We start from the raw sequence: 136,254 nt of genomic DNA on the forward strand, positions 1-136,254 counted from the left end.
AATGGAACGGAACGAAAGCGAGAGTTGCTATTTCTTCTGGTCCTGCCGTTTCTTGCTGGGTCGTCGATGCTCAAGGTTTCTTTTGAACCCAAGCAAGATCACACGAGTCTATTGCTGTCGACGAATTGAAGAGGAATGTTGTGATTAACGGGGAAAGAATGCGCCACGAGACAACCGAAAGGGTAGAGGAAAAGGTTTGCGGGTGACGATGTATTGGGTTTGATGGACCGGGGGTAAAGGAAGGAAGGTCGGTGGTGAGGTGAGGTGAGCAATGTAGTCGATGAAGACAAGGTTGTCCGCAGGATAAGTAGGTGATCCAATGGACGAATTCGAAAGAGGCTTTGTGGGCAGTTTTAAGGTATCCTTGAGACGAGACGTCGAAAGGAGTTATCGTGCGTCGATCACCTTAGGGCGCCAGTCAAGTCCGTCCCTCCTCCCAGTGTGGAGGCGGCTGTCGACTATATGTAGCTTCGCAATGGTGCGGGACTTGGACTTGGGGACTAATCCGGGATCTGTTAGGCCCAGGCCAGCATGGCTCTAGTTCGGGAGGGCTGAAGGGGGGCTTGTGAGTGAGTAGTTCAACACCCAAAGTTACGAGAGAGGACCCTGGCGCCTCAGCTCCCAGATACCGGGGGTGGTTGTCTGACAATGGCTGGGACGGTGAATTGGGTAGCGTCTGCCCTACGAGACGAGAGAAACACACTCTTCGTAGATTCTCTCGACTTGATTTCTTCTGTTCCACCGGCGGAGACGGGCGGGAGTTGCTGGAATGTCTGACCAGGAAGTGGGAAGCGGGGAGAGGGAGGATGAGAGATGTGATCAAGCCGACGATGCTTTTTTCCCTCTCCGTCACTGTCTCTCCAATGAGCCTGTCTCTGTCCTGTGCCGTCCACGCCTGTATTTCGTCGAGGGCCTGGCCTAAACGACCCCTAAGATGGCAGCGGCGAGCGAGGTCAAGGCAGGGCAAACGAAATAGAGCTCAGTACGGATACTCCAAGTACCTCCACTGCCTCACTCCGTGCTGCTGGGCCCGTCTGTACCTCGCCTTGAAAGACTGGCGACGGTGGCTTATTGATTGGCCCTTGGCTTTAGACAGCCCGCCCAACAGGGTTTGGGCGTTACAGGTCCAAGGTGGAATAATACAAGCAGGCTGCCGGGACGGTGGGTTTGAAGAAGGGGGTGGGTTGCTCAGAAGTCGGCGCCTGTCTCTCGAGAATGAAGGTCAGGAGTACTATTTGATGGACGAGGACGAGTGAAGGCTCTGCTGTATGGCGTGGACCAGATACCTACGCACACACACACACGTCCAGTAGCAGACGTAGGTATCAGGAGCGCGCGAGGCTCCTTGCTTGGGGAAACACACAGACGCGAGGAGGGTAAGGACAAGGAGGGAGGGAGGGGGTGAGGAGCGATTGGCGGCCATGCCATAGAGACCCGGGCAAAGGGGGGCTCACGGGTGTGGGCGTACAGGAGTTAGTTAGGAGGTAGATGCATGTGTACTATGTATGTGGGAGTAAATGGTCGCCAGATTGGCAGTGAAAGTGGAAATGGACGAGGGAGTGCAGGAGGGAGTGGGAGTGAGAGAAGTGTCGTTTCTGCAGAGCAAAGGCCATGTTCCAGCCGAGTCTGTCATCATTCAATGGCCATTGCTAAGGAAGGAAACTAGGGGGGCTTACCTGCCAGCCGGAAAAGAAAAGATGAAAGAAGCAAGAGGCGGCGTGTGCCGGTAAAAGAGAGAAGGATGGGGTGTAGTCAGAGTACTTTACCTTACAGAGTATCAGGGTATCGGTGTAGATGACGGGTTGGTAGTAAGTCGACTAAGACGAGAGCCAGCCAGAGATCGAGAGACAGGAAAGCGTACATAGTAGAGGGGAGAAAAAAGAATAGACAGAAACCCCCGGAGAAGTCGAGGGCCAGAACCCTGTCCATCCGGTTGGGAGACTTCAGGCAAGGTACCTTACCTACTCTGTTGTGTGTCTGTACGAAGTACCTTGCTTTGCCTTCCCGCGCAGGCGAGACTCCCCCCCCCCCCAATCCTCTTCCACGCACCAGCACCAAACCACTGGATCCTGTCTCCCTTGTTCCCTGAGATTGGCCTTTCCAAGACCAGCAGCGAAGACGCATGTGCTCGAGTGCCCGCCCGCTGGTATCTAGTCTTGGCTCTGCTTCTGGGGTTTGGGTACCTGTGCCGGGCCAGAAGAAGAATAGCTGGGCAGCTCTTTGCGGCGAATCGACGTAATGAGGTACCATGTTCAGTCGTCGAAGGATGTTGGGATGCTCCGTCCGACCTTCGTTTTCTTTTCCCCAAGCAAGACTTTGGACGATCTTTGGAGTTTAACATTAGCATGTCGGAATCCAAGCCCATGCGACAACGTCAATCAATTAGCAGAAGAAAGAGAGTCGGGCGTGGGCATAATCGAGAGGGTAGACGGCCATCCTGTACGAAGTACGTACATCTATGGACGGGTGCCTGTATGTAAGGCAAAGCAGTGAGTGACCGACAGGACAAGGTCGAGTGCGCTCGAAGCACGTACGCAATGAGAGAGAGTTCTGTACCTCCATCTCGGATTTGGTGTGCTGGGATCCTACCAGCTGGGGTCAGCACAACCCTGTCCTGGTCCTCAGCTTATTCACACTTTGGCCCGTATTATTACTGGACCCATATTGAGCTATTGTCCTCGGGCGTAGCCTTCTTCCAGGCCTAGAGTGAACTCATGGTCTGCCCGCACTCTTGTCCACCGTCAGGTAAATAATGCGCCGTATGTGTGGTGTCGGTTCTGCTGGACTGGCCGTACTGCGCTTTCTGGTACTCTGTCCCTTTTCCTTTTTTTTCGTTCCAGACGGGTTCGCTCAGCTCAGACCCATGTTGGGTTCGGGTGTCCCATCTCCCCATCCGAATAAGCGCACCCGGGGTGTCTTTAGTAAAGGAAACCTTCAGTTCCATGTACCTCTTCTACTCTCCGTAGGTTAGTAAATATCGTGGTTCGTGGCGGGTCCTGCATCGACAATTCAACTTGGGAAGGCATGTGTAGCTACAGCATACCAAGCCTGCTGCGGCGTTGCTCTCCATAATCTCATCCCATCTCATTCCACCCTCAACTGCTGGAGCGGCGTCTTGTTGATAGATGTTGATAGGACATAGAGCAGTAGAGGAGGCCTGTGGTTGGGGGAAGCGACTGTCTGCCACGATCTTGCTGTTGACGGTCCGCGATGCAAAATGGTAGCACGCAGTAGCCAAGCAATGCTAGGTATGGGAGCGTCTCGCCACATCTTACTTCAGTAGATGACATCTGTGCTCCTGCATGGGTGAAGGTCGAGCGAACATCGGGGAATGACGGCGTTGGGAAGCTGCATGATGTGTTGAAGACCGTCCGTGCGAGAATCGCCAGAAACTCATTTCAGGGCGTTGCGTATAGACAATCGAACCTGGACGCACCTTGAAGTTGACATCATACTCAGCGTTTTTGGATGTTGGTGTCGGATCTTTCACATCCCATTGCCGCCTGTTGAACGGTTCGTTTGACCCCTGGGATTCTATCAGATTGAATTCTGTCACTCGCTCTCTGCACGGGCTATGAGGTAATGCCGGAACGACATAGGGAGCCTTACCTCCCGTTCTGAGAAAATGTTTCGAATGTCTGGCGTCTGATCTCGAGCACCCATGTCCGCATGAAATTTGACTTCCTTACTTGGTCGCTGCTATGAAAATCGGAGCACTGTATCGACGTTAGGTATGATACATTGGAGAATCGTAGATGTCAGTTAGTTTTCTCCTCAGCGTTCAGCCCGCGCCTCAGCCCGCAGGGATCAAACCGGGTATCCCACTGTTGGGCCCGGCTCTGTGTCAAGTGCACGCAAGACGCCCGCCAGGATGCGGCTGGTTTGCTCTCTAGGCAACGGGTTCGTTTCTTCCGAGTAGTTCGACAAAATTGAATGCTTCGTCCCGAATTGAGCTCGGACAATTTTGCGCCCGATGCCATCTGATCTGACGAAGGCTCGTGGCCTGGCTTGACAAGCTGTCACGGGCGCATGTACATGGCAGCCCGCTGCGGCTGCTCGAGCTTTTGCACAACGCCCTCCGCCTTGCATCGTCCTTGTCATCACGCGCGACAAGTTTGAGCCGCGCGACAATGCAGCGGCCCGGTCCAATGCGTTCAGAAAGCGACCGCTGCTTCATGACTCCAGATGAGCTTGTGGTATCCCAAAGACGAACTGCCTCAAGACATGGAAAGGCGAGGTGTGGGTTTATGAGCTTGCACACAGCGCTCTCCTCTCTCTGTCCGTTTTCAAGCTCTAGGGCCAGTCGTCTTTGACGCTGGCTCCACTGCCCACCTCGATTCCCTCCTCGCTCTCAATCTCCTCGAATTCGATATCGTTTTACGTCTTTCGGCCTTGCAGCTTTGCTGTTGTCTCCCGAAATGTTTGTCGGTGGGTACTGGGAACGTCGCCAACGTTCAACGTGGGTATCGCTTGTTTGACAGACCATCTTCCTTTCTTATTCCCTTCAACTCGGTTCAGGGCCGGTCGTCAAGTTTACTGAACCAACGCCCGTCAAAGATGGCCACCCATCACCTCGCAGACCGCCACGCCCTCAGCTGAACCATTTCATTGCAGCATTGAATTGAGGGACTCGCCCATTCGTTGAGACCAGGGTTCCTCCTTGAATTGGAACCAGCCGTGTCTTGCTCCGCTAGCCCCTCTGCCAGGTGCATGCGCTAGTCGACAGCTAAGAACGCCACCACTGCATGGTCCAGCTGCGTGGAAGCGCATACGGCTTAGCATCGACGGGGTACCACGGGGCCACGGTGCCGGCTGGGAGGGAGAGAGCCAGCCTGCACGTTTGATCGGACTTGCCCTGTTGACCATGACAGGGCGAGACTCCATTTCGACCAGCGAGCGAACCGAAGCTGAGATGTTGTTGGGATGGTTTCGTTTCGGACGAGCAACTGAGCTGATGGCGAGTTGGAGAAGATGGGTAGCGGTGCATGTTCTCTGGAGGGAAGTGAAAACCGAGTGAGATGCGTCAGCGGTGCATTCGCTGCACGCTTCGGCCGGCTCTGTACCCTTGGTCAAGCCGTGGTGAAGTGAAGTGAGTCAACCAGTGACCAGTTACTACCCATTCGTCGAAATGTGCCTGCAGGCCGTTGTCGACCATGCAGGGGCTGCTGTTGAGTTTTTGACGACATTGCAAATATTCGGCAGTGTCGTGAAGTGCCGCTGCGTTCTCATATTGCATGGACAGTAGGGTCTGATGATCTTCCTGTCCGCTTGTATTTGCTGCGAACTGAGTGCCATCATCTTGCATATGAGCATGGCCACCCGTCGGTACTGGACTTAAGCGACGCTCACAGTGATCCACGGTGATTGGGGCTCGCGCCGATGTCATAAAGGTTTGCCCGCTTGTACGAGTCCCATGCATCCATCCGCAGGCCCGCTCCCTCCAACGTCGCACTCCTCTCCCAGACGGGAGGGACGCTGGGGTTCCATGTGCGTGGTGTCGTTCCGCTCTGGGCTCCGCGTGCCCCTTCATGCTTCCCTCAACTTCTGTCTCCCCAGATTCGTTCTGCTCCAGCAATCTAAGCCCGAATCGTACTAAGCCTGGAAATTGGGTCATGGACTTGCCTCTATCCGGGAATTTTTGACGAGTGATGGATAGCAAGCGCGTGCTGGTCACCCTCTTCAGACGCGCGTAAAGGGGCAGCCGGCCGCGAGATTTGACGTCGTCGGCTTCGAGGCCCTTGAATGTGACTACCGATATCAAGTCGATAACGCGCACGATGTTCTATATTGCTTCCAATTTTAGTGCTTTGCTGAAATTAAGTGACTTGATGTAAATTGGTTACATAGAACAGGGCAGCTTCCCGCGTCTGCGGGTTGGGGTCGCATCTTGTGTAACTCGAGCTCGAGCTCCTTTATAGACTAGCACGGCGTATGCGTTGTGCCCGAAAGTCTTGGTTTTTCGATTGGCTGCGTCAAAACAAACACTGTTTCTACCATCATTGAAGACGATGGAATTCATCGGATAAATTGCGTTTTCGATGCAGACCGTTGGAGACTAGAGCGTGTACACCAGGCCGTGGCTTCTTATCGTGCTCATGTTGCTCAATGTGAGCTACGGTGTCGTCGATTTGGGCTCCATGCGCAGGGATCGTCGCGTCCATGGCACCAGCTTAAACAGCCTCCAAGTGCGTATGGCGTAGATCGGGGCTGCAAAACGGCAGTGAAAGCTTGCCCGCCATCTTTCCTCAAGCGGCAGGGGTTTGTTTCTCGTCAGACAGCCACAACAGCTGGATCCATGCTGATCGTCCTCGGTTGGTGAGGCTAAAATGCCCCCCGAGATTCCCGTCAGTTTCGCGGTGTGCCTGCGGAATCCAACAGCCACAAAGAACGATTGTATGGTCGACAAGGGCGGGGATGGGAAGCACACGAGTAGTTCAGTAGGACCGCGGCGATTGTATCTGAGCATGAGGGGCCTCTTTTCCACGAAAGGTGGGTAGGCCGTTACCCGCTGTGCTGTGATCTGCCGATGCCTCGGGACGAGGAACTTTGGGAAGCTTACCCTCCACGTCGCTCGTGCTCAGGCAAGCCCTTGTGGAACATAAACATACAATGCCAAGGCAATCAGGCCAGAGACGTGAGAAAGTGTTCGGAGGAGAACGCATGAGAGGCCGATGGGATGACAGGTTCTTCGAACTGGCAAGCGTGAATGGTGCTTTTCTTGGACCGTTCCCTCATGTGTCAATTCTCAATAGAAGTCTTTTTATGGACGCACTCTTCAGAGAGTGAGGCGGGAGATTGCGAGAGTCTCTTTCTGTCAAGACTGAGCCGCAACATAGATCGCCCCGGATAATGACTGACAAGTATTCTCGGACGTGAGACGCGGTTGAAGAGAAGCCAGTTGCAACTCCGTGGGGGAGACATTGTCTGTAGCGATGATCTGAGAATTCCTGAAACGTCTTTCTCAGGCCACGGTGATGCTCTGTGTCCATCATTTGCAGTATGGTTCTGGTGCTGATATTTTTGAGAACTCCTCATGGAAGGGAGGTGAGCGGGCGGCGTTGTAGCGTCTTGACCAAGAGGGCGTGTGTTTAGTGAGCGTACCCAGACGACTAAGTGAAGCAGGGGCAGGCCCTGTCGGAAGGTGCCATTGAGCTGTAGGCAGCCAGCGATACGGACGTAGTGTGGTTCCGAGCCCTGGCACTGACAGGGGATGCAGTGGATTGCTGAGGTAGGGTTTCCGACGTGTCGGGCGAGCTCATCGGATCGACCCTGTTTGGTGTCTGATAGTAGGGACCTCATCCGGTGGTGCATCCAGACGGATAGACACCTGGTACGGGTGACGAGTGGCATGTTGACGGGTGACGGCAAGGACAGGCTGTGGTCAAAAAGCACGATTGTGGCCCAACCGTGGTAAGCAATCGAGGGAGTCGGGTCGATATGGAGCAGAATTGTCGAGGCCGTGTTGGCGGTGTAAGTGTTGGTTGAGGGCGAGGGCGAGGGCAAGTGCCAGTGGCGGACGAGTACCTGCGATGAGCGATGGGGGCACAATAAGATGCGGCGCGTGGGAGGCGTTTCGGCTGGGCAAGCAGAGGCTCAACGCCACCGGGGGCAGGCAACAAACCGTGCTTCGACGGAGGCGCCCTACTCAGGGGTCGAACGGGAAGGCTTTTGAGGCTAAGGTCGAATCTGGTTGAGCGGTAATTATCTCAGTTGGAAAAAGACAAGTAGGGTAGACCGGGCCAGACCACGGGCGACGAGTGTAACGCGGACGGGGTGACATCGGGACCGGGATGAGAACCAGGTAGCCACGCGGCGTATGATAGGTTGGGAGGATCCGGAAGTTGGGGGGTTCGCGACTGGTCAAGTTTAGACGCAGTTTCTGTCCGGAGGCCGGGCTCTCTCCATTTGGGCAAATGCAATATTTGCTGCGAGGTGTCGGCGAGTACGACCTATCCGGACAGAGGTACTATAGCAGACGCTTCGTAGCAGGTGATTGTATTGCAGCAGGCGCTTGGCCCGTTCCGGGGCGGACTTTGTGGTCGAGTGTGTCGATGTTCTCGGATCTTGGCACATGATGTGGGAGAAGACGGGGAGCGGGAGACAGAGTTGCTGAGTAAGGACGAAGGTTCGGGTTCGTCGACGTCGGAGGTTCCAGTGTCAGATCTGGGTTCGGTTGGTTGGAAGCCAATTCGAAACGTAGATGGCGCTTGCGAGCATTATTGACGAGAGTTTTGTTGGTTTGGCTGGGGGTACGGTAGCCAGGCGAATGAAGTGGGAAGAGAAACCCGAGAGTTCGGTCAGGGCTGCAACGGTTGGCAAGCCATTGATGCAAATCTGGGATCAAGATGGAGGCGGAGGCGACTCTGCCCAGGAGGCGTTTTTCCCCCACGGCGGTGAGGCACGGCCAGGGAGAGTGGGAGGGGAAAAAAAAGAAGGTTTCTGGTTGGAGTGAGGAAAGGCGCACATGTTTGGCGACAGTGAGAAAGTCGGGTACCATAAGCTTAAGGTAAGGTAGGTAAGGTAGGTACGGTAAGGTGAGGTAGAACCCAACGTACACCAAAGCACAAAGGAAGGTACGAACCAAATTGGTTGATGTGCCTGCCTTTCTCCCTTGAAGGAAGTTACACCCTTCCCGTCATCTCATCTGCTTCCTTCCTTTTTGTTTCTTGTACAGGTCGAAAATAGCAGGTCCATCCATTGAAGCATGCGTACCTTGCTTTGGCATTGCGAAGAATCCTGAGCACCAGGTAGATTGAAGGTTTGCCAGCTTTGTCCAGTGTTTGTGAGGTGGGACGAACCAGGAGCTATGGCTTAACTCTATTTCCCAGCATGGTAATTCCCCGTCAGTAGTGTGCATCACCATCCTCAAATCTGGGTAGGAATGCAAGCACGGCCCAGATTCTGAGAGAGCCCCTTTCACCCCTACTATGGTAGGGGCTTGAGGTAAGGAAGTCAACATGCCAATCTTCCTTCGGCCGATTTTCTACCTGGGCACCTACCAAAACACCCGACTTAGGTAAGCAGTGGGAATATAGGTGCAAGTAGCCGGAATCCTAGGTCATTAATTACCTTCATCTGACACCGTAAGCTGGCACTTCAGGGTCCAACCCAGCAGTCGTTGTGTCAGTGCATGTACAGTCCCCGTCCTATCCATCTAATTACGTAGATACCTGAGTGTGTCGGTTCCATCGTCTCCCGGATGAGGAGCCGCTGAAGCCACTGACTGCATCCACGTCTGAACCCTTCAAATCCACGGACAGGCTTTAGCTGCTGACGTCCCGTGCAGCACCGACCAGCTGCCATCCAATGTCCAAGCAGTGCCTCGCCAGGCGCATTACATAATGCACTCGACGCGACGTGTCTGTCGAGGACACTGCACTTGAGGCTGGCGGCTAATCATCAGGTACCTGCCTTCCTTCCCACCTTACTATGTAAGGTAGCCAGCCACTCGCGCCTGACCCAGCTACTTGGTAGCGTTACTTCGTCTGTGGCAAGCGGCATCTTCCTGATACCTTCTTTCCCATCCAAAACACGAACTACTCAGGTCGCTTCTTCAGCTTTTGACAATCGCAATCAAACATCCAGCGACCATCCGGCTATCCTAACTCCATGCGTCATTCCATCATGGACTATCCTTCAGCTTTGTGCAGCACCTCGATGCCAGTACATCCGCGTCTCCTATTTCCCCCAACATCGCTGATCTGTCTCGAGCCGCTGACTGAACTCAACCAGACTAGAGGACAGGCACAAGACTGAAGACCCCCAAGACCTTGATCAGTGCCACGTCTCCAACGGCGTTGGCGCCCTGGACCTCGTTACCGTGACAGCCGTCAAAACCCGTCGTCTCCTCCATATGCCAGCCGCCACTGCCACTGTCTTCGGGTTCAACCTCAATCGAAGCTACCGCCACGTACTAATCTCTCTTGAAGCAACCGTCATTTGCCATCAAACCCGGCGAAGCTTGTCTTGACCGTCGTCTAGTTGATCTCCGAAGCCTGGCTGGCTATAGCACACGGGAGACTGTCACCTCCGCGCTGGGACGCATCAATACCTGGTATCAGCTTGCTGCCAGTTTGAAAAGAGAACGTCTTCAACATGGTTAGAAACATCAAGTCGGTCGCCCGCAAGCTGGAAGCTTCGCTACCGAGTCCCATCTGGATCGTTTGTCGGCAACAACTCAACCGTGTTGATCCTTCTACCTCGACCACTAGCCTTGTGCGATTTCAGACGACATTCGCTCTCGCAGGTAGACTCTAGGAATGGTTGATGAAGGGTTTGCTATTCATGTTCCCTTGGAAGGCCGTGGTCAGAAATACTACTTCTCACGCACTTACAACGCCTACCAGGCGCTTACGAAACCATTTGGACTTGACAGAACTGGCTGGCGCAGCTGTGCGCTGGTGTTCTTAGACAACTTCTGACCAGGAAAAAGTGGAAGATCACTGCAGCTTCGATCGTATCCCTACCGCCGGTGACCAGATCTCGTTCCATCACAAGTCCAGTTCTTGGTCCTTCGCGCGTCGTGAAGCTCTCGCTGCAACTCCACCGGCTCAGGCCCGATATGGAGACGGAAGGTTTGAGTATTTCGTCAGCATGTTATGGGTTTGTCAAATTGGGCTACAATGTTTTCCTGCTCAAGGTCTTCCCACTTGACTGACAGAATGTCTTAGACCGCGCTGGGCTCAAGTCTCAGAACCCCCGAAACTTGGACTGAATACTGTTGAAACCGCAACATTCACCGAAAAGCCCCTGCGCTTGAAGAAAAAGGCTAGCGACCTGGACTAGCATCGGAATTGCTAGGAGCACCTTTCACCACGCTGCTTAATATCTACATGATGCAGTGGACTCTTTGCCGGTCTTCGACTTTACATTTGCAACGACCTGGTGGAGACTGGAGGCGTGCTTTTTTGGGAGCGGATTATTGTTGCTCCAACAAAGTCGGGCCAGTTCTTTGCGGCTGTCCTAGCACGAAGTTCTGGTATCACATTTTCTTTAGCTATAAGAGTTAAGAATCTCGATAAGGGGGTGTCCATTGCCCTGCCGTGGTTGTGGTTCGTCTCGAGATGTCGACTGTGTCCAACCAGGCACGTTGATCCTCTACACGCGATTGATAGTTCGTGAAAGCTCTGTCGATGTTTCTCGAAGTAGCTGCTCCAGTCACCTGCCATCATCCATTCCCTTCTTCAATACATAGTCATGTTCGCGGAATTGACAGTGTCAACCAGTCGATATCAGCATTCTCTCGGTGCTGGATGAATGTTTTACGCCAGCCCTGTGCCTGTGAGACAAATACAACAACCCTCGACCCATCAAGGCTATTCACATGTGATGGATACCTTATTCAGGCATCTTATGTCTTCACTTTTCGCTTCTCCGTGGGATATGCGACAGACACCCACGAGCGACCTCTTTGGGATCATGTCCGTTAGTCATGTTCCACGGCTATCCGTCTCATCATGAACCTTTGAAATCATTCTTCTCAACGCTACTCCTGTGGCATCTAGACGAGCTCCAAACTTGGACTGATGAGCTTCACTGGCCTTTGAGGGGCATATTGTCTCGAGACCTGAGCAACATGATCACACATATAGCATTGGGTCCGGAACTCCATACTGCTTGATCATGTTGACATCCGCAAACAGCTCCCGAGTCTTGAAGGTCATTTTCCTTCTTCCCCGAGCCGTCGGCGCCCAAGAGGGTCTATCAAAGCATCGGGCTGTAACATCCAAGAAATGCACAAAAACCCACGATGCCTACATGTCTTCTAAACTACGTATTCGGAAGAAAAGGGGTATGCTTCAGGTTACCAGGGCCCTGAGAAACATCATCACCAATACGACACATACGAGACCCCTTCCCATACTACCGGCGGCTGCCTGCCAAGAGAGGGGTCTGAGACGCCGCGTTGCTTTTGGCATCTCAACGACGCCCAACATGGCCAAACCCTCAACATCCAGCGAGACAACCAGTCTCACCTTCCCCGTCTGTCATCATTCCGCTTCTCGCACGTCTGCTTCAGTTGCTAGTATCCGAATTCCCATCCGGCTCGGTCTGAATCTGATGAAACAAACCCCCGAGAGGGGGCTCCAAGCTGTTATGACTACAGTTATGACGACGATGCTCATCGGCAAACGCCGGCAATGCCTCATCACGCACTCGTCCTCGTCCTCTCGCTCAGGCGGCGCCGAGCGGCCTTCAGACGCACTTTGGACAAGCTGTCTGTCCCGTTATATGCCACATTCATCATGTCTCACCAGACACGCGGCTTCACCCTCTAGGAGAGTACGGAATCCTGTGAAAGTACTACCACCGGTGAATCGAACTGTATGCTGACCATGGGTTCTCGATTGCAGACACACCCGCATCAAGGCCTTACATCACCGACTTCCCAAGACATCCCGCACCTGGACGCCGAGAGTGAATTCAAAAAAACACATACTCCATGGCCTATTCTCCGAGATGTCTCGGCGAGGGCGACGCTGAGGTGACACCTGCATCGTTCTTAAATGCCCGTCCACATACTCAAGAAGGCAGACTTGCCGCCTCAAACAAAAGCCTCCCGAAAAAATGAGGGCATATCGAAAAACAAGCTGGGACAGAGTGCCATCCCATTTCAAAAACAAGTGGTGCCAAGACAAACAGAGAGAGAGAGAGGACTCTAGCACACAAACCGGTCCTCCGGCCTTTATTTTCTTTTCCATATCAAAGTCTATCCGTATCGCAATGACACATACAGTGGGGAGGAGAAAGCCGATGTCCGGGCTGCTGGCACCCAGACCCAGACCCAAGACACCATACACCATGCTTCCTTTCTTTTCTTCCCCGTCTCCAGTCTTTTTCTTTTCCACGAACCGTTCTTATTTCGCCATTCTTCTCGTGGCGTCTACCTTAGTTTAAAGACGGGTACAAAAAGGAAACCCGAGATCGGAACTCGCCCCCAGACCCAAAAGCTTTCTTTTCGCGGTTGTCATCGAGTATGGTGGTTCACCAAACAATCGGATCTCCTCGCAGAAACCTACCTAGCCTTTCTTTCTTGCCTCAAACCCCACCGGCCCGTCAGCCCGTCCCGTTGGCCGCCCGATTCACACGATTCATCGAATACATACTATAGGCAGGGCGACGCAAAAGAAACTGCTCCCGCGAGCCACACAGCCCTCTCTCGAGCTTGCTCGGCTCTCCCTTCCCGACTGATGCGACGCCGTCAACGATATGCCCGAGTCAAGCATACACGGGCACACCAAGTCTTGACTATGATGCATCACATCTCGGTGACTTACCACGATCGAAATCAGAGCCGCTACGGCGGAAGACCGAGGCAGAAAGAAATGAACTTGGCCAGAAAGAAGACTAAAACAAAACCGCCACGTCTATAGCCACCCAACCAACCTCTCAGCCTCCCGCGAAACTCCTAGCCAGGATAGAGAGAGACCTGAGTTTGTGACAACTCATACTCGGGCTGTGTCATACAGACGAGAGCATCTCTTCGATGACGGGGTGACGTTGGGAGGAGGTTTCGCGGAACGCCGTTTTCCCGGGACGGTGGCGAGATAGGGAAAAGGAAAGCTCATAGCCGCATCTAGCCCGACATCTCGACGAAGAGTACACACACACGCACACACCCTCGGCTCGCGATGCCTCTCCCTGCCTACCTTACAAACCTTTAAGCTTATCCCGCCATAGGGCTTGATATCCTTCCTCAGCCGTGGACGGCCCGCTCCGTCGGCACCAACCTCTTTTCTCCCGCTGTCTGAACTCTCTTCTTCTCCCGCGTCCTTGTACAGTCCCACTCGAAGGCATTGGTTTATCACCTTTTTACCAATGATAGCCGTCGTTACAATGATATTACAGACGGACGGAACATGCGGTCTCCCCAAAAGCCTCATGATTATTCGACAAAATTAGAGACGAGAGAAGTCTAAGATGTCTTCGACCACCTGCGCCGGAGTCGACGCCGAGACACAGGCGATCGCGGACGAACCTCATAGGAGATACATACATATGCAATTAGGCTCCGCCCGGTAAATGGGTAGATAGATCACCGACTCAGATGCGTTGTGCTGTTCCTTGTTTCGCCGAGGTAAGTCAAGACACGATGCCATTCACCGGTCCGTCGGGCTCTCCTCCGCCACCTATCCGAAGGAAGAGAGTATTGGATGTAACAGATTCCAACCGCTCTCAACTACCCCTCCGTCTCTGCGATGGCTTGTAAACGAGTCCTCCAATCGGACTGCCACAGAACCCCAAGCCACGATGCATCCGGGATCACGAGACCCTCATCGGTGATGAACAAGCAAGTATCCCGCGCGGCAGGACCGGTCCGAGACGTGGCGGGTGGATGCAGGGTGTGCATATCAAGTAAATTTCACGATCCCAAAAAGAAATGTGTCCTCAGATATCATTCTGACAATCTCATTCAATCTTACACTCGTGAACCGATACAACCAGTTCCAACCCAAAGAAACCCGCGTACCCGGTAGCTTTTATCCAACATCTGTGGGCCGAGACCCTGCCCAGCGGCGAGACATGCAAACTGCCTAGTTGATCCAATTGCCTGTCGATTAGATAGATAGCGTAAGATCGGTTGGAAACATCACGCATATTCTCATGAAAGATGCGCAGTTTACAACTTGGAAGCGGGGCGGGCGTTGCCCACGGCCGTGATCTCGTCGTACAGCAGCCTGTCACGTCGTTAGCACATGCAATCACCGAGACGAGTAATGCCCGAAGGCCGCAGCCACAACACCGAAGTGATCGATGAAAAGCAACATATGAAGGAGGCGAGTGAGGAGAGAGAGTGTCAATTGTTTGGTGCCGGGAAAGGGGCGGGTGGCTTACGTGGTGAGGAAGTCGGCATAGTCCTCGCCAGTGACTTGACCTGAGAAGTACTGGGCGGCGAGGTGGTACTTGTTACCCTTGGGCGCCTTGCTGGCGAGCTCGTCGGCGGACTCCTTGAGGAGCTTGAGGGCGTAAGCCTTGTCGACCTTCTTGCCAGTGTCCGTGGAAACGCCGTGCTTGACCCATTGCCAGAGCTGGGAGCGGGAGACCTCTGCAGTGGCGGCATCCTCCCTGATCAACTGTAAGCTACTGTCCTTCTCACATACTGTACGTCAACACTTACATGAGGTAGTTGATGGGAACGCAGCCGACGCCGCGGATCCAGGCCTCCATGTAGCCGAGGCCGATGTTGAGGTTCTTCTTGATGCCTTCTTCGGTGATCTTGCCAGGGACGTTCATGTTCAGGAGGTCATTCTGGCCGATCTTGACGTCCTCACGGCGGATAAAGAGCTGGTTGGGCGTGGGCATTTGCTTGTTGAAGATCTCAGAGGCAATGGCGGCGAGGGCAGGGTGAGCGACCCAGGTTCTGTGATGTTGTGTTAGTGGCTAATGACAGGACAGGGCGGAAAGTTTCGGGGGACGAACCCATCGTGGCCGGCACGCGCTTCGCGCAGCTTGTCGGCGCGCACTCCCTCCATGGCCTTGTCGTTGGCGGCCTTGTCGTCCTTGATGGGAATCTGGGCCGCCATGCCGCCCATGGCGTGAACGCCTCGCTTGTGGCACGTCTGGATGAGGAGCTTGACCTATTCCTGGGGGTTAGTGTTCTGCGTGCCAACACACAAAAAGGGAAGCAATCCAGTTACATATGCGTCCATGAAGGGAACGGTCATGGTGACGGCACTGCGATCGGGAAGAACAAAGTTCGAGTTGTTCCTGAACTTCTTGATAGTGCTGAAGATGTAATCCCAGCGACCGCAGTTGAGGCCCGAGCTGTGATCGCGCAGCTCATAGATGATCTCGTCCATCTCGAAGGCTGCGAGGATGGTCTCGATGAGGACAGTACCGCGGATGGTGCCGCGAGAGACACCGACGTAGTCCTGGGCGAGGTTGAAGGCATCGTTCCAGAGACGTGCCTCAAGGTGAGACTCCATCTTGGGGAGGTAGAAGTACGGGCCAATGCCAATCTTCAGCGTCTGGTGGGCGTTGTGGTAGAAGTAGAGGCCGAAGTCGAAGAGGGATCCGGAGATAGGCTCGCCATCGACGGTGACATGCTTTTCCTCGAGATGCCAGCCGCGAGGACGGACGATGAGAGTGGGAAGGGTGCGGTCGGTGCGCAGCTTGTACTCTTTGGAGCCCTGCTTGAAGTCGACCTGGCGGCGGTTGGCGTCGTACAGATTCACCTGGCCATTGACCATATTCTCCCACGTCGGCGCACTCGAGTCTGAAAAGAAACATCGTTAGTATATCGCGACTGGCTTCCAGATATTGCCCTGCAACGAAGTGGATCTTACCCTCAAAATCGGCCATGTAAGTCCAGACATCCGAGTTCAAGGCGTTGACGACCATCTTACGGTCAGTAGGACCTGTGATCTCAACCCTGCGGTCAACCAGACCCGGGGCGGGAGGAGCACCCTTCCATGTGGAGTTCTCTCTGATGTGCTTGGTTTCGGGGAGGAAGTCGGGAAGGGCACCGCGGTCCAGCTCGGCCTGACGGTGCTTGCGGCGCTCGAGCAACGACTTGCGAGTGGCATTGAAGGAGCGGTGCAACAGGGCGAGGAAGGCGAGAGCATCGGGGGTCAGGATCTTGCGCTGGGCATCCGAGACGGAACCCAGCACGTTGACGCCTTGAAGGATTGTTTCGGTGGTGGCCATTTTGGTGATGTTTGGATTGGTGGTGTTTACTTCGTCGTCGTCGTCAGCGAGCGACGGTTTGACGAGTGGCTCGAAGCAAATGCTGTGAGGCTTTCACGTGCTTGAAGACGGGAATGCGCAATAAGGTTGTGAGACAGATCCGGATCCGGTAAGCTTATAAGAAAAGGGTATCTGGAGGAATTGAGAAGCAATTGATGTGGAAGAAGAGATGGGAAGGGAGATGAGAGATGAAGTTCTGGAAGAAGTAGACGACGGGACGAAAACTGCTTCGGCACAGATGACGAGAAACTGATATGTAAATTACTACGAAAGAGCTTCAGATGGGCCTGGCACGACGAACGAGTGCCGCCGTCGCAAGCTCGGCACAGTCGAGTCGAGCGAGGGGTTGGCCGGCGCCCATCACCCATCCATGACATGCCCCCCGGGCTTGGGAATGATGCGCGAGAAGCAGAAGAGGCAAGACGCAAAGACCCCGGGAACCTCACCGGCTCCACACAAGGTACAAGCGAACGGGGCGGAGGGGCGCCGCCGGGGAAGGTATCTTGGGCATGGTGATCGAGGTACCCGTCCAATAGTGCCGCCCTGTTCTTTGGTTAGCAACCCGTCGAGGACGAGCAGCCAGCATCCATCCTGGGTCGGCAGTCATCGGGCTGGTTCGGGTGGATGGAGAGCTTCAGAGCCGGACCGCGGGGAGGGGAGGAGAGGAGAGGAGGGACGTCCATGCGATTGTCGTGTTGGAGAACCTAGCTCGAGGCACAAAGGGTTCGTCAGAGGCACGGTGACGCTTGTGAAAGTGTGGGGAACATGGCAAAGGCATGAAACCTCAAAGCCGAGATGCAAGAGAGTGACTTTGCATGTGCCTACCGCCTTTACTCAATCCTGCGTACGCAGTACCTTGCCTTACCTTGCCGTACCTGGCCGAGCAACAGTGACCTCATATGTCTGGGCCTCTGATACCTCGACGGGCAGACGGAGGGGGGAACCAATGGCGGGGTCCAACACTGATAAGACAGCCCGTCACTGAAGGGGAAAAATGACCAGCGCTCGACTGCTCTAACATTTCCGACCTGACTCGAACATCTGTTGATGCTTCAATTCTGTTACTCGATGCTATCGAACAACTTTGAAAAATATTTTTTTCTGTTGGGGTGGCATCGAATGAAATTCAGGCCCTTTCTACTCCAGCGCGAGGCCGAAGTCGGATCGGCTGTGATAAGGAGCTGGTTCATGTCGCCGCCGGCCACCTCAAAGTCCAGAGGCCCGCAATTGAAGCTCATCCCTGGGGTAAACAAGGGTCTCGTAGCTGTGTCGCTGCAATTTTGTCACTCTACGCGAGTTCATGAAATGATCGCGATGGTAATCGAGTGATCACACACACTTCCCAGCCCTCCCAAATTCGGGCATTGGCTTGACGCAAAATCTACAAGTGCTGTTAGTTCTTAGTCTCCAGATCCGATTCACCGAGATGCCGAGGTTTGTTCCCCATGCTACCCCAGCTTCTCCAAGGCCCAATCAGCTTCTCAACCAAAGCCGACTGTTTCCGACCCTTTCCGGCATCAGTACCAGACGACATGATCCAGACGTTACTAGCAAACAACTTTTGATATGCAGCTCGAGTCTATGAACCGTGGTCTCTCAACCATACAGGGAATCTGAATTATCGCAGCCACCGTCATCCCAAGACGGATCTCCAGTCCACCAATCCTCCAAAGTCCTGCTTATACAAGCCACAGCCATAGTACTGGGCAAGTCATCCAACAGCATTAAGTATCCTTCCTCCGTAATGCCAAACCATCCTGAGACCGTCTGTCGAGCCGCAATCCATATGCCCTTGTGAATCAAGTCTTTGCCGCCGAAATGAAGTCCCAGCCATGCCTTGGTCCGGGCATGCGTCGCAATGCAAAATTGAAAGAATACCAGAACATTCGGGCTTCGTCACCGCCCGAAAATCAAGCCAGCCGCCCAAATTGGACGCAGAAAGAACCTCGCCGCCAACCGTCTGACGCCAAATGCAATCTCGTCCATCCTCAGGAATTGAGCGTTTTGATCATCATCTTCTCCTTGCGCTTGTCAGTCACAAGCAGCCCGCGTAATCCGAAAACCGTCCGGACCGTCTCCACAACCTTGTGGAAGCTGCTTGCTGCTCCGCGCTCTTGCGTAAATCGTACTATGCAGAGGGGCCCCTTCTTTCCGTGCTCAATCACTGTCATAATCTCCGCGGCAAACGCGACCTCCTTGATGTTTAAGTCTGTTCATCGTCAGTCTCGTCTCGGTAGAGTCCAAGCTTCTCAAAAGACTCACAATTCTTGGCCCCTACTCGGGCAAACACAATGTTTCTCTCCTTGTCGACCTGGATATCTTCAATACCATAACGTCGCCAGTCTTTAAGGAGAATCGCCATTTCCTGGCGAGCTCGCTTGCGCGACATCACCAGGCACACGTAGCTGGTGGCGGGCTTGACGCCAAATAGGCGAGCAAGCCAGTTCTGTTGCACCTCAATGTTCCGAACTCCTGTATCAGAGCCGGTGAAGCTTCTAGCGGATTGCCGGCTTGCTTTGTGGAGGATGCCTCGGGTGGGCTCGGATGAAGGCGAATCATCGTAGTCTGGACCTTCTCGATGTGTTAGTGAGTAAATCCGCCTATTCAGCTTTGATGACGCACCGGCAATGGCCATTTTGTTCTCTGTCTTATCTTTATTGCTCTTCCAAAAAAGAAGGCCGAACCCCTTCTTCTTCGGCACTGCAGCAGCAGAAGCATGCGGCTGGATCTCTGATCGGGCAGGATCCGTATCTTGGGTCGTCATACTGTATGCCTGCGTTTCTTGCGTCGCGTCGGTATGTATGCTGCCTTCTTGAGAGGTGCTGTCCTTTGAAGAACGCTTGAACCACAAAGACTTCTTCTGTTTAGAGGGACCACTGCTGTAATTTGCTGTTGACGGAGTGGTCGGCTCATCTGTGCCAGACGCACCGTGCATGTACGCAGAACGCTCATCTGCCAGATCACCGTAGACCGGTCCTTCTGAGGTCTTCTTTCGCACGTTGAGAGGCTTGGGAATCGGGCTTGAGGTGCCGGGGGAGTTGACCACACGAATTGTCTCTCCTGCTCGGACAAGATACTCCAACCCATTAGCATCGCTCTGACCCCCAGGGGTCTTGGGCGGTGCGGATACGATGCGGTTTCTGTCTTTATCACCATGGTGATATGATGACTCCGAATCGCGCCCGTTTTCATTGATCGCCGGCAAACGCGCAGATAGCTTGCTATTCTCTCTGTGTGGCGGTGCAGAAACGATGCGGCGATCTTGTTTGGGAATCAAAGCTGGAAAGCCCAAGCGGTTGACATGGTCTACAAACTTTCCAACACGACCAGTATGCTGCGCATCTTGACCTTTGCCAGCCTTGGTTGTCGTTGGAACCGGCGGGGCCTGCGACTTCGGGGGCGGCAAGGGAGGCAGCGGACGTGTGTCCCACGGGTGGAAAGGAGTGTTCGCTTGTGCTGAAGTTGGGGTTGGTATATTGAATGAAAGTCTGGTCGAGTCCTGCTTTCCGTCCGAACCGTCGTCGACCTCACTTAGATCATCCGCGATCATCGAGTTTCCAAAGATCTCATCGCAGTCTTTCGCGATGCTGTTGCTAAAGTTTCGAACTTCCTCGTTGACAACCAGTGCGGGGTCTCGCGGCTTCACAATCTTCAACTTCGGTCTAGGCCTTTCCATGACTGGCGTCTGCTTTGGGGGGCTCGTCGGAGTCTTGGCCCTCACCTCGCCTTCAGAGGGAATAGCGAGCGGGGTTCCTCTTCGACGCTTTTCGCCATTTTGATCGTTCGACTTTCTTCTTATGTGAGAAAAGTCGATTCCGCGTTTGTGACGAGAGGCGGGCCGTGCATAAGGAGTTCCTTGTCTGCTGCTATGCAGAGAATTCATGGAGTTGAGGGGAGATTGGAAGCGAGAGGCGACGGTGCGCTGAGAGTTGACGCGAGAATGACGAACTGTTGATCCTGTCTTGATGCGTGAAAGCTGGCTCGTCTGGGTGTTTTCCCGCTTCATGGATCCGCGGCGAGTACGATGAACCACAATTTTGGCATGGCTGGCCTGGGAGTGTCCACGCATTGGCTTGCTCGAGTTGTAAGGATCGTAGCTTTGGACCGTTCCATCTTCTGTCTCGGCCACATGGGAGATTACGGTAAATCGCGAGACGCTTCTTCCGGTTCCATCTGCCCTGGGTTGGTTGAACTCCACTGTCGACACACGCTTCTTCCAAACTGGCTCGTGGAGATGATGGTAATCGCTCGGGGACTGGGAGAGTTCTGGAAGAAAGTTCTCCAGTTGCTTCTTACGATAATCATACAAAAGCCAGTAGAAAAGCTTCTGGTCGTTTTTCCTGCGATGCATTAGCCCGATTTTCACACAGAATATAATGAGTGTCGACATACGCAGAATCCATCAGCTTCAACTTGATCTGATGCTCTGTGAACATGTGCCACATTGACCGGAGCTGTCTGACCAAGTGAGGATCAACTTCGTGGGGCTTCAATGGGGTGTAGTGAAAGGTCTTGCGGAGGTCCTTCGGTTGTCCATTGGTACCAAGATTGTCGAGATAGTCATACTTGCGGATGAGTGGGTGCTGCCACATATCCTTGATCGAGATTCTCGTATCAGGATTGGCAATGAGCATGCGTCGAATGAGATCCTTTGCTTCCGGGCTCAAGAACTCTGGAATCTCGTATGTTCCCCGCTTGGTTTTCTGCAACAGAGCTCCGATGTCCGGGTCGTCAAAGGGAAGACACGCAGCCAAAAGGGCGTAGAGAATGATACCCAATGACCAGATATCAGCTTTATCTCCACGGTAGTGCTTGTGCTTCAACAGTTCGGGCGCCGCGTAGTGAGGACTTCCGCAGGCGGTCACTAGTCGATGATCAGAAGACTGATGTAAAGCGGCCATGCCGAAGTCGGCAATCTTGACTTTGTGATCCGCCGTCAACAAGATGTTTTCGGGCTTGAGGTCGCGATGACAAATGTTGAAGGAATGGCAGTATTGAAGGGCACTCATCATCTGCCGAAAGATGAACATGGCACCTTCCTCCGAGAAACGGCCATTAGTATTGATGTAGTCGAACAAGTCGCCTTGCTCGACGTACTCGAGAACCAGATAACTAAGAAACAGTTAGCACAGAGCGGTCCACATCAAGAATCAAGTTGACTGACATTTCTGAACGATTCTCCCAGATATCATACACCTTCATAACGTTGGGATGGTCGACCAACTTCAGAATAGCCACCTCTCGCTCGATTGACAAGGGTACGCGCATTTCGCCGTTGATTCTTTCGGGCAGGCTGTCGTCATAGTCGTGAAGCTCGGCAAGACTACCGGCCTGGATCAGGTAGGCGGTCTTCTTGGGAACAATCTTCACGGCAGCCAACTCGCCGGAGATGCGATGCTTGCAGAGCCTGACGCGAGCGGAAGATCCCTTACCGAGGGTCTTTCCGAGAAGCCATGGTCCAATGTGCGTCTTGTACGCGTAGCCGCTGCTCCGTTTGCTCGAGGGGGCCGTGGAAGTCTGAGAGACCTGCGACATTCGCTTCGAAGGATCATGGTCTTGCGATGCTCTGGCTCTCGCCACAGCAGGGTTGCGGGAGCTGATTGGCGCAGTCGTGGGAGTAGCAGCCCGGGCACTGGTGATGGGGAGCTCATCAACGAGATACTGGCGGTCAGATCCTTGCTGAGCGTATGAGGCCTTGTCGCGTGACTTGGATGATTTGACGGGGATTTTGGATGAAGCATTGTTGACGCGCTGTGTGGCATCCGCGAGGGGAGGCCTGGCGCTGGAAGGCCTACCTCGACCAGGCTCCGACATGATGGCAAGTTGTGTCGCGATCAGAACATGTTCGGTGGTGATTGAGCTCCAATTGGCTGTTCTCTGTGTGTAAGGTGATGAACAAGGGAGAGTAGAGAGATTGGAAGATAAAAAGTCCTGATCAGGTAAAAACGAGCGAAAGAGAGGATGAAGACCAGGACCTGAACGAATGGATGGATTTGATAGACTGGTTGCCAAAAAAGCCGAGGATACAGAGAGGGTGTATGGTGGATGGATGGGTTGGGTAGTGAGGATGGAAAAAGGAGAGGCAGCGCGAAAGCTCGGGTGACGACTTGACGCGCAGAGTCAAGGCGGGTGTTGTGGTAAAAGAGTGGAATGCAAGTGAGAGTCGGGGTGCCGGGATAAGCGAAGAAGTCGAGGCAATTGATGGTCGAGAATAGAAGGCCCGAAGGGAGGATGTGGTCGAACGTTGCCCCTTCCCACTAGCAACTCCGTTTGAAAGGACGAATAGAGCAACGACAAAAGGTTTCACGAGGTTTCTCGAGTGGGTCAGCAAGAACAGCTGGAATGAGGTTCGTGCTCTGGATTTCAGCCAACGGCTTGATGCGGGCTGATTTCGTACTCGATGGAAGGAGCGAAGCAGCTGCTTGGTCGCAGAAAAATTCCCTACGACGAGCTCGACGTCACCAACGCTGCCACTTACCTCTACTTGCCCTAGCACCGAATACTTGCGGCTCTCGTGAGATACCTGAATGAGGAAAGAGCACTAAGTTCGGGGGTTTTGGCTTGTGAATTTGTTTCGCACGATATCTAAGTTACCTAGCTTGCATACCGTTCCATCCAGTCTCCTTGAGGGGTGGCATCTTTCTTCAACTTTCCAAAGACCATCTAGGGGACCGTAAAAGACATCTTGCGGGTGGGACTGGACGAAGGTCTCAGGGAAGCTTCTTTGAAGACCCTTCCAAATACAGGGCGAGGTGAAAACCAGACATGGTCGGCGAAGTCGATCAAATCGGATGACAGATCAACGGTCGACTCGCGAGGGATGAAGTTGGCAGCCACCACAGCCCTGCAAAATCCGTGCGGACGTTGGCCCCACTTGAAGCTCCCGCAGCTCCACCGGCACCGCATCTGCAGGGAGTCGGATTCAATTACATAAGCGGCAGGGATACCCTCATTAACCTTAGCGCATTGTTCAAGCTCACAGGGGCACGCGCGGGGTGGACAAAGACGCGTCTAAATTAATTCTCGCGTCAAGCCTCAATCAACTTCACCAACAACCTCTTTGCGCCCCAACCAAAGTAATGCCTGGCTCGGCCACATCTTCCGCCTCTGCCACGGCCTAAACATTCGACATCCCTCCCCTAGTACTCGGCGCTCGCGAACAGTACGACATGTCGTCCCATGCCCCGAGCCGTCGTCGCCGACGCGAGATAGAGGACGACAGCGACTCCTCCTCCGCCTCTGAGCCCCCAAAACGCCCCCGCTTGAGCCGGCGTGCCGAAGAATCCGACTCCGATGACGAGGAGCCTCGAAAGAAGTCTCGAACGAATGGTGTCAACGGTGTAAAGTCACAGGTTGACCACGATGGATTCCAGCCCGGCGCAATTCGCCGCGTTAAGGTCGAGAATTTCGTCACGTACGAAAGGGCAGAGTTTCTGCCGGGCCCGAATCTCAATATGGTCATTGGTCCCAACGGAACGGGAAAGAGTTCTCTGGTCTGCGCCATCTGCTTGGGCTTAGGCTTCAGTCCGAAGCATCTCGGCAGAGCCGGCAACGTCAAGGAGTTTGTCAAGCACGGCAAGTCCTCGGCCACCATAGAAATCGAGCTGCAAGGCAGGCCTGAAGACAGAAAACACCACGTCATCAAGGTTCAAATCGATCGGGAAAGGAACAGTCTCAAGTGGTGGATGAATGGCAAGGACACTACGCACAAGAACATACAGCAGCTCATGAAGGAGCTCAAGATCCAGGTGGACAACCTTTGCCAGTTTCTGCCACAGGACCGTGTTGTCGAATTCGCCTCCGCTACTCCAGTGGACTTACTACACGAGACTCTGCGCGCTGCAGCACCACAAGAGATGCTTGAATGGCAAAGGGAACTTCGGGACCTTCATAGGGACCACAAGGAGCTTCAGCGAGGCTCCGCGAGCCATGCCGACCATCTGAAAAGCCTTAAGGACCGACAGCATGACATGCAAAACGATGTTGACAAGCTTCGTGAGCAGCAAGAAGCCCAGCAGCGTGTTGTGGACCTCAAAGATGCTCGACATGTCGCCGACTACCTCGAGGCGAGAGCGTTTTATCAGCAACAAAGAAGCGAGGAGAAGGAAGCGAAGAAGGCTCTGAAGAAGCTAGAAAATGAGGCTTCTCCGTCCCTGCAGGCGGTTAACCGCAAGCAAGAGTATCACGACAAGGTGTCCGCTGTGGTCCGTTCTCGCAAGGATGTAGTGCGGCGTGCGGAAGCCGCGGCGGATACGATGCTCAACCGAATCGAAGACGCTGAAGAGCAGAAGAAGGCAGTAGACGCCAAAGTGGAGACCAACAGAAAAGGCTATGATGCCAAGAGGCAAGAACTCGGCAAGATTCGTAACAAGATCGGTGCTTTGGAGAACCAACAGAAGAACAAGCCAGCCGAGTTCAATCCTCAGGAGCATAACACCCAAATCGTACGTTACCAGAGCCTCAACAGACGAAACACTGCTAACGGATTATGTAGAGAGAAAAAGAGCACCAGCTCCGAGAGATCGAGACTGAGACTCGCCAAACTGACATGAAGATGAGGGAGCTCAGGGAACAGGGACAAGCCAAGAACCAGATGAAAAGCAAACTCAACCAGGATCTCGAGAACCTGGATTCGCAACAGGGTCAGCTTCTCAACTTCATCCAGAAGAAGTGGCCTGATGTCGCCAAGGGCTGGGAGTGGCTGCAACAGAACAAGGACAAGTTTGAAAAGGAGGTTTTCGGCCCGCCCGCTCTGTGCTGTTCTGTCCAGAACGACCAGTACTCGGACCAGATACAAGCGCTTCTCCATAACGACGATTTGCTTTGCTTCACGACACAGACCCGAGAAGATCATAAGAAGCTTAGCGACGTCTTCTATAGACAACTTAGTCTGTCGGTCAACACGCGATCCATATTCAGGCCGCTGCACGACTTTAGACCGAGAATGTCTCAGGAGGATGTCAAAAGCCTTGGGTTTGACGGCTTTGCCATTGAAATGCTTCAAGGGCCCGAACCAGTTCTCGCGATGCTTTGCAATGAGAAGAAACTGGACTCTGCTGGTATTGCCTTGTCAGATATCAGCGATTCTCAGTACGAGCGAATTATTCAGGATGGGATCGTCAACAATTGGGCGACTGGTCGGCAGCTGTACAGAGTGTCTCGACGTAGAGACCTTGGTCCTCAGGCCGTCTCAACAATGACCCGAGGCATCCAAAAAGGTCTGTTCTGGACAGATCAGCCCATTGACGAGGCTGAGAAGAATGATATTCGACGTCGCTTGCGCGAAGTTGAGGCCGAGTGGGACGACCTGAAAGCGCAAAACTCAGAGCTCAAAGCCCAGCTCGGACAACTGAACGAGAAGAAGAAGGATCTCACTGGGGATCTGGTAAGTCGTAGGACACCACTAGAGATCAGAACGAAAGCTGACTTGCCACAAAGCAAATGCTCAGGGAGCGGAAGAATGAGCTACAGAGAAACCACAACGCTTATCAGGCCATTCCCATCAAACTGGGTAAGTAAACCACTTGATCGCCAGAATACCGCTAATACATGGATCCAGAGGCCGAAAAGAAGGCTTTCGAACAGAAGAAGGCAGAAGTCGACGAGGCCAAGACAGCAGCCTGGAAGCTTGGCGTCGAGAGAGACAACGCTGCAGTTGAGAAGGCGAGAGCTGCTCTTCGACATCACGAGGCCATTGCTACTGTCCGAGATGCGCAACAGGCCTTGCTAGAGGCGCAGATCCGCGAAATCGAAGCCAAGTCTGATGTTCAAGGTCTCATTGCTAGGAACACCGACCTGATGCAGAAACTTGAGGACAAGAAGCGCCAAATTGACACATTGGCGGCGGAGTCTCAGCGTTGCAGAGCTCGTGCGGAGACAGCGCAAGGCAAGGTGACAGACCTCTTCCACAACGACCCAAGCAGGAGGGACCTCCTCGAATCATTAGCCCAGGACAAGTCTGTTGAGGATGTCGACAACGAGATCGCGGCTGAGGAGGGCAAGCTTGAACTCATCCATGTCACCAACCCTGGTGCCCTCCGCGAGTTCGAGAAGCGTGCTCGGGAGATTGAGAAGTTGCGCCAGAAGATGGAGAGCTCGACGAGCAAACTCGAACACTTGGACCGCCAAATTTCGCGTATCCGTGAGAAGTGGGAGCCGAAGCTTGACGAACTTGTCAGCAAGATCAACGATGCCTTCAGCTACAACTTTGAGCAAATCAACTGTGCCGGAGAAGTTCGCGTACACAAGGACGAGGACTTTGACTTGTGGGCCTTGGACATCATGGTCAAGTTCAGGTATGTTTCCATAAGTATCAACCTACATCGCGGCAGAACGACTAACACCCAAACAGAGAAGGAGAAACACTTCAACAACTCAATCAACACCGTCAATCAGGTGGCGAGCGCGCTGTTTCCACGATTTTCTATCTCATGGCTCTCCAGTCCATGGCGCAATCCCCCTTCCGCGTGGTCGACGAGATCAATCAGGGTATGGACCCTCGCAACGAACGCATGGTCCACGAACGCATGGTCGAGATTGCGTGCCGCGAGCACACGTCGCAGTACTTCCTCATCACACCCAAGCTACTTACGGGTCTCCGTTATGACCCGCGCATGCGCGTCCTCTGCATTGCCAGCGGCACGCACATGCCCGACGACGGCAAAAAGCTCGACTTTGGTCGCTGCTTGAAAATCCACAAACGCATCACGGCCAGCGCGTAAAGGGGGGCATCATGGATGGTGACGGTGTTCGTCGAGTGATTAATTTTGGCAGGTATTTTTCAGGCGTCAGGGCGGGCAAAATGTCAGGAGGCCACGATACCCTGGTTGGGCTGCGATCAATAGGTTTTAGGTGGTTGACATGAGAGACCATAGAGTTCAAATTTCATGATTATTTGAGATCTGGTACTGGCTAGAGTAACCTTGTATTGGGCTTATTTGTGGCCATTGCCCGCCGTAGACTCATACGGCGAAAACTCAAATCAAACAGGCTTGATTGTTTCTTGAGTCGGCAAATTTGACCCAAAATGGTGCAGTGTTGCGTTATCAACTTCGCTCGCATCGATGCTGTCTGAATAAGACTCGCCGACGGATGAATTGAAACACTGCTATGCAAATGTAAATGACAACTCGCTAAAAACCTCCCCCATGTTCCTGGTATCTCGGTAAATGCTTACGCCGTATCCAAAACGACAACCTCCGCGTCGGCCTCGCCGACACTTTCAACATTCAACTTGTCCCCCGCATTCACCGCATCAACGAACGCGCCGTCCCCCTCAGACAAGACAGCGTCGTCGCGACCGTCGATACGGATCTTGGCCTTGCCGCCCTTGGTCATGGGCAAGTGCACAAACACCTTGCGCTTCGTCTGCTGCGTCGCCTTGCCTCCGACGACCCACTCGAACGCCTTCTTGGGCTCGATGATGCCCGCGCCCATGACGAAGTCGGCGTGGATCGGGATCGTGTCGGGGATCGCCGGCTCCGCGGCCTTCTCCTCCGTCGACGTCGCGTCCGGGCCGGCCTTGAGCGGCGACAGGATCTTGACGAAGCCCTTGCGCTTGTCCTCCTCGGCGAAGTGGCGCGTGTGGTAGGTGGGCGGCAGGCCGCGCTTCCAGGGGATGGCCCAGATCTGGAGGAAGTGGACGGTGTCGCGGGCGTGCTCGTTCATCTCGGAGTGGGCGATGCCGGTGCCGCCCGTGGTGAACTGGACGTCACCGCGACGCATGCGGAAGAACTTGTCGCTCTGGCCGCCCTCGTTGCCCTTCTGCAGCATCGAGTCGCGGTGGGTGAGCTCGCCGGAGAGGATGTAGCTGAAGATCTCGAAGTCGCGGTGGGGGTGGGTCGGGAAGCCCGTGTTGGCCTTGACGCGGTCCTCGTTGAGGACGCGCAGGGCGCCGAAGTTGTTGAAGTTGGGGTTGTACCAGTCGGCGAAGGAGAAGCTGTGGTAGGTGTTGAGCCAGCCGTGGTCGGAGTGGCCGCGGGTGCCGCTCCGGTGCGGAGTGATCTTTGCGTGGTGGAGGGTTTTAGACATTGTGTTCTTGGCTGCGTTGAGCATGTGCTCTGGGTCTGGAGTTGTGGTGTTGGGTTTGTTGGTGTTGAAGACTGAGGCTGTGATGTCTGTGACGAAGCTCTTGAGTTGCGTGTTGAAGATGACAATGGAGATAAAAAGAGCGAAAATCGCAGTGAGAGTCGCGAGCCGAGGCATATATAGCTGGAAGTCTCACAAAGATGGAGAAGCTGGGACAATCGAGAATCTACTTGAAGAACGATCGTAAGTAGTTGTTCAGCATTCGCCAATCTCGCCCGCCGCTTATATTTTATTCATCGGGGGCCAGAGGTCTTACACATGCCCCCTGCAACGCTGTCTAAGCGTTTACATAAGGCGGCGTCACCCAGCACGGCGGGGTGGTTTTCTGCGGGTGATGATTCGATGAATTTTTCGCAAATGGGCTGCTTAGGATTGGATTATTCAGAAGTTGTCAGCAAGGTCGCCTTGCTCCACCCCGCCTCTTCGGTCCCGTAAATATGGGGCCGTTATTACGGCGCCGTGACACCATCCCGGCCCTAGCCGGCGGGCAACATCTTCTCGGTTTTTGCTGACCGCAGTTGCACTCGACCACTTCTCGCTCTTAGACTGCGTTGAATTCTTGAAATATCTGGTTTTATTAATTGACGAGGAAGTAATTATGCTCAAGTTAATGAGAAGTTTGGTGTTCAGCTGAAAGTTCTGGTTGTGGTGAGGATAAAGGCAGTAGCAACTGACAGCGGCCATCCAAAGTTGAACAGACACAAAGAGTATATAGGTCATCATATTTAATATTTTTCTTAGGCGTCAAAGAAGTTGGTAATCCCAAGATGCTCCAGTCCAGTACTCTCCACGATTATTCTCTCCAACTGTCCCAATGCCTTTCCTTTGTCTGCCATCGACAATGCGTAATTTATCTTGGCTTTCCCTTCATCGCTTAAAAAGTCCCTTTCATAGGCTAGTAAGCGTGGAGTCAAGCCCGTGCTGGTTTTCAGTGTGAGATCGGCCTTCCTTGTGTTCAGTAGGAGCTCAACATACTCCGGGGCACGCTGTATTGCCGTTGTGAGGGGTGTCCGGCCTTGAGAGTCAACTATATTGACATCTGCGTTTCTGGCGAGTATGTCTTTGCATATATCATAGTTTTCCAGCCGGATTGCCGTGATAAGGAGATTCTCCCCATTCTCCCAATAAAAAGCTCTATCAGCGTCGACCAACGTGTTGACATCCAATTGCTCCGCGTCGCATAAATATTGGAAACTTTCTAAGTTCCCACACAAAACTGCGTTAAAGATGGAACCGTATCTTCTTGACGGATCAATACTAGCATTTCTTTCTCCATGTAGGTATTTGACGATTGGCAAATGTCTCCTGCGGATAGCCAGAGCGAGTGGTGAGGTTTCTCCTATTGGTGAGTTGACGTTGGCTTTGCCGGTATTGACAAGAATCTTCACCGTTCCAAGACGACCTTGACTTGCCGCTTCACCTAAAGCCGTATAGTGACAAGTGTCTTGTGAATCCACATCGACCTTTCCGGTAGCGAGAAGAGTCTGGACCACTTCGTTACACCCAGAACTTGCCGCATGATGAAGTGGTGTTAAGTTGTCATCGTCTTTTGAGGCTACGTCGACCTTTCCGGTAGCTAGAAGAGCCCAAACCACCGCTACATGCCCGCCCTCCGCGGCACAAGAAAGAGGTGTTTGGCTGTTGTGAAAGGTTTCTGAGTCCACATCTACTTTTTCAGTAGCTAGAAGAATCTGAACCACTGCTAAGTGTCCGAGACTTGCTCCAAGATGTAAGGGTGTTGCACCGTCGGAATTTCTCGGATCCACATCTGCTCTCCCATCGTCCAGTAACGCTTGAACCACCGCTGTGTGGCCATTCTCAGCTGCTATCAATAGAGCTGTATCTTTTCCATCGTTTCGCATGTTGACACCAGCCCTGCTGGTAGCTAAAAGCGCTCTCACAACAGCATCGTGTCCCTGCCTCGCTGCTAAATGAAGAGTTGTGTTGCCCCGGTCACCAGCTCTTCGAATGTCCACTCGGGGAGATGTAATATGTTCAATAAAAGTCCGCTTCTTGAGGAACAATTGAACCACGTCTAGATGTCCAGCGCCCGCAGCCCATGACAAGGCGGTTCTGCGTTCTGGCTTATAACGAGCGTTTATTCTAGAAGCGCCAGTTTCGAGAACTCTCTCGCATGCTTGTGTAATTCCAAAATACGATGCCAAGTTGAGATCGTCACCTCTTTTGTAGCGGTCTAAGTTGATCTTGGGAGGTTTTCCAAATCGATAGGAATAGCCCCGAGGTTCCTCGCAAAAGAGTTCGTACCACGCCCTGAAACCCGTCCAACTTGTCTTGCAGAGTCGTGATAGACATGATATCATCTCAGAATCTGCTTCAAGATTCGAGTCTTTGTAGTGATAGGCCCAATACCTGGCGGTGTAATCAAATAGCGTGTGCTTCCTAGAGTATGCCCTGACAGCTTTCAACTCTGGATCTCCGAGCAATGGGTGAAAGTTTCCAACCCAATTGAGGTAACGAATACAGATCCTCGCTAGAATTCCATTCGAATCGTGCGGCTGTAAACAGGACTTCCACTCCAGTGATGGAAGGCCATGTACGATGTCGTTGCAACCTATGAGGAATTCTCTTGCGGTTTGGTGTATCAGGTAGACTTTGGTGTCTTTTATCACCACAAAAAGACCGCAAACATTCCGGATGATCTTTCGGCAGTCCTCTGCTGTTGCAACCTGCAGCTCTGGCATTTCGAGGGACTTGTGACTTTGTATAGCTAAAGCCGTCGCCATCTCGTCCAGAGATAGAGGCTTATATGCTGCGACGACAATGTGAAGCAGCACCCTAGCCTTGTCATGGTCTCGGCCCTGATTGAGTATCTTGTTGTACGCCTCCTCTACCGTCTTGGGAATCTGCTGAATGGAGTCTGATATGCTAACATTCTCCACAGTCCGAAGCATGTCGCACACGAGATGCACCCAGAGATAAGTTCTGTTTTGTGTCTGACAGAGCTGCTGAAAGAGCAGCTCTTCAGCTTCCTGGGTGAGTCCCAACTCCTTTTTCAGACCGTCGACCTTGCTCCGAATCACAATCTCAATTTCTGATTCGATGTTGGTGAGCTCCGAGTCGTCCTCGCCTCTGACACGAATGAATTTAACTTTTCCTTGGAGGGACCGGAAGTCACTCTCTATGTTGCTGTACGGCCGACTTAGCAAGATAGGCTTGAAACCAGAAGTCGGGTTTCCGCAGAGTTCACCTAAGCTTTTGATCAACCTATCCCATCCGACATGGCATTCGTCCAGTGCACCCAGGACGCATATGATTTCTCCGGCATTTGGTTGACTGATTGTGTTCAGAAACAGTCTCCAGAGGTTGCTAAAGCCTTCAAACATCTTTTCGCCGAGATCTTCAAAGGACTCTAGCAGCGCCTTGGTGAATAGAGGGGAATCGCCACTCAACAGCTGGTGAAGCAAGCCCCGCAAGGCGCTTTCTGCGCTTCTTTGGTCGGCGAAATCGTCCTTGAAGAAGAAGTAGATGACCCTAGAGGACGGAGTTGAGGTCGGTAGGACGTTTTCGATCAAATGTCTAGCCAAGACGGACTTTCCGCATCCAGGGTCTGCAGAGACCCAAAGCAGGCTGGAGGACTGCTCAGAAAGCCAGTCTCGAAAGTTCTGATGCTCCACAAACCACCTGCACGTGTTGACAGCGGCTGGTGGGTTTCTATCCTTGTGTGATTCGTAGGATGAAGGGTTGAGCCGCCGCAGGGCCTGCCGTTTTCTTTCATCTAAGTGAGACACAAGGTTAGTGACTCGAGAAAACTTTGGCAGTCGGATAATGGCCTTGAGTTTCTTCAAAGTGAAATGGTCGATTGAACAGGACCGTGCCTATGGCACTCTCATTATAATGACGATCTCAAAAAAGGCACATAGACGCATCCGCGGAGTCTAAACCCGGTAATTCCTCATCAAAAAGAATCTCGTACTACTAACCTTGAGTCGCTCCGAAATGTGCATCTCCTTGAACATGATTGATATGACCAGAACCGAAGTGATTCCATGACGTGGTGTAGTCGCCGACTTGATTCAACATAGGTCCCTGGCCTCCATGAGAGATATTCACCCCCTTCGCATCCTCCAAGAGAGTATCTGGGGCAGATGCCTTGACGTTTCCAACTTCCTCAATAGCTGCCTTGAGCCCAGCGAGCTCTTCAGAGGTCGCTGCATGGATCGTCTTGTAACTCGCCAGAGTCAAGATATCCCGGAGAATCTGCCTCATCAAATCTTCAACGCGCCCTTTCTTCCCCCGACACTTGATCAGGGAGACGTAGTGATCAAGGCTCCAAGCCGACGCGGAGTCTCCTGGTTGAAGTTTCTCCAACGTTGTCTTCAGAGTCTCGGCATTCTCCCTGCAAGAATGGACGACCGGGAGGATGGCTCTGAGTGTCGATTCTGGGGCGTTCCGAGTCTGAGACTCGACTGCGTCCAGGATTCTTTGCGCGAGGGGGACTTGTCGGGCGACTGCGTCGAATGCTTCAGGCAGGCCTTTCATCCCTTTCATCTTGCTGTGGGCTACCTCGGCAGCGGTGAGCAAGCCGACAACGCTGCCGATGACGCCGATGATTTCCGCCATCGCGGAGTAACGTAGGGAAAGCCAAGAGTAAGGGCGATTGTTCGTTCAGGATGCGAAAGTGAAGCTGCGACGAAGCCGTAGATGTTTGGGGGAAGATGGACCGCGCGGAGAGACAGGAGAGCGAGCGGCTGTGTGCGAGGGGTCAATTGCCCAGCTGACATTCCCAATTCGATGTCGTGCAGCCATTTGCAGGCGATAATCTGTGTTGATTGGGCGAGGAGAGACATCTGCCTAACTGCGCCAAGAAAGGGCAATATGCCACAAGCTGATGCGGCCAATTCTCCCAGCCTGATCCAACACCAACGAGTTGGAGCGGCCGTCGTTGATCAATGATTTGCCCACTGCCAGGGGTAATCTGTGTAAGCTGAGGGAGTCCCTTTGGGTGTTTCAGCCGCCTTCGCCTCAGAGTCTTGACAGTTGAACCGTAGACAGCGTTAAATTGTGGACAAACTCAGAGGGGAGGATGCAAATCAAGAGACTAGTGCCGATACAGCTCATTCGGTTGATCAAAATACTTTTGATGCTTAAGAAAGGTGATATGAAACAATCTTCCGTTTGCCAATGTGCGAGTTCATCAGCGTTGACGTCTCCGCCATTCCTTTTCATTTCAATTTTTAGGATGAAGTTGAATAACACCGGGAATTTCGTACCATGCCGAGGCTTGAATGTACTCGCAAGTCCTTTTCGTCTTGTAAAGCCATTTGTCGAGGTCAATATTTGAAACCTTTCTCGTTTATAGCCATGTTACCTTGTAGGAAGGTCTTGCACGACAACTTCGTTGGACGTCGCTTCAAGCCCTCAGCATTCACCCAGACCCTTTCAAGACTTAAGAAACGTCCCCGAGTCATGGAAGTTTGTGTTACATTGCCCTGAGAGATCACCTCGATCCAGTACATGTGCGGCTCATTCATCGAGGAATCGTCCCTAGCGAGGAAAAGGCGTGTCATTAATGATTGATGTCATCACTACAAGGACGTCCCTGATTTGAGAATGCCTGCGGAATAGTTATCAGATGCCCAGACTTGTATAAGTCTATCCAAGAGAGCTTCATCTCATCAACCCCTGAACTTCGCCAAGCGGGACATCCCCAAGAACGGCCGGCGATCAGAAGAACCGCAGGTCGCAGCACAGCCATGACATGACTCATTGGTCTTGAAGAATCAAAACAGAATCTTACTATCGTCAATGTCTTCTCAGTGAAGAAGCGCTGCAGATTTAGAGACGCGACGATGTCACACAGTTAGGTGATCGCGAGTCACAAACCACCGCACTTCGCTTAGTATGAAACTGCAGCACATCTGACGTGCCATCATCGGTCCATATCAGTCCTGCTTGGCAGCAACTTTATTAATCTGATCTCACAAGTACATCAGAAAAGTCGAGGGATGAAGGATTCGTTGAGGATTTGATGAGAAGACGTTGGTCACGATGAAACTTCATGAACTGGCATGAAACTTCACCAACAGCAAGATAGGCAAGAAAAAGAAACATTCATGCGCGGCTATTGTTCTGAAGATGCTAGTCAAGCACGTCCTACTTTGGGCAGCTTTCGTTGTGAGTGAGGGGTTCAGTCATGAATCGACCTTGATACTACTTCAGAGATGAGATTTTCAGCTCAATCATCGACTCAAGCTGACGATCTCATCATGGACCGCAATCAACTAATAGTAATACCGTCTGCGAGGCCATGAACAGCACAGAGCCAGCTTCCCAGCCCAGACCAAAACCCTCTCTTCGCAAACCGTCTTGGCATCCACATCCCCAAGTCTTCCCACCGTCCCTCCTCCAAACGGAATCCCAAGCCCCTTCCGGCCACCGTCACCAGTCACCCGGACACCAACCCCGATCGTCGTCTCATAACTCGGCCCGTCCTCCCTTTCCTTAAACCCCTAACCCCCGCCCTCCGCCGTCACGCGTACATACGCCCAGCAGCGACAACAGCAGAAGTCCGCCCAAACCTAACCCGGAACACTCCCAGCCGCCATCCAAAGAACAAGCTCAAGCGCGGGAAAGGGGGCGGCGGGGGGAGGGGAGGAGTTGAGAGACTCCACCGGTAAGGCAGATCGCCCGTTCTCACCCCTGAACCGGGACCTCTCTGTCTGCGGTAACTTGTACTCTGAGGTATCTCGAGCCTGAGATGACAGTGACGTTGTGATGTCCGGGTTGACTAGACATAGACATAGACCATAAGGGGTCTAGACTCCAGGGGGCGTAGAATGATGTCGAACAACACTCCCCTTAGACGGATAGGATACCGAAACCGAGGCAAGAACCATATCACAAATCAACCAAGACCATACAAGAAAAAACATCACCAATCGAAGCCTCCGACAAACGAGTAAAGGGGGTAAAAAGGCACATCCCGTCGGCGTCAAGATGCGAGAGTCTCGCAGCGAACCCGGCCCCTGTATCACCACCACATCCCACCGAGATCACCTCTACATTACACACGCAAATCTGTACAGCACAACCCCAAAAAGAGTGGCGCCCGCTTGCCGTCCCGGGATGGCGGTTCCAGACCCTCGGTTTCCTCATCCTGACTCAAATGGACAGACGGACGGGGAAGGGAACTCCCTCTCCGCAGCTTGCCCCGTGCCCCCATCCCTCCGGGGAGGGTATCCCTCTCGGTCCAGCAGAAGCAGCGGACTTTTGAATAATGATTGGGAGCCCTTGGACTGTTTGCTGCCGGTACGTAATCCCATCCCATCTCAAGCTTTTCAGATCGCCGAACCCTGAGTCTCCTGCTTCCTCGCACTCGCAGCGGCGGCGGCTCTCCCCGAGTCCACACAGGAGAGACCGCGATGACGAGAGAGGTCTGTCCGAAGTCTAACGGCGGAGACACCTTCCATCTCGGGCGATGGTTTCCTATTGATGATAAAAAGATGACTTTTGGTCCTAAATGCCGACCGGAACTCAGCCCTTGTTCGGACATCTTTTATCATCTGGATTACCAACCGCTCGGGGCAGCAATCACTGGTCGTCCCGCATCCCACCGTCCTCCCCCCCTGATCGCCCGCTCCAGGTGAACCCACGTTCGAGAACGAACGGCCGCGGAGCGGAGAAAAAGATGAGCAGAAAGCCCGCACCCCGGACCCCGGCCACGACGCAGTGGAGGAGGAGGAAGGGCAAGGCATGGAGAGAAAAGTCACCTACGACCCCCCTCCCCCCCCCACGAAACCTTAAAGAAAACAAGTCTGTACCTCAAGTCCGTACCTCAGCATCCGTTGCAAGGCTGCAAGACGAACGCTGTCAAAACCTCGCGCTTGGGTCAGCGGGCATCCCGGCAATACGTCGTATCCTCATCGGTGCCGATTAACCTTATTTCTGCAGCGGTTTAACGCGCGCACGCCGTCTATCGAGACGGCGTAGCGCCGGCCACCACCCACCACCACCATGCCTCTGCGACGAGGACCAGGGGCCTGGCATTGGGGTAAATTGGCACTTTGGGTTCATTTTGGCTCAGGTGTGAGAAAAGATGAACCGCGAGTCGCGCGGGCAAGGAGAGAAGATGACGATGAGCAGAAGAGAGTTTCTGTTTACCCTTTCCGGCCCCCTTACAGGGTGATATCTCCCCACCTTCCGTTACGGACGTGGTTCCGGGCGACGTTGACCAGTGGTACGGCGTCACCTTCGTCTGAAGTTGTGAATAGCGACACCGAGATGGAGGTCGCCGCTGGTGACATAATCTTCAGGGGCTAGACCTGCGCGAGTCAATAAGGTTCGGAGATCTACTTGCTGTATTGGTGATTAGTACTCCGAGTACTTTGGGTGCAGGGTTTCGGCCGATTCTTTGCCTCGGGTTTCTGTTGCTGATCAGATAAACGGCGATGTTATTGCTCCGCCCGGCGGTGAGGAGTAATCGCCGAACCACCGGGATAACAAATGCCGTAACATTTCGGCGACATTCGGCGGGCGCTTTCTCAAGCCAACACCTGTCGCACCGACCGACAACGAACCCGGGCTCGGAGACCTGACCAAAACATCAGACAGCTGAATTTGGTCTGGGTCTACAGCACGAATTTGGCGATTCGACTTGCTGCTGACGTGGGATCCCACCAGAACCCCTAGTTGATAGGGCCTGCGTCGCCTGGAAGTAAACATAAGCTTTCGCTGGACGAGATTGGTAGTTGAGCTTGTCGGAGCCGCCGCTGTGGATCTTCTACCAGACAGATTGGACTGTTTATTCGAGTAAATTTTCCATAATCCATCCCATCATGCTGGTAAGCTGACGGGCTTCAGGATGAGACAGAAAGTCCCCGGGACTGTTTCCTCCAAAGGACACAACGTTATCTGGGCTGATCACAGTTGGCTGCCTCGAGATTAAGGTGCTGATATGCCATGATGCCATGACAGCGTCTGCCTAGCGTGACCCAAATGAGTGGCACTGGGTTTGCCAACGCGACGTGAGATGTAGCTTGTGTAAAGCGCGACTCGATATCATGGGTGCAAAGCGTCCAGTAAGATGAGAGTAATTGCGGGAAAAGCTGCAAGGCGAGCGTAACTACGCTTCGTCATGGACTTAGACACAGATTTCGCGACGCCGAGATTGAGCTCTGCCTTCCAAGGCAGCAATGATTCTTAAGGATCTGGACTCGAATGCCGGCTTCAGATCCATACACCCTCCAGTAAGGAAATTTGGCTTCACTTGAAGGATCGATCTTGTCGTCATGGTCGTATATCCGTTCTGGGCAATTCCGGTCACGCAGGCTGCATGCGATTCCAAATTGACGTCGCAAGCTCTCAGCAGTTGGCGGCGATGCTCATAAGCTCATGGCGCAGCAAGCAATTGGATTTTGTTCGCGTTGGATTTATTGAAAGTTGATCCTTCTTGTGTGAGGTCCCGTTAGAGTAAAGCCTTCAGGCTGCGTGACATGGCTGATCTGAGGGCGGGTCAAGGCTTTCGAGGCTTGTGACAATATCTTGGGTGGTAAAGTTCGCAGGCATGTTAAAGCTTGAGACTGTGATGGCCGTCATCTGAAAACCAGATGGACAAGCGCAATGCGGTAAAGAGGCTGGTTGGGCGGTCCACTTAGAACGCAGCGGTCCAAAGTATAGCTGACGACGTCAAATTTCGCTGATGTTGGGGCAGTGCTGACTTTATCAGAGGGCGTCGAGAGCGCCAAGACTGGTGAGACATAGAGCGGAGATGCCTTTGCACAACTCGTAGACGATGGTAGAGCCAAATTTTGAAGAAACATGCAGGGACTTTTTCGAAGTCACTCAAAGTCGCGAGAGGTAACTGGGGCCACCAAGATGCTGCGCCAGCGTCTTGTGGAAGGCCTAGGCCAAGCCCACGCCCAAGAGAATGCAATCTGGGAATGCGTCCAGGTACAGAGGCCCAGAGGAGGCGGGGTAGGAAGACGTTGGCATGACAGGGTGGCCGTGGCTGGTATCCGTAGATGAGGTGAGCCTTGGTGAGGTGGTCAAACGAGGGATGCGAGAGGTGTATCCGTACTCTGTATGGCGATCTCCCTCGCGGCAAAGCAAGTGACAAGATGGCAATACGGCGGGTGCAGGGTGCCAAGAGGAGCACGGCCAACTGTTTTTAGGTAAAGGCTGGGCCAAGAGACGCAGTTGGAGAGGTTGAGTAAGACCTCATTCGACGAGAAACAAGGTTAAAACATGGCCGCCCTGCTTGCGTGTTGATGGAATTGGGGTTGCTAGGAGGCACCTGGTCGAGGTAGCAGACGGCCCCTCGAACATGTTCGCAACGTGCAGCAATTGGCGAGAGCAAAGAGTGTACGTTACGCAGAAGCGGTAGCGAAGCCACGATGGCAGTGGCTGCAGCGAAGACTTGGATAGTGGTGAGATGAGACCACCTAACCTAGAGAAACTAATTAGCCGCGAGACCGAAAACGAAGGCAGGCGAGGCAACCCGAGGAATGCGAGGTGTTTGACGATAGTGTCTGTAGGTAAGGAAGGTGAATACGCTAATACGCGTTTATTATCTGGGGATCCTGTCGCGTCATGGAGATGGGGATTGGAGAACCGGTCGGGGGCTTTTGGGGCGCAGGTGGAGGTGACGGGCCTCCTCACTTCAGCTGTACAGGGCAATGTATGGGTTGAGGGGACAATACTCGTACTTTTTCATGTTCTGACAGGCCAACCGTCAGGCCATCGCATCGCGTATTGTGTGCATCACACAACATATCAGAGGAGAATGAGATGTCAAAATTTGGAGTACGGATACCGCGTAATGCATCGAAGACCTTCCACCTTCCATACGTGTAAGACTACTTAGGTGCATACCTAGTAGACGGGACCGGGATTCGCAATCAGGAAATGATTCCAGAATCAGCAACCAATCGCCAACGTTCCTGCATGCTGCTTGCTATTCTTTCCAATTCTACGACACAACTGCCTTGCCGCAGCTGCATCTGACGGATGAGGAAAGTACGGATACGGAATTTAAGTGCCTGCCTGCCTAGCGAGAGCGAAGCGAAACAAGGAAAGTACGATGCTCTCTGGTGGTGAGGTGGTTACAATTCGGGAAAGCGGCAGAATGCAAAGGGACTTCCTTCCTTCTTTCCTCTGACCGACCGAGAATAACTTTACCTACTAGCCACCTAAGGTAAGGTATCTTACGGGCAACGGCTGAACCCCGGACGGATCGACGGAGGAATCATGGAACCTTGCTGACTTCAACGTTGACGGTCGATGTTGCAGCGCAGGAAGGCGCAACGGTGACGGGCTGCACCTTCTCCCAGGAGGAGTTCGGGCCCGAGGACCCAAGCTGAATGGATCCATGACTGAGCCACCCCCGAAACCACCTAACCTGTCAACATCACAACCTCAACCGGCTGGGGGTCCACGACATTCGGCGAGATACGCAGCGTGCATACAACTGCCCATTTGTATTACGCCTACATTCGCAGAAAATCCCTCGCACTCGCAGAGGATCTTACGACATGACTGCTATTGGCTTTACTGCCGCTACCCACGTGGACGTGGATGCCCGCAACCACCCGCCACGCCTACCGTCCTCGTCAGCCCGACCCCGAGAAAGCTGCTCACCTTACGCCTGTCTTCGGGCGGGATCGAAATCAATAGGGCAGCCCGCCCGAGTCTAGGAGACCTTACAGGACCCCGAGACCGCCATGAGAAACCGGCCTCCGGCCACGGTCCACGGTCCACCGTCCACCGAGCCCGCGGAAAGCGAACCCAAGTTTACCAAGAAATGCCAAGATATGCGCCAATCAAACACCTGTCCAAATCATTGACAACCGCGCGCGCATTATTGACACACCTGAATGAAAGGGGAAGCAAAAAAAAAACTTTCTCACGATTTTGTTTCTGCCCCCAAGAAGAAAGCCCAGCATCAGGTCATCTGCCTCATCATCTTGGCTTTGACCCTAATGCAACTGCGCAAACCCCAGATGACATGACGGGGCCGAGGACGACTACTACCACAATACTACGGTATGGGGCCCAGCTTAACATGGATTCGGGTGGACTTTGGCCCTTCCATTTCAGAATCGTCGCCCGGCGTGCACCAGTGACCAGACCGCAAACACACCCCTGGCCTGGCCGCTCCACGGCGGTGACAATACGGCGTGTGCGAGGCCGATGTGCCCCAGTTCGGCATCGCGAGCTGCCGACGCTTGCACAAAAACGCGGCACCGCGTCTTCATAATTTCCAGCCCTTGCCAAACCGCCGGCCGATCATTCACGATCGCCTGCCTAAAATACGGGGCGCCTTGTCAGGGGACCAGGTGCACCCGCCAACGTTAGTGTTGTCGACTGTTGGTCATCACCTCTCAGAGGACCCGTTTTCTGTCCGATCCCGACGATGTGGACAGAGTGGGACGGCCGGAATAGTGTTGCAGCCCGACTGGCTGTTCTTTCCATGGGCCAACACAGAGAAAAAGTCGAGAAGGAAAAAGAGGGCAACAATTTAATCACGACCGGCCGATACTTGATACGCACCGCCATGTATCCCACACCACCGTGTTTCGGCCATCTGACAGCGGAGTTAACCCACCGTTTTGTTATCGTCGTGTGGTATCCGTATCCGTATGTACATTCTACGGATATCGATGCACTAGCAACACAACGATGCGCCTCGTAGGGCAACGAAACAACATCCTGACTGCGAAAAGTCCGACGTTTGCGGCCGAGAGGATTTTCGTCCTCGAGATTGCCTCCGAACAATATTCCCTTGTTCGTCAACGAGAGCAACTATTCTCTGTACCTTGCCTTAGACTTCAACATCGGGCATTCTACTTTGACGGCAGTTGTTGAGGCTCGCCCGCCCTTCAGACATGAGGCCGGCGGAAAACTTTCTGCTTACTGGAACTCTTCAATCTCGGCCCCGGCACTCTTCATTTACTGGAGAAACCCAATATGGGCCGCTGACAAAGCCGTTGATCCCCAAACAACACCCAACCCAGGGATTCCCCAGCATCGTCAACCTAACTCAGACAAGCCGCCCAACCCAACACGTGAACTCACAAGGTGCCATTGCCTACGCCGTCTGAGCCCCTTCAAACATTGTCACCGGCCCTGATGTCCGTGAACGACATTTCTCCCTAGACCTGAAGCAGCAAGAAACCGAAAATCCACAGCACTCTCAAACTCGGCCATTGACGATGACTGAACGAATCCCGCCCTCGCACCAGCAACGAGAGGGAAAAAAAATCGACTCATAATGATGGTCCTCCACTGTCGGACCGCGGGGTTTACACAACCCCGTCCCGCCCTCCGTCACAAACGCCGAGATCACATTTCGATTTCCAACCACTCTTTAGCGCCCCCCTTCTAGCGCGCAAAAGCTCTCATCCAGCAGCGCGCCAGAACCCGCTGTCTTTACCCAAACGCAGTATCATCGCATGAACATCGCCCTGAGCTTCCCGCGTTTAGTGGAACACACGCTGTGGGGCCGCCGCGTTGTGAAGGCTCTTGGGATCGAAAGATGATCGCAAGGCGGACGCTTTCAGACGGTTTCCGTCCCTGTGTTTGCAAAGTTTTTTCTACGCTGGATGATGCTCCCTTCTTTCTCGCTAGAACAACCCTGCTTCGAGGCATGCGCTTCCATGCGGCAGGGCGTTCCCGTCCTCGTCTCTCGAGGAATTTGGTTCCGCGTGTAAAATGCGTTGAACGTGCGTCGTCGTGCGTCTCTGCGCAGACCGTTGGCTTTTGCGTCCTGCCACTGCCAATGCCGCCCGCAGACGCAACAGCTACACTTTACAACACGCCCCCGCTTTCGCATCTCACACACCCCTAGTGATCAACGGAGCAAGGATCCCGGCTGCACTAGGGGAATCTTTGTCCAGAACGACCAAGACTCTTGATCGAGTGGCTTAGAGAGGGGCGTGACGACGACTGGCTCGGCCTCCCGCCCGCCGCCTCGGCGGACTTGGAGTCTCTGTTTCGTCCGCGCCGAAGGGACTTATTTTCCGTGGTGATCTGCTGCGTATTTGCCATGTTGTCGGTGGCCTTGTGGTGATGCGACATGAGCCTGACAAGCGGCTCATTTCTCTCGAGAAAGGCAAACTATCGAACCAAGAAAGGGGCGCCCCTTTGGGCATCGAAATGCCGTGGGCTGCTGTCGTCCCGCCGGTCTGGTCCCCGTCGGCCCCCAAATCATCTACAAGCTTTGATCAGGCATTTGAAGATCAACTCTGACCTGGATGCAGATGTGGGGACCGCCAGAAGCTTGGAGAAATGTTCAAGACCATGGAAATTACCGAACGAGAAAGAGTTCGATGAGTTGGCTCTCTCTCATGGTCTGGGGGGCTGGGTACGGTGAGGCCCTCCCTTCCCTGTTGAGGCCCATGATCGCCAATGCTCAGTACCTCTTGGGATCGTATCACGTATCAAGAGATTTACCTACTAGTCTCTTGGGCGCCCGCCAAGGCCCCTGTCTCTTCAGTGGTGATCCCAGGACTGGAGGAGGAGTCGGGGTGTAAGTCGTGACGTGGAGTCTCCGTGGCTTATTTTACAACCCTAGGCAACTTTGCGTCGCATTCGCGCCAAACACTCCGCCGACGCGCCGCACAGCGGCCACCGCAAAAGTCCAGCAAGGAGCAATGGGCCAGCAAAAAAATAGGTGCAACGGAGCTGGCTCCTGCGGTGAGAGCGAGCTCCTTTCTCTCCCCCCTCGCCCCTTTCTCTCCCCCCTCGCCCCTGAGGGGAAGCTCAGGTATGAGGGGGAGGGACGCTTCGTAACGCATAGGCAGCTGTTCCCTGTCCGTTGGGTTGACTTGTTGGAGTTGTTGAATGCCTCACACCGTAACATGCCGTCGCCGGCGGACGAAAGGTCGGCGAACGATTCTACTCGCCGCTCGCGCTGATGGAATTTCGCATGCGTGTGTGTCTCATCATCGACTACCAGACCAGACCAGTCCCCTAAATTACTTCATTAGTCGAGCTTTTCGTCCAGATTACAGTCACGGCAGCAACATGCAGTTCGAGAATTGTGTGTGCGTTCATGCCAAAAAACCATGATACTTCGTAAAGCAAACTCTGAAGTTTACAGCCGCCCAGCCAGTCAGAAAAGGTCATTCGAACTGGCGCTTGTACGCTCGTTCGTTTGGTCTTTGCGCTCCTACACACCCTTTTCCCTTTCCTCACTCGTCAGAGAAGATTGGAGAAAACAGAGTCAAAATGGAAGGAGACACTCAAGAATTCATGTTTGAGACTGCTAAAAGGAGTAATCCGGTGACCATCACTGAGAAACGGACGAGGCAGTTTTTTTTGGTAGAAGAGTGTGGAATTTTTGATTTTGGCTTGCGGGTGAAGAAAGCTAAGCTAACTTTGAACCCCTCCCCCCTCCATCACCCTCCTCCCAGCTTTTATGCAAGCTGCTAGCTGCTGCTGCTCCCCGATTCCATCCCAACTCTGGGAGGGGACACCGACGGGAGTGGGAGGGTGATTGGTTTGAAGTCCAAACCTTTCTCTAGTAGTAGTAGTAAGAACCACCGCAGCGCCAGGCTATGCAAAGCGACTGACGTGAACCTGGAACGGAAAAGAAAACCTGGCCGTGATAATACATGGTCCGTCTTGAGTGAGAGAGTCGTGAGACTCTGGACTCCCCCCTTTTTCCCGTTCGTCGTCATCCTCCCCCCCAAAGAGAAATTACCACATTTGGATAAGAAAAAGTGAAAAGCATAGAACGTTTCCCATTAGTCCCCACGTGAACGCCGTGTCGTCGTGAGATTTGGCGACATAAAATCAGAAACTTTCGTAAATTCAACGCCATCGCGGTGTATCGTAAAATCCAACGTTGCGCCTCCCGGTCGCGAGCGCCTGCCACTTCTCCCGCCATTAACCGAACCCTCCGAAGCCCAGTTTTCTATATCTCATAACGCATGAACAAGAAGAGAAAGAGTGCCCTGTTCGGTAAAGGGGCTTGGGTTGAGGTCTGGGCCGGGAAGGGCTTCACAACCGCATCGGTTCGCCGTCGTAGCCACCGTAGATCATCGGGTCGCCCATGCCCATCATGACTTCGGGGTTCGGACATGAGAGGACGTGGGGCTTAATGGTGCCGAATTCGTTCTCGATGAGGCCCTGGTTAAGCATGTCCATGCTGGTGAGGGCGCTGTTTTGCTGATTGAAGAACTGTTGCGCGAGGTCCATAGCGGGCGGCGCAGTCTGGCGAGGCATGGTCCATTGCGGGTAGGCGTTCATGGTGGAGGGAGACTGGTTGTGGAACATGGCGGCGGTTGGGTCGATGGGGGATGCGACGGAGTCGACGTCGAATTCCGTGTAGCCAGTCGAGAAGGACTGAGGTGACATGGTCATTGGGTTGTTGTGCTGAGAGAAGACGGCCTTGCGGTAGTCTGCTTCGAACTCGGAGTGGTCGATCTCGGAAGAGGAGGCGCGGTCGGAGCGTTCGCACGATGATGCCGAGTCGAGCTCGACGCGGGTAGCTGCCTTCTCTGCGTCACGTTCCTTCTGTTGCTCCTCGAGCTGGCGAGCGAGTTCAGCCAGGCCGGCCTCGTCTTCGGGGAAGACTGAGTGGACGGGAAGGTCGATGTCGGAGTTGGGGCGTATGCAGCCAAGCTTCTGAGCGATGTTGTGGATGACGGGTTGACCGCGGTCGTTGAGCTCAGGTTCACCGAGGTCCCATTGTTGGTTATTCCTGACCATGGAGTAGAGCTTGTGGACGGTGGCGATGAGGGCGAACTGAGTGTGCTCGAGGACCTCGGCGTACCCTCTTGGGAGCTGCTTGTATTCTGTCTTCTTGCGAACGCCGGCGGTGCAAACGAGGCCATCGTCTTTACATCTCTTGCAAGGGAACTCTCCGTCGCACTTGGTATGGTCAGATAGGGATGGGATAGAAGCGAGCCGCGAGGCTTACCTTGGTCTTCTTCATTCTACACCTCTCACAGGCCTTCCATACTCTCTTGTGACGACCGTCGGCTGACATGCCTGTTGTTGGGTGGTCGTGGTGTGCTGTAGCGTTGTGAGGGCTGGCGCGCTTCGCGGTGTGACGGTTGGGCTTGATGGACTTGGAGCTGGCAGAGCTCTTCCTGGACTTCTGGTCCTCCAATGGAGGGGTGGGTAGGCCGCTTCCCATTGTATATGATTAAGAGATATGGTGTGAGGTGAGGTGAGGTTATTGTTTGTTGTGTAAGGTGAAGTGGCAAGTGAGGAAGATAGTTATTGTTCCAAGACTCGAGGGGCAAACGGACGTATAAGTCTGTGGGCACAGATGGAAGCCGTGTAAGTGAAGTATAAGAACGAGAACGAGACCCAGTTGGGGGATAACCAAAAAGTAAAGAGTAGGGATGACACAGCCAAGATCCCCGACGGTAGGGGACAGTCAGCACGGCAAGGGAACTAGGATGAAGGGTGTTGGCAAATTATTAATGTCGAGCAGACTGTCGGGGTGCGTCTATTGTGCGCGCGCGAGATTATGTGATGCGGCAGAAGACCTCGGAAGCTTTTGAGTTAATAAAGTTCGGTCGCTCGCAATGCTACAAGGGCGGGCTTTGGGGCGGGCAGGGCGTGTGCGAGTGCGGGTGCGGGTGCGTTGCGACGGCCTGTCTGTTGCTCCTTGGGTCCTGGTCGAACTTGTGGTGCTAGGTGCGGGTGCTGTGCAGAATTGGAACTGATTGTGGGTTGCTGGCATTAACGGTCGGCGACGTCTTTATGTCCGAGTATGCGCGGGCGGGGCCCCTGGTCCAGGAGTGCGGAATCGAAAATGGTCGATGCCAGAGAGAAGAACGGGATGTGATCCTGGTACCGTTTGTACAAGACAAGTTGTGGGATGTAGCTTGTGGGAGCAGCGCGCTAGCAGCTCTTTTGTGTGAACTAGCCGCCAGGAGCTAAGTCCGCAGCGGAGTTCAGTAAAGAGCGAGAGAGGGATAGGATAGGGATTGCGGTATGATTTGCAAGCCGGCTGGACGGTAGGGCTTATGACTGCGAATATGGCGGATTGCTGACCGCAGGACGAGGACGTGTCTCGAGCGGATGTCGATGCCGAGTCTGGTCAGGGTCCAAGAGGATGATTGAGGCTGCCTTTGCCTATTGATTCTATTTGCTGAACCACGGATTACTGAGGTCCTGCAGTGCTGGCGACTTTGACGCGGGTGGATGGGTTGACTTCAAGCCGGTTGGTGTAACAAGATGGGTGAGATAAGATGGTTAGGCTAAGCTGATGGTTGATGTATGTGGATGGGAGAAGAATGATCAACACATCAAGTCAAATGTGTCCGAGATTGTTTCGAGGTTGCTGTGCTTTGCTCGGCTTGAAATAGATGGTCGAGATTCGAGATGTTTGTTCGGGATCGAGATGGTCTTTTAAAAGGACTGCATTACATCAGATCCAAAGAAGCCATCAACGTCAGGTCGGCGGAGTTGGAGTTGCGCTGGAATCAAGGTCCCCGATTCGAAACAAGAATGCCTTCTAAGCTCCGTCGTAGGGGGATCCCAATCAGACGGGACAGCCGCCTGTGTCTTATAATCAGGAAGCAGGGTTATCCACTGCTCGGCCGGGATCCAGAGAATGCGAGCTGTCCATGCTGGTCCGTCTGGTCATGAACACAGCATGACATGACGCTGCAATGTATGTTGGTCGTGGCCTAGTCTGGACCATCTGCCTCGGGGAGAGACTGGACGGTACTTTGCAGAGACGAAGCCGAGTGTGCGCCTCGCTCATGTGGGTTATGCGAGGATAAGGCTCGTAATGGTGCCGTCAAGGGGAAGGCAGGTTGGGCGGGTCTGCTGCGGTGACTAGGCGGTACATGCCACTACATCGGGTGTGGAGGTTGCTAAGTTCCCGAAGACAACACCTTTGAGCAAGCTCTGCAAGGGTTAAAGAACCCAGGCAAAACGAGAGGAACAGAGAGTGAGAGACTGCTCTTGACGAAAACCCTCCGAGCTCTCTCCAATCCCCACTCGTCCGTACTTCGACCGTGACCGTGACCGTAGGGCTCTCTCCCTCTCTTTCTCTGTCCAAGACGTACCTTGCGTACGTTCTCTTGACGCCGACAGAGATCCGTCGTTAAACCCTCCAGTCCGTTTTGGGCAAAAGGGTGTAGGAGTGACCGTCCTGTAACGAATTTCCGTCCCGCGGATTTGTACACATCCCTCCCAAGAGAGCTCAGCAGTTCCCCGGCCAAGGTTTAGCGTTGTGCGATCGATCAGTCCGTCCTAGGTTTCTCATAATCACAATTTCCAGATTTGTGCACATCGGCGGGATGTGACGGGGCCGGTAGCGGCGCGAACAAATCCCACTTGATTCCCGTACGCCAAGAGGCCGGCCAGTTGATGAGGCCGGCGCCGAGGGCGGGGTCCTCAATTCTCGTCCGTCTTCAACGATAAGCACTTTTGATCAGCACAACATCGGGGCCGCGATGTTGAACGGCGCGGCGAAATTGCAAGTTCTGGACTCAAATGGAGACCAGATGGAAAGGCATGACCATATTGATGACGCCAGAGGCCGGTGTCTGCCAGCTGGCGTTGCTGTGCGTGGTAGGTCCCTGAACAAAAATGCCAATTCGGGCAAACAGACAGGGAGCCGGGGTTGATGATTCATGATCGATCAAGACCACTGGGCTGCGCCAGAAGTCTCGAGTCGCCTATCAACGCCTTTTAGGCCGCCAAGTGATTCCTCCCTTTTTTCGAGTTTTTGTTTGCTTGAGCCAAGATGCTTCGCCGGCGTCGACTCAGTCCGACGAGCAATATGCGTTATGAGCAGCAAGACGGCCTTTTTTCTGCCCACCAAGGGCGTTTCTCGGCGGCAGCGCTTGAGCGCGTGTGAACTGACCGCCAGACCGGTTTGGAGAACAGACATCGATAGAAGGTCGAGCTCAGCTTCATGCAGGGACTTCCTCGTTGTGTGTAACGGTGCTGACAGCCTTCTGTGCCTCGTGTGCCTCGTGTGAAAGGCCGCGGCGGACGGACATTTGTGTCATCTTAATTTATCCATGTTCAAGACGGCATACTGTCGATGCTTGCCGAAGTCTAGCATGCGCCAAGAACGGCGACTGTGAACTCGGCGATGCCTCTTACGGCTGCATGGGAGGGCAAGTTGGACCTGACCGCAAAGTCTAAGTCAAAGGTAGGTCGAGTCGGAGACGGAAGTTTGACTCTGGAGTAGTTGAGTTGAGGCGAATTGAGGCAATGGCAACTCTGAGCAAGAGCTTTAAGGTGGTCAAGACACCAAGAAGGTAGGTAGGGTGATTCAAACTTCTGGCCAGCGCAACCCTCTGTGCGGCGGGAGCGTGCAGCTAAGGTACTTAGGTCGTGGCCCGCTATCAAACCCATCTGATACTGTGACACTCACTGCCCAAGGGTGCAGGACAACGTCAAGGCGGGCAGTTTCGTGGAGTGAACCTTATCCTCCGTTTTGGGGTAGAAGCCGCCATGCTGTTCCCTGCCGAGGCTGGTGTGGACGGCTCGCCACGGCGGCGCGCGGAGCCAATGGTTCGTGATCGATCGCGAGTAGATCGGGGACTTGAGCAGTGTAAAAAAGTCCGGCGAGGTCGAGAAGAGATGCTTCGGGGTTGCTTGACAACCAACTCGCCGATACAGTGATACAGTACCTGTACAGCGTGGAGGAGAACGGCGGGGCACAGACGACATATTCCATTGACTGCGAGGCCGTTCTGTGGCCCGCTCGCGTGTTGGCGGGAGGTTGTCGAGACAGCCGCACAGAGCAGAGGCTCGCAAGGCCAGCACGAGGTGATCATGGGCAGGTTTTGGACTGAACGTATAGCATTCGGTGGTTAATGCAGTGGCAGTCGGCGATGTCAAGCAGACCTGGCCAAGCGATGTAGTTGTGTTGTTGTCGATGTATAGTACCGGAACGCATCAAGCTGAGTGGGGATTAGCGTACCCGTTGTCCTGATGACCTCGGGATGTACCAGACGCATGCCTTCACCACCATCATGGCCGTTGGAAATGTTGGAAGAGGTTGTGGCTCGGACAGCGAGCTGCCAATTTGCCTCCGTTCACCAACCACCTGGACAACCACCACCCAGCGGCAGTATCCCGGCCCGTTTGCCAAGGCTCGAGGCTTTGCTGCAGTGCTGTTGACGTTGATATTAGTACGAGTACGAGCGCCCAGACCGGTGAATACCTTCTGGTTGGCCAATTCTTGATCCGGGCACCAGACGGAGGAACGCAGGAATAAGCAACGGCGATCGGTTTCGTCCAGGCCAAAAGACCAGGGCTAATTAGACTATCAGTCGTGGAGACGTCAGAAAAAAAGATGTGGGATGCAATGTGTCAATGGAGAGGTTTGGAATGGAGGATCAGGTACAAGTCTGACTGATTGTCTCACTCCACGTCCACAAGCGGTGGTAATGGGAAGGAAACAGTGAAGGCAGGCGCAGGTCAGGTACCTTGAGGGGCGTGGGTGGAGCTGTGCCGAGGTGCTGGGTGGGTCCAGGAGATAACACTGAGGTGTTGAATTGTCATCACTGCGTGCATTGTACGTACTTCGTAGGGCACAGTGTTCCCGGCGAAATAATTAAGTGATAACGTGAACTTGCCCGCCCGGTTACTGCCTCATAGGACTTGACATAATATTATTCTTACCAGGACCAGCTTACGGATCCTATCGAAATCCCCCTCATCAAAATATTTTCCTCGTGAGTCACCGGCGCAAAAGCTTTACAGATCATCCATGCGGTAAAGATACTTGAATATCTAGAAGGTGTGTGTGGACAGCTGGTGGTGTTGCATCTGTCAAATGTGATGATCGAATGCACCGTTGGCATCACGTCTTGCTTCGTCCCGTTGCCCCGTGCCGATCGGTTCACGGGGTTCTTGTTGCACAATGGAAATCCGTGGAGGCCCGGCTGGAGGTTCCGCGGAGCGGAGATAACAAGCCCGAGAGGAATTTACCGTCGCTTGAGTTTGGTTCCTACCGTCCACATCCACTTCCTCATCGCGATGTGCTTACTTTTAGTGCTTTAGTGTGAAGGATGAACTATGAGATGTCTATCCATCCCTACCGCGAGCGGTGTCCAGGACAAGACCGAGCTTTCAAGGTTAGCCCCGAGTAGCGTGCTCGTGGTGAAGCGTAGCTCTGAATCTAGCTGTTAATTCTCATCAAGAGGTGATATCATGGTGAGCGTTTCAGGGAACATCCTAAAGCAGAGCCGATTACCAACGAACCGCCAGCGGGTGCCCGTGGGAGTGCGCCTTGTCGGGTCTCAGTTGGCGCCGGCGCCGACTCACATCGGCGTCGAGACGGGATGAGATGAATTAGAAATCTCACGGCGGAAAGCTTAGTTAATCGCCGGGTCAAGGTGGGATGGGTTTGAGGTTAACGTTGGACACAATTACAGATAACGCGTCCAATCAAACGTCTGAATAAACGCCGATAACCTCATCCCCAAAGTTGCTAACCGCGAATCCATACCCATCAGGACCCAGCGACGGGTAGACTGATTTGCAATTCGGTTCTCTCCACGGCACTTGACAAAATGTGAAATCATCGTGGACCGTCGAATTTTTCTAGAAGGTGGTTCAGTATCCGTAGTGTTCAGTGTTCCGCACTTTCCAAAAGTCCACTGCAGTCCACAACAAGTACACTGTACCTTCCATTACCAGTCGCCCCCACCTCCCCATTTGGTTTAGAGGATATCATTAACATACTGACTAATCGGCTTCACTGCTGGCAAGTGCCGTCCCCACTCGGCCACGGAAATATCTTGGGAAAGAAGCAGGAACTTATTCAACGTGAATTCCGCTCCGGGCAAGTACGTATCACGGAGTATCGATCGGGTACCTACCCAGGAAAACAAACTTGCATCCCCATCCAAGTAATTACAAGCCTTTGTTTGACAGAACAACAACAACTTTTTTGACATCTTCACTTCTACCAGGTAGTCATCACGTCGTCTGACCTGAATACCGGGGCTCCTTCTGCCCGGCGCAACCCACTTCGAATATGCTCCGGGCCGCAGCTCTCGCCAGTCTCTCGGCGTTCCTCTTGCTCGAATTTCCACGTCTCATCTAATCATCTCATCAACTTAGATTCTGCCCCGCAAGGCAATGATCTCCTTGTCTCAATTTTCTGCCTGGTCTCTATCTGACGACGTCTCCTCCCACCGTCAACAGAGGCAACACGTTGTCAACAGGCTAGAATCCGCTACCAACAGGCTACGGTAAGGTTGGCTCGGATCACCATCCGCCAGAATAGCCCAGCGCACGCCAGCGGATGCCTCCCGTTCCCCGTTGCCTTGCATTATTCATAAAGTTGACCCGGTCGATCCCAGGCTGATCATATGGGCCAATTACAACGGCCAGCACCGGCCATCTCTCGGTAACGAAGACGGCCTTTCGGCCTCCGACTTACACACGCAACCACCGAACAACCGACCCCAACCCTGCTCGCCTTCCAACAACTCCTTACCACGAGACGTCCTCCCCGGCTTGCGCCGCTTCACCCCATACAATTTCACCATCGAAAACCTTCTCAACGTTCGCCATCAAGATCCGGACCCAAACTCCTGGGTTTCCCTGGACCCCCTTCTACGGACGTCTAAGCCTTCCTTCTCGTGACCCCTATTCACTACTTCAGGGTCTTTCCCCAAGGGGACAGGGAGAAGCCGGAATCTCGAAATGGCGCATTTAGACTATTCGCCTCCTTCCCCCGCCAGCACGGCATGTCGACATTTGTCCATCTGTACACTGATTGACAAGAGTACACATCTGTCTACTTCCTGTCTTGTTTCCGTCATCTCGTCCCATGTCGCCGACCGCAGCAAGGATACTTTCAATATCGGGTAGCTTGCCGATTCTTCGCCCGTTATTCTCACTGCCTTTATTGCGATGCTGAGGTGCCTCGCCAGATGTCTGCTGTTGTTGTGTCGCGCCGTCTTCTGTGGCCTACTACTGGCTACTCTGTACGCAGGTACTAAAAGCGGACTTCGGCCTCTGCTAATCTCCAGTTCGGCCGAGGCTCGACTCCACCACCACGTTCCCCATGACGTCTAGTCGCTTTGGAGCCTCATTGCTTGTCGGCGCGGCCTCTGAGCCTGTCCCGCCGCGCGATGCCTTCTTGGACTTGGCACCTGAGTCTCGCCCTCGGCCGGTCTCTCGAATTGCTGATCGAAGCTAACACCCCTCAAAGAACCTTTTGACCGGTGCGCTCGTGACTGTCGATGGACGTCGGCACTTGCAACTCAATATGGCCATGTCATCACCATTTGCTCAAACCATCGCACGCGCTGACAAAACGTTTAGGTGCAAGAAACGTCATCCTGGTACAAAGCCCTATCCAGACACTCGGGTCCGCTATCAGACTGATTGTCTGTCTCCAGTCTCACCTTTCGGCCCGCACCCCTGGATTAGACAATGGAAAACTTTAGGGTACAAGATGGGACAACGCGGCTCGACTCCCAAACGGCGCCTCCGAGGTTGATGGGTCTCCCGCCGGACAGTCACAATCTCTTCACATGGTACACCCTCTGAGAGAATTCTGCATCACCCACAGCAAACATGTGGATAACAACAGGTCGTCCACCGTCCGATGATTGATTCTCGCCAGGGTTGCACGTTTTCCCGCTGGAGGTGGATATTCGGGGCGCATGATCATACGCGCTCAAATTTTAAATCGAAGGACGACTTTACTTCGCAGCCGAGGCTTGCGGTGGACCTCCTCCTGTCAACATTAGTCTTTCCGCCATTACACTGAACTCCGGGTCCGGTATCTCCCGCGAACGGGATTACGGGGTTACGGTGCCCGGGCGCCGTATTTTCTTGGCATTGGCCGGTGCCGGACCCCGGGGCATCATGGGACGGATCCATAATGCCGGAGCAGCAACACTGCGAAATCCACCCTTGTCGGAGCCGGACTTGATCCATTGCTGAGAACGGGCGTCTCCAAACGGAAGCAAGCAACACAGAACATCACAAAAGATACGGTCGACTTTTGGGCAAACGGCGTCTCCTTGGCTGTGACCAATACAAGTGGTCCAGGCCCATAGCTGAGCAAACTACGTCACGGCCTGCCTTGTTTGCAATCTTTTTATCCTTGATTACCTCCAAAGTTCTCGCGGTCTAGAGCAGGATCGCCAAGGTGCCTTATTCATTCACTGCACATGGTGAAGGGGCTGAACCACTGGTAGCGGAGCTTGGCCGTAGCTTGACACGAAACAGACGCCTCTTGAGTCACGCCACCGGCCCCTGTTTGCAGGACACTCGGAAGAGTGGAGTCATTCCCCGTTGCTATCTCCGGGCTGGATCTGAGATTCCTTTGGGGATCTCTGCAAAAATTGTCGGAGGGCGTTCGGGAGCGGCACAGAAACCAGTCAATTACCAAAAACCTAGTGGGCCGAGTTGTAAAACCCGATAAGCCCAGCGACGTGACAACCACAGCAACACATGCATGAAACGACATGGCTCCATGGCCTATTGAACATGGGCTGACTCTTTTCATCGAATACCTGCCTATGCTCAGCACATTGCCGCCGCGGAACGCACGAGTCCCGACTGAAGACGAGGCTTGATTAACTTTCGTCTTGCCGCCGCGGAACCCATGGACGCGAGCGGTGAACCTTTCAAGTCTTACTGTGTATCGCCAAGTATCGTGATCTTCGGTATCGTGGTGTTTTCACGAGTTTTGTGCGGAGTTTACACCTTGGCAGGAAGGCAATCTGGGGATCTACGACCGCAGCATGCCAAGCTTTTCCGAGGACCTGTGTGGGTTTCTTCATATGTCAGCAGGGAGGCTACGGTGTTAATCGAGATGATTTACACACGATTGGCAGACATTACATCAACATCTTGTCGCTGCCAAGGTAGCTCACCTTTGGCACGAGTCAAACATCGCGAGTTTACGATCACGACGTGCGTTAGGCTCCACAAGACTTTCAGCTTCTCTTATCTGGGCTCAAAAAAGTGCCATCCTAGGAGGCCCTGCGACTTGTTGCTTCGCGAGCGCCTGGAAATGCCTCATTGGTTACCTCATCCATTACGAGAAGGGAAAAGAACCGCCGACCAAAGACTGCCAGACAGAAAAAGTCTGCGTTCTTCACGATGCTGGCAATTTCTGCGGACAGGGCCCGCGCACGAGCAGCAACAGAGGCCCCTGAACAAATATTTACGTTGTGTGATGATCTCGTCATCACCTGCCCGAACGCCCTCCGACCTAAGTCCGCCCCGCTGAACCACCCGGAGAAAGCACACCCACACCAGCCATGCATTACAGAACGGCTGCCGTGTTACTGATCACGATGCAAAGATTTTCGGCGCGGGGCTCTGGGTCTTTCTTGTTCTTTTTTCTTCCGGTGGGGATGGGTTTAAGTCGGTCTGTTCCGCGTTACCCACATGTTCAGCATGGAAAGGAAGCGCGTCGTACGATGAGAATCCCGATCAGTCAGCGCCGTCACGGAGCAGTGGAGATGCATAACTCCCCCACTGCGAGGCCTGCCGATGCTGAGGCCCGGTTATGGCCCGGCATCTCGTTGCGGCACTTCGGCGTCTGAACCCGTTCGGTTGTCGTAATGGGAACCAGCGGCCTGAGCGTCAGGCGGCCGGAGGGTTGTGTCCGGTGGATCGCGATCTCGTCCGGTCATCGGAGGGCCAACAGATCAGAAGGGACGGATTGCGTGTGCCGTTGACGAAGCTGGACGCGAGATGCTCGCGTTGGAGCGAGTTTCTTCGACGAATAACCTCGCACATGGTCGACTTGCGATCAACCTATCGTCGACGCTTATCAAGTGTGAGTGTACAGACAGCGTGACATCTATCGCTTCATAGGCCCTGTCTTCGTGTCTACAAGTCTCACTTTACTGCCGTTTTCTTCTTCAGGATTCTACCATCAATTGATCTTCAAGGATGATATGACGGCAGGGCTGCAGTCTTGTCCCCGAGGGAAGTATCTCGAGAGAATCTAGAGTCGTCGCCATCGTGAAGCAGCCGAGGCTCCTCAGCCCATTACGATCGAGGGGGCTTCAGGCAGCATCGCCAATGACGCAGCCGACTACTGGCTGGTGTAGCAAAGCGACACAGCTGTTCAGCTGGCCCTGGAAGTCGTCAATGCTCCCTCTTAGTGAAGTTGAGATGCCTCACTTACCCTGACCTGGAGGAGGGTGACTTCGTCCAATCTCAGGGATTTGGTTTCGCTACTCTCACCTGTCTCTCGTGTCCTTCGGATGCACCATCTCGGCTCACGGCTGTGAGAGTTGTGGTCTTTCTGATTGTACTCTGTCTGACATGAGTCAAAAAGTCTTTCTTGAACAGGATTGAGGTTGGATCATGACACATACGCGGCTATTGAATGTCCTTTTACGTCGAGCATCCCCTCACATGTCACATTCCCTGAATTTCAGCTTTTTCTGTTGACATGATGTGTCGGGTTGCTACACAGACGACCTTCCTTTGGGGAAACCCTTCGAGGTTACCTCTGTAATACCAGCTTCATCTTGTATGATGTACCCAGCCTTCGTCTACTTCGAGGACATCATGAAAGTAGATATCCTACCCAAAGACTAGGCTGATGAACAGCCTGGCGGGCCTCGTGCTCATGAGATCTATGTAAGTGTTTCTGGCTGTGCACTTGAAAAGAAACCTTGTCTATCGAATTCATTTTCCAGGACTTGAAGCTCTACACCGGCCCATGATCCTGTGAAATGACACTCGCTGGAGATACTCTTTTAGAAGAAGTCGGTAATCAAGCCCCAAGGCATGACATACCCTGAACAGTAATACGTAAAAGACAAGCTTTTGGCGGCAACCTTCAAGAGCACATTGAATCCGGGTACCGGCCCATGAGAGGTGTCAAAACAAGCCCCCTTGTCTTTGACGTCCTCAGCTGAACCCCGAGCTCACCATTCCATGTCGAGACGGGTGCGGACGAGATGTCGTTACGAGTCCAGCGTATGTACCATCTCCGAAGCATCAAACACTGGCCCATGAAACTCGAGACATGCTGCAATTCCTCCTCCTGTAGGAGACGAAATGCTTCTATAGTTCACGAGCATACCTCAAACAGCCCTCGACGCAGCGAATGAACGAACCAAGCTGACCCCGAAAAGAGCATTCTCGGCCGAAAACTCAATCATCACAACTCCCCCACGGTGATCCGGCTCCGTCTCGGCTCCATGCCAGTCAGAACGTTGCGGCCGATTAGTGTGGGCGTGTGCAGGAAAGAAATGCGAAGCACGCCATGCCATAAACGCCTTCCCGAACTTTATTGCTTCGGTCGTTTGGAGGGCGCACGCTCTTTTCTTTCCTAATCAGCCGAGGGAATATCGACGGTTCCGGATCCAAAGTTCGTCGCATGTTTTTATCATTTGCCATTTGAGGAAATGGTGCGGGTGACGAGGAGGCCAGAGCTCCCTCAAACACCCCCCTCCTTCTCATCCTCATCATCCTCCTCCTCCAAACACATCAGTCAACTCTGTTTTGGAATCGGATCCGGCTTACGGGCGTCCGAGGGCCGGGCGTTCGGCATTCTGGAGCAGGACCTTCCTCGAGTGTTGGGAATAAGCTCAGTAAACCGGCTTATACGAAAAAGGTTCGTCGTAAGTCGTGTGTTTAATGTTCGGTGGGAGGGGGGGCACGGTGGGAACTCGAGGTGGAGGAGGGGTTCGGTTATTGTGAGGTGGTTTAAAAGTATGTAGGGGACGCGCGCCTATTCTGAAGGTGAGTACGGGGACGAGATGAATGCCGGTTTGAGAGGGTTTGAGAGGGGAATGATGTCTGATACTCAGAATGCGGCTTTGTTTCCGCTCCGTCTGGTGGTGGTGGTGCTCTGGATCGTCTGGTGAAAGCCGTCGTACTCGCGAGTCTACATGGCGTCCCAGGAGAACGTCGGGTCCGAGTGGGATACGCCTGTGGTTGAGTTCAGCCTTAGGAAGGGCCCCAGTTTCGGTTCTGGTTCCGATCGAACTCGGGAGCGGATTGGTGATATCTATTGGACGGCGGTTGGTTTGCTGAATGCAGTATACCTTACGCCTCGATTGATCAACGCTTGTGATAAAAGGGTTGTGATAAAGGGGTTGTTGTGGTTCGTCGTGGAGCTGGGAAGGGGTTCGTTCGGCGATGGTGCCGCGGTGTTGGGATTCCTGCGGTCTTCGGACGGATCGCATGACGGGAGAGAACATGTGGGTATGACGTTTTGTGGAATGACGATGGTCTTGGGTATTTTTCATGCCCTCGCTATGTGTCTTGTTTGGGTTTGCGATAGTCAATCAGGTTGGTTCTGCTCAGGTGGATGGCGAAGGATGGATTGGTCATCGGAGCATCGCTTCCTTTGGCAGTGTAATTCAAGAGGTCGTACGACCAGTTGTGAGTTGTAAAGATTTGTTTGCGAAATATGCCTAGGGATATCATTTTGACTAAACAATACAGCGTGATACAAGACGGGGGCAACCAGACTCTCACTAAACAATACATGTACTCGTACACGAAGCTTTCTGACCAGCTTCAGCTGGTACCATGATCCTAACAAGCCATGCGCTCCAGCGAGTTCCAAATCTCCTTGTACGCGCATCTCATCTGGTTGACCGTGTGTCTCAGGGCCGAGAAGTCGGGCTGGCTCCGGTCATACAAGGCCGCCTTCAACGGTTCAATGACGTCGCCCCGGAAGTCCATATCGAGACGGAGCAGGACCGCCCGCGTCGAAGGGTACCGGATCTCGGGTCTCGGGCGTCGTAGATGGCTCTCCAATCTCCCCAAAGCTTTGTCCAGTCGGACGACCTCGCGGTCGTATGCATCCCTCTCGTCACCGCGGAGCCTGATCGCTCTCTGTGCATGGTACAAGATCAAGCGGGCTTTTCTGACGCTATGCGTCATCTCTTCGGCGCTCTCCACGACCCGGGCTGGATTCTGGCGGACTATTTTGATGAGATCTTCTTCCGAAGGTTCTTGAGCATGGAGGATGATGGGCGACGCAGGTGAATGAGAGCGGCGGCGCTCAGGTGACGGGCTTCGTGGCTGGTAGATGTACGGTTCGAGAACACTTTGTTCATCGTAGGAGTCTGGCCGTGATACTTGTATGATTCGCGGTTCCGGATACTCTCTGCATTCGCTGTACGGGTATCGCATGGTTGAGTATCTGGTGCGAGTATATCTCGCAGGGCTGCGTGAACGTCGTCGGGTCTCGACCCGGTCTTTTTCGCAGTCCTTCTTCCCCCCACCGAAACAAGAGAGCATGTGAATAATGGCAGGGCCTATCGTAGGCATTACTTTGGGATTGATCTGAGTTTCGGATGACAAGATTTGATATGTGAAAGTGAAGCCCTGGCGTGGGGAACCAGTCTGGTGCAACGACTTCTTTTATGTTGAGCAGCAGCCTACTTCTCATGACTTTTCAGAGGCAGCCTGAAGTCAAGATGAATAGCGCTAGATGGTCGACTTTTCTCAAAAACTAGTTTCAACGGCGTATATCCATTTGATCGGTCGGGGCTGAGCCGTCGAGGCCAATTTAGACTGAACGACGCCGTCTCTGTGGCGCTTAGCTCATGCGAGCACTCGACCATTCTGAAGAACTCTTTACTAGCTTAGGCTCACTGAGGTTTGCGGACGTTGGGACAAGGCAAGTTGAGCGATGGACCTGGCAACCTGGAGCCCTCTTTCACTAAGGTTTAGCGCAGTATGACACGTTTCCAAGCATGTTGAATCCACATTCATGTTTGTGTGTTCTGATATATTGGAATCGCTGGTTTTCTAATATCAACGTATTGTGTATTGTACCTATGAGTTCCACTTTTGAGGCCGACGACTTGTGTCCCTACGTCCGACGAGCTCCTTCACCAAAGACTTCGCTTCTGTGATATAATTCTCGAGATACTTGACTATGTCGCGAGTATTTTTCCCTTCTCATGTGACGGTATCAAGCCAGGAGGTTCTGATTGAGAGCAACCGGGTTGACATTGTGCCACTAAAGCCGTTCTCAGCGGTCCTACGATATCTGTACGGAATTGTTCAGGGTCCAGTCGAAGTAAATCTGCTCTTCTTGACACTTTTATTCGTACTAGAAGGCAGCCAAAATGAAAGACTTCCAATCCTATGTGTATACCGGTATTCTTCCTCAACGTCAGCTGTGGCAGGATCCCGTGCCTGCTGTACCTTTTCGTCTCCGCATCAGGATGACATAGCCGTATCCTCTCAAGGGTCCTTTCGCGGACATCATCGGACAGCTTCTTCACCATGAATTGCAAATTGTAAGCTTAAATGTTTCATGCTGTGTCTCTCTCGCACTTGGCTCAGGGTGCACAGTTCGCTACACCCAGCTTTGGTGTAACCATCCGTCTTCGACTCTCAATTTACGACATACAGCATGTACCGGGTGTACTGTCAAGACTCTGAAATGTCCGAAGGGCCTCAAACAGAGAGCCATCTCCTCTTACTAGTGAGTAATATTACTCACGAGATCAAATTTCCTGTTTGGCATAACTGGATTAGAAAGATGTCCGCACTCACGCCCAGTATCGTGTGCGGTCACTTAGAAAGTGAAGAAACGCAATTTGACAATCGACTTTGAAGAGATGACAACCCAGGTTCGCCCTTCAGAGCTCTCTTACAAGAGATGCAACTTATGGGCTTGACGGATCGCCGATTGACCGAATTACTCTACTCGGTTCTCGTTGCCGCAGACGCAGAGCTTAAAGGACCTCTGAGGGGTCTTGACGTGAGTTGGGATATTAGTCCACGTAACGATACCTCGGGGTCTGCCGCCTTGTTTGAGTTAATTAGTCACACAATTGGCGGCCGGCAGAGACGATACCGCGAACTTTTCGACGCAGAAAGTGTGGCAACATCTGCTACATCACATCTGTCCTCACCCAACTGGCTGTTCTATTCATACAGGAGTCTTTCTTTATGCCAGATGGTTCTACTGGTACCGCCACAGGGAGATATACTCAGCGACTGGCAGCGTACCTTCTCTTTGATCTCAAAGGCACACTCACACGAAGTCCTCATTCGATAGCCAGCGTCATGGCCTTGTTCGCGGGGGGGGGGGGGGGAACTGTGCAGCAGCAGCATCATACCTAAAGGCGCAGAGTGGATGAATAAGAGGGAGCTTGACCAGCTGTCCGAGGATTATCTGTTTGCGCTGGGTTGGTGGAGTCGCGATTCACCAGAGGAAGACTCCCGCAGTACAGACAGTTCCGCGGATGCTTCGCTGCGCGAGGAACGATGCGGTATCGACATTGGCGCGCCTGAGAGATGGATTCGGCGAGACGGGAAATGGGGATGACAGGTGACTGACTGGTCATCGGTCAAGTGGAGAAAGCGTGGCAAAGCTCAGCAGATACAGAGGTGCAAGTTCGGAGTTTCGATGTGCGGTGTTTTACTGTTTTGATTCAAAGAGATAAGACATGCAACTAGAACTGGGCAGAAACAGCAATGAATCCCGTCGCCTTGCCCTCAGCCGCCTGCTTCATCAGCTCCTGGTAGACAGCGTCCTTGGTCTGGTAGTACTCCATGTCCCTAGAGTCCGTTAGTACACATCCTCATAACAACTACGACAGTTGATCAGGAGATAGAATACTCACTCCTCGCTGGCGAAAGTGATCTCATACACGATGCTCCACGGCTGGGAGCCCGGCACGTCGGTGAGGACCTTGCACTTGCTCGCCTTGGAAGAGACGATGTACGTCTGGCCGTCCTACAGGTTCACCCAAGTCAGTCAGAGTCCGGTTTGCATCGTGACGACTCGGTAACGTACCTTCTTGCACTCGCTCGCGAAGTTGCTGAACCTCTCGACGGCCTCCTCCTGCTTGACGCTGTCGGCGAGGGCAATGAATCCGATTCTGGTGATGGCCATGGTTGCGGTTTAGGATTATATGTTTCGTGCCGGACGATAAGATAGACAGAGAGAGATTGTGGATCGAGGACGTGAGCTTTGGGGATGGTGTTCCCCTTTGCTCCTGATCGATGCAGACGGCCTTATATACACGAACCGGAACCTCGGCGCCCCTCCGGTCTGGGAAGTCATGCCGCCCTCTCGGCGCGCGCCACGACAGTCTCACCATGCCGCGGGCCACCCGGCGGAGCAACGACCCCGTTCCAGAACCAATTCTCCGAGCCCACGCGGTACGCCGATAGGCGAATTGGTCAAACCGAAGGACCACAGCCACCCATCGGCCGAGGACGATCCCCCCTCCTCAAACGCGTCACTCCAGACCGCTCCTGCAGCACCACACTTTGTTCCTCTGTCCGACGGTTTTTGGACCGGCGGCGAGCATCTCACCTCACCGCCTTGGTCGAATCCACAGATCGTCAGACCGGAACCCGTCGATGCGCGCGCCAAGGCTGAAGGTTCTGCCGAGGCATGAACGTTGGGAGGATCCACAATGGTACAGTGCATCGAACGTTAACTGTCAGCGTTCCGGTTCCTGTAGGTTTCCGTAGAGGGCTCGGCGTTCCAGGGGGTCCGCGGGGGCCCTCACGGCATTTCGGTCTGGGCTTGGGGTCCGCGACGCGGAGGTTTTACCGGTTCGGGTGGTCGTTGTGTGGGGTGTCCCGGGCAGATCCCGGCTTCCCGCGGAGGTGGAGATGCCGGGGTCGATGTCGGGGTTTTGGGGGTCCGTGCAGAGTAAGGTTCCGGGACGCCGATTGACAGCTGCTCGGTGGCGGCGCGGATGGAGTTGTTTCGGCCGTGTTCATGACAGTTCCGGGCACCTTTTCAACACCCTTGGCTGCGACATCATGATTATCTATCTCACGGATCAATGTTGATGCTGCGAAAGGCTGACACGATCAGGGAAGACGGACGCATCTGTGGAACGTTTAATGTACTTCAGGCTGATCATTCATTCTTTATAATATCAAACTTTTCAGTAGCCGGGCTAAGTAAACGTAACAGCCGTAATCATAATATCATACAATCTTTTTCTCGCGTGAACATTTCTCTTGTGCTAAATGCCCCGCTGTCCCTAAGATCCCCAAGCCTTCGGACGACGGTCCGAACGAAAATGAGTACGCATTTCAGTGTACCAATATCTTAGAAGTTAAAATTAGAAAGATAAAGACGGCTGGCACCCAGCAGCCGAGAGCTTTGAGAAAGAACAACAACAATGCCGCTCCGAAGACGCCTCGCCATAAGATGCAACAGGACAGTGCGCTTATTCAAGCCAGTTAGGGAAGCAATAAACAAAGAAAATAAACGCCAACAATCCAAAAAAATCAAAGATTTATCTCAGTGTTTATCAATCTCAGGAATCGCTCTCGAGCAGGACCATTACTGGCTTCCCCTGCGCCGCCTCTGGTCTCTGTAACTCAGAGAGTAGGGAGCCTGGCGCTCCTGGCGCATCGGCCGCCTGTCGGGAAGGCTGGACCTCATATCCTGATAATACCCAGCTGGGGGGTTCGGACCAGTTGGCTGGAATGAGACCGGAGATCGAGGAGCGTATCCTGACTGGGGCATCTCTGCTCCACTCGTGGGATACATGCAGGCTTGCTGAGAAGGACGCAGGCAAAATGGATTCTCCTGCTGGGTGGTGTAGTGTTGAGAGGGAAGGCTCGAGATCGCCTGCATGGGCCGCATCATCTCGGCCGAGGTTGGGGGTGTGTAAGCCTGGATCGGCCGAGACTGCATCGCATAGTCTGAGAGGGGGATTGATTGTTGGACTGGGACGGGTAAGGCTTGTTGGAAAAAACCGTGGTTCGGCTCAGCCGGGGCAGGATGGCTCGTCACCGGCGAGTTCATGAGAGATGACGGTCGGCTGTAGGCCGCATTTGGGTAGAAGTCGGAGGTGATGCGATTCTCCTGGCGAATTCGACCGTGGCCATTTGCCATATCACGAAACATTCGAGACTGGTCTCGGTTCTGACCCATGGCAGCTGAACGGTCAGGGGGTGGTGTGGCTTGACCGTCCACCCAGCGACACGAATCATCGTCGCTTGCTCCCATCTGTGAAGAGACAGAAGCAGGTGCGGATGGAACGCGGTTCGATGTAGAAACGGGAAGGTTCTTGCTATCCTGCCGGGGTTTGTCTCCAGATGTGGAGCTGGCCTCCGCGGAGGCCTGCGCGCGCCTTACGGCCTCTGGATGAACACCTTCCAGATACTCAATGAACTCCTTGAGGTCCTGAACCTTCTTATTCAACTGTTGAACGCCCTCCTCAGGCGAGGCAGGTTGCTCAGCAGCACCGGGGAGAAGGTTTTGCATGGCTGCGGCGATCTGATCAGACAGAGACTGCAGCCTGCTCTCCGTACCACGAAATGGAATGCCAGTCAGTGGCTGAAGTAGGCCAAGTGTTTGCGATGAGCTTTCAGCGGCGCGACGCGCGGCTTGCAACGTCTCCTCGGCCTTTCGAATCTGTTCGTCATTGCCATGGCCTTGCTGAAGCTGTTCGAAGTGCCTCTCAAGAGAAGCAAGATGTGATTGCGTAATCTGACGGAAAGAGTTGACCATTGCAGTCGGCGTAAACGTGTGTGTTGGCTGAGGCTTTGCTCGTCGAGCCATGACAGGTGTTCCTCTTGCGCTCGATGATCGTGATTCATCAGGCATCGGGCTCCGTCGTGGTTGCTGGGTGTGGGAAGTGGATGGCAAGCTGCCTTCATGAACAGGACTGTAGGTGGAGGATGGCAAAGAGTAAGGAGGGCGAGGCTCATGGCGGTTGCTCTGAACGATATGAACCTCCTCAGGCACGGGGAAAGGGGAAGGAGCCGTGCCATGCACAGGGAGTCTGTTGGACTGTTCCGAGTATCGAGGCTGCATCTGAAAGCTCTGGACTGGGTGGGAAGTAACGCCTTGAGGCAGGTGCTGTGTTGGCGCGTATTCTCCGCGTTGGTTGTGCATGTTGGATGTCGCGATTTGCTGAGGATGGTGACTCAAAGCCTGAGCCTGGGATCTGTCCATCAACCGATACTGGTCGTAATATTCTGGCTGTACTTCCTGCCTCGGGGGTGGTTGATGTTGTTGTTGGCGTTGCGGTGTCGGCATTTGGGGTTGTCGCATCTCCTGGACTTGCTGCGGAGGCATCTGCAACTGGTTCCATCCTTGCTCATGTGCAGGCAGTCCAGACGGAGCCCACATAGTATTTTGGGGGTTATTGTCCGGCCGTTGTTGTTCCTGGTGTCCAGCAGCGTAGTTTTCGCCGTCGTTCTGCGGCATGAACACGAAGTTGACTTGCAAGTCGCTATCCGGATTCATTTCGCTCAATTGCAGTCCCTCGTGGCACAAACCAAGATTGGGACACCCGGCAGTATGATTGAAGCCAGCATCAACGTCGAATGATGCTTCGTCGTCCGATCCCACGTCGTCTGACCAAGTCGCGCTGCCGCGTGGATATTGTCTGTGTGCTGAAACTTCAGTTGGGAAGCGTGTGTTGTACTTTGTGGCAAAGAAAGCCGAGCGTTTCAAAGGGGGCTTCGGTGATGTCTACCCGTCGCTGGTTAGAATGTCTGTATCCTTCATGTTGGGGACAGGCAGGCGCTTACCATGTGCGTCGTTGACTTGTAGATCGGCGACTCGGGATCGCGGATCTCAATAGCAGAATCGCGTCTTCCTTGGTGACGGTAGAAGTGCATTACAGGAACGTCATCTCCCGATTCGGAAGGGCATCTTGAAGAGGCGCAAGACGAGCTTGTGGGAGTCAGAGCTGGCTGCTGGATGGCATCTACCGACAGCGCATCCCATTGAACCGTGAATGTGGAAACTCTGTCGGCAGCGTCGAGAACTGCCCTCGATGGGTTGCCCTCCAAGACGACCTCGCGTGCGACGTAAACAGAAGAACCGAGGAGAGTCGCGATGCCACGATTGCCCAAGCGGGGTTGCGGTTCAGCAGTGTGTCGATATTCCAGGCTGGAGCCGTACAGGGTAAGCAGAAACGTGGCGCCGGATCGTTGCTCGGTGTGCGTGGGAATCCAGCAAACAGACTTGAGAAGCACAAGCATGTATTGATTGTTCCGCAGATTGAGGACGTGGATGGAGTCCTTAAGGTCTTCGTTCGACCCGTTGTCGATTATTGTCACGGGATCTCCGCGCTGGTACTCCTGGCCATCAAGAGACCTTCCATCGTGTACCAAGGTACCATGAGATAGCTGCATACTGGCGTTCATGCCTTCGCATCCTACGGTAGGAAGGCTTGTCGGTTGTATCGACATGTCGCTGTGGATAACGTGCTTTCAGGTATAAACGAAGGATGAGAAAGAAAGGTGAGCCGTCAAGCAAAAGAGTCACCAAGAAGAGCACTTGTGGCCTTGACACATAACTTGACACCGGTTAATATCAAGGTTTGTGTATAAGTGCAGGGCTATTATGCTCCCAACAAGCTGTTGAAGACAGATAACGCAGAAACGTTGAATCAGAAAGGTTGTGTTTGACGAAACATGAAGGGAACCAGACTGGAGGGACTGACGAGGAGGCAAGGAATTTTATACATATGGATCGAAATCAGAGGGAGCCGTGAGCGAAGACTGTCTAGGGCATTGGGGAACCTGATGCGTCTTGGCATCGATATGGGACCGATACCCGTGGGCATGGGTCATAGAGTCTAGCTGCAGCGGAAAGACTCGATGTGCTTCCGTGTATGAACTCGTGTATAATCCTTGTCGACACCCTCTCAGTTCTTGCGGACGTACGAACTTGTGGACATGGGGTGGGAGTTGAAATCCAAGATGCGCTAATGGGCGATCTTCCTAGGTACCTAGGGCCGTAAAGTACCACCCCTGAACATCAAGAGACGGGGCATGACGACGGGGCAGGTCGGGTGAACTGGGGTGTTGCAAGGCCATGGTTTGTCTCGGACCCTTTCTCCACCACCTCCAAAGAGGACTCGTTCCCTCCGAGTTGCAGCGTGTTGTATTTCGAAGTTGCGTCTCGCAGTCGTTCTCGTACTGCGTGCCCAGCCCCAATACTCTGGGGCCGCGGCTTGCAGTCAGCTCGTATCATCCACATTTCCGGTACGAATAGTTGGCCTCCCGATCGATGGATGACGGCCGGGAGAAGCAAGAGGTCCAAGTCAAGCGTCCCGAGAAAGAAACGGCGTCTTTTGCGTCAACTGCTGGGCCTATTTGACGCCATTGACGCCGGCTGAATCTTAGAAGAGTCCTCGCCGCGGCAAAGAAGGGTATGTATCTTGGGCGCAGACACTGAAAAGAGAGATTCGTTTCAAAAGAAATGCCACGAACAACGAAGGATAAATTCTGAGAAGTGATAGGGCGAGACATGTCATTGGTCGTCGACTACGCTGGACCGCGGGCGTGGAGTAGCCGAACGCCTGCGAGACCTCTTCGGCTAGGTACTGACTGGTTGACGGTGACCCCGCCAGGGCCATGAGGAGGCACAGTAGCTTACTGGCCAGTTTCTGGTGAACTTATCCAGCATGCACGACCCGCGATCTGCTTCCCGAGGCAGATGCAAGACAAAATAATGATCGTCGTATGACGCCAGGTATCTCACGATGCAGAACCTGAATCTCCTGCCGAGGCTAGGTGACAAGGGCCTTCATCGCCGCCACAGGCTGAAACCGATGCCAGTGCAGCCGTTTTTGTGGCTTCATCGTTTTCGATACTAGCCACTCCGGTCTCGCTCGCGCAAGGAAGCCAATGGTCTGGTCGGGTAACAAAGTGCGATGGACTTGGGCGTGCTAATACCAGATGTTGAGTCGGACTGTACTGAGATATGTCTTAAAAGGCGGAGTACGCCATTTTCATTGTGTACATGCCGCGGTGAGGACGATCTGGCAGCGTCTAATCCGAGGCTTGACCAAGATCCGTCGCGTCCGCGAATAGAGGGGGGTATCTGGCTCTAAGGTAGATGATGCGTCGCCACTTCACCGTCCTTCCTTCCCTGTCTTGTTGGTGTCGGATTCGGTCTTGTCTGCTGCATTCTCTTCGGGCGTCTTGCCGAACTTGGTGAGAACTTTCGCAGCCCATTCCTCGAACTCTCTCTCAGCGGCCTCATCGGTTTGGCCGGCAGCTCCTCGAATGCTTCTGCGCGCCATCTGTCTCAAGTCCTCGACGGACGTGATGTCGAATGCGAATGCGGCCCCTCCGGTCATCATCATACCGAAACTACAGACGTTGAGCGTCGCCAGATTCAGAGCCTCCAGAGCAATCATGGAGCCTTCGGGGTTGCCTTGCTTGCCCGCGGCGGCATGGCTGGGGGAGTAGAATTTGGGATAGGCGGCGATTTGCTTGCGCGCAACAGCACGTCGCGTGATCATGGTCGAGAAGAGCAGGAAGCCGGCGCCGGCGAAGAACAAGCCCAGTTGCTTCGAAACTCTCGAGGGGAATATGGAGGATGTTGGCTGGGTTTGCGACTTCGCGAGGCCAGAGTCCGATGACTCGTTGACGGGAGCCATGGCTGGCGAGTGTTGCGCGAGCATCGAATCTTGTGCCTTGATTGCCTCAATTGTTAGACACCAAGCCCATAGTGACTTTTCGGGACCGGGCCGGACCTACCAGGCTTTAGGGGGGCATGGGCCGCTTCAATCGACTGTGGTCGATTGATGGAGTCTGCTGTGAACGAAGAGTGTTCGCGTGCTAGAAGGTAGCTGCGCAACGAGGGAGGTACTGGGTAAGGCAAGGGAAAGACAAGCCCGGGCGGAGCTCTGGTCGGGTCGGGTGGGAAGCTTTTCTGGAGTCGGGGAAAGGAAGTTCCCGCCCCTAAAATTAGCCGACCCCATTCATTGAGCGTTATATGCAATAATGCAGTGTCAAGAGCTCCGTCTTATTCATCAATCGAATCGACTCGTGAGATTTCTCTCCACATCACGAACAAGGATTTTTCACATTCCGCGTCTTCTCCGTCCCATTCGAGCTTGGCAGCCTCGTTTCCAATCAATACATCGTCATTGCTGCTTCCCAATTCTTTCTGAATAGATACGAAGACGAAATTGGAAACGAGCGCCTAATATCTACTGTTCTCTCGAACGAGCAGGATTCCAAAAAGGTCTCCCTACTTCAGACTGTCGTATATGTGCGAACGCAGGAGAATTTGCATCATGCCGGCCGAATGCTACGGTTCACTACGGACGAAATGCACGCCGGCCCACCATCAACACCACACAACCTTCAAAAGCCTTGCAGCCAGGCACCCTGCGACTGTGATTGCAACTGCAACCGCGGCATCACCGTCTTGCCGCCGTCGACACCAGGAATGAGCATGAAGGTCAAGCAGGTATCTTGACATTATTCGTACATCCGCGAGCGCCATCCATCCTGTTGTCTGCAGATGAAATGCGACGGGGAGCGGTTCAGGCGGTCTGCCATGTCTCTTGACGCTAACACTCGCGCAATGCGCTAAATCCCTTGTCAAGCAATGACACACGTCGCTTCCACAAGGTCCCTACGCCCAATCATCGTCGTCCAGAACAGATATCGACCCCCCATCTCCTCCACCACCTTGGGATGACAGTTGGTCTTGTAACGGCTGTTCCCATCGGACGACATCACCTGCATATGGCATGCCAGTCTGATTGTCGGAATCATTCCCCGGGGCCTGTCCAGCCCCCTTTGACGGGCTGCGCCTGACGAATGGTCTGGGGCCACAAACCCATGGAAATTGTTTTGGCATCTGAGCGACGAATTTCTCTGCGAGGACATCAAAATGATAGATCAAAAGTCGTTTCTCAGCTACCTGTCATCCCGCATACACCGCCTACACCTCGCGGTCCATAACTTCACGATTCATGAACCCTAGCAGCCGTCTTGTCATCAGATCGAATCTCGCAGCCGGGGAACCAGCATTAAAGGTAAAACTGTCGCGGCAACGATCGATGGGTGGGAGATCGTGCTGCGATGTCGACTGTCAATGGGTTTTCACGGCTTATTGGCGATTTTTCTGTTGCATGGTCCCTCCAAATCAATGGGTCTCTCTGGCCAATCCAGAAGATGCCGGCGCACGAGCTCGGCCGTCGTCATTCCTCCTTCGACCCTCCAGGCTCTACGTGGCTGTGGCCCCTGGCATAATGATTTTATTCTACAATAGCAGGACCATTGCCCTGGGCGCGACGTCATCGCAGAAGCGCAATTTCCAAGGCAGTCAACTCAATGATTTGAATACAACGATCTACCTTTTCGGCATTTGGGTAGAGACACATGCTCCTGTCTGTGATAGGAAAAGAGTGCTGGCTGAAAGTCGGCTGACCACGACAATCACCTCATGAATCGTCGCGCGCCAGTATTACAGAGTTGGGAGACTAGACCAAGACCGACTTCACGATTACAGCCTGGCGGGGTCGTGGACGGACACCGGGCGCGTCAATTTCCAGCGCTGTGACCAAAATTCCGGGTCACTCCAAGAATCGAGGGCACATGGTTGGCTGAGTGCCGGAATGGGGTCAAATTGTCGAGATGGCTCTTGGGTCCGGAACACGGACTGAGTCGCGAACCGACAAGATGGCCGAGCAGCCAAAACAAAAACCTCATCCTCAGAATGCGTTGTGGACGTCGGTAGCAGACACTGCGACATACATGACTGAAGAGCGCTCCGTCCCAAAATTCTGGCTCTTGGATTCGAAATTCGTAGCGAGACAGGTCAGCCACAATCGGAATAGATGGGAGACATACGTTGGTTCCTGGAGAATGACGAGATCCGACTGAACCGGCCTGTCTCACCAGAATCCAAGCTTATCACAAGTTCACTGTCTTCATTACCTTACCGAGGGCAGTGTATCTGCAAAGTCGACGGCGTCGCATGCTGCAATGAGATTGGCCGGGCCACTCATGGTGGAAAAGTTTTTCTTCGTTAGACCAGGATGAGTCTTGCTGCTCAATACCATGCAGTCGACTAATGAGACCTGAAGTCCGACGACGATCGAGGGCACAGACGACATGCCACGATTGGGTGGTTGGGTTCTCATCGACTGTCATATGTCACTTTTCCCGAGATCTAGTGCCTCAGCCCGGAATGGCAATAGTCACGAACTGAACCACCTTAACGATAACGAGACGGGTCGCTCAGCTGACACATACATGAAGAGAATCGTTCAGTTGGTTTTTCTAATCTCCCTTTCGGCGGCTGGGGGATTACCAAGAAATCAAGTTAATCAATATGCAATGCGTGTGGGAATCTCCGAGCCCAAGCGCGAGTTCTTCGTGGGTTTTTTGTCGCAGGTGTCAGTCATGGTAGGCTTACCATGTATCTGGGTCGGCGATCGGGCTGCTGCTGAAGTGATCGATCTCCCCGACATAACACTCCCGTCAGTGCGAATGCGCACACGGATAACACCGAACATGATTACTACTCAAACAGTAAAAAACGAAACTCGCGACGGAACGCACTCCGATGAGATGGCGCTTTGAGTTGACCCTAAGAACCTCATCCGGGATGACGGGAACAACCGCGCAACCGAAGGGACAGTTGCTGATGTACTGAGGTCGTGGGGCATTTTCCCAATGGCTTACCCGCCGTGAACGCCTGTCTCGCAGCGCACGACTCAGCTTCGCGCATTCCACGGCTGATGAGAAGCTCTCTTACCCAAGAGCAAAAGGTTGAGAGAAAATTCGGCGCCAAAGCAACGGGACCGAACGCACAGACTGAAATCCGACAGAAGGGAAAGGGAGGGCTCGAGATCTGAGTCGTTTTCTCTAGAAGCACACCTCGCTGGCATGTTTGGGCCTGACAGCGGACAGAGTTTCCCTGCTAAGTCGAGCTTGACGCGGAAGAGTGGAAAAATCAAGACATAGCGCAGATGAGAGATAAACGTCGTCAACTGTCACTTTCTCATGGCATAGAAGGAGAGATGAGAAGTGGTCTCTGATATGTGACGAGGAAAGGGACCAAAGCAGGGAGTCAGTAGTGGGAAGACGCATCTCAAGGTCAAGCGATACCAAAATCTTAGCGCCGCACACTTTTGTGCTCACCCCTGGTCCCGGCGATGTGTGCCCCGGACCCCCGGAGAAAGACCCATCTTAAAGCGGGTCCACGGGGATCTGAGAGGAGCGGCGGCGGCCGGGTAAGGCAGGTTGGCGCACACCAATCATACACCGTGGAAGGCCCAGGTACGTACCCGATCTCCGCAGATGACTAGCGCCTTAGGTTGGCGTCGAGTCCACACTACACACTCCATCCGCTCGACTCGGGCGACTTCATCTTCACAACCTCCAGCCCACAAAGTCAGGATTTTCTAAGCGACCATTGGAACTCCCTTGCAACTGCAGACACTCTGGGCGCACGTCGTCGAAGTGATCTAGCCAACGAATCGCGATTCGAATCTAAGCATCTGCGTCCGATCCCAGTCTCACGTGGACTGCCAACCCAGGCCCTAATCAGATCTGGCTGACAACACCACAACTGAACGACGTTTTACTGCCCTTCGACCAATATTCAGCCACCAATCAGCCGCTTTGATTCAACCCTGCTTCACGTTTTTATCCCGGACCGCTCCACTGGCTCCCATCCTCCCGTTCCGCGCGCCTCTTTTCAACATAGCGGGAGCCTCAATCTTGTCCCAGACAGCCAGCGGGAGCCATCGGCCACCAAGTGCCCTCGGTTCGCTGCACATCATTCATCCTAGGCCACGTTCCATACGTACGGCACAGCTGCTGCCGTCGTCCGATCATGGGAAAGCAGAAGACATCCGGCGCTGGCAAAGCAAAGGGAGGCGCCGGCAATTCTATCACCGCCGCAAAGACGCCCGCTGCTCCCGCTCCCAACGTCCCTCCCGCTCCCAACGTCCCTCCCGCTTGGCCCCAATTCAAGCCACAATTACCAGTCACCGACCTCGTTCCCGACAAGTTCGCATCTTGCCCTGACAAAGTGGTTCTGATCCGCAACTTCTGGCCCAAGTCTCTCTGCAGTTCTTATGTCACCTTCCTCAGGAATCTGCCACTCGTCACCACCCCTGGCCGCCCTAAGAGGGGAGACGCAGTCAGGGTGAACGACCGTTTCCAAGTGCAGGATGCTACCTTTGCTCAACGTCTTTGGATGGAGACTGGACTGCGCGAAGCGCTCTCCCAAGAAGATGTACGGGGCCTATGGTGAGTCCATTGGATTTCCTTCCCCCCTGCCCGTCCCCCGCTCTCGTCAGAACCCTGATCCTGAAGGATGCATTATACGCGCTTCCGGCTCGACCCGCTTGTTGCACCCAGCAGACAGCACCCCAAAAGAGTATTCCATACGTGAAACCCATGCAGAAGAAGAAACCAGTTTACCTCCTGTATCTCTACGCGAATTTTGGCTGACGAGGTTAACACATGCTAGGGGCGGTGAGGTCGTTGGCCTGAATCCCAATATTCGCATTTATCGCTACTCCAAAGGCCAGTATTTCGATGCACATTGTAAGTCTAAGGGTTATTTTCTTGACTTGTCACAAAACGCCACGTACCTATGCTGCGGGTGACAAACTCTACGAGTCGTCGGGCGAGTTGCCCCGGCTGTACGGACTCAACCAAGCCAGTGGCCGAGTTTCTCGATACCCTTCGGCAAGCACAGCGTGCAGCAAGCCACCGGATTTGTCTTTCTTCTCCAATAGCTCAAAGTTGAGAGTCAACGACGAGCGAAGGTAGAAAAGCATCGGTTCTAAGGAAGCCTGCGTGACATCACAACGCCGTCGACGATCTCTCTACACCGACTCTTCTACTCGCAAGGCCGAGTTCCAGCTATACCAGCTCACGACACCCAATTCCCATACTTCGTACGGTGATAGGCTACAATTGCCTTGTCCAGACACATCTTGCGAGGAGTCGAGCAAGCTCGGTCCATACGTTTTCTCTCACCCCATTCGCAATTTCCTTCATCGACCCATTACTACGGACTGATGACTTGTAATTGTTTCCAGTCCATGCATGTCTCAACCTCATCAAGTCCAGAACACAAGTCTACAAGATGCCCCATGACTTGCAGTGTCGCAGACAAACCTGACGGGACCTGAGTTGGTCTTACCCACTATTTCTGTTATGTTTGAGAACGAGTAAAGCCCCGCAGCAAGCGAAGCCATCGAATCTACCACACGATGGTCACAAATGATATATGATATCTCTCTCCCGCCGCTCAGTCCTCTTTGTCTTCACTCTACTCGTCATCAAGGACTTTTGCCCCAGCACCGGGAAACACATCGATTTGTTCCGCAGACCCAAACCCTGCGGATCGTTCCATACCGATCCACACAATGGCGTTATCATTCTGAGTCCGGGAGCCTGCGAATCCGATCCAGTGAACCCTCAGCATCCCGCGCCGACGAATCCCTCTCGAGGAGCCAAGAGACCAAACAGCGAACACGCGCTGCCGATTCCCAGCCTGCAGCTTCTTGACCCAGGATCCGATTCTTTTGCGCTCTTTGACACTTTCCTTCTGTTCCTTTCACCTGTCTTCCGTGCAGGCTTCCCTCCCTCTTCATCTCTTCAAGATCGATCTAGGCCAGCTGACCACATCAACCGCCCCCCACTCACAGACGATGATTCCAACAACGTCTCGCTCGCCCTTGACCCTTCGTCGGGACAGACTCCGTGCAAGACAACGTGGACGCTTCTGCTCTACCTGACCTCCTCCGCCGAGGGCTGCGTCGGCGGCGAGACCGTCTTCTTCCCCAACGACCGCCGCTCTGCCAAGGAGGAGATCCCGGTCGCGCTCGAAACCGGAATGGCTCTCTTACACAAGCACGGCGATGATTGTATGCTGGTAAGTCTTTACAAGTCCTATCTCATTCCTCGCCTCGAAATCAAACGGAAATCATCATTCCCCGATCTCCGGCTGTGTTCTCGTTTACAGGGCCCAAAACCTCTGCTGGACGCTCTTTCGCAACTGCGATCGTTGCCACCATGGGCTTCTCGCCAGCTGTTTCTTTTCTTTTTTCGGTGGCGCGAAACAGGCCGACCACGGCCACAACTGCGGCCTCACCTCTTCCTCTTCTCCCCGTCCCCTTCTCACCCAACCACCCGCCTACCCGCGCCCAACCCACTCTTGCAGACACTGCCGTACCTATCCCATCCCATCTCTCCCCCCCTCTCTCCTCTTTTATTTTTACCTCTCCCCCCCGGTCGTACCAACAGGACGAGAGAGAGCACTGCAGACTGACACATGTTCCACTTATCCACAGCACGAAGGGCGGGAAGTTACCGCGGGCGAGAAGTGGGTGCTGAGGACCGATCTCTGCGTCAGGAAGTGAACCAGAAGAAGTGAACACGAACGAAAACGCACAATGCCGGTTCCCCGTCGCGCTCGGACGTGGGGAGACAGAGAGAGGAAGAGAGAGCGAAGAAAACTGAGATCCAGCGCCTCCATCCAAGGCTCTGGGAATTCCCCCGTTGCGGTACTGCAACCGCCCCTTTCCGTTGGTAGCACACGGCAGCCCGTACGCGGTACGCATCGAGCTGGTTCGCGCGCACACCCGGCGGGACGCCGCAGGATCGTTTGATGGCGGGCCCCCGAACCCCTCCTTCTTTTTCTTCCCTTCCCCTCTTATTTGATCAGATATACCGCCGGATCGTATGGAGAAACACCGCAAACGTTCTCGACCGCCCGTGGGAAACACCACTGTGGATATCGTTTGTGCGCTGGCAGAGTCCGGCTGGTGGTCAAGTGATCTCTTCCCATGCATCCCCGCCCCTCCCTCCCCCCGATTAGGTTGCTGTTGATCGACGAGAGAGACAGGAGGAAGGGATATGAGGCCGAGCGGGAAATTTCTCTCATGGCCCATAAACCCTCGTCAACCATTGGCCTCGCGGGTTTCCACGTTGTTCCATGTGGGAGAAACAGGATCGTCTTGGTTCGGGGTTATTATTACCAGGACTGGAAGCAATCTTCAGGACCAAAAACAAAATCAACCATCATTTCCCCTCCACTCTTGCGTGTGTACTCCCATGTAGAAAGAAGACTGCTCACAAAAACGTCACTGGGCAACCGGCAGAAGGCGGTCAGGCGTTCTTTCCCTGGCTGGATCGGATCCGATGATGATGGCCTCGCTCGTCGTTCCTTTTCATCGCAGTGGACTCTCTTTTGCAGCCTTCGGATGCGCGTGTGGCATGCACACCCCTTTTTTTCTCATCTATCTACGTACAGTAAGGTAGGTACGGCCATGTAATGCGTATGTGCGTGCCTGCGCGTGTCTGAATGGGTGTTCCGAATCTGCGCGTGAGAATGGCAGAGAGAGCATGTCGAGCCTCAACTTGCTGTCCCGGATCTCCCTCCCCGAACTCCCCGAAGAGACCGCCGGGAAAAAAAGGCCGGCAACGCTCTCCGTCTGCCTACCTGCCTGCCTGTCTGCCCCTCCAACCTGCCTGCGCAATATACGGCGAGATGCGGCCGCCAATCTGGCCGCTCCTACTCGAGGGTCTTCTACTGACGACACTGGTACGGCGTGTGTTTCTGAGGTCACGGTGGCATTGACAACAGGCGATGTGTGCGTCACGAAAACCAAGTCTATTATGTGATGTTCCATGTCTCTCTCTGGTAAATGGCACGGGCAAAACGACCAGACGCCTGCACGAATCCTGTACCGCGCCCCGTCATCTAGGGCCCAACCCAATCCAGCCCCGTTATCGCCCATTGCCTGAAATCTATGATGAATGATTGAGACTTTGACGGGAGTGACCTGTCGAGCGCCCGTGTCGCAGCAGCAAAAAACCAGCTCCCGTTATCGCGCCTCATTTCAGTCCATGGCGCCGCCCATCAATTTGTCGAACAGATCCATGGCGTTGTCTTCGTCCTCCACATGTACCTCCTCCCCACCAGTCGCGTCCTCGTACTTGGATGACACTGAAACATCGTCGCCATCGTTGTCGTCCGTGGGGCTGGCAAAGATCTTGACCTCGTCGCCCCGGTGGACCTCTCCTCCGCCTTCAATCTGCGTCGCGGGCTCCGCCTCATCGTCCGCGCGGCGAAAGGCGTGGATCTTCATCGTGGTCGGCGCCGCTGCCTCAGGGTCGATGGTGGGCTTTGTCTTGACCTTGCCCGTGGCGATACGGCCCATGATCCAGTGAAAGATCCACGGGAAAGTGATCAGGGGCATGGATTGACGCTTGTGCTCCTCGTCCTCGTACTCCTCTGCCAGGGCTGCATTGACCTCGATCTGGGTCACTTTATACATGGCCGCCACGAATGGCGCGATGTCCTCGAAGGTTCTGCCGCCAGCCTCTGTGTAGCATATATCGCGAAACCGCTGCTTCAGCATTGATGACTCCCTGCCGATTTCTTCCTGTTGCTTGTAGTCGCTACCGACGCGCGGTTTAGACAATGCGAACCCGGTCCAGATTTCGAACTCGGTGTCAATGTCGCGCTGACCCATGAGGCGTCTCATCGCAGTGTCATACTGAACCTTGATCGCACGAGCCTTGGACAACAAGTCATCGGAGAGCTCAAAGCGGTCAAGTACTCTGTTGTCGAATTTCTTCTCGTAGAGAGGTTTGAACCCGACGTCCTGTATCATGTCGTACAGCTTTCCTAGTGCGGTTGACGAGTGGTATACACGGCCTCTGCCACCTAGGAAATGAGGGCGATCCTTGGGGTTTAGGTGAGGTGGAAGCTTTGCAGGATCACCGGTCTTGACGTAGTCGACCGCCTTCGAGTGCAGTGCTGCTAGTTGGAGACCTGTGATTCATTAGCAAGTGCCGCATTCATTGCTTCTTCGTCATGCCCGGATAAACTTACATTTCCTATCCTTGACTCCATGCGCAGACTTGTCGGCGTGGGCTAGGTGTGCTGTTGCAATCAACGCGAGACTGTCGTTCTGCATGTATCGAACAAAGAAGGTTCGGAGATCCTTGACTTGCACGTCTCGCCGCAGAACTGGCGGTGCCGGCTGCGAGTAGTTCATGGGCGGTTGGTGCCAATCGTCCGGGATGAGATCGGGGTCCCAGATAACGAAGAAGTCGTCGCCATCCAAGTCTCCTCCGGACATCATGCTGGGAACGTCACGATCCCCTGTGCTGGGGAAGACGACAACGTTTCTTAGGTGATGGAGCACAGGCACATCAACTGCCTCCACGACTCGGATGTCGCCTGGATGAAGGGACGGGTTGCGTCCGATCACGCAAAGTCCTGTGATACACGTGAACTTGCCACTGCCGCTGGGACTCTCGACTTGTAAGAAGATTTGCGGAAGATCTTCGACTTTCTTCGTCTTTTTCCCTTCATTGGCCGTGTAATATCCACACAGGGCCCCTGTCTCGTCCAGGCATCCAAGGAGAAAAGCGCTCTGTTCAATTATCACACGAGCTTTTTCCTTGAGCAGTTTCATAGACCAGATTCTCCAAAGATCCAAGATCGTCAGCACAAACGGCTCTTGGATTTCGGGGTCCATGAAACCCCAAGCGACAAGGTCTTTGATCGTCAGAGATGTCAAGTTCTCGTCAATGTACTGCCCTAGAAGGCTCGCAGCTGCGACTCGATCATTCATGGCTTTCTGGTAGTTCTGGATCTGGGACTCCGCAAGCTTCAGGATGGTTTCTCCTCGGACGCCAAGGGATGTCAAAACTGTGATCGTCTGCCTGTTCAAAGTGGCGATCGAGTGTCGTGCGTACTTGATGATTTCGAGGCCGTTGAACGTCGCCTTGAATTTCTCTTGGGACGGCCGAATGTGAACTTCCAAGTTCTTCGCATCAGGCCAGACGGTAAGCATGCCCTTGCAACCACCCATACGAAACTGGAAAGCGGAAGGCGCAATGTTAAAGTCCTCATCGCTCATTTCTTGGACGACCATCTTAGCAAGCAATTGTGATATCTTGCCGACGCCGTCGCTGAAGCAGAAGCCATTCTTTTCGATGTCTTCGATTGGAACGATTTTTGGGATAGTGACGCCGCGGATTTCTCTCGTCGTGGAAAAGCACTGACCGATACGCGCAGCGTATTTTGCCACGTTTTTGATGTGACTGAACTGGCCCATCCAGTCCCGAATCTGGTCGCAAGACAGGTGATCGGTCGGGCAAAAGAAGTAGACCGCACATTCTCTGATCTGAGAATTGCCGAACGCGAGGAATTCGTAGTGTCGGCTTCCAATGGTGATGCCCTTGGCCAAGGCACGATACACTCTGCTGAAGAGCTCATCGCCAGAGTCGCTGTATATCTTGCCATTATACAACTCGTCTGTGAACTGGACTCGAAGAAAGCGATCTTGGTGAGTGCTGTACTTGCGGAGGACTCGGTTGGAAGACTCGACGCCCGGAGAGCTGTAGTACGCAGTTGTTGGCGTGACAACAATCTTGCGAATCGTGCTGCAGTAGTGTGGCATCATTGGATTGGGGAAGAAGAGGTTGGCTTCTTCGTCGTCGAAGATCTCCATCGGGTCCCAAACTCTCTGTCCCTGGTCCGCGAAGTACTCAAGCGTCCATTTCGCTCGGTCCTTGTCGAGAGCTCTTAGTCGATTTAGAAACTCCAGGGTTATCGAATATTCGCAGAAAATGCCACGAGAGATGCAGACTTCTAGTTGATAATGGACTTGAAAGTCTAGAGCTGGCGGGGCGTCAAGACTAGAAGCGAGAGACTGTAGATGTAGAGATAGACCATTGGCAAGTTGGGAAGACTTTCTGTATAGAGTAGCAAGCACAGCCGATCGGTGTCCAGTGGATTGAAAGTGGTCTGGGGCGATAGTCTCAATGTTGTATGCATGAAGCGCTTCCAGCGCCTTGTCGAGGGGATTCTTGGTATCATCGATGATGAATCTGAACGTCGTCCAGCGGCCGATGTTGATGAAATCGGGATCGTCAAACTCCGTCTGTAAGGTTACCGGGAAGTTCGATGGCAGACGGCGGTCTTCGAGAATAATGCTTCGTCGCTCCCACATATCCAAAGGACCCCAAAAAATCTTTCCTGCTGCCATCTCTTCTAGACTTTCTTGGTCCCTCTTGGTTCTGAAGATTGCCGGCAGCTCAAGAGGAACGATGAGAGTGGTGGCGCCTTCCTCAGTCTTTGCGCGAAACAACTTTGTTAGGCGAGCAAAAGCGACAGTGCAACGGTAGTGGTGGAACTGGTCCTCTTCGTCTCCATCTTCCTGGGCTCCGTTCCTGCTCGCGCTTGTCTGTGCCGTTGGTGTAGGCCTTGCCTTCCGCATGTTGAATGTGATCGTGAGCTGCTTTCTGCCCAAGTCCATGTCGATCCTCACGTTGTCCTGGACAGTCTTGTGGATCATCATCTCGTTCTCTCGGAGAAGCGATCCAAAGCTCATCTGTGTAGCGTCGATACTCATTCTCGTTTGCAACAATATCTTCGGGTTTGCTGGGCTCTCGGTGAGATCTTCGAATTTGATCTTCGGCATGAAGAGCGCGAGAGTGATGCGCGCTCTCTTACCCTGACCATATGTGAGAGCATAATTGACGGGAGTCCAGAATGCCGTCTTAGGAGGCGGCTCGAATCGGACCTTCGCGTTTCCATTGCGATTTCCTTCCTTGTCTTCGTCCAACTCCAGCAAGGTCACATTGCCGTGTTTTGAAAAGCATTTGTGAAGGTCTGCCAAAGTCACCACAGAAGGGACTCTGTGTATCTTGAGCGTCACCTCAGGCCAGGTGCGCCATGACTCGGTTTCCATGGTGGTTTTCTTGATACCTGTGATGATTATTAGTGAATTGACGCGACTCGAGACCAGGAAGGTTGGTCCAACGAAAGACTGGATACGAAGGGTAATAGCAAGCAACACCGGCGCAAAAGCGGCAGGAGCAGAGGTAGCAAGGGGAACCCGCAAGTGGTTTTGGTCCGGGACGAAGTGAGTGATACGTGTTCTGGGTAAGATCGTAGGCGATGAGGCGTATAATCGGAGACTGATGGACGTCATGGGTTCACCGACGACTTGAGTACTCACCTGCGCGAGATTCGCTTACTGCAAGTCGCTTCTCTTCCAGCTTCGCCGTCTCCTCTGGAATCTTCACCGCATCCTTGTCTTTTTCTTCCATATCCTGAACTGTGGACGGCGAGGACGACGGATTATGTTTGATTGGCGGCAGCGTAAGATAAAAGATAGGAAAGAAGTATGTCAGACCGGCGTGGTATGTCAGACCGGCGTGGTATGTGCCAAGATCAAGATGTAAGGTAGTTGGTTGTTGTTTGTGAGTTGAGATTTGAGGTAGATGATCCAAAAGATTGAGATGCCTCCTCGCCTTGGAAGGTGAGGTGGTTGAGTAGGTAGGTAGGTATTTTGATCAGAAGGCAGGCAGGCACCTTCCTTCTTCTTAGGAAGTTAGGTTGCAACAAAAAAACCTTTCATCCGCATGGCAAGCATGCAGTCTCCCGTTTGCTAAGGTATTTCCCCCTCTTGGCCACCTTCCATCTGCGGGTGGCCGATTGATCCACCTGCACCTTCCAATCTGGCAGTTTTTACCTACCCTACCTACCTAGATTCCATGGCAATCAGAATGCCGGCTTGTCCACGAGACTCTTGTCGTCTAATTCTTCATCTCCATTGCTGCAGAACGAAGCCAATTATACGAAAAAAAGAACAAGACGTCTATTGAAGATGCGTTACATCGAAATCCAGCAAACTTTTCGCGCCAGAGTCTCCTTTAACCTTTGCCAACCAATGCGACAAGTACGCGGTATCCCCTATGTTTTTGTCGTACATCATTTGATTGACGTAGTTCGGCGGAATGTTCAGGTGGTCAATCCTTCTTTGATACTTGCAATCCCCATGCTCCTGCACAAGACAAATTCTCGCGCCTCCCGTGGCTCGGCTAGTTGGGCCGAAGTGGAAACCCGAGAATGCTATGACCTCAGATTGTCTTCGATCCCTCCGGAATATCCATGATCTTTCCCGGGTTCAAGATCCACTTCGGGTCGAGCGCACGCTTGATCGACTTCATCACGTCGAGCGTATCGGGTCCGACTTCAAGGAGAAGCGACTCCTTCTTGCCCCATCCAATCGAGTGTTCTCCGGTACACGTTCCCTCCATATCGATGGCGCGCTTCACCATGTTCTTGACGCACTTCTCGACCTTTTCTCTCTCCTCAGGAATCGTTCGGTTATAAATGATACTCTCATGGAAGTTGCCATCGCCAATGTGGCCAAGAATACTGGCAAACAGACCCATGTCGTCCATCTCCTTCTTGCTGACCTCGATGAGGTCGGCCAACCGGCTGAAAGGCACTGCGACATCCGTGCTCCCTACGAAAAGTCAGTCCCAGAACTCGGCGTCTACACTGGCTTGGGCAGTACTCACAAACTTCCTCGCCCTCCTTACGAAGCGCCAGCATTGACCAGAGCGACTCTTTCCTGGCAGACCACAAAAGCTTTTGCTCACGCGCATCCTTAGCGAACTCGAAGTTTCCGCCCTTATGATTCTTGGTTATGTTCTGGACGAGACCAATATTCTCCCTGACGCCAGCCTTGGTGCCGGAGAATTTGAAGAAAAGAGTCGGAAGCTCCTGCCACACTCGCGGGGCTGTTGCACCACCCAAGTTGACAACCTTCATCTGGACCTCGTCCATAATCTCCATGGCAGCTACGGGAATGCCGTTTCGCATCACCTCGGCTGCAGCGGCTGCAGCGTCTCGAATACTCGGGAACGTCACAACTGCAACAGAGAAGTCCTCGGGGACGACGGTGAGTTTGAGAGTTGCTGGAGTGGAGTCAGCATGCTATCAAGAAGTGCGTGTTGTGTGGGCACCTGCCTTCCGTCACAATACCAAGTGTTCCCTCAGATCCAACGAACAGCCCATTCAAGTTGTACCCAGCCGAAGACTTGCGTGGCCTCCTTCTGGTCTTCACAACGGTACCGTCAGACAACACAACCGTCAGGTTGATCACCCAATCCTTCATGGTACCGTACCTGACGGCATTGGTGCCCGAACAGTTGGTGCCAATCATTCCGCCTATCTTTGCGCTTGGTCCTGGACTAACGATCAGTCCTTGCTGCAACTGGCACATTCAACAATCCTTACCTGGGTCGATGGGAAAGAACAGACCGCTCTCCATCTTTGCCAGCTTCTCGTTCAGGTCTTGCCATCCGATACTAGGCTGCACAACTATGTCCATGTCCTCCTTATTGAAAGAGAGGATTTGGTCCATAAAAGCAAAGTCGACGCTGATTCCGCCGTATGGCGCTGAGAAGTTACCTTCCAAGCTAGAACCACCCGAATAGGGGATGATGGGAACATTGTGCTTATAGCAAATACGAGCAATGGTTGACACCTGGTCTGTCGTTCGGGGATATGCCACTGCCACGGGAAGGCCGTCAGGATTCGTTGACGACCACTCTGAATAACCATGGGCTTGCAAGTCGTCCGGATCCGTGGAGATGATATCCTCGCCACCCAATTCTGTTCGTATCTCTTTCAGAGCCTGCTCGATTGTTAACACCCGCATATTCTCTGGAATCGACAAAATTACCTGCTCCATTTCGGTGAGGGTCGCGTACTTGACAGGTCCTCCTTCGCCAAACGGCGAGCCGCCGACAAACGGAAGAAAACCAGACGCTGCAGGAGTCTCTTTTCTCGAGCTAGCAAGGCCCCATCCAACAGCACCTGCAACCAAAGCAACACCCCCGACCGATTTTCCATCCCAACGAGATTGCGAACTTGTGCCCGAACTATCGGAGCTGCTTCCCTGGGGGCTCCGCCGACCAGTCGTCAACGAGAACCTCCGACCGGCCCGGAAGGTGGACCCAGCCAATCGGCCCCTCAGGCCATGGCTAAGAAGGGGTCGCGCAGAGTATCTTGCCGACATGCAGGGCTACACGGTGGAAAACTCCGGCTTTCGAAAAGGCTGGTTGTTATTGGTTCTGACCAGGGTTGAAAACTGTCACAAACGACAGGGCTTCACCACGGTGTGGGTTGCGTCGGCGAAAATGGGTTCTGTCGGCGTTGAAGTTTGCTTCTCCTTCGTTTTTGCTGGCCACCACGCAAAGATTCGAAGTCTGGATTCAACGACTTCGGCGATTGCTCGTTAAGCGGTAGCAACTATTCGACTCGTTGCGAACTCCAGCTGAACAGTCGATGGTTGGCCCTTGGGAAGGTCGTTCTTCGAGTGCTCCGCGAAACAAATCCGTGACAAGCACGCTCGAGATGGGGAATCTGGCGAAGAAGGGGGAACCGGCCAGTTTATACTGAGAGAAGAAGTTCAACCACCGCAAAACCCAATTCAAGAACAATGTCGCAATCGACCTTGAATGAAACTAAGCGGCCAGGCGTTGGGGCAAGTGGATATGGTGGATGACGATGGGGCCCGTCGTCTTTAATAACGATGCATTTGCCTCTGTTTCTGTGGAAGGAATCGAGAGCGTGACCATACAATAAGTATTAGTGAGTACCGCTTCCCCCATTGGGAGAGAGTTGCAGGCATCCCAGAGCCTGTGGGTGGATGGAAAGCTATTCAGTGCCCAATCAGAAAGACCGAGAAGAACGACGTTGGCCGAATAAGTCAATAAGCCAGAAGACGGAGGGCTCCAGTGACGAGACACCAGGCGAACGAAGTGGCCGAAGTGGTGGCCCTAACTTGTCAGCGGGGTGGGATGCCGTCTTGGCTCACGATCGGTACCTCAGAGTACCTACCTTGGCTGCTAGGACCAGACCAGCTAAGCTCTCCAGGTGGAGCGTCGAAGCTGTCTTGTTGCTGGAGACACAGGCACAACAAAGCGGACGACATCGGGGACGAATCTGGGGCATAACCGAATGGAAGCGGGGAAGACGCCGAAGGTGAAACAACATGTTAAATCTTTCGGTGATGGGACATTTGCCCGGACTTCGGAACGGTGCCGGCGAACGGATGGATCATCTGGGTTCGGAACTTGCTGCCCTGTATCACCACACAGCGCCCTCTCCCGCTGGCAATGAATGACGGCCTGAATCCAGCAAGTCGGGAACACCAGGCCGGGGTATCGGAGTTGATGCGGAAAAGAAGCACGACCTTGCCCAACAATAGGACTGGGCACCTGCCGAGAAGGGAGGACAAGGCAGCCCTTCGCGTCATGGCCAGAAACCGACACCAGGTTCGTATGCAGGTGTGACCCCCGTTTCGTGGGGTGGCTTGGAACACGATGAATGGGGGGCAGCATCAACCTTCCAGAGTCGTCAACGGCAACGTTATTAGCAACGAGGTCTTGGAGCGACGTAATCAACGCGAAAGCACCGTGGAAAACTAGGAAAAGTGAGGTTGCCAACTTCCTCGAGAGAACGGCCGCAACTGTCGGCTCTCGCTTTGTACGACAGTGAGACGGGCACAGAGCCCCAAATCCAACCCTTGGACTAGTCCAGTAGCCTGTGTCCCCCACGGCGCGCCAGCGAAGCGACGAGGATGGGGAAAAAATTCAAGCTCCTCCCATGACCAAGAATTCCAACGTTGGTGCGTGACAGGGACAAAAGGGCACTGAGTTCTGATGAACCCCCGCGCGTCGGCCCTGTCGGTGTAGAGTCCGCAGTGGAGCTTGCCTGAGGGGTAATGGGCTACGGTGGACGCCGAAGACGCAGGCCCCGTTGGCCTCCGGTACCCTCAGCATCATTCAGTGCCGTCTGCCGGCTGGGAGCTGACTGCACTCGCTTTCCAGGAAGGTTTCACTGCAGGTTCCTGCGTATTGCTGCGAAATCGCACTTCTTGGGCGGATCACGAGGCGACGGTGGACACGGGGCCACGTTTGCGAGGCGCTTTCTCGCATCGGACATCAAACAGTGCAGGCGTTTGTTCGCGGCCAGCAGCTCGTTGCCAGCTGTCCCACTCACGATGCAGCCGGGAGTCCGCTTCCGATATCTAACCCGGCACGGAGGTTTGCCGAGGTGAAGATACGCCCGCAGCTCTTGCGAGCCAGACAACTCGGCAGAACGAAAGGAATCCCTCCTTCAGCATCGTCGTAATCGACGTTGTTCTTGGACTCACTTTTAGCCCTGTCGTCGTTTGCGGTTTGTCATCATATCTACAACATGAATCTGGGGCTGGACGCTACGCTGACTTGGCCAAACTTTACGAGGTGACATCCAGGAATCTCGATTTCCGAAATGATGAAATTGCTTACCACCTTAACGCGGCCGCCAGCTTATGTCAGTTTGCCGGTCAGCGAGAACTCGCTGTACACAGTAACGGTCGGTGACGACTTTCCAAGACCGTCAACGGACGGTCAATCGTGGGATGACGAGTTCCGGGAGACACTCAGTCTACGAATACTGCCTCGCACCAGAAGCAGCCCTTTAACGGAGTGCATCATCGTGCGAACATGCGGGCGCTCAGCCCTCCTGCCAACCTGCCTAAAGGATTTTCGTTGCATCAGTAGGGTGCGCACTCCCACGCCGTAATCCCTGCTCGCACTTGCAATATACCATCGATGAGATTCGATGACCGTTCTGCTGACGGCTAGGCCGAATGAATTCCAGGTGCCCTGGATCGGATTCCGGTTGGCCCAAGGAGGCAAGCCGCAGCTGCAGATGAGTACCACCCACAACCGACAGGAACTTTTACAAAGCCTTTGTTCAACCCGCAACAAGCCCACGCAATCAGTCCATGAAAATCCTGGGCCTTTTTTTCTGTCGACTTGCTTGCTTGACCAGAGATCCAAAGAGACCATATTTTGTTCATGTCTGAACTGCCAAAAATATTCTCAATTGCTCAGTGAATTTGTACCTCTCATGCAAAAAGATTGTATAGACGTCGTAGTTCCAGCGGGCTAGAATCGGTGGCGTGAAACGCCACGACTGCGTGTGAAAGACATGAACATGCGGACATGAGGGCCATGCCGCCGAATGGGAATCTCAAGTGATTTCAATGGCATCTATCATTCGTTTTCCTAATGCCATATCATCTAATATCGTTGGGGAATACAATCGACACCAATCTGCCCGCGACGATGTGGCAACAACACAAAACCCTGATGACCGCTCGTATCGTCGTGGCGGGATAGTAAACAAAAACAAATCCCGATGTTGGTGTTTTCCCATCTCCAAGTTTGCCCATATGACAGTAGGCAATACCCAAAAAGTGCCCAGTCATACTCTTCGACATCCAGTGCGCCCTGCTGAAGTCGCCGGCACGTCGCCTTCTCCCATTACGCGTGCCCGATGAGCACGCACCGTATTCTGCTACGGATTTGGCGGGATGGTTTTACTCAAAAGTGTTTGTGTAATGTCTGATACATGTGGTCCTTTTTCTTTTTGTATGCCGAGCTGTTTCGTACACCATTGATGCAGCGCCCTTGACCTCCTCCTAGCTGGCGGCAGAACCCTTCCTTGGAACCCCTTTGAGAGATGGGGAGAAAAATTCCCTTTCAGTCGCTCCCAAGTTTCATCTGAGCAACTCGTGATCGCGTCTCTGCGTTGCGATCAATAAGTCGGCAGAGATACGCTCTTTGGAGGAGACGGGCTCGTCAGAGATGGAGACCTCGTTGGTAGGCTTGTCTCCTCTGATCTAAGTCGACAACTTGGCTGAAGTGACACCCTCATATTGAGTCTCTTGAATAGTCAAGTTTATCATCACAGTTTGATTGGAGGTGAGGCCTCCCCGCAGACGAACGAGGTGTACTTGTCACCGTCAAGGCTTCCGAATGTCTTAAGTAGCCATTTGTCAACAGCGAGCACCGTCTCCGGGTCGTTCACCTTCCATTTTGGATCCATATACTTGAGAAAATGCCCAAGTATTTGGGTGTTGAATCGCCTGAAGGGATGAGGAGGGTTGGGCCACTTAGCAAAGACGTCCTGCGGCGGTTCACGGAACGAGCCCACCACGGAGTTCTTGTATCCGACCAAAGAAACTCTTGGCCGTGTGAGGTTTCTCGACCCACCTCCACCTCGAAGAGAAATGAGGACGTTCTCCGGATGGATAATCTCATGGGTGACGTTGACTTTATACTGCTTGACGATCCCGTCCAGGAGATCCTCAATCGTACCCAGACGAGTTGCTCGGTCTAGCTGCCCCTCAATGATCTCGCGGCCGTCTTTGGTGAGTTTTGAGCTGTCACCCAAGTAGATCGGCTTTCTGAACTGTTTGGTAACCCACAAATCTTTCAAGCAAATAGCATCGAGGAACTCCAAGGCGATGACACCGACGAATCGGGTCTGGCCCTGGAAACTCGGGTCGGTGGTCGGAACCTCGGCAGTCCAGCAACCCAGCCACTGAGGCGCGACGCTCGAAGGCCCGGTGAGGCCCGCGTTGTACAGGGTCTGGTACGCGCCGACCTCGTCGCTCATGGCCATGTCTGCTCGCGCGGTGAGTCTGATGTAACTGTTGACAGAGTTGACATGGTGCGGCCAGAAGAGTGCGTCGTAGACTTTGAGGAAGATGACGTCTCCTATCACTGGCGTCTGTTGCAAATCCGCGCTCGAGATTACCGAAGGCACTTCGAGCACTCGACACTTGATCTTCTGAGTTCCAGGGATGAAGGATCCTGATCTGTTGTTGACGCTGAGTACCTCAAGAACTTCAACTTTCATCTTTCTCATCGCGTCTTTCTGGATTTCTAGATCTAGATTATGGGGTTTGTCCTGGAAGACTTGTTGCATGCGCGGGATTCGCTTGCTTTCGTCCGTTTGGCGAATGTCGTCGCTCGTCAGATCGGGCGGCATGGGGTACCACTTCCAGCCCCAAGGCTTCGGCGCTTTGTGTGGTGTGAGTTCGATGGTCTGGCCCTCGGAATAGAGCTCATCGTGGTCTTGGATTCGGACTTGGTCCAGGGAAAGAGCCATGCTGGTGGGTGGCTTTCGAAATGTTAAGAGAAGGGGGAAGCGGGCGTGCTCGTATGACGACCGAGATGGTTGAAGAAGAGTTTCAAAATTCGCGAGGTGTCAACGAGGTAGGTCAGGGATTTTGGAGATGAACTGAATGACAGAACCAACTTATTGCAGCAAGCATTTATAGAAATATCTCTTCTCACCTTGAAGGCTTTTGCGAACAAACGGAGATAGTTCCTCTCGATATCAAGGTTCAGGCAGCACAGTCACCAGCTATCTGTTCTTCTTAAATTGCGGCTCTGCTGGGTTAGCCAGCAAAACAAAGTATTCATGGGCTGTTCAAGTTCAAGCAATGTGTGGCGACTGGGATGTAAGAGCTGTCTTTTGGCTTCTTTGGACGGCGAGGAAAGAAGACAAAAGCTGTAGTGAATAATGCCATTCTTCGCTGCCGTTGCACCTTCTATTTTTCTGTGCCTTTGTTGTCGGCGTCGTTCATCTTCTTTTCTCTCCAGCTCACTCAGGGAAAACATAGAAACACGACCATCATGGTCTCCTATGTCTGGGAATATAGTCAACTACGGTGTTGTCAGGCGAGAAACTCAAGTTCATCCCAAGTATAGAACGTGGGCTCGCATATCCACATGCCGCAACTTTTACGCAGTCTGACATGAGGAGGAGAAAGCTTCCAGACGATGAGTTGGTGTATATGGGTTGATGCAAGCCATCTCACCTGCCATACCATAGCTCATACTCCTTTTCGGCGACAGAGGTATGGAAATCAAGCGATATCTGACCAATAACGGTCTCGACCGCGGCCCATGCTCTGTCCAGAACAGCTCGTACGGGTACTTCTAGTTTACCACACCAGGAGCCTTGTTACTCAACTTCATTCCTTTCGGGGAAGAACAGGCACTCGTCATCGAGGCAGTCTCGGTGGTACAGCATGCTGAAGTCTCCGACAGTGGTACAGCAGGGTTTGGGAACCATGAGTGGGAGGCGGGGTGTTCCACCTCCACGTCTGGTTGCCGACGACGACGCTATGCTGTTTATTGTTATCACTTTGCTGCGATTATTCTACCAGAAAAGTAGCATCGGACATGAAGTCGTGGCCAAGTGTGCCCTCGACAATAGGAACGAACGGAAAATTGAGGTGGTTTTCTAAGACAAGCTGACCAGCTCCTCAAGAGCCTGTGAGCAGGAAGACGACTTCGTCCTTTCCTATCCGTAGAGTACCTTATCCCAAGTACTCGTTATCTAACAAGCCATACGAATCCACCTGAAATCGCAGATCATCCGCCATTCCCCAGGCACCGATCTACCAACGCTGTCAGAAATGACCTTCGTGGTAACACAGCTCGGGAGAGCCTCACGGTTGCTGCTTCACCTTCCGCCGCGGAGCAAGGAAAGGTCCCGACCTCTCCCCCGCATGCCTCCCTCCAGCTGAGCCCTCGGGGGATTGTACGTAATGGTGAGCCTGCCGCCCATCCCTCTTCCCAAAAAACATGGGGTAAGAATCGCGGGGGTTAGAGGCTTGGCCCCCGGGTAAGCCTGCGTCATCCACGGCATGCAGCAGGTAAAAAAGGCACGAGACCATTTGCAGCATTTGAGGAATACGAGCTGGCTCGCGTAGGCGCCGTGACGACTCCCGTCGGCTTTTTGAGACGGGCGCGGATATGTCGTGCGTGAGGTAGCGTGGTCCGGGGAAGGATCCGTCGGCGGTGAGAGAGACCGGAGGAGGTCTTGGGGCTTGTCTGGATTGGTCACCGACGAGTGTGAGGGAGTGGGATATTTTGAGGCCAGACGTGGTCACCGAATGACTTGGATTGGGTCGTTTGGATTGTTCGGAGTCTGCCTATCAGCCTGGAATAAGAAACGCGGTGAGAAAATATTCGAGACTCCTGGGTACACGGAGCTTGCCGTCATCAACAGCTTCGCGGGCTCGGTATCTGCGCATCAGCCTGGGCAGGCTCGATGACCAGGATAACCTATCCGATGTCCGGCTGGGTGAAGCACCAGGTATCAGACAGCTTGTCTAGTTCGACAATCCCGAACCATTGGCGCCCAGCATGACAACCATCGGAAATCACAGGACAGACATTACAGCGAGGCATGTAGGGAACTCAAAATTGGGCGGAAGAGTGACCTTCAATGGCTTGGTATTGGCCGCAATACAGCTATCTGCCGGGTAGTCAAAAGCCGACAACTTCTAAAATCAGCCCTAGACTCCGTAATTTTTTGTTCATGCTCAATCCCATTTGCCCGACCCAAATAACCGTTCGTCCTTGAAAAGACATCACGTAAAGTTGCGCACCATGTTGGTCCACAAGGACGACCGACACAGACACGCGGCAGACTCACTCACAACCCTCCTGGCGAAGGAAAGCAGCAGCTTAGTTGCCAGCCAGGGCCTGGGCGCGACGGCGGTCACGCTCCTCGGCGATGGTGAGCTTGACACCCTTGCCCTTAGGCAGGGAGATCCAGGGCTTCTCGGAGCCGATGACGAAGACGTTGGACTCGCGGGTGGCGAAGGTGTTGTCAATGGCGTCCTTGATGTGGACGATGTTGAAACCTCCGTCGTGGCGCTCACGGTGGGTGATGACACCGACACGACCCATGTTGCGACCACCGGTGACCATGGCGATGGAGCCAGTGTCGAACTTGATGAAGTCCTGGATCTTGCCAGTCTTCAGGTCGATCTTGACGGTGTCGTTGACCTTGATGAGGGGGTCAGGGTAGCGGATGCTAGAGAAGTAGAGTCAGCAACGGGGTTCGTTTGGGGTAGACATACCAGCCGCTGGATGTGGTAGCTCCAATCTTTTCCTCTTCGTGATCGGCCAAGATTCCATCTTTTGATATTTTGAATTCCTCCCTTCCTTGGCAGAGCAAGTGAAGTCCCGTCTTTCGACAGGTGTCGGAAAAGCAAAAGTACTCAAGAGAGAGCATGTTGGGGGGATATCGATGACGAATCGACCAAAGCTTGATCCAACGGCTGAATGATGTCTGACAGAGACGAGGTGTCCAGAGGAGACTCACGTTCTCGCATCGTGCGTGACCAAGAATGGGATTCCACCGCGACCGAGCTGGACGCGCTTGACCTTGCCGAGCTTGTACTCGGCCTCCTCGGCCTGGATACGGTGGACGGTGAAGCGGCCCTTGGTGTCGTAGATGAGACGGAAGTTCTCGCCAGTCTTCTCGATGGTGATGACGTCCATGAAGCCGGCGGGGAAGGTGATGTCGGTGCGGACCTTGCCGTCGACCTTGATGAGGCGCTGCATCATGATGGAGCGGGTCTCACGGTAGTTGAGGGCGTACTTGAGGCGGTTGCGCAGGAAGACGATGAGGGGCAGGCAGTCGCGGAGCTTGTGAGGACCGGCCGAGGGGCGGGGAGCGTAGGTTCCCGACAGCTTGTCGAGGAGCCAGTGCGAGGGCGCGCTAAGGCGCTTCTGGTGCTTCTTGCTGTGAGGGCATTGTCAGTATTGGTCCGTCTTGATGCCATCACACAATGTTTTCGAGGTCGTCGAATGCGAATTTTGCGGTCGAGGTATCGGCGTCGTGTCGCGGCGACGAGTCGCTCGAAGCAATCGGATTCAATTGGAGATCGTGAAAAGGATATCACTTACAGTCCCTTGCCCATCTTGTCTTGACTGCCGGTTAGTCTATGGGGGTGTCTGGTCGTGGGTGTGAAGTCGAAAAGCTGAGATACTGAGGGCGCTTCCGGGGATCTGGAGTACAGGGTCGACCGACGGAATTTTTCTGTGAGAATAGGTTTTTCGAACCCTACGCCTGGCGGGCGCTTTGATAATCCGGTCATTTACGTTAAGCGATATGGTCCGTGCACGGTGCCTTTTCTCGACCTGCCCGGCCGACGTTGGACGGGCATTTGATGGACCCACCAATGGCGGGAACCATCGCTTTTGACCCCAGAAGCTCCTCAAAGTTCCGCGCAAGACATCACGGGAGAAACCCAAAGATCGTGCTCAAGCTTCTGCATTCTGATACATCCATCTAGCGACTGATGCTCTCTAGCACACAGGTTCTCACACTCTATCCCGACAGCCCTGGAAGCCAGAAGTCAAGAGCTTCTCGGGCTTCCTCGTTCTTGTGCAGAAACGACTGTAGTCCATCTAACCGTTTCCATTCCATTTTCCCATCCTTGACCGTGAGGTATCTGATTATGCGCCATATCTCCATATCGCTACTTCCAGTTTTGGTATAAATATTCCTTCAGAAAAGACCGTAGAGGCCGTAGAGTACCTCGTCCCTCCGATTTACTCCTCGCAAGCAAGAAAGACGCAGCACTTTTGTATCTAAATCAATGAGACCCTGACGTTCAGGGTCTCCAGGGCTCAAATGAGCGTCTCATGGGTACACAAGGCATGAGAGCCTTTTCGTCAGATATGTTCAGTTGCTGGCACTAGACGATCGGGGCTGCAGGACTTTAATCCTACTGCAAATCTGTCTGAGCCGCTCCCAGCCCTTGACCAATTCAAGGTGACATGGGATCAGGCGCCATGTCGGGCGCGTATTGCCGCATGGGCAAGTTGGCGACCTGTGTGTCGTCCAACAGCAGGCGGGAGATATCCATCTCGCCAGCGCTGCCCATAAACGCGGCAGTTGTGGTTTCGCCAAAGTCGAAGGCTGCTTGCTGTACAGCCGGCGACTCCCCATTGTCAAGCATAGACAGGGGCCACCTAGGCAAGTCCTCCTTAGAGTTGGTTCTGTTGAGTGCCGCCTCCATTGGAGGCGGTCTGTTGGGCTGCAAAGTGTTGTTGATGCTCATGCTAACCGTCGGCTCGAGGGTGTCGTTGCCTCTACCGTCCTTGATTTGGAACAGCCCCTTTTCGATCTTCTGATAAACATTCGGGTACTTGTTCCGAACTCTGTCTCTGAGGTCCGTGGGTTGCCGACCTGATAGGCTGAAGCGTGGGTCTCGTTGGATCTTGGTCCACGCAGGCCCGTATTTGTCCAGACCTTCGAGGATTTGTTTGTCGTCTTGATCGGTAAATGGTCGTCGTTCTCTTCGGTGAGATTTCTTGAAAGGTCCGTGAATGCCCAGCTCGGCCAGGTCTTCAAGTTTCTTCCGGTGAGCCCGACTCTTCTTCGTTCTCGGGTTGCCGTACTCGTCCATCTGTCCCAGCTGAGCTGCCTCAACAAGAACAGGCTCCTCCTGGGCAATAAGGATGTTCTCAGAGAGGAGGCCCGTCTTCGCCTTTGTCTTGGGCTCCGTAGGGGTTGTAGGTTGCGCGGCGGTAGTAGCGATCTTGGTATCACTGTTTGTTCGGCGTAGCTCGTTCGGGCAGCAAGTACGGAACCGATCTTTCAAGTCACCGGCCGTACGGTCATTGAAGTTGAAATCCGGATCGGCGAGGATATCAGTCCACTTGCCGACGCCATGGCGATTAACACCCAGGAGTAAGTGATTCGTCTCCGCCTCTGACCATTTCCGTCGCGGCTTCATGGCCTTCTTCCTTGTCTTGCCGCTACCGGCTTTCGAATTCTTGGTTGGCGTCTGCTCCGGCTCGGGCGGTTTTTCGACCTCCTTTTCCTCTTGAACGGGGGCATAATCTCGCATCGGCTTGAGTTGGTTACTTTCGGGTTCATTGAAGTCATTGCTAGCGATGGGAGGAAACAGAGCGGCGTCGGGAGGAGGTTCGTGGAGGCCATTGATGATTGGGGGCATGGCCGGCATAACCTGAGGCTGAATGGGCTTCTGCTTCTTCACCGGCTGGGGCAGTTGTACGAAATCATCCTTGGTGGTAATGGTGCGATGTCTCTTCTTGTTGGACGTATCGTCTTTGTTGTCAGGCACCTCGTCGAGGATCTTGCTCAGTGAAAAGGACGAGTCGGTGGTGTCTCGTTCCTCGCCTACGAGCAGTCGAAGCTGCATGTAGGCAGTGCTACTGACGGCACCTCGTTCGGTTGGGACATCGTCGTCCTTCCTCATGTCTCGGCCGGGGAAGGCGTCGTCGACCCCTCTCGAAGGTGCGAGCGGGGCTCCATGGCTGGTGGCGAGAGGTGGAGGCTTGTTTTTGTCTTCGCGATGGGACGTGTCGGGCTCGAGGGGGAAGGGTCGGTCGGAAGGACGAGGATATGCCAGGCGTAACGGAGGCAGATCAGCGCGAGCGAGCTGAGGCGTGGTCGAATCGTTCAGCAGGTGGATGAGGCGTGGCTCGATGAAGGCCATCGTGGGCGAAAGGAGTCGGAGTGGGCATTTGGTTCAGAATTGAGGTAGGAAACAACACAGGCGAAAGAGAAGAATAGTACGACACGTAATGGGTGCAGTGTAGAAGAAGAGGTAGGGGTTGTCGGGGCGCGATGGCGATAGCAAGGCACAAGGCAGGATGGCGAAGACGATCGCGAGAGCAGACGCGGATTGCTGGGACGGGATTCGAAGTCTTGAATGACTTGGACTTGACTGGATAGACCGACTGGCGGAGTGCAAAAAAATCGCCTGCAGCATTCCAGGCTTGGTCTGGCAGCACCTCAGTTACCTTACCACACACTGCAGGGCACCTCCTAGAGGAGGTGGATTCGCCCGCGATGAATGGAAGTTCCACGTGAAGATTCTCCACCAGAACATGGGCGAAGCACACTAGCGCCGTTGGCTTATCGGTATCTCGTGTTATGGTCCGAGGCGTATTTGCATGCGCAGAGTAACATGAGAGCCTGAAGACTATCATCGAACTGGCCCAGGTACCGATTTTGCCTTGCATGCTCCCACCGGCTTAGGCTCTGCACACTTGATAAGATAGTAACCGGGCTCTACTTTTAGCTGCGGACCATGTCGTAACTTGAGGTTTTCCGCTCCGACTCTCAAGAAACAGGAGGCACCTCATACGGCTTCAATGGCTTCACATGAGCACTCGAACTGCCCTAAACTCCTTGGGCAGTGAGCACTGAATAACGTCGGGTAGCATCATTCGAGTGTGAGGTGGTGGTAAGTGCCCAAGATCAAGGCAAGGGACCTCCAGCTCAGAAAGTGGTGGGTGGCGTCCTGCGTTCCGTACTGACTGCCCGTGAGGTGGAGGGCGGAGGACTCACCGTGCACGCATCCCAAAGCTCGTCCCACCTCCAAGGTTTACTGGACCTCCCTTCCCTGAGACCGAACTTGCAGCGACGTCGACAACCCACCTTCAGGGCAAGTTTTGGTACCTTACCTCAAGAGCTTCTGAGGCTCGGAGAGACATCCATTCCCTCCGCTCATCGTTTCCGCCCCCAACTCCACCTCTGTCTCCCCAATATCGCCTACTGCTCGCCAGGTATTCATAATATTACTTCACTACCAACAGTGAACTTGACATTTAACCGCCTAAGTTGGACATCTGTTAGACCAACTCGCTTCCACTGGATCCCTCCAACCGGCTTTTATCGCTCTACCTATTCTTTCCGAGTCATCCTGCCTCAACTGTGTTCTCCTTGCTGCACGAGAACATTCTCTCAAGACGTCCTTAAACTACCCAGATTATGGCCTCGGCACTCCCAACCTTCCCTAGACTGGTGTTCACCGTCTTCGAACCCATATCGCTGTGCGTACGATCCTTCTCAACGACTTAAACCGCCACCAGCTGATGTGAATGTCTCAAAAGCGCCGCTGGCTTCCTGGGAGCCGTTATCGACCCGGATTGGTTTATATCCGAGCAGATTGCTCCGGCCGCAACTGCCGGACTGCCAGCCCCGGCCTCGGACAATGACCGGCTCGTTGCTCTCCAGCTGGGCAACATCTACCTTCTCATGGCCATGGTCGGTTTGGCTGTGCTCAACTCGACAAGCGAGCTGAAGGTGGTGAGAAGCTATCTCGTCGCTCTTTGGATCGCCGACCTCGGACACATCTTCGTCTGCTACTATGCCATGGGTCTCGACCGCTTTGTAGATGTTGCGAGTTGGAACTCTATGACTTGGGGCAACGTGGGAGTTACGGTAAGGCCAAAACCAAACCGCAAAACTTGTTGCTAATAAATCAAGGCTTTCCTTTGCTTGACCCGGTCGGCTTACCTTCTAGGGTGGTTTGGGCCAGATTCGCAAGCCAAGATATCAGCCAAGAAACAGCAGTAGATGGGCTGTTCAGGACACTTCTGGGTGATTCACAGACATTGGTTTCAGTCTCCAGCAGAAGCTTTGTGTAGGGGTCACCGGTACTTTTCAGCGGCAGTACTGCTCGCCGATCCAGCTGATCCTGCGCCTTGTCTGATCCTGATACCGGCACATCTCGTGCTGCTTACACAGGCAGAAGTCAGAAACCTGTTCTGTGTTGAGAACTAGAAAGAGTGAAATTTTGGGGCCGGAGTCATGCCTGACGTAGGCGTTCTTTGTTGATTGTAGTGTATTATTTTCAAAAGCTGAATGCTCTTCAGCGATGAGTGGATGCAGGTTATGATGCCGTCTGTGAAGCGCTGTCGAGCAGCCCTGAGACACCTTCAGAAGGGCCAAGCTTCATCGAGCACTCCCCCGCAAAATAATTCGGATGTATGCTTGACTGCATCGCTCCCCGCAAATGGAAGATTTAAAGCAAGATTCAAAAGGTTCATCCAATCAAACTACGTTTTTTCCAATAGAGTGACGCAAGTTTGTAAGTCGATGGCTCAACCTTACTGCAGTAAGGTACGGACCACACTGCCAGTGGTGGATACCTAAGGCACGACCAGGGTCTCACATCCCGGAAGTGGGAGGGAGGACTCGACCGCACCTTACCTGCCAGGGTTAGGGTTAAGCGAATGAGAGAGTTTGTTTACACTTCTCGTCATCCCCACCTCCTCAAGTGACGCGTTCTCCCTTACGACCCCCTCAAAGATCGAGAGCTTCACCCAAAAATGGTGCAAACGAGGGCGAAAACCGGTGCTGCCGACCAGCCGGCTGATTCTGGTCGCGCTGCACGCTCCACGCGCCAACGTGGAACCACCGAGAATAACACGGGAAACGCGCTGCCGGCCGGAGCCAGGAGTAAAAGGAAAGGAAAGCAGCTCGCCGCGCCAACGGGTATTTCCGATGACGAGGAAGACGACGAGGAAGACGGCGCCGATGATGATGGTGAAGATGAGGTCAAGGTAGATACGAAGGATGCAATCGGGGCAAGGAACCTCGAAATCCCCCGCCGCGGCGCGCGGGAGCCCGTGAGGAGCATCAGTCCGCCGCCGAGTGGTGGGTCAACCCCATCATGATATTTGACGTGATTTTGACCATAGCTGACAGTTTCAAAGATATCGGCTCCCAGATGGGCACACAAAAAGCTACAACGCGATTCACAAATCCGTACACCCGTGACTCAAGTGCGTTTGTAACGAAGTCCCCTTTGCGAGCACGATGCTCATGTCATTCCAGGTGTCCAGGCCTCATCGCAACCGCGAGGTCCACAAGGTACGATGCGCTCCTCTCACGATCGCTTCAAAAGTTCTGACCGCGATCTGCAGACCAACAACGCAGCTCTTTCGGAGAGCAGTATGACGAGGAACCGAGGACCCAACGCGGCAAACTTGACGTCCATCCTGAAGAGTTGGCAGCGATTAGAGAAGATGCCCTTGAGCCCCTGTGGAGCACCACCCAAGGTCTCGCCAGATTCTTGTTCAAGCCAGACATCGAAAACCGTTTCCAGAACCCGCTTCTCAGGATCCAGCGCGACAACTGGGCCAACATTGTCGACACTATCTTTACCAACCACGCGAACGAGTTGTTCATCGATCTATCCGGTGTCTCAGATTCGCTCAGTGATGACATCCAGGTTAGAGGCAGGGCCGTCATCGCCGCATCGAATGCAGCGTGCCTACAGAACGAGCTGGTCAAAATACGCCTGCAAATCGCCGACTTCTCATTCATTGTTGAGCATCTGAATGCGGACTTCCCAAAACCATTCTTCAATTATGTCCCTGGACACTACCACGAGGCAATAACCGACGAAATGATCAGCCTGGCGATCGAAATTCGCACGCAGACTGTCATCTCCAGGCTGCGAGATTCGGACCCTTCAGAACAGGATCCAGCAGGCGTCGCCGCAAATCTCTTCTGCAACGTCGACCCTTCGGTGGACGGCGAAGAGGCCCTCAAACACGGACCCTACCATTCCATATGCGACAATGTCGAATCGCCTCTGGCCGCCCAACGTGCTAGAGACATTGTAGAGCTCATCGAGGGCAAGGACGCGGCCCACGCTGTCGCAGCATTAGCTGATGCATATCCCTTCGGACAACTCTCATCAAATCTCACAAAGTGGGCCCACGACATCATCGAAAGAACTGAAGACCTCATTCGAGAAGCGCCGCCCGACTCGTCCATGCGGCGGTCACCGTCCCCGACAGACTCCATATCTTCTTCAGAGCCGCAGGAGTTCGTTCGCAAGAATGTGTAAGTCGCATATCCTGACTCCCTCTTTGCCTTTCTACCATGCCGACTAACATTCCAGTCACGAAAACCTGAACGATCGAAACGTAGTAAAACACCTCATGCAGCTCTCCCGTCAACGGCGCACATCATCCCCACCACCGCCCCAACAACCTCCCGTCGAGGACGAGGCTGTACTCCGTGGAATCGTCAGTCGCAGCACCAGTCGCGCCGCACCAGAACCATCCACGGCCGCCCGAAACACAGCGACCCCCGGTCCCTCCGGCTTCACCCCCGTCAACGGCACCAAACGCCCCCCTCAATCCCAGGACACCGACGACGCCTTCGAAGAAGACACCCGCTCGCCGGACCCCGAACGCAGAGCTCAGCTCGACCGCGACAGACGCGACATGCCACCGCCAGCGCACCGCCCTCGCAAACGCCAACGCGTCCCCTCCCAGCCCGAACCCCAACCATCCTCCTCGCGCCCGCCGACGGCGTCGTCGAACCCGACAAACAGCAGCCAGCTGGCTTCCTCACCGCCCCCGTCCTCCTCGTCGCGCCCACCAGCATCGTCCGATCCCGCCAACGCCAGCAGCCAGCCTCCACCCTCGACAGGCCTTAATTTCACCCAGATCCGTCAGCAGAACCGCCTCCCGCCGAGCAGAGGTCCTGGCGCCCCCCAGCGTCAGCCCTGGAGCGATATGGACACCTCCCGCCTCATCAAGCTGGTCGACCTGCATCACTGCAAGTGGGCCGTCATTGCCAGGCGGCAGGATCCCCCGCAACACCTTGAGGAGGAGATGGACCTAGTGCTGGACGTTAAGAGAGACCAGCAGGCCATTCGCGACAAGGCCCGCAACGTCAAGGTCGATCTGCTCAAGTAAGTTCACCTGGAGACGAAACCCAGATTCTCCGAAGGAAACGGAAAAGACGCAGTTACTGACTACCGAACAGGGCCGACCTGAACCTCTTCCGAGGATTCGACGACATCTTCCTCGGCAAAAAGGAGCGTCTCGCCCTGATTGCCCGCGGGAAGAACCCCGACCGGAAGGAGGCAGACGTCGACGAACACGACATCCCAACAAACACGGACTACTTCGCCACGGACTGACGAACGGGACTGTTGTAATTCGTACATTTTGGTAGTAATTCCCATGCTATGTGGTTGGATACGTTGTGCCTTTCTATCGAATCCTGCAGCCTTTTGCATGCTTTGTCCATCTCGTCAACACCTCATAAAGCTCAACCCGCGTCTTTTCCCTGCCATACCCAATCGTAAGAATCCGCCACATCCCAATGACGGACTAATCTATCGCCTTTGAAACAAGGGTCTTCTTTGCTCTAAGTAAGCTCGTTCTAGCCTTTTGACCAGACAGGTTACTGTCCCGTTCGTACTGGGTATCCTCGTGGCTCTGCCAATATATTTCCAGCACGGCATCGAGTCTTCGTCCATGGCCTTGCTCGTCTCCGTCCATAGCCTTGCTAGTCTCCGTCCCTGTTCACTTATACAACAAGCAATACTACACAGACAAACGTACATCTTCGATACAGAGGCCTGAACATTGCACATAATACCGACTAACAGAGGCCGAGTCCTCATCTAGAACTCGAGAACCTTGCACTAAAAGTGGAAATTCCTCAGGAGATCAGTGACTTCGTCGACTCCTCGCCCCGGTACCACCCCAGCCAGCCGAGCTCTCAGAAGGAGCTTGGCCTTCTTGACGGGATCGCCTCCGTCGAGCTCAGCGCCGGGTCTGACGTTGCATCCCTCGATACACAAAGCGACGCAGATTCTTTGGAAAGAAAAATCGAGCGGCGGGGCTTGAGGCTGGGGCTGGGGGGGGCGTGAAGACCACGCCCACGTCGTTCAGGTCGAACCTACCAGATACCATCCGCGTTAGCTCGAGATCGCACGCGCGGAAACTAAGAATCATTTTCATACCTGGCAAGAATCCCGAGAACCTCCCGTACGACCGAGAAATACTCCCGATCCAAAGACGTCTCAAACCGCAGACCGACCAAAACGACCACATCGCCGAGCTTCTCTGGCTCGTTTCCCAGAGGAACCTCCACGACCCGACAGGCGGTAAGCGAACGCCAGCCGTCGTACGTCCTCACCACCTCCAACACCTCGTCATGCAGCGTCTTCCCGCCGACCACGCCGCGGTTCCAGCAGTTGATGATCGGGCTTTTGGGGGCGTTAGGGAAAGGCGTCAGGGCCTGGATGCAATGAGTCGGTCCGAGAAAGCCTTGAATATCAGCGTGTCGGGCGGACGGGTCGAGCAGGGGACTCGAGATTTGGGCCGATTGCGTGAACCATCCTCCCCAGCTGGTGACCCGGATCTCTCCGCCCATCGTGGGGATGAAATCTTTGCTCTCGGGTGGGGGAAGTGACAGGTCGTAGACTTGTTTGGTAATTTTCCAATGGACTGATCGTCGTCGTCGTCGTGCTCGTAGTTGGCGTTATACTGGCTTTGCGGCCTTGGTTTTCTTTGCCCTGACAATAAAATCCAGCAGCAAACTCAGACCGTATTAACATGATGAATGCATTTGTCCATGGTGGTGGTAGTTGAGTGAAAATGTGAAGATGTCTCCGAAAGCGAAAAATCCCAACTGTCCGCGCGGATCGTGGATAGGTTTTCTGGAAGGAGGTGGGAATTTTTGGGGGTCAAGCAGAAAAATAAGCTTGCGGGAAAAGTAACTTGGGAGGTTGACACTGAAAGGCAACAGCATCATCGTCAGCGGTATATTCGTTCTGGTTGTCGAGGAAAGAAATGGGAATGGTTTCTCGGTCATGTTGGACATGAAGGGCGGTGTCCCTGCTCCTACTCAGATCATGGACGCCAGTTTGTGGGAACTAGGAAATGCAGTCAATACAGGCCAGAAACACTTCACCCAGGTGCATCGTTATGAAGACAAAAGTAGATATAGGAATGGAAATCCGGTCCCTATCAAGACTGCCCTACAAATATCGACCGTTCTCTCCTCTGGTCATTGCCACGGCGGTGGAAGGCCCGTCCGTCCTGTATCGCGCCAACAGGCGTTTTCTCCTCTTCTCTCCACGCCCAAAAGCCAACTTGACTGATTACAACCACCGCTAATTCAGTCTACTTCCCCGTCACCGGTTTTGAAAGTCGTGAAAAAGAATTGAAGTCAAAAAAAGGGTTGGGTAGAAACTAGACATCATCGCCGCCATTCTCGGCAGCGGCATAAGGTATTTTCGGTGCCAAAAGTACAGTAAACCGGATCTCGTTCCTCTATGCGGTGCCGTAACAAAAGCCTGAAAGATGACCATTTCCCATTCAAGAGGCCAAAAGACTGTCGAAAGGCGCGTTTTATGGTGCTCGGGGCTGAAGCGAATTGCAGTGGGAAACAGTCGGGGGGATATCGATTTCGTGATGCCAGTCCGAGCCGGAGAAGCCTTCGTTTCGCCATATGTTTAGGGTCTCTCAACCAGAGAGAAGTTCGTAAGAGTATGTGACAGAGGAAAGACAGGACAAAGGGGGGTATGCTGCGCGGTGCTCTCAAATCTCAACAGGTGTAGAAAATATGTGGTCCCAGCCATCAAAGCTGGAAGGTGGATGAATAAAAGGGTATCGAAAGTTGAAGTGCCGTAACGGTTGTTGCGTCTTTTAGTTGCAAAGCAGTCTATCGCCGACGAGCGTTGGGGCTGTTCTTGAGTCGCGATGTACGCCAGCCCTCGTACCACTGCTCCCTGCTAGCTTCCCGGAGCTCAGCTCTCCATTCGCTGAAGACAGCGTCCTTGAGCCTGGTAAAGTCGCAGTGCTCCTCGTTGTAGGGGTCGGCAAAACCCCAGGGGAACTGACGTCCCATGACTTCAGGCTCGTACAGGTCGGGGCTGATGATGGAAAGAGGAAGGAAGGGAATCTCATCCTCCTTAGTCTCCTGCTTCGCCTTGTGCTGGCGGATAGAGGCCGCCGAAAGGCGTTTCGATGAAGGAGAAGACGGCGCGCCGTCGCCACCCTGAATGGGCAATTCCTCGTCGCCGTGAGCGCTGTGCTCGTAGTCAGATTCACCTTCCTCCTCTTCATCGATTCTGGTCGAATTGTCATCTTCGTCCAGGCCTAGGGGCTCAAGCGGGTCCATTCCAGCCTTCTTAATGGTATCCCAAACCGTCTTCTTGAGAACATTCATGTGCTTCGTTGTGATGGTGTCGGCCTTGGAAATAACCGGAATAACAGTGGTCTTGCCCTGGAGGGTGCGAAGGACTTGAAGATCCAAGTCCTCGTCAAGGCCGCCGGAAATACGGGTTGGAGGTGCGTACTTGCCATTCTGGCCGTTTGACACTCCCTTAATGGACGCGAGGTTGCGATCCAGGCGAGCGGGGTCAAGGACCATGAAGACGGCGTGAATGTGGGTATCCTGTACACCGGGCGATCGAATCACCTTCATTTCCTCGGTGAAAGTCTCCTCGAATTTGCTCTCCAAGAAGGCCGACATCTCCCTAAGCTGGAGATCGACAACATTCTTCTCCAGGCCTTCCGAATCCCAAATTGTAAGGCCGACTCGCTCGCCGTCAATCTCGCTCTCGAGGTAGTGAGGGATGTAGTTGCCCGAAGCAGCGGCCCGAGGAGTCGAGTCTTCCTCTGTCTCGGTCTTTCGGGACCGCTTCTTCGCCGGCAGGGCCAAAGCAGTCTTGAGGAATTCAAGGAACGATGTTTTGCCTGCGCCACGAGTACCAATCACAAGAATGCTAAGCAGGGAAGGTCAGCCATCTGGACCTCACGACAGGGAGGACTGTCTCGGAGACTTACTTGAAGGGAGTGGGATCCTTTCTTCTGCGAACCCTTCTAGGGCTGTTGACGGTGCTAACGGCGCTGCTAGCGTAGCTGTACCGACCACGGTGTGTCATGCTCTCGGTGCGAGCGTAAGGATCGTAGGCGGGATTGCTGGTAGGCACGGGAGGGACAGGAGGAATGTAGCCTCCAGCAGTGAAGCCCGGGTCCATTGAGGGACGGGTGGAATAGGCGGTGCCGATGGTGTGGTCGGACATGACGGAGGCTTCGTCTGCGCGGAGGTCGGCGGGAATGGAGTTGGAGAGCTGGTCATTGGGCTTGTAGAAGTCGGGCAGCTTAGGCGGGGTTTTGGAGATGGCGGCTTGCCGCTGACGTTCGAGGTCGCGTTCCTGCTGCTCCCTGAGGGCTTGGGCCTTCTTACCGCCCTTCCCCAGGTCGCCGGACTTGGAGCGTCTGAGAAGCATACCGAGGCTAGAGCGACGGGGCTGGCTCATTGGTATCGGGGATGCTCAGCATAAAATAAATGTTTCAGCGTTGGAAGCCGCAAACGGTGGGCTACTGGCATGCGGCTACACTACCAGTTGCACCTTCTGACGCGCTTGATGGTCTTTGTTGCGTAGAAGCGGCGAATGTGGTCCACTTATACGAACGGGCGTCGAGAAGCACCAAACGAAATGTCGAGTCGCGTGTAGTTCGAGAGGCAGTTTTGACGACGAGTCGACGGTCCTTGTCGACTTTCCGGTTCGTGTTCGTTGCGAGTTGTTGGGTAAAAGGGAAAAGCGATCGGGGCTCCCCTGGAAAGAGTGGAAAGGGGGAAATGATCGGGGTGAATGGGACGATATGCGAAAAAGAAGGTCTGATGCAATACAGTCAGCTACCAAGTACAGGAAACCCGGGTCGGACGCGATTGCCAGACGCCCAGACACTGCGAACGCCCTTCCTCGACCAACGGCAGGCGAAATAGCGGCGGTAACAGCGAGTCGAGTCGAGCGCCTGTCTGGCTGGGCAGCGCCTGCGACAACGTGACAGGGAAATGGCAGCCAGCAGGAGTTTGGGAGGCAGAAGGAAGCCAATGCCTCTGGCCAAAGCCTGATCAGGTCAGACCAGAGACGTAGGCAGGAGCCAATGCCCGAACCGGCTCCGAAGACAAATTCTGGGGACGCGGGCGTTCCCCAGTGGTGTTCCTGCCTTGGTTGGCCGCGATTCACGGCAGACGTGGGAGCAGGAGATCTGCCGCCTGCAGAGGGGTCGCGGGTCGCGGGTCGCAGTTCGCAAGGAGGGGCGGACAAGCAGCGAATAGGGGCAGAAGCGGCAGGTGATGATGACGAGGGCGGGATTGCCGCCGTTATAAAGGAGGATGGGATTGACTTACTGTTGCAGTGGTGAACCCAAGGCTGAGCTAAGGTACCAAGTGAACAAAGTGCTGCTATTCTCGTGGAATGGCGGCAGTAAAAGAAGCAAGCGCTGGGCCCTGCGATGAAGGGGGAGTTTGGCGTGGATTGCAAAGACCACAGGCCAAACGTCGGACGGGATGTCGAACGGAGCGAGAGTTTCCAGTCGCGCGGCGATGGTAGAGATGGGACGAAGAGGCGTGGCCGCGTGGGTAGGGTCGGAGTCCGTGACCCGCGTGTGAGTCTAAAGACAAGACCAGAACACACACAAGATGGTGTGGACGGAGGAGCCACAGGTTTTTGGGCGAGATTCCAACGTCGAGAAGGAGAGGAGAAGGACGAAGCGCAATTAAGAGATGGGAATTGCGAAGGACCCGGCTGGAGGAGACGAGAGACAGCGCACCCGGTATCTTAGGTCTAGGGCGGTATTGTGTCCACAGTCCACTGGTCCCGTCGGTACCTTTGAAAAGAAGCAGGCCCTGGGGGGTGCGTAAAAGATGAAAAGCCAAAGAAAGTGCAGTATCGGTAGGGTTGGCGAGTGTGCAAATGCAGCAATCGGTTGAACGAGGGTGAGTCTCGTCTCGAGAGATGGCCAATGCAGATGCGCGAATAGCAGGTCGAGGGGGACGGGAAGTCGCGACGAGACGAGTGTAATTATGCTGCTCCTCCGCAGGATGGGGACAGGATGAGGTCAGTGCAGGCGCTGCAAGATGCAGTGTTATCCAATCAGAAAGATTAGCCGACAAGAGAGACTTGGGGATTTCGGTTTGCTTTTTTGTTTTTGGTTCTGCTTTTCAGGCGTGATGGCGCTGGCGCATTCTGTTGTCAGACCAGAAGGTGTAAAAAAAGGAGTAAGTGCGAGAGAAGAAGTCGCGAGAGTATTCTCCTGCACACCTATCAGTAGATAACAACACGTCGGAAGAAGCAGAGGCAGGGGCGGGTAGGCGAATGCTGCAAATCAAGGCAAGAGACTGCTCACTGCAACGGCAGCGACAGATTGAGAAGAGACGCAAAGGCTCCTGCCTTCTTCTGCCCTCCTGCCCATGGCCATGGCCCCATGCTCTGACAATCTGGATCCAATGTCCCGTCCAATTTGAACATTGAGAGGGGCTTCGCCGATGAGCAGTTAAGGGTTGCAGTGCGGGTGCGCAAAAGCCATGCCAGCTATGCCGTTTCATTGGTCGAGAGCTGGCTGTGTCTACCCTGCAGCCAGAAATTCCCCCGACGCAGGTACAAACGGGGTCGCGCTAAACTGGGTTGGGGCTAAAGTACCGTCTCTTGGTCCTTCACAAGTGTTGGAGCCTTTCCTGCCCTGCTTCTCTTTCTTCGTCAATGGAGACATTTCGTTCCCCTCTGGTCCCTCTGGCCCCTCTGGTCCCTCACGCTCCGCATGGCCTGTAACGCAGCTTCGACTCTAACAGCTCGCTAACCCAGGGCCCCCAGAGACACTACTGGCAACTAATAACGCCATTGGGGCCACCAACGCAGCCCAAGCACTGAGATTTGAGCCCAGTTTTCGCCTACCACGAGGAGGTCATGGGTCTCGGGTCTCCGTCGCGGTCCAGCAAGAAACACCGTCTGGACTTTGCAGAAACAGTTGGTTCCTTATCAATTGGACCCAAGGCTGCTGCTCCTCAACAAAAGTCGACCGTGGCTAGCTTTCAGCAGATGCAGAAGGCCGTCGTATTCAAACGGGTGCTCGCTGAACCACATGGCAAGCTTGATCGAAAGCAATGGTGAGGTGTCCGTACTTCGTACAGAGTATCTACACCGTGTTCATGCATGACACACTCACCGACGCCCCGTTACAAGGATATGCGCTCGCCCCGTTTGCCTCAGTCCACTCTGGCTGGACAGGGGAAACGGAAAAGGACGTTGGGTCGGCACATGGGAGATCACCCTTCCGTCTGAAGAATAGCTTGCTTTTCTCTCGAATTTTACACACGTCATCTTGCTGGTAATTCACTCCTTTGCAGTCAAAATGTCGAAAGATTTCTGAACTTAATGCTCCTGTACTTGTGGCAGGTATGCAATGTGCATGGTGAACGCAGTACCACGATAGCAGTAAAATTTTGGGCAGTTCAGATGTAACAGCAATCGAGGCAGGCAAGCTCCTTGAATGCAACCGCAAGCACAAACTCGCGGGAAAGAGGCGCTTCCCAGCCAGGTGCCACCCCTTAAAATTGCATCCAGTCCAGTGATTTGATAATTCCAACAAGTGCCTTGCCTGCCCGCGTCACCGTCTTCCATCGCCCATCCCTTCTTCTCATCCAATCATCTGCCGCCATATGTGTGAGAGGCTGTCCCCTTTTCCTCATCTTCCCGCGCGTCTATCACGCGTGGCTTTCGCGATGCTTTCCTTCTTGCTTCCCACTGAATACCTTTGTGAATATTGGCATCCTGTTGAGTGTCCGGTTCAGCAATTGGCCGCACACATTTGGGCACTTCGTGTACGTATTCGCGGCGTCCGACATCATCGGCCTGCCTACCAGCAACCCTCCAGCGGACAAGTCTGCATCCAATTCTCATTTTAATATTTCGCAATGCTAGGCGGTACCCCGGCGAAACGAAAAGGTAGAGAGGCCAGGACCCGTGGCACGGATGGAAACGTCTTTGCTCCCGCAAGCGGCTTTTGCGTGCGGATAGCCGTATTGTCACAGCTGTCCACCCGGATGATCGTCATGCTGCCTACTAAACTGACTGCTGACACCTTGGAGACTTTGGAGCCTTTGGAGGTCTAGATTCATCGACGATCATTCTGCCCCAGCCGCCGCCGTCAACCTCAGACTCATGTCGCTGCTCATCACCAACCAGCACAGACTCGCTCGGGTTCTCTGAATCTCAACTTTTGAACTTTTCGACGATAATCTCGCTCCATATGGGCCCCATCGACTCCCGTCCCTTCCCCGAAGCGAACTGGAGCCGGTGGACCCCTCCGACGCCGAAATGGGCGCTGTTTCACATTAACCAAGGGCTCCTTCATGCCATCTCATCCCAAGAATTCCTCTCAAATTGTCCGAGATCGATCGACACGCTCCAATTTACCTTTTAGCACCGTGCTACCAAGTACAAGGCACGCACGACCTCTCTCGCTCTCTCACCACACACGATCAAAATTCCAGGGGTCCACGAATTGCTTCTTTTCCTTCTCTCATTTCCGCAACGCATTTTAGCGCCTTGCTGGGCTGACTTCTCTTCCAGTGGAGGAGCCCATCGTTGCCTCACCTCATTCAAGCTTGAGACTTTGTGAGACAAGAACGTTGTGTTTGTCTTGCACAAGTGGCGCAGACCGAGAGACACTCTCAAAGCCGACCACGCGCGTACCCGCAAGGCACGAACAACATTCTACCGATTTCCCCTTTCACGGCCAGCCCACCCAAGCTTAAGTCGACTTCATGCAATTCAAGACATAACGTCCCAAAGCGAACGTCATATTGCCTCTCATTATTACCTCTCATTGACACAGCCCGGAGTCGACGACCCGAGGGTTTCGCAAACGAGCTGCCCTAATCCTGGAGTACAGGTCAACTGCCCTCCTCTTTGAACAACGCCTGGGAACATCCCGTGAGCCGCAATATCGCGGAAACAACTCCCGAACCCCAGGAGTTCAGCGCCCAGACGCCCTGCTCGCTCGGGCGGCCGGCGGCGGCAGCGCCCCCCCTAACCCATCCCCTCTTCGGCCCGCTGGCTTCTGCCTCTCCCGCTTCGCTTCACATGCAATATCGAGTCAAGTTGGCTTGGTGTGTTGGTGCTGGGTTCAGATAAGTGTATATCTGAGTGTGCTGTATGAGCATCCCGTTCATCGTAATTGATCACTAGCCTGTACAGTACCTCTCCCCCAAGCACAAAATATGCCAAGCGAGGGAGGGCGCGGCGGATGTAGGCGGCATATCCTACTCATGACATACCCCGTTCCCAGCCGCTTGGTTCCTCCGTCGGGAAGCTTACACGCGCATGACAGCCTCACACACACCCAACACTTGACAGAGAAAACATGACACGTTGAACCAAAACATATTTCACGCTTCGCGAAGCAGCCGGGCGAGGCAACCGGGCCTACCCAGAATCGGCTGAGAGAAAAAGGTTTCCGAGAACGGCAGGTGTTCGTTATGATTGCTGCTTCAGCCTTACCCTACCCGAATGAACCGACGGGTCCCGGCAGAGGAAGTCTTCCTCGTCGTTATCCCTTGCTCACGTCAGGGGTGGGAAGTGAGAGGGCTTGTCGGTGCCCTTGCTGCCTTAGTCAGTCTTGTGCTCGTATGCCCTTGGTCCAACGGGCGATGATGCCTGGAAGTTCAGAAGCATCATGACTAAGATCAGTGGGAGGAGCATGAAAGCCGAGATCCGCTCGGAGGTTATCACAGTGGCCTCTTGGTTGATGGGTGGGCAGGTCATTTCTCGGTGTTGATGTTGATGGCCCTTGATCTTCTCATCTTCCATCCTTGTCCGTAGAGACGACGCCGCAAGCTCCGGATCTCCAAGCCTGTCTTATCACGACGTAGCGTCAGCGAGAAGATATTCTTCATGCATGTTTTACCGTCGCACAGCTCGCGGTTATGTCGACAACAATCTTGACTAGATGTGCAATGCCAGACATGCCCGCAGATGAGAAACCTATGGCAAGTGCCAGCCGGACTTACATAGTTGAACCAATTTATACCGGGGCCAGTCTCATTGAGTGGCTTGCTATGCTGAGAGACGTTCGTCACAGAAGATATGGAGGCTCCCCGTAGAAAGATCTCAGTTCCTTCAAGGTGAGAATTTAGCAAAGCTCGTGGCCAGTTGCCCTCGCTGCGGCTCAATCACTTGCATTCCAGCGTCTACTTCTTTTCCGTTTTCCTAAATTGGCACATCATCACATTCAGACTGGGCGAGAGGATAGTGCAATTTCCTATCTGCACTCCAAGCTCTCCCTCCCTTATAAGCTCACCCATGTTTGTAGTCTCTAGCAGCCAGCAAAGACAGAACGATGGCATATCTCCTGGAATTCTGGTTTGAAAGAGTCTCATGCCACATATGCAGATCAGGATCTTTGGCAGCGAGAACCAAATCGTATGTCCCTACGGGTTGCCTCCAGGTGACCGCACCCAGCTCGGATAAATAAACGACGGTGACGGGGAATGGAGACTCACGACGATATTATTCTCAAGATGCTCGTCCGGAAACTCAAAGATGGAAGATCACCTCAGTGTGGCTTCGATCTGTTCCGCAGGCAGTCAATTCCGGGCATACTGAACAAGACATCACAGGCGCGAAGATGAAATGAGGCCCGCGGGTCTTGTTCCAAAAGAATACTGCCAAAACCAGTTGTTTAGGCGACGTGTGAGATGTTTTAAGTCTCTACTTGTTTAGCAGATTTACTCAAGGTAGTATTTGACATTGAAGTTCCTACGTCTAGAAGCCGGCGACCAACCACCCCGAGGTATGACGAGATCTCCATTGCTGCCCGAAAAAGTCAACGTTCAATCTTGCATTTATGGCACTTTATGTATATGGATCTCCAATGCCACTGGTTCAGATATTGAACACCAGGAACTCTGGCTGATGACGGTGGGTCAAAGATGCTTCTGGCGAGGAGAAGATGAGTTCATTCCATCAATCCCGGTTAACCTTCCGTTGCAATATTTTTCGGCTCGAGTCGTACGCATGCTTCTCTGCCACTCATCCTCCTCGTCTTCGTATTCTGCTTCGAATAGATGCTGAGGGTAGTAGAATACATAGCATTTGGACTTGTCCATATCAGGCTGAAAAGTTTGCCGCCATCATTGGCCCAGCCAACAGCATGCGCCTTCATTTCTACAATAATGGCAATGCTTTCACATCCATCGGTCTTGGCCGCCATAACATCACGTGTGATCGACTCCAACGAGAAAACGTTGGCCGTCTCGTTCTGCACCGAGTAGATTGGATACAGTTCACTTCCATGCACGGATGCGGGAACGCTCTCTTGTACCAGGTCCAAGCCCTCTAACAGCCTCCGACAAGCCGAGTGACTTCTATCTTGATACATCAGTCTGCTTGCCTCTAGCCTGCGCGTGGTTTCAGGAAGCTTCATCTTGGTTTAAAAGAGCTTCCAGAAGAGTTCACCCCTCAAATACGACACGAGCCTGGATGGTCGAGATCCTTCTGATGGCCGCATTCGGTTCTGCAATGCTCATTTGCCTGGAAGGAAGTGTAATTTCAAGACTAGAAGCGTACATGTACGTCTAACTACATTGTTTTAGGTATATACGGGCCAGAATGAACACCGAGAAGAGCCGCAGGCCACTGAAGAACAGTAAATACTAGCACCCTGAAATCCTTCTGCCTCCGAACGCCAAGGCCGGCCTCAAAATACAGAAATATCTCTACGCCTGTAATATCCAATAATGAGCAGTCGAGAGGGAAAGCAAATTCCTCTACTCACACGAAGAAGAGGGTGCATGACGAAACGGAATAAATACGCCCCGGCGATCGTAGGATCCGGTGGCGGGTCTTTCCCGGATGATTTCCCAAGGACGAGGGGTAATCCCATGATGTCTATCGATCGTGACGAACTCGAGCCCCGGGACCCCGCGCAGAGAACACCACACCTCGAACGTGACCTTGAAGAAAGCCACGTCGTTCAAACGGCTGAAATCATGCACCAGCTCGATGCCGTGACTTGCGTGTCCGCCCAGCCATTGACGGAAGCTGTTCCAGTCGGTCGCGGGCCCGGTCGAAAGGCGGGCGCTGAGGACGACTGCGGCCGGCTGGAGACTGGGCGAACCTATCCGGCCCATCAGGAAGTGCTTTTGGTAGGATGACGGGATGAGGCGGATCGAGGGTCTCGTGTTGTTTCCGTGCTGCGTGTGAATTGGGAACGAGGGCAGCACCGCGTTGCCGTATCGATCGAGGGTGTACACCTGATTCGCAAGCAGACAGTAGAGCTGCGTGGCTGTCACCTCCATACCAATACTCGCTGCGACAAGCAGCTCGTGGATCAAGTGAGAAGTGAAGTGCCGCCTGTTGCCGGGGTTGGGTGCGACGCTCTCAAACTCGGACGCGGCGATGATTTCGTGGTTGTCCACCAACGCCTCGCTGCCGTCGTGGCTGCAGTCCAGGAGCCAAAGGACCCTCGCCCGGGGGTTGTCGAGACGAGGCTGCGTCTGAAGATGCGCGAAGCTTACCGCGGGCCCTTCCGGCCCCCAGTAATTCACCACTGGGGGACAGGACGGCTTAAGAAAAATGTCTCTGTCGCGGAGGTCGTTGCCGTCGAGGACGCTGTGCCCGGCGTAGTATACGATGAGGAGGTCGTTGGGTCCCAGGTCCCGCGCAGCTTTCCGGAGGGCTTGGGACATTATGTATTCGGGCCCCTCAGAGGGGAAGGCTCCGAGTATCGTGGGTCGTACTTCGCATTGATACTCACGCGCGAACGTCTCTCCGAGACGTTGAGCCCAGTTTGCGGCGCTACCTCCCTGGGAGCTCTCATCCCAGCACCAGCAAAAGGTCAGGACTATCACTCTGCCGTAACGAAGGGATGCATTTCTTCTGTCGTCCCGGAAAAGTCTTGACTCCAGGGTCGATTTGATGTCGTTAAGATTCGTCAATTGAGGGCAGTATGCCTGAGGAGGATGCGTGCCGGCCATGTTGGATGTGAGAATTTGTGACTTTTTACGGCGATATTGATGATAATATATAAGAGGAATGCTTTATACGAGCAGCTCAAGATATTCGGCTATGATTCAAATTCCCGGGTTCCCTGTTGTGGGTAGAATGGAGCAGGTTAATGCTTTCTTGATCACGAATCTCCGAATCCTCGAGAGCCGTACTGGTTCCCAAACCAACCCTTCGATCCAGTCCATCTCCGAACTCAGTTCAACGGGATTCTTGTTCGCGATGCTAAAACTCAATGCAGACTTTTATACACCTTGAGTCGCATAAGCTATTCAAGCAAGTTTCATCAAATCACGAAGTAGATCGCAGAATTTCAAGAATCTAACCCATCAAGGCTCTCCTCGGGCCCTCAACATTCGTAACCGCAAGTGTATATAAACCAAGGGCATGTCCTGCTTTTTACCATATTGTGGGCAACTACTGCTCCCTGTTCATCCGTTGACATCGTCATTGGTGGCGGGCACTTGGTAGTGGGAGTGCTCGATGAGGCTCCAATTCCTGGGCCGGATTCTCAGGTCTAAGAAACACGCGGCGAATATCATCAACAGCAACGATGCCGAAAAGCTCCTTCCCAGTTCTCATTCCTATTGAATCAAGGGTACTGGTTCGCCCTATGAAGTAGGAGCAACCTCAACTCGGCTTCCCATTGTGGTGGTGAACCTCGGTGTATCCGCCAGCTGTGCCACGTTGGTGTTTCCAAAAGCTGACAACTGCTTTGAAGTTCACAACACCTGGAGAGCCGGACTGATTGGCGAGAGAAGTCACTTTCAAACATGAGACCTATTTGGCTACTGGCATGCCGTAAACAACGCAGCAGCCTGCGTTTCTGAACACTTCTCCTGTTTCTCGGCGATCCTCCTCCTCGAGTCTGATGTCGACTGAGTTGGTCAACTGTGAAGCCCCTCCGACAGACAGCACTCTCCTTTGAACATTTATCACTCTTCCTCATCTCCGCTTCCCCCCATCTTCTAAGATGTATTCACCACACCAATATTCTTGCCGTCATCACGGCATTTGCTTCGCACGACGTCCCACGTGCCCATGGTATACTGCGGTTCTTGTACTATAGTAACCGCTAGCAACTACGGGAGAACTGGCCGATTGCCCCATGTTACAACAGACGAGTACCAAACGGTCCTTTTAAGCCAAACATCGCTATGACTTAACATCGGTGATCGTCCCCATCCAAGAGACAGCACGCCCTTCCCGCCGACCAGGGAATTGGCCAGAAGGGGATGCGAATGTTCAAGCTGGGCTCGCTCCAGCGGGGTTACTCACGAGGATAAATTTAGAGACGTCTGAAGAGATACTGCTTCCATACACGATGCAGGCATCAATCGTTTTTGTCAGCAGAGAAACAACAATGAACGTAGTGTATGGGCGTCAGCGAGAGTCATCTCACGCATTGGCTGCAGAGCGCCATAAGTTGGCTTCCAGTTTTACCTCGATCTCTGTCTTCGGTTTTCACCGTCGCCGACGTATTCATCGTGAATACCACATGACTAAGGTTTCTTCTTGAACACTTCAACCTTGCAAGCACGACCGTTGCAGACATACAGCATCGCACACGCTCAGCCACGCTAAGAGAATCCAGGACGATTTGCTCTCTAAGAGGAGGGGGAGGAGGGGATTTGAGAGAAGAATCCAGTCATTTAAGCCAGCTCTTGGCGACTTTATACCTTCTTTCACAGATCTCAGAGAATCGAATTTTCAACCAAGATACAAATAATGAACTTTTTCGTGGGTCTGACCTCACCGGATGGGATCTGCCACCAGAACTACTTCCCCGAACCCTCACTTATTCCCAAGGCATCTCACCACAGGTATCATACCTGACGTTTGATTGTTGGATATAGATCACTCTCCCACAAGAAACCATTTTATACTCCCAAAAAAGGCCCTCAACTCGCCCACAAAAGATGCCACTTCCCTACAACCATCACCTACACCCAAGCAAAACCTACCCAAACTCCATCATCCAACCATCAACTCACGATACCTCAGCCTCCCAATATCTCGAGTAACACAAACCCACTACCTATCGACATGCTGAATCCACCATCTAATTCGTCCATGCAGCGTCACCTCCCTCGCAGCATGCATGTTCCAGAACCCCACCTCCGGCGCCGCCGCCGTCGTCGCACAACAGCATGCAATGCACTCAACCCACTCACACACACGCACGCCCGCGCAAACAAATCCCACCGCCGCCGCCTAAGGTATCTTGCAGCGTAATGATGATCTGGCCGGATGTTTTTTTGTGCGTTTGTGTCGATCTGCGTCTGCAGCCGCGAGGAGGACGTGTGATGGGAACCGAATGACGGGCGTTAGTTTGTCACATCAATCTTCTTACTGCGGGTACGGGAACACTCAGCCATATTTCGGGTCTAGAACACCACTGTCAATCCTGCCACGATTGCCCTCGACACGAGCTGCGGTGTGATGCGGCGCCAAGGTAAGCAGGGGCGGAGTCTGCGGGGGTTACAGAGATTGGCGACCAGGACCGGTGGGCTCGGGAAGTTGCCGTTAGGAATGCGCCCGGGGATACAGATAGCTAGCCTTTGCTACTGAGGAAGCTATCGTCGTCCGTCATCGGCGCGGGAAGAGTTTCACTGCGGATGTGTTCCACCACATCTCGTTAGAGTTGTAACGTGGTGATGATCGACCTTATTTATCTCCATTCGGTGTGCTGCCATTGCCACGTCTTGCTGACTCGCATGTCACATGCTCATACGATGCGAATCGTGAGAATGATTCAAACAATTCATTAACAATATCGTGTCATCCGTGAATTATAGACTGCTCCGTGTCTAGTGTCCCCCACAAGCAAAACGCCCTTTTATCTGCTAAATATACACTTTTAGGTCCACCACATAAATACTTTCTCACTCTTACAGCAACAATAAGAAGTGTAGTGTTTATGTGACGGTGTAACCGCCGTCGACACGGAGGTCCGCGCCAGTCACGTACTGGGAGGCATCAGACAGCAAGAAGGTCACAGGGCCCATGAGATCCTTGGGCTGGCCCATCTTGCCCTGGGGAATCAGAGAAGTCCACTTCTGCTTCAGGTCCGGGTTATCGTTGAGAATCTTCTCGGTGCTGCAATCCAGTGTTAGCGTTTGCTCGCATCGGCAGTTGAGCGAGACAAGTCATAGGCACTTACAGAGCCGTGAGCATGTAACCGGGAGAGATGCAGTTGACACGGATGCCGGCATGGGCCCACTCGACCGCCAACGAGGCAGCCAAGTGACGGATACCAGCCTTGGCGGCGTTGTAAGGTCTGTTTGGTCATATGTTAGCTCATGTTATGTCCCGGAAACCAAGACTTTGGGATTCCTCAGAGTGACACGTACGCTTGAGGCTGCGGCACGTTGACAATGGCGCCAGACATGCTGCCGATGAACACCATACTGCCGGGGGACTTGCGGTCCATCAGGTGCTTGGCAACAGAGATGGCGAAGAGGTAGGTGCCATCGACATTGACTCCCCAGAGCTTTCGCATGCGGTCAATGGGGTAGTTGACGGCATCGAAGTTCTCGGTGAAGCCGGCCGAGGTCACGAGGTTGTCGATCTTGCCGTGCGTAGCGATGATTTCCGCAATGCAAGCATCGACTGAGGCAGGGTCCGAAACGTCAGCGTAGTGGGCGGTGACTTTAGGAACTCTGGAATACCATTAGATACGGATCGGGATTTTAATGACTTTCAAATGAGTTGCGGAATCTTACCTTTTGGCTTCAGGGTTCTCTTTCTTGAATGCCTCGACGAGGTTCTTGGCCTGAAGCTCCGCCTCGTCCTCTGCTCACTATTAGTAAATAGATCTCAAAGTTCCTGAAAAGTACACTCACTGTTAAGATCAACAATGGCGAGGTCACTACCGGAGTAAACCATGCCTTGTCCCATGACCAGACCCAAACCGCGGGCACCGCCGGTCACGACACCAACATGGCCCTCGAGAGAGAATGCTGCCAGGGTCGGCTTGCCGATACCACCGCCGGAACCGCGGACTGGCTGACTGGAAGGCAGCTCATGGTCCTCAGGGTACTCAACGGTCACATCAGGATCGGTTCGAGAGTATTGACCGGGGTGAGGCTTCTCCCTGACGTTCGGGCTCCCACTGATGTTTCGTTGCTGTTGGTGGGACTTCGTTGCTGAGAGGCTTGTTGCGGCAGCAGAGGTCTGTGACTTGGCGCGGATTTGGGCCGTTTGGGCAATAGGACGGATCGTCCGCGCAAGGCGGGCGCTGAGAGGGCGGAACATTGTGGCTGTTGTGTCTATAAGTCCTTCGAGGTATGCGTTTGCGTATTATCACCGTCTCACAGGAGGGACGAGAAAGGTTGGCTTAAGGTTCCCAAATTGAGTGGGAGGTCGTGAATTCCGGAGCGTTTAGTCTTCAAAGTGACAGGTGCGAGATGATGTCACTAAAATGGTTTCTGTTGGGCAACCACCTCAGCAGGCTGATGAAGCTGTATGCCGTGTGTGGACGATCAGGAGCACCAAGTCTGAGTAAAGAAACAACTCGAGGAGCTCTGGTGGGGTAGATGACGTGGGACGAGAGGGTTGATTGACCTTGATCGCCTGGAATCGAGCCTGTATCGGGAAATGCGTCGAATTTGGGGTCGGTTGGAGGAAGTTCGTATTGTTTTTTTGGAGGTTGGGGAGCAGGAGGGAGAGGTACGGAAGCTTGGAGAAGGGGGGGGAGTAGCTTCGTTTATGAGGAGCTTGGGGCCCGAGGAAGAGCAACAGACGAGGTCTAGGTAGGTTAGGTAATGGAGGTATGGATCGTGTGATCTGGGCAATTGCAAGGGCAAAGAACAACAAAACTCACGATACTTGGGCAGGTGGACGCGTCCCGTCACTTCCAGGGTGAAATCACGTCTCAAAATCTCAACCAGTGCACCTGCCCACGCACTGCCTCGCGGGGAGCTGCTCCGGAGCTTGGGCTGCCGCTGCCGCTGCCGCCACCAGGTGGTCAAGAACACCTCAAGTCCATGATCTGGAATCACACCCTGAGGCGGGGGTGGGAACTCCCTGGAAAGCGTGGGAAGGCACTTTGGGGGTTCCATCACTGCAACTTGCAGCTACATCCCGGCTTGCCCGGCTGGGAAGACTTCCGAGTGCCTGATTCTGGTCGTGATGCCCAATGGAATTGGCCACTAGCGTTGCAGTGGTCTGAAAGTTCAACCCCAGTTCTGGGAATTGATAGGACAATCCCTGTCTAGATCCTCCAGAGCCCGGTCTCCCCAAGGGACCCTGTGGAGTAACAATAACCCAAACAAGAGACGACCGTGGTCTGGAGGGAGAATCTTGAACGACTTGTGACCCAGCATTATGCATGGAAGCTGCTCCAACTTATTTTGGGTGTTCTTGGGAAACAAAGATTGGGCATCTCTGGCCAATCTTCTTCACCTCTACCCCAATTTTCCAACACGGGACGGAGTTCTAGAATGCCATGAGATTACGGGGGCCAAGGGTCTGGCCTTCTGACCTTCTGACATCCCGCGCTCCTCATGAGAGCTCCGGTTCGGAGGCGGCGGACTGTCCAGAGCCAAGGGAACAAGGCAAGGGACCTTTGCCTGCGTATGTTTTTCCTTTTTTGCTGTTCCCATGTCACGTTGTCACCTTATCACGTTGATTGGGATGCCCATGCTGTTGGCTCGGACATCGTCTTTCTTACCCACGCCATGAATTTTCTGCTGAACACGAGGTTGGAAGGGAGGTCGCTGACTGACCGACATTACTATTTTCTATGCACCGGCATGCCTCCGCACGTCTGTCTATCGTGGACGGGCCACACCCGGCTCACCGGAGACATGGGCACGGCAGCTCGGGTATGCCGCTTTCGGCCATCAGCTTAGGCCTGCCGTGTTCCCTGAGTTTTGGGATTCTTGAAGCGCAACACACAACTCACACGTTCTAGAAATTCGATGCAATGTATGTCCTACGTGCCAGGCTAACACCGGGCATTGCTAGGGGCATGGGATTAATACAACTTCATCGCACAGAGTCGGTTTGCTTTGGGTATTTGGACAACATAAGAGAGCAATCATTACACGAAAAGGTCATGGCCTAAAAGAAGAGGTACAATTATGTATCTAAATGATCTGTCGAAGCAGTTGCTGACAGGTATTACATTCATTGGAGAGCGTCTCAAACCTTGGAACCATTTTGCGCTCGCGATTGGGCAACAGTGAAGATCATGGCGGCAACGGCAATTCGACCATGTAGATACGTTTGATCCCACTCCGCGGCGGAGATATCGCCCCTCATCAACGGCGCCAGTAGTTTTTCAACTGTCGTCGTCTCTTGTTCAGAATCGCATCTGCCACCATGCTGCATCAGAAAATGTGCGAATTTCGCCTGGCCCGAGCTGAAGGGGCCCCAGTTCAGCACCACAAGGAGCTTCTTCAAGTGGCTACTGAGAAGCTCCGCTTGAAGGGGGTTTCTGTCGATTCCACTGGGCGATTTCTGCATGAGTCGCTTGCAAACCCTCACAACGACTTCCGCGTTGAAGTCGTATTTGCCGCAATTCGGATTGAAGTACCAGAACCGAATACGGAGATGGAAAATCATCCAAGAGATCGCCTCGCCGTGGGTGGCCTCAAGCAGCACCTCGGCAACCGCAATATCGCCCAAAAGCAGTGCAAAATCGATTGGACGAAATCCGTTAAGTTCCCTTGCTTCAGTATCAGCTCCGTGATCAACCAACTTTTGAATCATCCAGGGCTCGTTGTATCCTGCTGCCGTGTGTAATGGTGTCTGCTGATTTGGAATAACGGCTACATTCACGTCAGCGCCGTAGCGGAGAAGTGCCTCCAGTGCATCCTTTCCATCTTCCTTGAGGAAAACTGAAGCTTGATGAAGAGGGCGAGATATCACACCATTGATGTCTGTCATTTCGGAGTTCGGATTGAATCCCAGATCAAGCAGGAAAAGTATGTTTTGATGGCGATTACGCATGGCGGCATATGAAAGGGCGTCCGATGTATTGGGATCGGTGTGCATTTCGTTATCCAGAAGCAATTGGAGCAGCTTAGTATCTTTGGATCTGGCGGCATGGCAAAAGAGCATTTCCGCGTCATGGGATGGAAGGCCATGATTTGCGACTGGCGGTCGGCTCTTCGTCTTGGATAGTTGATTAAAAAACAACTCTGCAAGGCTTACATTTCCGCACACGAAGACGTTGCTTAGTGGAGAGCCTTCACTGAAGCTTTGTTTGACGACCGAAGCACCCTTGTCGAGAAGCAGTTTGGCAGTCTGTTCGTCTTGTGCCATAGTCGCATACCACAGAGCCGTAAACCCGTTGGGGCCTGTGTGATCAATATCGTCCCTTCCGGGTTGCATACGCTGAATCAACTCCTCAGTGAGGGAATGAATCTCCAGGTAAATGCATACTTGCAAGAGATGCGGTTGCTTTTCCGTGACGAACATGGGGCCGAACATGGGGCCCACGATCCCGAACAGGGGATGGTAATGCAGGAGGCACCACCACGAATGAAGGAGAGGTGACGGATCTTGGAAAAACAATGGAAAAGAGTTGAGCAAGTTAACAGCCATTTTCCCGCAGCGAGATGCGTGCCAAGGCCAATTCGCGACGGCATAATTGATCCACGCGTGGTCATGAGTAGAGAAAAATTCACTCTCTGCCACTTGGAAAAGTAAGAATTTCCCATGCCTAGTGATGTGGAGGGCGCGAATGCATCCATGGGCGATCTCTAGATGCGCCGCTTCGTAGTTGATCCGGAATGCGTCAGGAGCCTGTTTGGTACCCATAGGTTTGCAAAGATATTCACGAACTGAGGCATGCATCAGAAATACTCTTCGTTCCCCAGAACTCACTTCCACCCTCGCCAGTGACCTAGACATCGCTACAAGGTCTTCCACTCTTTGGAGACTCTCGTCGGCGGGCTTTTCCTCGTCTTCGCTGTACAGGGCTTCCGCCAGTTGTGGTACGGTCAGGGCCTGAAAAGTTACAGCCACCCATCGAAGGAGCCGGGCTACTTCTTCCCGATCGTCGTCGTCGATCCGCAACAATATTCCGTGGTAAATGTCCTCTAGTCCAGCCGGAATGTTCTTGATCACTCGTCGAATCTCTGATTCGGTGCGTTTCTGCCGAATCTCATCAAGCACGAAGGCGGCCCACAGAAACGTGCCGTTGCAACGTTGTTGAATGTTATGGGCGAGCTTGGACCATGCCTTTTGACTGATCTTCTTATATGCCGGATGCTCCTTGATCCTGGCGTCAATAAAACGAATCACATCCGATGTCATGGTTTCGACCTTCAACTCAAGATCCAACTGAGGACAATTGAGCAGATGAACCATCTCGCGACTGAATATGAGGAGCTTGAAGGTATTTGGCGTTACTCTTCTTGGTTTCGAAGAGCTTTCGGCCAAGCTTCGGAAGAACGTGATGAGCGATTGAAGCTCCCTTTCGTCGCCGTCGAATTCATCAAGTCCATCCGACAGGCAAACCACAGGTCCGAGCGTGGGATCACCAAGAACATCATTGAGAATAGCCTGAAGTGTTGCTGGAGATTCTAGCGTGTGTTTCGTTCTGTTCTCCGTTCCCATGCGGCCGATGGCGTATTTGGCGAGGTCTAGTCGTAGGCTGAATATTTGGTAAAGGAACGTTCTCAGGATGGCGGATGTTCTTCCGTACTCCCCATTTTGTCTCCCGTGGAAGTGATACAGCAAGTGACCGGATCTCGCCTGCGCCAAGGTCTCGAGCTTTTGGGAAAGAAAGACAGACAGCACTGTCTTTCCACGTCCTGGGCCGCCCGATATCCACAGAAGCTGCGAGGTGTCGGATTTTTGCCAAGACTGATACATCTCGTCGTTCAGAATCCACTCGCAAGTGCCTTCGGTTCTCTCTTTGAGGTTCAGAAGCTCTTCTCGGTCGATTTCGGGATCACTGATGAAGAGTGTATCTCTACATCGCTCCAATTTCGTCGCTTCGCTCTCACCTGTGTACCATGTTAGTCTTCTCGGAAGGCACCAAGCGATGTAAACGACATACCCAGGTTGACTTGGTTGATGCCTGTGATGACTGTTCCGCCGGCAGCGACATTCGTGTCCCCCACGGTAACTGACTGTGAGATGTTAGGATTTCCGTCCATAGTCGTGGGTAAGGCCTGGCCTCTGATGGCGTCCAGGCTGGCAGGTGATGAAGAGGTTCTTGGGAGCAAGTTTTTCTCATGGGAGAAAGTGCATATATCGCCAAATATAAGGCAAAGCGACGTCGTGACCTGAGGCACAGAATGCCCGAAGAATCGCCTTTTGTCGCTACTGCAGAAGTCAGCATTATCCAAGACAAAGCAACGGAATTCAGTGCGTGATCGTTTGTCGTGGAGCTCACTGAATCATGCTTCCTACTTCTTGCATGCTGATCGCTTCCAGCTCTTTCATTCTGCTGCACTTTCCACAATGATAGCATTAGATGTCTTGCCTTTCAAACATCCTTCTACAGGTTTCCTGCAAGCAATGAGTGCCTTCTTCCTAGATATAATGCTTGGACACTGGGCTGATAATTGGGAATCTTCTCTACCTTCAAGCATCAGCATTTCCCATTTCTTTCCAGCGAGTTCTCAGAAATCTCGCAACTCCACAAATCATAATGGCCGAAGTACTCGCAGTCGCCTCCGGTGCGGTCGGTCTTATTGCCGGTGCCTCACAAGGCATTAGGGCCCTCTCAGAAGAGATCAATCGCATGCGAAACGCTCCTGAGGACCTCTCGAACGTCAGAAGACAGCTCCAGAGCGTCGAGCACATCGTCGAGAGCATCCGGATTTCGGTCCAGGCTGATGGTGCTGAGACAACTCCGGCCACCCAGAACGACACCATCGTGACTGCGCTGAGAGACTGCAGCAACTCGTGCAAGAATTTCCGTTCCGAGTTCCAAACTCTCTTGGTGAACGGAGAGCCCGGCCTCAGGGAAAGATTCAGAGCCGCCTGGTACAAGAACAGAGTCAACGCTCTCTTGGCGGACATCCATAGCTGCAAGTCGACCGTCAGTCTTGCCCTCAGCGGCGCCAACTAGTAAGTACTGCGCATTGACTAAAGTAGACCAAAAGAAGCAGGCACTAACCTCGGTGCAACAGTTTCGCAGCGTGCGAGCAGTACAAGCAGCTCCAGGTGCTTGCTACGAGAGAGTCGAAGCAACACCAACAGCAGCAGGGCCCCTCCGCTAGTGAGCAGAATGCTCGCATCGATCAGCTGACGGCTGAGTTGGAGAGAGCCATGCCGTGGGCGAGACGTTACCAGGAGCAGGTGGCATTTCTTAAAGCGCAGGTCGACCAGCGACAGACCAACCTGGATATGGGCCATGTGGAGATGCTGAACTCAAGGGGCGCAGTCGGCATCACCAACGCGGACGGAACTGAGGGCGACTTGAATGTCAAGATTGGCGATGTGAGAGCTGAAAGTTCCAGAGCGGTGATTGGATACTCCAAGAATGTGGACGTCAATGCGCTCTTCAAGTGAGTTGGATGTTCGGTCTGGTGCACATTTTGTAGGATAGACATTGTCCACGAAGTGCGGGTTAATGTGCGGCTGTCCTGGATTGCCATATTAGCTTCCGAAATCTTGAACGATTGCAATTTCTTTAACCTTCGATGCGGCCTTCTCGTTCCTGCTTCTGTGGTTGTCGCTGATGACCAGCTTCACGAATGCTTCGATAAGATCAATGATGGCAGCTGAAAGGGAGACCGTAGAGGCGGATACCTTACGTGAGGAACGCCCAGAACAACCACCTAAACTATCAAGTTCAGCTTCAAGAGAGACCTTTCTAGCCTGACATTTCATATTGTTTAGGATTTCTTCTTCGAGTCTACATATGCGTCGTTATCATGCGAGATGGGCGTATTCCTTATTGAAAGCCCTTCCAATCACCATTCTCCTGATTTCGGAAGTACCAGCCCCGATTTCATACAGTTTAGCACTATTAAGCATTAGCTCATGTTCCCTGGAGGAGTTCTTTCCAATGACTTACTCTCTCAATAGTCTCGATGCGGGCATCTCCTCTACGTAACCCATACCTCCGAGAAGCTGAATGCTATCCAACGCGCACTCAGTCGCCCGTTCAGCAGCGTATAAAATGGCACCGGCGCAGTCTTGAGTCTTGATCAAACCGTTTTCGTCAACGGCCTTGGCGGTAGCGTAGGTGTATGCCCGAGAAGCTTGCAGCTTCGTGTACATGTCGGCCAGCTTGCCCTGAATGAACTGATTTTGGGCAATAGGAATACCAAATTGCTTCCTCTGGTGGGAGAAGGGGAGGGCCACGTCAAGTGCAGCTTGCATGATACCCAGGGGACCAGCACTGAGAACGAGACGCTCAAGGTCCAGGCCCTCCATCAGGACCCGCACACCCCCGTTGAGCTTTCCGAGGATGTTTTCGGTGGGTACAAAGACGTTGTCGAAGTTGAGCTCGCCGGTGTTGCTTCCCCGCATGCCCATCTTGTCCAGCTTCCTCGCGCAGCTAAAGCCCTTGGTCTTGGTGTCGACCAAAAACGCAGTCATTCCCTTGGAGGCCTTCTCGGGCTCCGTCTTGGCGTAGACGACGATGAGATCCGCATCGGGGCCGTTGGTGATCCACATCTTGGAGCCGTTCAGAACGTAGCCGCCGTCAACAGCCGTCGCCGTTGTCCTCATGCTGACAACATCGCTGCCGGCCCCAGACTCTGACATCGCCAGGGCGCCAATACTCGTGCCCGCAATCAGGCCCGGGAGGTACTTCTGCTTCTGCTCCGGAGATCCGTTCAATTGGAGCTGGTTGACGCAAAGCTGGGAGTGCGCGGCATAGCTGAGACCAATTGAGCCGGATGCTCTCGAGATCTCCTCCATGACGATGCAGTGCGCCTGGTAACCCATGGCCAGACCACCGACGTCCTCGTCAGCCGTCATGCCCAGGAAGCCAGCGTCGCCGAGCTTCTGCCACATCTCGTTGGGGAAGGCATTACTCTTGTCCGTGTTCGCGGCGACCTCCTCCGTGATCTCGCGCCTCGTGAACTCCTGCACGCGCTCGCGCAACTCGGAAAGGTCGGCTTGTGACGGCGCCTCAAACCCCTTGGGATGTTTGGAGGAATGACGTCGAGATTGGAGGGCGGGGACGGCTACCGGCCGGAGCTGGCGAGCCGGTCGCGCCAGAGAACGAAATACTCGAACACTCGACATGATTGCGCTTCAGGAAAACAAGAAAAGGGGTTTGAAGAAGGAGAATCGTGGCACGCAGGAAGGGAAATTTGGCTTATTGTCTTGTTGTTGATCCGAGTTACCTTAGCTCGACGCCGAGCTGAGGTCCAACCGGGACAAGAAGGTGCTCGGCTAAGGGCGGCTTGTGGCGGGCCGAGGCCAACGCCAATGCCTAGTGATGGCCCGGACGTCACTGGAATGGTATCCCGTCAGCAAGCGAGCTCTCCCCTCGCGACACTCTCCCATATTCAAGGGCTTCGCCGGCTAATGTAGTTCCGTCTCCTTCATTCCCTCCCCCGAGCTGCTGCATCGTTGGCAACACCCCTCGCCCACGTCTCGAAAATGTCTCTCTCACGATCAACACGAGATGTTCTGCTGCTGTCGCGTCAATTGACTCGGTCGGGCGGCTTCAGAGCCCCTCGTCTACCGCGAACCTCCCGAATCGTCGCGACATTCACGCCGCCACATCAGGCGAGCGCCATCTCCCGAATCCAGACCAATGTCGACGCTACGTCCGAGGAGTTCAAAGAGAATGAGCGGCAGATGGGCGAGGTCATGAGCAAGATGCAGGACCTCACACGCAAGGTGCATCTGGGTGGTTCGGCTAAGGCGAGGGAGAAGCACATTGCAAGGAAGAAGATGTTGCCGCGTGACCGAGTCACCGCGCTGATTGACCCGGGAACGACGTTCTTGGAGCTGTCACCTCTGGCAGCACACGAATTGTACCCCGAGGCCGACGTTCCCGCGGGAGGCATCATCACGGGTGTTGGTGTCGTTGAGGGCGTAACGTGTGTGATTGTTGCCAACGACAGCACAGTGAAGGGTGGAACCTACTACCCAATTACTGTCAAGAAGCATCTGAGAGCGCAAGCTGTTGCTCAGGAGAACAAGCTTCCGTAAGACGTCTTTGTGGATTTTACTCTAGACTGTACTAACCTGTCCACAGCTGCATCTACATGGTCGACAGTGGCGGTGCCAATCTCCCCCATCAAGCCGAGGTCTTTCCTGACCGCGACCACTTCGGTCGCATCTTCTACAACCAAGCAAGGATGAGCTCGATGGGAATACCCCAGATTTCGGTTGTCATGGGCCCGTGCACAGCCGGCGGGGCCTACGTCCCCGCGATGAGCGACGAGAGCATCATTGTCGAGAACCAGGGTCATATCTTCCTTGCCGGCCCGCCACTGGTAAAGGCTGCCACGGGAGAGGTGATCAGTCACGAGGAGCTGGGAGGTGGCAAGATGCACTCTTCAGTCTCTGGTGTGACTGACTACCTGGCGGTTGACGACGCCCACGCAATCACCCTGGCCCGGCGGAGCATCAGCAACTTGAACTGGCCGAAAAAGTCACCCTCCACAATGGCACCGTTGCAAAGTTATGCTGAACCGTTGTACCCGCCTGAGGAGCTTCTGGGAATTGCTAGCACAAATCTGAGGAAGCCTCTGCCTATCAGAGAAGTTATTGCCCGCATCGTCGACGGCTCTGAGTTTTCTGAGTTCAAGCAAAACTATGGTACGACTTTGGTGACGGGTTTTGCACACATCCATGGATACAAGGTTGGTATTGTTGCCAACGATGGCATCTTGTTTGCGGAGTCTTCCGTGAAGGGCGCGCACTTCATTGAGCTGTGCGCTCAACGCGGCATTCCGCTCGTCTTCCTCCAGAACATTTCCGGCTTCATGGTCGGCTCTGCTGCGGAGCACGGGGGCATTGCCAAGCACGGCGCCAAGCTGGTGACAGCAGTTGCCTGCGCAGATGTGCCCAAGTTCACCGTCGTTGTCGGTGGTAGTTACGGCGCAGGTAACTACGGTATGTGCGGTCGGGCTTACAGCCCACGATTCCTCTGGATGTGGCCGAACGCGCGGATTGGTGTCATGGGTGGCGAACAGCTCGCCGCAGTCATGGAGACCGTTGGCAAGCAGGTCGATCCTGAGTTGAAGGAGAGAATAGAGCGAGAAAGCGACGCCACCTACTCTTCGGCCAGGTTATGGGTAAGCTGCCTTGTCCACGTCATCCAGCATCTGCTAACCAAGTTGAATAGGACGACGGTATTATTCCCCCTCAACACACCCGCAAGTACCTGGGATTGGGTCTCAGAGCCGCCATGTCGGGCCGTAATGAGGTCAAGGCGGGCGATACCAAGTTTGGCGTGTTCAGGATGTAAAATGATTAGATCTACAGTTATGCATGAGGAACCAAATAAGCGAACAGCTCTCTTCCGCAACCTCTAAAGCTCTGTTTGCAAGGGTCGAGGTCGTTCGGTCCGTTTCTTTCAGGGATTAACATACGTTGATGAACAATACTGGATGGAAGAGACGCTGATTGAGTCATCTTCCATGAGGACCACGCAGTTTTCCATTTTAACCGCGCCACGTCCGGGTCAAGCTTTCGTCCGAATTCTCGAAGACGGCTAGATATCTCGGCCGTGCTCCCGCCCGCCGTTGCATGGTGCTGCGATCGGGCGGCCATCTCCAAATCGGGATCTGGACAATAGCGTCGAGACTTTAAATCAGATCGAATATGAACGATTTCCTGTGAAATGGGACAAAACTTGGCTTGCGGGACGGCCTGCCTAAACGAGAAGTCCATGGGCAGGAGTACACGGAGCTAGTTCTGCAGCGGATCGGACATGAGCCAATTCCATTGCGCGGAGGCAGCTCCGAAGACCCCACCGGCCAACACCGTGACCCCTGCCGGATGCCGGCGGTGAGAACCGAACGCCGCCCTGCTTCGTGCCCGGCCCATCTTTCTCGTTTCTTCAACCGTCGTCACCATTTCTGGGGATTGCATACCGAAACGAATCGCAAAAGCTCCTCCCCACGCATTGGCAAGAAAATTGAGCAAGCCAGCAGCGGTTTCAACGTGGCTTGGAAAACGACCATCCACGTACGTGCTCTTCAACAAGGGCCTGGGCAGGTCATACCCACGATGACTCCCATGCCTTGAATCTTCACCGATTCGCAGCCGGTCAAATATCGAAGGATCAGCCGTCCGCCAGTTGTCTGACCGGTCGAGGATGCGTCAGATGAGACACGGCCTTCCCGACCCGATTGTTGAGCCACGGCGGCCAACAGCCAATCTCAGTTGCAAGTCGAATATCTCAACACTCCACGATGGCGATAGTCAATCACGTTTACGATCACCATGCTACCAAAAGCATGGCACAGCAATGCTCAATGTATTTTACTTTCTGTTTTGCTTCACTTGGCCTTCCGAGCAGACCGCGATTTGTGGGAGTTCCTAATGCAGCACACCACCCCGGTCTCACCGATTGGGACCCCTGCTGACCGGTGAACCCTCACCGGATCCAAACATGCACTTCGTCTCTTTCAGTTCTACCATTTCTCTGGGTCTATTGACGGCTGGTTGGGTCTAAGCAGGCTGCGTCGTCGCTTTCGGCAATGCGTCTTGCTCCTTTCATCGACCTCATCCTTGGCTCGATGAAGATGACAGCATGCAAGTGCAGGGAAGGAGACCGGTCTGCAGGCCATGGCATCAGGACGGTTCCAGGAGTCTGGGTAGGAGCGACGATGATGCAGAAACAAAGCTGGGTAGCACAACGAGATCGCCGGCTCGAGCGAGCAGGCTCCTGTGGTGGTTCACCGCTAGAAAGCTGAGTTCGTGTATATGAAGAGGGCTGTCGTAGTCGGTGTGTTGGTTCTGATTCTGTTGACTCGGGCTAAGACACTGTCGAGAGACTCTTATGTTACAGTTTTAGGGAAGCGTGCCAGGTCAAGACATATACCAAGGACCGTGCTGTGTCTTGTGGAGTCATTGACCGCGTCGTTATCTTCTCTGTCGTTGTTTCCACCGTCATCTTTGTCGTTGGTGTATTCTCTTCTCAACTATCGTTCAACAAATACCCAAACCACACAACCTTCCGAAGCATACAATCTGCAGCAGGATGGCGCCCTCCGCCTTGCCCGACGAACCTCAAATGTACGCCTCGACAGTGGCAGAGATGGCCACCGGCCGCCGCTTCTACCCGTCACATAAGTTCATCACCAGCTGCGGGACAGTCACCGTCGACTTACAATCGAGACGCATCCTTCTCATATATAACAAGCGCCACTGTATCCACCAACTACCCAAGGGTCGCAAGAACATTGGGGAGAATCTCCTGGAAGCCGCGCTTCGCGAGACCCGCGAAGAGACGGGCGTTGCCGTAAGGCCCATTCCGTTGCAAATCAGGACGAGGGCGACGCTGGCAGATGCGCCACCCGGAGCGCCGGATATCACCGAGGGGACAGACAGCACGGAGCCCGTTGCGGTGTGTCATTATCCGGACCCGTGCTCTGGCGCGATGAAGATGGTGTTTTACTTCGTTGCCGAGGGGTCCTGCGGATTGTCGTCAGACGGGGCAACCGGGGAGGACAGGGGGAAGTTTGAAGTTGTCTGGGTTGGCGTTGACGAAGCAGCTGACAAGCTGACGTTTAAGGAAGATGGGATGGTCGTTACCAAGGCGCTGGAGGATCTTAGGAGTTCGGGATATGATGTTTGATGATCTGATGACAAGTGTTGTTGAAAAACATCAATTTTGGGATGGTTTCATGGCAGATTGAACGATTGTGAAACTGATATGATAATAAATATTTGGTGTGAGAAACAGATGTCGAGATTCGAAAGTCGCAAATTGACAGGATATAAATGGCAGAGGGCCTCAAGTTGAATTGTTTCAATTTCCGAGCATCAAAGATATTTAATCCATATGATTGGTACCTTGAGATACTAAGGCGAATGACGTTTGATCTTACATCCATAGTCCATCAGCCGAGCCCGATAGGTCTTTTGCCGCCTCGATATCTGAGATGGAATATAGACTTGGACGTGCGCGGGATAAATTGTGTCAAGGGGAAGTTTATCTGACATTTGACGATCTTTCCCTTCGCACGGATCCAGATTGGAGCACCCAGATTGGAGCTCGGATGCAGATGAATTTAAGCTTAAGCAGAGTCATGAATCTGATAACAAGGCACCCTAGAGCAGGAAACCAACATTTCCGACTTGGTTTAGGAATACAAAAGAACTCATGTAAGAACGGAAGATTTCAAATAGACTGCGGTCTACTCTCGCATTCGACAGAAGCTTGAAACCTCCATTGCGTAGAGTCTATGTATCCCCAGAAGGCCTCGTTACAAACACCATGTCAACCTTCATCATCATTGAATAATGTGACGATTCCAGTGAGAAGCCGGCGCTGGGCATCTGCGAATAATATAATTTGGAATACCCCCACGGAAAACATGACAAAGGCAGTACGTCAACAACCATTGTCCATGAGAACTGCCGAAAATCCCGGCCTAGCTCGGGACCGGCGCCGGCAAACTAGCGGGTCCTCCGGGGCGTCCCACCGCCGGCGAGGTTCTCGATCCAGTGCCGATTCAGTTTCGTTGATGATGTGGTGACATCATCCCCACAGCTACCCCTCCTCGAAACAGCTATCCCCCTTCCCATTTTACCCCTCCATCCCAATCGCGTCTTCCAATCGCGAGAACGCCTCGTCCGAACACCAAGTGGAAAGCTTTGCCCCATTGACCAACCCCCCCTTACCTTAGTCGTCGTCAATAAACGTCAGCGAAAACCGGAGTCCCCTCCAGTAACGAGGAAAAAGAGCCCACCCCATCACCAGAAACAATCCAAGCCACCCGCCCATAATAACACTGGATGTCTTCCCACTCCGCGAAAGCTGCCCGCTCCGCTTCCCAAGCTCTTTCTAGATCGCCCCTGCTCCAGAAAGCAACAACTCATTCCTCCTCCATATCTGCCATAGCTTCGCGCTCAACAACGCCAGCTTCTGTCACGACTGCATCCAAAAGCTTCACTTGCTGCAGTTTCTCCAACGCATCGCCTTTCGCCCAAAACCGTCAGTTCTCGACACAAACCGCCAAAATGGCTTCCACCATGCCCGCCCAGCACGGCCACAGCGAAGGCTGCTGCAACATCCCGCCCGTCGTCTCCAAGGGCTACGAGGCCAAGGGTAGCTACGAGGAGATCGGAGGCTTCAAGACCTGTACGTGACTTTTCATCCACCCCTCAATTGAATACATCATTCATCGTCTGGAGCTATGCATCACTAACCACCAGCCTACAGACGTCACCGGCCCCTCGGACGCGAAGAAGGCCATCGTGGTCACATACGACATCTTCGGATTCTTCCCCCAGACCCTGCAGGGCGCCGACATCCTGGCCACCAGCGACGCCCAGAAGTACCGCGTCTTCATCCCCGACTGGTTCGCCGGCGAGCCCGCACCCATCGAGTGGTTCCCTCCCGACAACGAGGAGAAGCAGAAGAAGCTCGGCAACTTCTTCCAAAAGTTCCCCCCTCCCAAGATCGCCGGCCAGGTCCCCGACTACGTCAAGGCTATCCAATCCAAGTACTCAATCATTGAGGCCTTCGGTGCCCTTGGTGTAAGTCTCCCAAGTTTCGGCAAAGCTTTCACGAGGAAAAGGAACTAATTGAATCCAGTATTGCTGGGGAGGCAAGGTCGTTTCCCTCGTCACTTCTTCCAACAACAACCCCTTCAAGATCGGCGCTCAGATTCACCCCGCAATGGTCGACCCCGAGGACGCAAAGGGCATCAAGACCCCGTTGATCTTGCTCGCTTCCAAGGATGAGGGTGAGGAGGACGTCAAGAAGTTCGATGAGAACTTGAACGTGACTAAGCACGTCGAGACCTTCAAGGACCAGATTCACGGCTGGATGGCTGCTCGCTCGGACTTGGAGGACCCTCGTGTCAAGGCGGAGTACACCCGGGGCTACAAGACTGTTCTCCAGTTCTTCAGCAAGAACTTTTGAGTGCGATGTTATCTCTGTAGTGTCTCAAGTATAGAAAGGATGTCCCAGCTGAGGGATTAGCCATTATCGAATGGAAATAATGTGTTACGACCATCATCAAACCCCCTCAGCAAATTAGGCCAGCCTATTGATTGTTCCATTCGTTTCAATGCGAGGGGGCACTGTTATTTTTTCCTTGCAGCCACTCCTCGTTACCTCTATCATTGTACTCGTCGTTGGTTGCTCTAGTATTGCCCTTTGATAGCTCTAGTGCTACGCTTGTTTTCTGTTGTCATTGTTACTACACAAGTATTCGACCAGGAATAACAAACGGAGGGTAGTGTATCCAAAATCCCCAGCCCAGAGGAAAGAGTTATCATTGACCTATCAGTCTATCAAGTGCTTTGTCCATTCCGTCAATGTTCAACAAAATTCCAATCTCAGCACCTATGTTTACCAGACCCTGTAGCATTGACATTCGCCCATATTCCAGCGCAGATACAAGAGGGTTCTGTTCCATTTCTTCATAGTCCAAATCGAGATCAGATTCCGAATCGTACATTTCCTCCAAGTTTGCTTTTTCGTCACCCAAAAGATGATTGAACAGGTTCTCGTCGTCAACATGAATGGCCTGTATCAACATGTACTTGTGCTTTGAAGTTAAAGTATTCGACCATCTTTTCGCACCGTCCAGCGGCGATATTTCCTCGTCAGACGAATAATATGGTGTGTTGGACCTCTTGTATCGGTGTCTTCCTAGCTTTGTGGCAGCCCAGAGTTCTTTGAGACCTTCATCATTTGTTGAATTCAGGTATCCCACAAGCCGATTTCTCTCGCGCGCCATGTCTTCTGCCTCGCGTCCCATAAATTCTTGGGTACGGGAAGTCTTCATGTTTTTTTCAAGACCTGTTAGATCTGAGCCCAACAGTGACTGGACGTAAGCCAAGGCCTTTTCGGTGGTAACTGGAAATCGTTCTTTGTTGCTCAGGTCATTTTCCGTGCCGAAACCAGAAACATGACAGAGAAGCCATTGGATTATCCTTCGGCATACTTCATTTCCCAATAATACAACCGGTATCAATGGGGATATGCCGTCTATGTCCCGGGCTTCGACTTCTGACGTGACGCTTGAAAGTCTCCGTATGGCCTTGAATTTGCCGCTTGAGATAGCCCACCACAACGGCGTTCGGCCTTGATGGTCTCTAGCTGTGGGGTCGGCACCATGTGCGAGCAGCATTGCCCAGGCCCTGTATTCCGGACCTCTACGCCAGGGGTTCGGTCTTTGACAAGCTGCTAGAAGTGCAGTTCGTCCAAATCTGTCGCAGGCCTCTATGCAGGCGCCTCCATTCAAGAGGGTGCTTATGATGTCAGCATCACCACGTGCCGCAGCCCGAATGAGGGGTGTCTCTTCATCGTCGCCCCGAGATTCGATGTCAGCCCCATGATCTATCAGAGTTCTAACACATGACAGATTGTGACTTGCAACCGCATGCCATAACGGCGTCCAACCCTTGTGATCTCGGCTTTCAATGTTGGCGTTGTGCTGTAAGAGCTCTTCCATTGTGTGTGATAGACCATAACTGGCGATGAGTGACAATACGGTGCGTCCTTCCAGATTTCTGTCCTCTATATCGAACCCATACTTCAGACAAGTCGAAAACGTATCAACATCGACAATAGCACACATCAGGGCGTTACGTCCTGCGTGATCTCGAGATGTGATATCAGCTCTGTATCCAAGGAGTGTTTCCACCACCCTTGACGTGTGCCTATGTTCAGCGGCTGCCAACAACGGTGTTCGACCCCGAGAATCTCGATACTCAATATCAGCGCCATGCTTGAGAAGAAACTCTACTGAACGTGTGTTGATTTTTGCAACTGCTAGTGCAAGAGGCGTCTCCTGGTCTGAATTCCATGCCTCAATTTCAGCTCCATGTTCCAGAAGTAATCCCATCAACAATGTGTCATCGTTGGCAGCAGCTACCAAGAGAGGTGTGTTGTTGTCTTTGTCAATGGCTTCGGTATTGGCCCCATGTTTGAGGAGTAAGTCTACTGAATGTGCATGATTTTTTGCAACCGCCAATATGAGAGGCGTTTTCTGGTCTGAATTCCATGCCTCAGTCTCAGCTCCAAATTCCAGGATCAGTTTCAACAAGAATGTGTTACCCTTGGCAGCAGCTACCAAGAGAGGGGTGTTGTCGTCTTTGTCACTAGCTTCGATATTGGCTCCATGTTCCAGGAGAATTCGTGTTGAGGATACGTGGCCATTTACAGCAGCCACCAGGAGAGGAGTGCGGCTTTTTTCGTCTCGGGCCTCAGTTTCAGCTCCATGCTCCAAAAGCTGTCTTAACGAAGACGTATGATCTTGTTCAGCAGCTAGGAATAGAGGAGTGCGCCCATTGATGTCTCGGGGTTCGACGTTGACGTGATATTCTAGAAGGATTTCAACTGCCGCAGTAAGACCGATCGAAGAAGCAATTGCTAGAGGCGTCATCATGAATGCGTCCCTCTTCTCAAGATCTATCCGTCGTTTCGTTGCGTCCAGAACTTCGGTTGATTCGGATGTTGTTCTTTGTTCATGCGCAAGGAGAACGTTCATCACCTCCACATCTGCTCTTCCAATGCAGAGACCAAGCAGCGAGGTGGTATCATTCTCAAGACGAAGTCCTCGATCAACGCCGAACTTGACAAGCACATCGACCATGGCTCTGTGACCCCTGTTAACTGCCTCGCGAAGGGCTTGCTGGAATGAAATTGAGTCTTTTGAGGATCGACCAGGTCCTTTCCCACAGTTTGAGTTTGCTTCCAATAATAAAACATTTTGTCGCTTATCGCTGTAATTGAGAAGGAACTCCACGAAAATCAGGTGGCCTCTGCGAGCTGCCCACGACAATGACGTTTGGCCTTTCCAGTCAACAAAGTCATGGTCGCGCGCTGATGAAATTTGAGTTTCGAAGACCGTAGTCAACCCAAACCACGCTGCCAGGTGTGCTCCCGTGGAAGGCACTTGCTCACCGACCAGTTCCTTCAGAATGCCTATATTTATCTTGAACATTACTTGGTTGGAGAGGAATTCATGAACACCAGCGGGAAGCTCTCCGGCTTCGCGTGCATGGTCCCCCCAATACATTGTGGCGTAATCGTAAAACGGGATGAACGTATTCCGAAACATCTTGCTCGTCGCGAACTTCAAGAACAGAGGGCTCCGCCACGGAGGAATATCCCAGTGGCTATCTCTGCTGAGTTGGTGGATTTGATCAAGACAGAGATAGCGCACACACGTCCTTGCTATTCCCGCGTTGGCACCAGGAAACAAATTTGCTTTCCTTTTGTTGAAGAATTCTTGGGTGGTTTGGTGAACTAGACGTATGGTGCCACCATCGTCGTCGAGGGTGACTAGCCCAGCACAAGCGGAGATAATCATCTCGGCGGGGGATATGTTGTCTTCGTCAACTTCTGGCTCTCCTTCCTCAAAAGCTAAAGCGTGCTGCAATTCAAGGACTTTCAAGGGCCTCCTGGAAAAGACGATCCAGGAGAGCACCTCATTCGCAAGCTCGACGTGTGCAGGCGGCTGAACACGAATTCTTTCCAATGCTTCTTCGTAAAAGTAGGCATAACTGTGATCCTCTGTTGTAACGGCTATCAGCGTCTTTCGGATGGCCTTGACATTTGTCTTGCAAGATAATGATTCGATCAGTAGCTTAGCCATCAGAAACCTAGCTTAATTAGTAAATTGAAAGTGAAACCGCCGACAGCAGGGAAAAAAAACAGAACTTACATCCCATTGATGCTTCCCAAAATGCCTCTTTTGATCTCCTCTTGAAGCTCGCTACGTTTTTGAACAAAGCTCTGCATATCGGGTATGCGACTCGAAATATATCTTGATACATCGGCGTCGAGAGCTGAAACTTGCACAGAGACACTGCCCTTGAAATGGTCAGAATCGATGATTTCGGGTATTTGCCTCGTTGTTGCCAAGATGTTGGTGTTCTGCCGCTGTTGCAATCGGAAAACTTCCGACAAGAGTGCTCGGCGACTCTTCGTTTCACATTCATCGAGGGCATCAATGATGACGAAAAGTCTCCGGTAGGACGATGCGATAGCTTGAAGCAAATCGGAAGTCTCCTGAAGAGACATGGGAGTTCTGCTCATCTGATGGATCTCGTACATTTCTTTCAAGCTTCTCGGCATTGAAGAACGAGATTGCGCAAGTTGTTTCGCTAGGCTGGCGATGAGATCGTGGTGATTTTGTCTCTCTTGGTCCTTGAAGTTGCAGTATATGTAGGCCACGCCGACGTCAGGATCGTCTTGGAACTGGCGCAGGAGCTCGTCCACAACGGTGGATGCCATGACAGTCTTCCCTGCCCCCGGCATTCCCGGGCAGAGCAGGGTCTTGCTCTTTCCTGATATCCAGGACTTAAACTCTTCAGAGTCTAGGAGCCATTCATTGGTGCCGGCATGTCTGCGCGACAGGTGGTCTCGCTGCTGGCTCGCGTAATCCGTCATAGTCAACCAGTCAAGAATCTCTCTCCGCTGCCGGCTGGATTGGTCGTCATGCATAGAAACTACAACTCGTTTCGTGGCATGTATGGCTTCACTTCAGTTGGAGGGTCAGTTTCATTGCACTAGGCTGGAAGAGGTCATGCCCAACATACCTGTCTCTGAAGCCTTTGATGGCACCGAGAAATGCCACATTCAGACTGATCCTCAAGCGAAGCTTTTGGACATCTTCGGGCTTTAGTCTCAGGCGGCTCCAAATTGCTCGAGGCTTCAAAGCGGCCAACTTCGTGGTACTCAACGACCGGTCCAAGCTGGTGTTCTCATTGTGGATTTTCTCCAGCTCACCCAAGAGCTTGACGGACTCTTTGATCGCCGGCGCCAGCTGTTCCTTCTCGGTATCTTCGAGTTGCTCTTCGACGCTGCCAATATACTCGAGGATGGAGGCGAGGGACTCGATCCTGAGGGCAATTGTTAGACACGATAGCTGAGGCCTAATCTGTGAACTTACTCGCGGCTGAGGGAGTCGAAGTGATC

General features: G+C 53.4%; 29 protein-coding genes across 29 annotated transcripts in view; 8 read left to right on the forward strand and 21 right to left on the reverse strand.

The window, feature by feature from the left end:
• Positions 1–14,620: 14,620 nt before the first annotated feature.
• CkaCkLH20_02906 (malate synthase) lies at positions 14,621–16,647 on the reverse strand (the record flags this gene model as incomplete). The annotated part of the gene is made up of 6 exons (XM_038885625.1): positions 14,621–14,678; positions 14,836–15,066; positions 15,119–15,361; positions 15,421–15,578; positions 15,639–16,216; positions 16,287–16,647. The coding sequence occupies 6 exons, from the start codon at positions 16,645–16,647 to the stop codon at positions 14,621–14,623; spliced, it is 1,629 nt and encodes a 542-aa protein (XP_038748824.1).
• A 2,027-nt stretch (positions 16,648–18,674) lies between these two features.
• CkaCkLH20_02907 (uncharacterized protein) lies at positions 18,675–22,500 on the reverse strand (the record flags this gene model as incomplete). Its single annotated transcript, XM_038885626.1, has 5 exons — positions 18,675–18,895; positions 18,949–19,257; positions 19,309–21,026; positions 21,079–21,798; positions 21,851–22,500. 5 exons carry the CDS (start codon positions 22,498–22,500, stop codon positions 18,675–18,677), a joined length of 3,618 nt encoding a protein of 1,205 aa, XP_038748825.1.
• Positions 22,501–23,855: 1,355 nt separating this feature from the next.
• CkaCkLH20_02908 (uncharacterized protein) lies at positions 23,856–27,407 on the forward strand (the record flags this gene model as incomplete). Its single annotated transcript, XM_038885627.1, has 5 exons — positions 23,856–25,130; positions 25,181–26,071; positions 26,125–26,197; positions 26,246–26,981; positions 27,038–27,407. The coding sequence occupies 5 exons, from the start codon at positions 23,856–23,858 to the stop codon at positions 27,405–27,407; spliced, it is 3,345 nt and encodes a 1,114-aa protein (XP_038748826.1).
• Positions 27,408–27,858: 451 nt separating this feature from the next.
• On the reverse strand, positions 27,859–28,890 carry CkaCkLH20_02909 (pirin; the record flags this gene model as incomplete). The annotated part of the gene is made up of 1 exon (XM_038885628.1): positions 27,859–28,890. The coding sequence occupies one exon, from the start codon at positions 28,888–28,890 to the stop codon at positions 27,859–27,861; it is 1,032 nt and encodes a 343-aa protein (XP_038748827.1).
• A 2,374-nt stretch (positions 28,891–31,264) lies between these two features.
• Positions 31,265–33,354, reverse strand: CkaCkLH20_02910 (uncharacterized protein; the record flags this gene model as incomplete). The annotated part of the gene is made up of 3 exons (XM_038885629.1): positions 31,265–31,345; positions 31,422–32,509; positions 32,715–33,354. 3 exons carry the CDS (start codon positions 33,352–33,354, stop codon positions 31,265–31,267), a joined length of 1,809 nt encoding a protein of 602 aa, XP_038748828.1.
• An 11,379-nt stretch (positions 33,355–44,733) lies between these two features.
• CkaCkLH20_02911 (uncharacterized protein) lies at positions 44,734–45,874 on the reverse strand (the record flags this gene model as incomplete). Its single annotated transcript, XM_038885630.1, has 2 exons — positions 44,734–45,606; positions 45,656–45,874. The coding sequence occupies 2 exons, from the start codon at positions 45,872–45,874 to the stop codon at positions 44,734–44,736; spliced, it is 1,092 nt and encodes a 363-aa protein (XP_038748829.1).
• Positions 45,875–58,206: 12,332 nt separating this feature from the next.
• On the reverse strand, positions 58,207–58,809 carry CkaCkLH20_02912 (uncharacterized protein; the record flags this gene model as incomplete). The annotated part of the gene is made up of 1 exon (XM_038885631.1): positions 58,207–58,809. One exon carries the CDS (start codon positions 58,807–58,809, stop codon positions 58,207–58,209), a length of 603 nt encoding a protein of 200 aa, XP_038748830.1.
• Positions 58,810–61,091: 2,282 nt separating this feature from the next.
• CkaCkLH20_02913 (uncharacterized protein) lies at positions 61,092–61,534 on the reverse strand (the record flags this gene model as incomplete). Its single annotated transcript, XM_038885632.1, has 3 exons — positions 61,092–61,197; positions 61,263–61,375; positions 61,436–61,534. The coding sequence occupies 3 exons, from the start codon at positions 61,532–61,534 to the stop codon at positions 61,092–61,094; spliced, it is 318 nt and encodes a 105-aa protein (XP_038748831.1).
• Positions 61,535–62,950: 1,416 nt separating this feature from the next.
• Positions 62,951–65,820, reverse strand: CkaCkLH20_02914 (uncharacterized protein; the record flags this gene model as incomplete). The annotated part of the gene is made up of 2 exons (XM_038885633.1): positions 62,951–65,095; positions 65,155–65,820. 2 exons carry the CDS (start codon positions 65,818–65,820, stop codon positions 62,951–62,953), a joined length of 2,811 nt encoding a protein of 936 aa, XP_038748832.1.
• Positions 65,821–67,490: 1,670 nt separating this feature from the next.
• On the reverse strand, positions 67,491–68,021 carry CkaCkLH20_02915 (uncharacterized protein; the record flags this gene model as incomplete). The annotated part of the gene is made up of 1 exon (XM_038885634.1): positions 67,491–68,021. One exon carries the CDS (start codon positions 68,019–68,021, stop codon positions 67,491–67,493), a length of 531 nt encoding a protein of 176 aa, XP_038748833.1.
• A 4,202-nt stretch (positions 68,022–72,223) lies between these two features.
• Positions 72,224–74,768, forward strand: CkaCkLH20_02916 (uncharacterized protein; the record flags this gene model as incomplete). Its single annotated transcript, XM_038885635.1, has 4 exons — positions 72,224–72,642; positions 72,866–72,942; positions 74,055–74,281; positions 74,700–74,768. The coding sequence occupies 4 exons, from the start codon at positions 72,224–72,226 to the stop codon at positions 74,766–74,768; spliced, it is 792 nt and encodes a 263-aa protein (XP_038748834.1).
• A 1,482-nt stretch (positions 74,769–76,250) lies between these two features.
• CkaCkLH20_02917 (suppressor of ascus dominance) lies at positions 76,251–80,481 on the reverse strand (the record flags this gene model as incomplete). The annotated part of the gene is made up of 3 exons (XM_038885636.1): positions 76,251–77,188; positions 77,249–80,137; positions 80,391–80,481. 3 exons carry the CDS (start codon positions 80,479–80,481, stop codon positions 76,251–76,253), a joined length of 3,918 nt encoding a protein of 1,305 aa, XP_038748835.1.
• An 813-nt stretch (positions 80,482–81,294) lies between these two features.
• CkaCkLH20_02918 (glycolate oxidase) lies at positions 81,295–82,919 on the reverse strand (the record flags this gene model as incomplete). Its single annotated transcript, XM_038885637.1, has 4 exons — positions 81,295–81,686; positions 81,742–82,140; positions 82,208–82,411; positions 82,463–82,919. 4 exons carry the CDS (start codon positions 82,917–82,919, stop codon positions 81,295–81,297), a joined length of 1,452 nt encoding a protein of 483 aa, XP_038748836.1.
• Positions 82,920–86,971: 4,052 nt separating this feature from the next.
• CkaCkLH20_02919 (uncharacterized protein) lies at positions 86,972–88,180 on the reverse strand (the record flags this gene model as incomplete). Its single annotated transcript, XM_038885638.1, has 1 exon — positions 86,972–88,180. One exon carries the CDS (start codon positions 88,178–88,180, stop codon positions 86,972–86,974), a length of 1,209 nt encoding a protein of 402 aa, XP_038748837.1.
• Positions 88,181–90,555: 2,375 nt separating this feature from the next.
• CkaCkLH20_02920 (40s ribosomal protein s4) lies at positions 90,556–91,976 on the reverse strand (the record flags this gene model as incomplete). The annotated part of the gene is made up of 3 exons (XM_038885639.1): positions 90,556–90,907; positions 91,199–91,621; positions 91,786–91,976. 3 exons carry the CDS (start codon positions 91,974–91,976, stop codon positions 90,556–90,558), a joined length of 966 nt encoding a protein of 321 aa, XP_038748838.1.
• Positions 91,977–92,651: 675 nt separating this feature from the next.
• CkaCkLH20_02921 (myb dna-binding domain containing protein) lies at positions 92,652–94,349 on the reverse strand (the record flags this gene model as incomplete). Its single annotated transcript, XM_038885640.1, has 1 exon — positions 92,652–94,349. One exon carries the CDS (start codon positions 94,347–94,349, stop codon positions 92,652–92,654), a length of 1,698 nt encoding a protein of 565 aa, XP_038748839.1.
• A 1,280-nt stretch (positions 94,350–95,629) lies between these two features.
• Positions 95,630–96,217, forward strand: CkaCkLH20_02922 (uncharacterized protein; the record flags this gene model as incomplete). Its single annotated transcript, XM_038885641.1, has 3 exons — positions 95,630–95,691; positions 95,752–96,082; positions 96,128–96,217. 3 exons carry the CDS (start codon positions 95,630–95,632, stop codon positions 96,215–96,217), a joined length of 483 nt encoding a protein of 160 aa, XP_038748840.1.
• Positions 96,218–96,972: 755 nt separating this feature from the next.
• CkaCkLH20_02923 (uncharacterized protein) lies at positions 96,973–99,587 on the forward strand (the record flags this gene model as incomplete). Its single annotated transcript, XM_038885642.1, has 6 exons — positions 96,973–97,300; positions 97,360–97,428; positions 97,481–97,516; positions 97,570–98,497; positions 98,556–99,356; positions 99,431–99,587. 6 exons carry the CDS (start codon positions 96,973–96,975, stop codon positions 99,585–99,587), a joined length of 2,319 nt encoding a protein of 772 aa, XP_038748841.1.
• A 510-nt stretch (positions 99,588–100,097) lies between these two features.
• On the reverse strand, positions 100,098–100,831 carry CkaCkLH20_02924 (uncharacterized protein; the record flags this gene model as incomplete). The annotated part of the gene is made up of 2 exons (XM_038885643.1): positions 100,098–100,269; positions 100,419–100,831. 2 exons carry the CDS (start codon positions 100,829–100,831, stop codon positions 100,098–100,100), a joined length of 585 nt encoding a protein of 194 aa, XP_038748842.1.
• A 1,293-nt stretch (positions 100,832–102,124) lies between these two features.
• On the reverse strand, positions 102,125–103,727 carry CkaCkLH20_02925 (septin; the record flags this gene model as incomplete). The annotated part of the gene is made up of 2 exons (XM_038885644.1): positions 102,125–103,190; positions 103,252–103,727. 2 exons carry the CDS (start codon positions 103,725–103,727, stop codon positions 102,125–102,127), a joined length of 1,542 nt encoding a protein of 513 aa, XP_038748843.1.
• A 7,295-nt stretch (positions 103,728–111,022) lies between these two features.
• CkaCkLH20_02926 (uncharacterized protein) lies at positions 111,023–112,231 on the reverse strand (the record flags this gene model as incomplete). Its single annotated transcript, XM_038885645.1, has 1 exon — positions 111,023–112,231. One exon carries the CDS (start codon positions 112,229–112,231, stop codon positions 111,023–111,025), a length of 1,209 nt encoding a protein of 402 aa, XP_038748844.1.
• A 2,946-nt stretch (positions 112,232–115,177) lies between these two features.
• CkaCkLH20_02927 (d-arabinitol dehydrogenase) lies at positions 115,178–116,516 on the reverse strand (the record flags this gene model as incomplete). Its single annotated transcript, XM_038885646.1, has 5 exons — positions 115,178–115,358; positions 115,423–115,539; positions 115,613–115,921; positions 115,985–116,054; positions 116,105–116,516. 5 exons carry the CDS (start codon positions 116,514–116,516, stop codon positions 115,178–115,180), a joined length of 1,089 nt encoding a protein of 362 aa, XP_038748845.1.
• Positions 116,517–118,406: 1,890 nt separating this feature from the next.
• Positions 118,407–121,375, reverse strand: CkaCkLH20_02928 (pfs domain-containing protein; the record flags this gene model as incomplete). The annotated part of the gene is made up of 4 exons (XM_038885647.1): positions 118,407–119,288; positions 119,421–119,603; positions 120,096–121,222; positions 121,276–121,375. 4 exons carry the CDS (start codon positions 121,373–121,375, stop codon positions 118,407–118,409), a joined length of 2,292 nt encoding a protein of 763 aa, XP_038748846.1.
• Positions 121,376–121,872: 497 nt separating this feature from the next.
• On the forward strand, positions 121,873–122,738 carry CkaCkLH20_02929 (uncharacterized protein; the record flags this gene model as incomplete). Its single annotated transcript, XM_038885648.1, has 2 exons — positions 121,873–122,294; positions 122,357–122,738. The coding sequence occupies 2 exons, from the start codon at positions 121,873–121,875 to the stop codon at positions 122,736–122,738; spliced, it is 804 nt and encodes a 267-aa protein (XP_038748847.1).
• A 363-nt stretch (positions 122,739–123,101) lies between these two features.
• Positions 123,102–124,427, reverse strand: CkaCkLH20_02930 (uncharacterized protein; the record flags this gene model as incomplete). Its single annotated transcript, XM_038885649.1, has 2 exons — positions 123,102–123,195; positions 123,247–124,427. The coding sequence occupies 2 exons, from the start codon at positions 124,425–124,427 to the stop codon at positions 123,102–123,104; spliced, it is 1,275 nt and encodes a 424-aa protein (XP_038748848.1).
• Positions 124,428–124,787: 360 nt separating this feature from the next.
• CkaCkLH20_02931 (uncharacterized protein) lies at positions 124,788–126,609 on the forward strand (the record flags this gene model as incomplete). The annotated part of the gene is made up of 3 exons (XM_038885650.1): positions 124,788–125,341; positions 125,392–126,436; positions 126,487–126,609. 3 exons carry the CDS (start codon positions 124,788–124,790, stop codon positions 126,607–126,609), a joined length of 1,722 nt encoding a protein of 573 aa, XP_038748849.1.
• A 1,740-nt stretch (positions 126,610–128,349) lies between these two features.
• Positions 128,350–128,946, forward strand: CkaCkLH20_02932 (nudix domain-containing protein; the record flags this gene model as incomplete). Its single annotated transcript, XM_038885651.1, has 1 exon — positions 128,350–128,946. One exon carries the CDS (start codon positions 128,350–128,352, stop codon positions 128,944–128,946), a length of 597 nt encoding a protein of 198 aa, XP_038748850.1.
• Positions 128,947–130,334: 1,388 nt separating this feature from the next.
• On the forward strand, positions 130,335–131,241 carry CkaCkLH20_02933 (dienelactone hydrolase; the record flags this gene model as incomplete). The annotated part of the gene is made up of 3 exons (XM_038885652.1): positions 130,335–130,455; positions 130,537–130,853; positions 130,912–131,241. The coding sequence occupies 3 exons, from the start codon at positions 130,335–130,337 to the stop codon at positions 131,239–131,241; spliced, it is 768 nt and encodes a 255-aa protein (XP_038748851.1).
• Positions 131,242–134,994: 3,753 nt separating this feature from the next.
• Positions 134,995–136,254, reverse strand: part of CkaCkLH20_02934 (ankyrin repeat protein) — a gene marked incomplete at both ends in the record, with an annotated part of 1,344 nt that continues 84 nt past the window's right edge. Inside the window, 3 exons of the mRNA XM_038885653.1 lie at positions 134,995–135,817; positions 135,876–136,178; positions 136,229–136,254. The exon at positions 136,229–136,254 is cut by the window's right edge and continues 84 nt beyond it. Of these exons, the coding sequence (XP_038748852.1) occupies positions 134,995–135,817; positions 135,876–136,178; positions 136,229–136,254 (1,152 nt within the window). The remainder of the gene's footprint in view (positions 135,818–135,875; positions 136,179–136,228) is intronic.

The sequence above is a fragment of the Colletotrichum karsti genome, assembly GCF_011947395.1.
Source record: "Colletotrichum karsti strain CkLH20 chromosome Unknown Scaffold7, whole genome shotgun sequence".
NCBI classification, from domain to species: Eukaryota; Fungi; Ascomycota; class Sordariomycetes; order Glomerellales; family Glomerellaceae; genus Colletotrichum; species Colletotrichum karsti.